At 43.1% G+C, this 121023-nt stretch overlaps 6 protein-coding genes across 10 annotated transcripts in view; 2 read left to right on the forward strand and 4 right to left on the reverse strand.

The window, feature by feature from the left end:
- zgc:165508 (uncharacterized protein LOC100101652 homolog) overlaps positions 1–13368 on the reverse strand; it is a 15382-nt gene extending 2014 nt beyond the window's left edge. The window contains exons 1-3 of the mRNA XM_041941395.1: positions 13181–13368; positions 4998–5091; positions 4686–4868 (exon numbers count right to left, since the gene is read on the reverse strand). Coding sequence (XP_041797329.1) covers positions 4686–4868; positions 4998–5091; positions 13181–13216 — 313 coding nt within the window. The 5' untranslated portion in view covers positions 13217–13368. The remainder of the gene's footprint in view (positions 1–4685; positions 4869–4997; positions 5092–13180) is intronic.
- Positions 13369–19638: 6270 nt separating this feature from the next.
- Positions 19639–32917, reverse strand: alp3 (alkaline phosphatase 3). The gene is made up of 11 exons (XM_041940704.1): positions 32848–32917; positions 31526–31642; positions 31089–31204; positions 28884–29058; positions 27104–27276; positions 26869–27009; positions 25232–25301; positions 24601–24735; positions 22569–22760; positions 20892–21008; positions 19639–19943 (listed from the first exon to the last, which is right to left on the reverse strand). Exons 1-11 carry the CDS (start codon positions 32915–32917, stop codon positions 19639–19641), a joined length of 1611 nt encoding a protein of 536 aa, XP_041796638.1.
- Positions 32918–41702: 8785 nt separating this feature from the next.
- LOC121608875 (eukaryotic translation initiation factor 4 gamma 1-like) lies at positions 41703–81745 on the reverse strand. 5 transcript variants are annotated; one of them, XM_041940288.1, is made up of 32 exons: positions 81721–81745; positions 75261–75313; positions 74874–74995; positions 74160–74246; positions 72574–72606; positions 71150–71344; positions 70819–70912; positions 63572–63711; positions 56985–57077; positions 56413–56500; positions 54115–55116; positions 53914–54002; positions 53438–53636; positions 52611–52744; positions 52172–52297; positions 51666–52076; positions 50272–50418; positions 49944–50180; positions 49737–49841; positions 48106–48396; positions 47557–47668; positions 47340–47454; positions 46959–47218; positions 46583–46710; positions 45795–45967; positions 45211–45336; positions 45047–45128; positions 44678–44776; positions 44207–44341; positions 43872–43953; positions 43540–43680; positions 41703–43303 (listed from the first exon to the last, which is right to left on the reverse strand). In XM_041940288.1, exons 3-32 carry the CDS (start codon positions 74946–74948, stop codon positions 43122–43124), a joined length of 5181 nt encoding a protein of 1726 aa, XP_041796222.1. In that variant the 5' UTR covers positions 74949–74995; positions 75261–75313; positions 81721–81745; the 3' UTR covers positions 41703–43121. The 5 variants fall into 5 exon arrangements, with proteins under 5 accessions (XP_041796222.1, XP_041796220.1, XP_041796221.1 ...); XM_041940286.1 differs by having other exon boundaries at positions 70810–70912; XM_041940287.1 differs by lacking the exon at positions 81721–81745 and adding an exon at positions 75805–75876 and having other exon boundaries at positions 70810–70912.
- A 774-nt stretch (positions 81746–82519) lies between these two features.
- psmd2 (proteasome 26S subunit ubiquitin receptor, non-ATPase 2) lies at positions 82520–93606 on the reverse strand. Its single transcript, XM_041940512.1, has 21 exons — positions 93452–93606; positions 92597–92653; positions 92337–92501; positions 91502–91623; positions 90625–90849; positions 90330–90488; positions 89650–89794; positions 88167–88227; positions 87805–87951; positions 87573–87679; positions 87160–87287; positions 86928–87015; positions 86680–86842; positions 86342–86443; positions 85720–85871; positions 85503–85586; positions 84834–85002; positions 84108–84202; positions 83872–83998; positions 83638–83756; positions 82520–83309 (listed from the first exon to the last, which is right to left on the reverse strand). Exons 1-21 carry the CDS (start codon positions 93572–93574, stop codon positions 83127–83129), a joined length of 2721 nt encoding a protein of 906 aa, XP_041796446.1. The 5' UTR covers positions 93575–93606; the 3' UTR covers positions 82520–83126.
- Positions 93607–94127: 521 nt separating this feature from the next.
- prss16 (serine protease 16) lies at positions 94128–109549 on the forward strand. The gene is made up of 9 exons (XM_041940477.1): positions 94128–94363; positions 94604–94785; positions 96244–96476; positions 97970–98105; positions 101738–101852; positions 106763–106964; positions 107953–108043; positions 108196–108398; positions 109219–109549. Exons 1-9 carry the CDS (start codon positions 94151–94153, stop codon positions 109326–109328), a joined length of 1485 nt encoding a protein of 494 aa, XP_041796411.1. The 5' UTR covers positions 94128–94150; the 3' UTR covers positions 109329–109549.
- Positions 109550–112475: 2926 nt separating this feature from the next.
- Positions 112476–120174, forward strand: serpine2 (serpin peptidase inhibitor, clade E (nexin, plasminogen activator inhibitor type 1), member 2). The gene is made up of 9 exons (XM_041941345.1): positions 112476–112674; positions 113964–114238; positions 114365–114592; positions 114879–115076; positions 117119–117317; positions 117410–117507; positions 118646–118732; positions 119336–119419; positions 119597–120174. Exons 2-9 carry the CDS (start codon positions 113977–113979, stop codon positions 119632–119634), a joined length of 1194 nt encoding a protein of 397 aa, XP_041797279.1. The 5' UTR covers positions 112476–112674; positions 113964–113976; the 3' UTR covers positions 119635–120174.
- The last annotated feature ends 849 nt before the right edge of the window (positions 120175–121023 follow it).

The raw sequence follows: 121023 nt of genomic DNA on the forward strand, positions 1-121023 counted from the left end.
ACGTACAAATACACGGTTGGCATGGTAACAAGGAGGCAGCGGGCCATTGTGCCTCCATGTCATGCATCTGTTTTTGATTGGCGGGTCTGCGTGAGGACAAAAGTGCACACTGTGGTATTAGACTGGACAGAGGCAGCATTCCCATTGCAATGCTCTTCAGTGGTCGCTGAGGGTTTGATAGTGTTGTTATGCAGGTGGCATTCCTGCCGGGGCAGAGGACAGAGTAACTGGAAAAAGCACAAAGACGAGCATATGAAAGCACAGATACAATCTGTATGTCACTGGAAATGCCAGCAGAAAAATAGTTCAGTAATCAGTATTGACATTTTCATTGAAATAATGATATAACATCAGGTCAAGTTCTTGTACTATATAAACCAGCATTCATGTCACTGCCAGCATGGACAAATGGAGCGATTCCTAATAAAGTGCAGGTAAAATAACAATGCTGTAGCGTAATGGCTTACATGGTAAATTCAGCATAATATTCATTTCCAGAGTAATAATACCATCAACACAACAGGTGATCCTAACCACTCTCTACTATAAGACATTCTTTTCAACAGAAATGCTGCAACCCAGATTCCAAAAAAGTTGGGTAGCTGTATAAAGGTAAATAAAAACAGATGAACTGTGTTTAACAACAGCTGTTTCACAAAGTGTTCCTGAGCCCATGTAGCAACATCATGTGTTTCATAAAGTGGTGAACCTCGCTCCATCCTTGCTTGCTAAAAAAAAGCTGCTGGAAGTGTTGAATTTTATTCACAGCAGCTTATCAGTAACAAGGGGGCAATGAAGACACATTGTCATTCTCTGTGCAGTCCCTATGTGAGGTAAATGAGGGCCCTGGCCAGTATGTGAGAGTTTAGCTTCAGTGTGGGGACTTGAATTTCTTATGGGGACAAAATGCAAGTCCCCATGTAAATCATTAAATTTTAGGTCGAAGACTTGGGTTAAGGTGAGGTTTATCTTAGATTAATGTTAGGGTTAGGATTAGGCAAGCAGCGATTATGGTAAGTCTCCAGGAAATGAATGAAAGTCGATGTAATGTCCCCAGAAATGATGAAAACACGACTTTGTGTGTGTTTGTGTGCATGTGTGTGCCTTTGTGTGTGTGTTTGTGTGTATGTGTGTGTGTGTGTGTGTCTGGCTGAGGTGACTCAACATACGCCACAACCAGTAAGCCATAAGGTCCAAGTGACCAATCACCTCCAATCATCATCGGGCGCTGGCCAACCGGACTCCCCCTCTCTTTTTCTAATCATCCCCCTGCTCAGCCTCGAGCTCTTCCTCTCTATCCATCTGTTTTGTATTCCTCCCTGTTCATCCACTCTGTCCTTCATGTCACGCCTTTCTTCCAATTGTCTCTCTCAATAAAGCACCATATCGACTCACCTGACTCTCCTCGTCCCTGCCGTTCCCTTTTCTTTCACTGTGCAATCCTTCAGCATTGTCGCTCGCTTCTCATTTTGATTCCTCTCTCTCTGACTCTCTCCTCTCAGTCGTCTCGTCTATACGTCTCTCTCTCTGACTCTCGGGTCAATGCTCAGTATTCATGCATTGTCTCCCCCCAGAGAGAGATCGATGCTCTCATTCATCCACCACTGTAGCAGGGCCCTGAACTCTCCGCACAAACGCTGGCACATCCTCTGGCAAATGCAGCTGTGAAGGCTGCTCTTTCATTCTTTGAAAGCCTTTTTTAATTCCTGCAACTCATGAAGACAGAGTTTTTACCTGCCTACGTACTTTTTTTATGTCATTGACCCACATACCACACAAAAAGAGGATAAAGGGATGGTGTGTGCCTACAAAGACGCACACACAAAACCACATCTGTGTTCTCTCAGGTATAAATAGCATCTCCGGCATCCCAGTCTCAACCTTCACTGGTGTCATATTCATCTCAAAATCAAATGGCAACTGCGTGAAATGTCTTGCATGAAAACATGACTCAATTTAACGCACATTTGTTCATCTTCAACCGAATGACCAAATGTGCTTGTGAACTTTGCAAAAATGTGCTCGAGATCTGAAAATTAAACAGATTCTCATGTATACTGGAACTGAGACTCAACCTTATCTGAAAGAGTCTGTACACACAGTAGAAGCTCAGCTGACCATGCAGCCGCTAACTTATTCAGTCCGTCAGTGTGCTGTCGGGGAGGTAGCGTACAGTGGGTTTATCAGAGCGTATTCACTGAAGGAAAAGGAAATGGGGTTGATGAGAACCAAAGCGGTAAAGTTGTAAAAATAAAGCAACGAGCTGAAAGGCATTAAACGCTCCGCAGAGCTGAGGGAAACTGCAGAGTCAGGCGATAAGTCTCTGTGGGTTTATCCCTACAAGTGACCGCTTTCACATCGTGGCATTCATCGTTGATAAAGAATACTGATTATAGCTGTTTGAAGACAAGCCAGCGACACACACACACACTGCTGCATTGTCAGACTGTGCTGCTTTTCACTTGTATTTTTTCCAACATCTGACGCCAATCTCCCAATTTAGATTTTCCAACAGGTTTGTTTGTTGCTGGGATGGTGTAAACCCGGTGAGCACATACACACATACACCCCTGCTACACTACAGTGCACCAGAAACTGGAGGACCGCCACTCTAATACACACATACACATCCACACATGCACCTTTAAGATATTCTCTCACTCACACTCTGTCTCTTTCATTCACACACACAAGCCAACCTGAACACACACACACACACACACACAGTGACATAAGCCTCTCTCTGTGTTGGCAGCCAGTTTCATGCACGAGAGACACTGCAGGATTAACTTCAAAGGACGTGTGTGTGTGTGTGTGTGTGTGTGTGTGTGTGTGTGTGTGTGTGTGTCTGTTGGCAGAAGTCAGTCTATCAATAGGACAATCCCACCTCCATTTTCAGTTCTCAGGATGGATGCCACTTACACACACACACACACACACACAGTTGTATTCTACAGTAATTAGCTTGCACATACACCAAAACACATCAAACAGTCACTTCACACGTTCACACATGCTCAATGTTATCATGCAGTGCGTCCAGTCACCCACAGTAACACCATCACCGGGCTACAAGGAGAGAGTTGACACAAATGAAAGGAGTCAGCACAACTGGCAGCTCCCTGATGGAATGGACACACATGATGATATAAGCTGGAGAGAAGAGGAGAAGTATGATGTATAGTAATGACCCCACTGCTAGTCAACTTATACTCATAAATAAAAGAAAAGAGCATCAGGACTTCTGCTTCAGGATTATCCAGCTGACTACTGAGCAAGGTTAATGAATCACAGCATTACAGGTAATGAGTGGCCATGTTCTAAAAAGACCACCTATAGAGCTGTTAGAAACAATTTAAAGAATATATGAAATGATAATAAAAGAACTATCTCGGGTGCTTTCATCTTCAGCTTTTTTGAATCATCGTATAATGGATCACAAATATTTGTGACATGAGAAGAGACGTCATGTAAATGGCAAGATATAAACGAGGAAAGGAAGAAAAGGAGAACAAAGGAGGTACAGAGGAAAATCGCTCAGTCATGGTGGCACTAGCCAGGAGCAAAACCTTACTGTGCAAATTAACCTTGAGAGTCTGCATTGCAGGGAGCGAGCGAGAGAATGGAGGGAGAGCAGGCAGGACGGACAGGGTGAAAAAGAAGGAGAAAAAGAGGAGATAAAGAGACAGAGGGCAGAGAGGAACATTAAAAGGGGACTGTGTGAATAGGAGGAGGCAGGTAATGAATGCGGGCGGCAGGAGGGAATGAAAGGAAACGATGAAGTGAATGAGTAAAAGATAGAGGAGGCAGAAGAGCTGTGGGTGAGAGGACCAAACCATCTATAAGTGTGGAGGAGAAGAGTTAAGGGCATCGAATGTAGGTACGGAATCAAACATCCCATTTACACCTGATCACAGGCCTGTGCGTTCACACCTGGTATCAATATGTGTTCTTATTGATCCTGCCTGCACTGTGATTGGATCTCAATACGCACAAAAGGTCCAGTGAAGCAATGCTTTTCTGCATTTTGGCCTTCATGAGTTTGTCAGTGAAGATACAGATAGTAAACATATTCGAGCTCCATGTTAAATGAGCTCACACTGTATGGACTGAATATACACCTTCGTGAACCTTCTGTGAGCATTATAACTGCCAACATGTGTTTTTCCATATCCAGATAACATGCGTCCAAAATGCATGTCAACAGTGGGTTTAATGTGGTATAAATGCTTAATGCCAGCAATCAGGATCTGAATATCTTTCTGATAATATACGAAAACTATTCTGAAAGCAGTCTTAATGTAATTTCTTAGTCCAACTAAACTATATATTGTGAAAACAAACTAGCTTGTTTGAGGCCAAATGCTGCACTTACATTTCTGTCAAATGCTTGCTGGGAGTTATTCTTTTTAATTGCTATTTGTGACATCTCGATTTAATTGGCTGTAATTAATGAGCATGTGACATAAATACTTTTCTGCTCCTTTATACATAATTATTAATTATTATTAATTAGGATCTTCTGTGATCTTCCATCATTATTTTGTACATTTTTGAACGGCCTCTCGCTGTGTGTGTCATCTCTTTAGTTTGCCCATCGTAAACGTCCTTTCAGCTTGAACTGTTTTCTTCCTGTAATATTGATGTAATACACACCTTTCACAAACAAACATCAGAAGTCTTACCGGCAGCAAAGCGTGCCTCCTGTTCTCCCTCAGTGAGGTCGGAGTAAGAGTTGAAGTCTGATTCCAGGGCTGCTGGAGTGTCGATAGGCTTGCACCAGCCTTTCCACTCTATCAGGTGGGCCACTCTGCCCTGAGCCATTGCTGTAGGCTTCGTCACATGGTCCTTCACTACCTGGGAAATACCTACGAGGAAAAGTCTGGGGTTATGATACAGCATATATTTTGTGCTGAATACGCACTTTTATTTTCATGAGTCTGCGTGATTTCACAGGATCGGCTCATGAGCTTTCACGTGTTTAACATTGCACTCACCGTGCAGGGATGATCGCGCTAATGCAGCAATCTCTTGAATGGTGAGAGCTCTTCTTGATTTTGGTAACATTTCAATGGTGTCATCAACATTCACCTGGAAGGACAAGAAAAAAAAAGAGTGACTCAGGGGAAAACTAGCACTGTAGCTCAGCTCAGCATGAACGTGAGCCAGCCTCTCAATGCATCCTGCTATTACTCAGAGGAAAGCCCAGTGGAGAAAGGGCACCTGTGCTCACAGTACTTCAGCTACTTTAAGTTGTTTGTTAAAGTATCCTGGTAGCTAATGAGCAAACTAATAGTTTGTTCAGGTAACTGAGCTGACTCTTCTCACCCTACACCTCAGAGTAGTTTGCTGGATCTGTGGCTGCAGACACGCAGGCACAGAGAGAAAAAGAAGTATATCTCTGGTTCTAGATCAGCTGCTGTTTATTTGCACACTATCTGCACACAGCTGATACCCCAGGGGACCTCTCCAGTGGTGCCAGATGTGCCTGTTAAGAGATTTTTGATGCAACTGCAAATATGCAAGTACTTGTATGGGAAAACATCTTGAAAGGAAACTAACAAAGCTCTGAGTCCAGACGGCTAGATGGGTAATTTCCCTGCAGTGAGTTAATAGAACCAGACAGCAGACAAAAGATGGACCCCCTCCACTCGGTCTGTCCTCCATCAAATCCGTCTGCTCTGTAAAGTCAAACCGCAGAGGGAGTATCAGGTGTTGACAAGTTCTTTTGTCTGCTAACTCTTTTTATAGCCCTACCTGGACTCACGTGGGAAACGTGCACGTCAACAGCAAAGGCCGCATGCCGAGCTGACGCTATCATGTTGTTCCTCAGCATGGGTCAACACACCTGGCTGACTGAGCAGTGCGATGACGGCTTCGGGCAGACAAGTTTATCTCAGCAGGTGCACATTGTGTCCAGCCCTGTGGCGGCTGAGCACGGCTCTGTGAAGCTTGAGTTTCACCTGCTTTCATTTGGAGAAACAGCACTGAGCTACTCAACTCGCACCACTAGTAAACATGAAAAGCATTTGGATTGTTCAGTCGTTTTGAAGTTAAATCTTCCTTATTTTCTTCCCTTCATTAGTGAGCCATCACTCAAATCAGACCACATGTGATTTGCGGTGAATTAGAAAGCATGAGGCACCACCCTGACCTTGTCCTGTCAATTCCACCTAATAGCAACGAAACTCCTGCCGAATAACAAACAACAAAATGATCTGTCAGAAGGGCCCTGCAGCAGCGGAGGGGGATCCTGACGGCATTGGCGGCTGCCGCGAGGCGTGATAATCCTCTTGTGCCGCAGAGCAGCTCACAGATCAGAGGGAGGATAATCTGGAGATAATGTGACAGATACCCACGAGGAGGGTTAGAGAGATATATTGTGTTGGTCTTTAAATTAAAAATCAGAAGTCAGGCAGTTAATGTTGTCCACCCACAGCTGAATATGTTTTATTTGTTTTCATATAGTTGCCCAGAGAAATCATTTCAGACTGCAGTGGGAGGACTTTATACATCTGCAGGGATGTCCAGCTCAAAAACTCCTATCTCACCCGGACTAAAGCTCCTAAAGTTGATTCCATTACAGCTTTTCCCAGTGGCGTGTCCTATGATGATGTGGATGCTGCACAATTTGGAAAGGAAACTTATCTTTTCTGGAGTTCAGAGGCACCGAACGGTCCGATTTAAGTATTGCATTCAAACATATCAGTGTGAGCTTTTCAGAGCTGGGTCCAGCTGCACGCCTGAGCATCACCTTTCCACACAGCTCCAGTTAACAGCACGGCTGGCTGCCGGCTCTGCTCCCCTCCCCCCTCGGCTCCCCCACTGCCCTACTGAACAACAGCGCGAGCACGAAGGAAGACATGAGCAGTACTCGGAGCAGACCGAACGCTTCAATTACACAGCTGCGCCGCATCTTTTCCATCACACGCTCCAGCGACATGCAGCGCGGGCACATGCACATTTACACAAATCAGCTCCAATATGAGCCAATGATAAGACAAGCTGAATTTAGCATTTTAACCCTTGAATTTAAATTTTACTTCCTACAGCAGCACACTGTGCAAACACACACATACACACACACACATCAGGTCAAAAAGCAGCAGAGAGGCTGTCGTGATGCTGCTCAGGTTCACGTTTGGCTTTTAAATCACTGGTTAACGGTCGTCTCTGTGAGTCAGCCAACTGCTGCGGCCTCGAGACAGCCCAAAGAAAAACACCACCGATTGTTCACCACAGCACGAGTGTCAGGAGCTGAGAGCAGGCCGAGTGCAGGCTGACAGTGTGTGTGTGTGTGTGTGTGTGTGTGTGTGTGTGAGACGTGAAACTGACTTTACTAGTGTCTCTCTATGTGTGTCACCTGGAAGCCTGTGCACACACAAAAGCACACTTCAAAGATTTTTATTTATTTTTTTTATTTGGGGGGGGGGTTGTCTTGTGGCTTTATTCAAAATTGGGATTCAGATTTCTTGAAACTGAATTGTAATGTAATGTAACTTAATGTGGCTTTGTTTAGTAACATCAGCAACGTTTTTGGATGTGATTAAGCCTGCTAAGCAAATGTTGCTTCAGTCACACAGCCGCACAAGTTTCCGTGGCGCAGATGTATTTATATTTATTTATTTATTTATATGCCTCATTAAGGTTATATCACAGCAGGAATTAATTTGTGCCATTGTACCGGCTGACTGGGTCAAAACCCTTTTCCTTATATATTAAACATCACCTGTGAAGCACAATGGTGCGGACCCATGGCGCCTGTTGCTTGGGTTGCTTTTTGTTCTGCAGCCCACTCCTCTGTCACACACACACGCACACACACAGGCGTATATGGAAGTCATTATACAAAATTACATGAGAAGACGAGCTGTGAATGGTTTCAGTGGAACGAACCGCTTCCCTGGTGGAAAATAACCTGAACATCCTTCCCCTCCTCCGACATGCCGCCTGTCTTCCCGCCTGTGCGCATTGTCTCTCTTCCTCTTTCTTCTCTCTCGCTCCGTCTCTCAAATTTTCCACAATGGGAACATTTCTACGGCAAGTGGTCACCATGGAACAATTCCTCCTGGTGTGCCTGCGTGCCTGATTCACTGATGATGTCACATGCTCACAACACCGACCGACAGCCACAACAGCCACGTGACTCTTGCACGTTTCATCCTGCTTCCATTAACCGGAGACGCTGCTGCTCGGGGCTAACACAGGCGTCAGAGAGGAGGCATTTGCATCATCATACCACAAATCTAATCTCCTCGATAACATCTGATATGAAGCAGAAAAATGTGAGATATCCATTCTTTAAAAAAAAGAATATATTTGAGTTCTGTTACCAACAGGCCTCAAAATCTCTAATTTACCAAATACTTATTTTTTTGATATTCACTGCTGCTCCAGCTATAACAATTAGTGTCTTTTGGGGGGGGGGGGGCGAAAGTGTAAAGCATCAGAGAGACCTTCCTCTATCAAAGAGATGTGATAAGAACAGCAAACCAGCCAACCTGTCTCGCACAGTGACTGCTGTTCAATAACAGGCCTGCCCATGAAGAGCGAGAGGCTGCATTTCATAATGGATCACTTAGGCGCTGCTAATCGTCGCCTGGCTGGCTCACTGCGACACATCCGCCTCACACCCAGATGGTGCGCACTGATGGATAAAAGAGGCAAGGTGGATTCATCATCCTCATTACCATCATCATCATCATCATCATCATCCCTGAGCCAATTATAAACATCCCGCTAACTTCAGTTCCGCAGCCAAAAGTAGCCACTTTGCCTTAAGGTCCACAGTTCTAGACACAAATCCAGCAGGTTATGAATGGTACAGCAGCAGCAAAGGGTTTGTGCCACAGCAGAAACACTTTTCTTACGTGTCGCATGGTGGTTGTCACATGAAATACCACAAAAGAGGAAAAGTGTTTTCTCTAGGTTTTGGAACTCAAATAAACCCTCAAGGGAGCGTCTATAGGTGACCCAGCCATGCACACATGGCCAAACAGTGCAACCAGGCTAGATCCTGAGCAGTAATCTCTAAAACATACAGAGATTGGTGTTGTTTTGTCCAAAGACGAGAAGCAGCGCTCTCTGTGTCACTGAGATTCAATTTCAAAGTCCAAATTAAAAACGAATGGCTAATTACGCTGAATGACTTGCAAATAATTAGAAACCAACTGGTTAATATGAATGAAAACTAAAATGGAGAAGGAACTCAGGGTTGAACAACACATTAAAGACTTGGTGTGATGGTGAGATTTATAAGGTAATTATTCTACCAGAAAGGGTTGAGAAAATAATTTTCTGCTTCATGTGGCGAATTACTGAGAGACTGCCATATTTGATTAGGCTTATCTGGTCGGTGCCTGACTAGATTATCATGTGCCGTTATATACACAGAACATCCCATAACTTGTGCATCGATAAATACCCATGTCTATGGAGTACTTAGCTCTTGGAAGTAATGTCAGCTTGTAGAAGCATCGCTAAATGTGATGCTGCTTGCTTCATTTGAATCGCCATTGTCCATTATTTAGAAATACCAACTAGCCTGTGTTTTCATGAGAAATAAAAGTGGGCTATAACTAAGAGGAAGTCAGTGGCGCAGTGACCAAGCAGAAATACAAAACCAAAAAAAAAAAAGGTTGTTAAGGGCACCTCGCTGAAGTCCAGTGCGCCCAAAGGTGCAGTCAGAATCAGTCTGCGCGCCAAGCAGGTCCGCGTGCTGCCCAAAAGCGCGAGGTCAGACAGGGAGTTTGCCGCGCTCCAGTCCACGCGCAACGAACCTTCGACCGCCACTGTCAGGAGGAAGAGAGCCACGTGAGCATTATGGCAGACGAACAGTGTAAAACTCATAGTAGCTCCGCACCATCTTCTCGCTCCAAACAAGTAAGATAATGAATTATATTCATGTCATGATATCATGACCACAACGCCTCTTTTTCTGGCAGTAGAACGTTATTGTTCAGAATATTTGTTTTAATTACTGGAGCAAGAACGATGAACTATGAGTTTTATGGATTAGGCTAATCCTAACGTTTATGGTCAAAGTTGCAGTCACCATGCCAACCCATGCCCCTACGGGGACCCCGGGCCATCCACTCAGGGGCCATGACCTTATAAGGGAGTGCGATGTTGGCGTATCTCACTGCAGTGTCCCCCAGAGAAAAGCACATTCAAACACCTGCAACAACAGGTGGCCCCTCCCAACACGGAAAGGTAAGCCTACCAGCCAATTCCTGCCTTGTTAAAAGATACATTTGAAGGCATCCGTGGAGCAAAAAGACACCGAAATGCGTCTGATTTGAAAAAATCGAGTGTTGAGTGTGAATGAAGAACTGAAAAAAAATTCAATGGGTTGTTGTTTGAAGAGATCATTTTTAGATTGCTCTTGTGCTATAGGACTTAAAGGGTATCTTTAGGCCTGTGCCACTTCAGGAAGTGTTGAGAAGCTACAGTAGATCTGGAGCACCCTTCTTTTTACAATGTATGGCAAAAGTCTGAGTGTTGCGCTCAGCACACAGCCCTTTATAGCAGCGTACTCTGTAAAGACTACTTGTAGTGAGATAACACGGGGGGGGGCTACTTCCATGCACTTTAAAGCCATGCCATGTCATGCAGGTAAGGCCCTGGCAGCAGCCCAAGCCTGCTTGATATTTTATGAAGGCGGTTCTGCTTTGTCGGAGGGAGAGAAGCGGTAAAAAGGCACAGATTAAGGACATGCCTGTGATGGCATTAAGCTTTTTTTTTTTTTTTTTTTTTTTTTACCTCCCTATTACTTAATGCACATTCTCCGACGTGGAGGGGCCACGTCATCGCCGCAGTAAAGCAGAGGCACGCTGCGGGACCAGCAGCGCTACATGGAGCGCAAATGTCACCAAGCGGCCTCCTGCTGCAAACGTCACATAGCGGCCTCCAGACAGAGGACTCTTCGGCTGACTACGTGAGTTTAACCTCTCTGACAGCTGCCCTCGTCACGATCTGGCAGACTCCTGGACCATGGTGGACCGAAGGCGCTCAGAAACCTGCTCCTGCGGATGAGGCCTCGCACGGCTACAGTTGCAGCGCGCAGCAGAACATTTCAGCACCTGGACAGCTCCCGCCCGCCGCGCACTGAGGTTCCCCCAGCCCTGCACACACAAACACACACGTACGTGCGCGCATGCACGCCATGCGCGTGCTCGCCACTTTTCAAATCAGATTTGCAAAACCAGATTAAGTGATGGGCCTCTAAATGTCAGTGCCGGGCTCCTCTTTCCAGCCCTCCACTGCGGGGACGCGTTTCCAGTTACTGTCTGTGAAAAGAGCTCGATTAGTCGCCAGCACCCATCTCAGATATTGAGTCCAATATCAAGACCAATCACTCACCCGCGGGTCAAAGACCTGCCGTTTAGCGCGTCGAGCTCAAGTTGCCCACCAGCAGAATTCAATATGTGCCGTTTAATTGGGTGTGATGAGATCAGATGCCCGGGGTGTATTGTATCGTTGAATCTAGGCCACCTTGGTCAATGAAAGTATTGTTGAGAGGAGTGAAAGATGCGCGCGTGTTTTGCAGCAGCCTGGTGTCCGGAGTGAAGCGGTCATTTGAGCATACATGTCTGCCGTGCGGTCCCCGCTATTTGTCTGAAAGCAGAGGGGTGCTGTGGTGGCACGTCAGCGGCTAGGCGTCAGATAACGCGCACATTTCGCATGGATCCCCGCAGCCTCCTCCTGTCAGTCGACAGGTTTGCTGCGCGTTTGCTGCGACACGCGGTGGCCTCATAGATTTCACACCGCGCACGCTTCAGTAGAAGTGTTTTTGCAGGCACAGTTTTGCAGCAGTGACCCTGAGCGAGACCGAGGATGACGTGGCCGTAGGCTGTACGGATCAAACTGAAATGGAAATCCACGCATTGATAGGAGAACGAGACACGTCCAACCAAAACGGGCTCGATCAAAGTGAGAGGTTGGCCTTTGCGCTTTGAGGACCAAACCGAAACTTGCGGCGGCTCTCTTGTGAGGGCCCGCGGTCATCCTCCATCTGTGGCTAATTTGTTCATTTTGCGCGACGTCTTTTTATTTTAATTAATCTCCTTCCCCTGACTGTGATCTCTCTCAAACAGAGCCGCAGCGGAAAACGCGTGTCCTCTTCCCTCAAAGCAAATGATGAATTGCACTCTTCACGTTATTATTTTTTTCAATGTATTTATTTATTTATTTTACTTGGGTCTCTCTCACTCACTCACACAAACACTCCTTCTCTCCCTGTAGTTGCCGTTGTCGTGGAAACTGCAGACAGGGAGACCTCGGCCGTGCATCTCTCTGTCTCTCTCTCTGTCTTTCTCTCTGTCTCTCTCTCCTTCTGTCAGACTTACGAGCAAATCAACACAATTAGGTCAAGACCAGCGGCAGTGTGATGCCTCTCACACACACACACACACACACACACACACACACACACACACACAGGCTAAATGAGAGTCAAACAGGTGGCTGCTGTTGACCTACTGTATATTACGCTCTTGATGAAGGTGCGGAGACGTGCACGCACGGCTGCTTTCTGTGGGATTTATGGGACTAGGGCATGTCCTCACGCACTCCGCGACAAGGAGACGGGGGACAAGGCGCCATAATCATCAAGTGACTGTAGCGACAGATTACATAACCAATTAGAGGCGGAGAGAGGCTCCGTGAGCATGGATACGAGGGATAAATCACAGTTTTGAAAGGCAGCATGTTACATCAACCACCGCGTCTGTTTGTGTGGGAGAGATGGTGATGGGTGGAAGGATGTGGGGCAGGTTTGATTTATGGAGGCTACAGAGGGGCCCCAGTCAAATAAATGACAGGATGGGGGGATATCTGGGGGAGACACGCGTCAGAGGTCGGGGAAGCACATAGAGGACGGGGCCCGAGGCGACGCTCAGCCGCCAGCGGGGCGGCCAAGGTGTAAACAACCACGAGAGCACATAGATGCGGCGTCAACAGGGAGCTTGTTTCTTGGCAACGAGCAATGATCTATTGCTGCATGCGCGCGCCCACAAGCACCGGTGGAGTCCGTTTAAAATCGGACGTCTGCTCCTGCGAACCAATCCACGCATCCTACCTTTACACCGAGACGAGATTCATCCCTGAATCCCCAGAAATAACGAGCCTGAAGATGATGTTCGGTCGCGCGCGAAAGGATACGTGCAAAAAGGTGTCCTACCTTGCAGCCGAACTGGGTCAAAGCGGTCAGAACCATCGCGTCCGGATGAGCCGTCTGGTCACAGATATTAAAGTCGCCAAACAGCGCGAGCCTCAGCGGTGTCCAGCGCACCTCTGCCTGCTCTGCCTCTGACTGGCGTGCTCGCCAAAAAAGCTCCTTGCAACTCTCGTAGCATCGCGATGTTTAGGCTGCAGATACCAGTCCCTCAAGCGCTTCCCCACCACCCCAACTAAAATGCACCCCAGCGCGCGCGCACACACACACACGAACACACGCACGCACACAAACACTATTTAACCTCAAACAGACTGAAATTGCGCAAATTCCAGTCACCTAAAGCGCGTGTTTGATGGAAGGCTCCTTGTCCATGTGCATATGACTCAGCAGCGCTATCATATGTCTCACATCTCCGGCACAGCATGCTGTGCACTACAAGCACCCAGATTCACTCACAGCCTCTGCGCCCGCGAAAGGCTGCAGCAAAACAAATGCGAAAAATTCAGGCTCCCTCCGGCGTGCGTTCAGCAGAGCAGATTAAAACAACTCTTACCAACTGGCGCTTTGGAGCTGATACAGCCCATTCTCGCTGCTGTGCGTAGAGCCTCTTAAGAGAGCGATCTATTAATTTTCTTTCCCTAATCTCCTTGTGTAAGAGACGCCGGGCGTACCTCACTGATCGAAAGCCTGTGTCACTCTCCTCATCTACGGAGGCTCCGCTGGTTCCGTTACGCGCTGCTGTGCTCAGACCGCCGGAGTGACGCCGAGGGCGGGGGGAGGTCCAGCCATCACTTCTGCTCCGTGTTTTCTGTCTCTTCTTGCTTTTTGATTTGCTTCAAATCCACACGTATTTATCATGAGAGTGGGACTTGGTTATTTTTATTCTTAGTAGCTCGAGCCTTGAGTGTGTTGGCTGAGTCTCAGCTCTACGTCACCGGTTGAAGGGTCGTGTCCTGCGGTTCAGCACCACAGCGGACGGACAGCGCTCTGTGAAGCGGCGGCAGCATGGGTTTCTCTCCGGGCCTGGTAGCTGCAGAGGCTGGGGTTTCCCCTCTCGGTCACTGCCGCTCAAGTCCACGCCGCTCACCAGCACGGATCCGCGGTCTCTGTGCGCTCTGTGTCAGGCTGTGGGTCCTTGCGGGGTGACACTGATACAAAAATCCCACGCTTAACAGCTTATATACCGCCCCAACGAGTTTCCGCCTTCTTGTACTGTTCCCCTCTGTTAGGTAGAAGCGGAATGGGACGTGATTGGCTAGTGTCACCTTACATGCCACATAGGGAGAAGGGAGGAGTTAACGGTGCACACATAACAGGAGCAAGTTGTCAACCAAGGATTGCGTTTCTCCTCATCTGTATATCAGCTGACACAATGACAAACGAGGAACATGCTGCATATTTCAACAGGTCTGAAAAGGGAGAATGCAGAGTTGATGAAAGCCTGGAGCAGGTTATGATGCTGAGACATAATAATAACAGCAACAGCATCCACTTGTGTAGAAGGTGAGAGATTAATTGTTTTTTTTTTTTTATTTTCCTGTCGGGAACAATCTCACAGTCCGAGGGAGAAAAGGTCGCGTTGGACGGAAGAGTGCCTGCAGGCTGTATACAGCTCCTGCAGTGATGCAATACGACCATCCAATTATGGCAGCAGAAGCACATGGGAAGAAAGTGATATTTTTCACACGCAGCCTGACACGTTTCAGGATATCACCCCCCACCCACTCTCTCACTCACACACACACACACACACACACACACACACACACACACACTGTGTAGTGGCCTAGCTGCAGGCTCATTACGACCTCTAAGTCCACGCACCCAAATATAGGCACCGTCTAAAAATAAGCTTTGACATTCTCTGTTCACGCGCGTTGAATCAAAGTAACCCGTCGCAGCGCAACGCATTGGAAGACAGCGTGAATAGGAGAAAGAAAGGTCTATTGTGAGGCCTAATTGGGGCTTATTTGTAAGCGACCTACTCTTGTCCCCATGCAAGTATCTCCATTGTCCCTCCGTCTCTCTTAACGCCCACCAGGACTCTAAAGATAGACCCGCGGAGCTCCTCCACTACGTCTATTATCTGCTACTGGAGGACAGATGCTGGGTCGTCTGATGAGCATTGTCAATTCATCCGCAGAAGAGGAAGATGCAGCGACCTCTGATTGGGCGCTCAGTAGCTGCTGCAAGACCACATGAACCATACCCCTCACATTTACCCGCAGACAACGCTCTTTATACCTTACTGAATGTGATCATGGGTGCAGTAAACTGCAATGCGTGGCGCGATTTAATGACAGCATATCGGGGAGCTGGTAATAAGAAAACAAATGATTGCAGGTCTTGTGCTCCCTCTGCGCCTCTCTGGAAGACAAACACTGTCAGGTGTCATCAGTCCTAGTATTTCCACAAACTGTCCTCAGAAATGTTTTTACGCTTGGAGGACGTTTGGTGGTTGATTATGTGCAGGGACCTGCATTCAGCACTTCCTCACTGCATTCACAAGACGGAGATGTTTCCCCTCTTTAGACCTCTTAGATCTTTACAGTTATACAACCTAAAGATATTTAGTGATCCTGAAACACCTCAACGCACGCTCTGTGTGCGTAAAAGCGCACGATAGAGCCAGAGGTAGAGTGAGAAGAGCCGCTGGTGCCACAGGTGTTTTTCCACTGTGGTGCATCCTTCAGTGCCACCGTGGGAACATTTAGTGGTCCACAACTCCAACCAACTCTGTCCTCAGCAAACACTCTGAAAGTGAGTGAGAGTCCAGCTCACATAACTTGAGAATAAACTGGGGGAAATGTGCAGCACTGCCCGTCACACGTTCAACACGTGGGAGGACAGGAATTCGTCACAGCGTTATTTCTGCTCATTTAAGGTCTGTAATTTTTCAGTTTGAAGCACAGAAGACTGCAATCTTGTGTGCCTCCTCTTTCCCTGCAGTGCGCACTCAGCTCCCATTTCATAACACATCAAAGTTGCGGCAAAGCCACAGCTTATGTAGCCCGATCAGCCCTCTCTGAGCCACAGGGTACTTTGTCTGGTGCTCTAGCGCCACCGAAAGGAAGGCTGCGGGACAGGCAGCTGTGGGAGCCACAGGACTGCGCAGTACAGTGACTGCAAAGCTGAGACGGCGTGCCATTATCAGAGCCTCGATCAGGGCACAACGTGTTTATGCTGCATTACTGAAACCTTCATATTACCTGCTCTCAGGAGTGCATGAAAAAGGGTCCACAGAATAAAGACGGAAAAAATCAAGCAACAATGAAGTGCCATTTAAAAAACAAAGCATAGTTCACAACTGGCACATGTTAGGACATCATTTTACCTACACACAGCATACAGACATGGCAAACGCTATGTTTTGCACGTTAATACGGGTGGTAATGGTTGAGCCACTACGAGATCACAAGCCCTCATTTCCAAAAATAATCAGTTGGAATTGGTCATATGCATCATAATAAATAAATGACTGCATGAGGACATAGCCCATAGATCAGTTTGCCACATATATTGAAATGAAGGTAAAATAGTCAAATAGACAAGATAGGACATGATTTCTTCTGGAAATCTGACATGTCATGGTGTAAGTGGGTGTAATCTTTTCACATGCTCTTTGTTTCTGCAGTTATTTAGAAGTTTGCAATAAAAGCAGAGACAAACCTCAAGAATCTAAAGGAGAATCTAAAGTGATAATCCAACCAAAATCGGTCTTTTTTCCCCTCTTCCTGCTTGAAAATGGGAGTAAAAACTGAGCATGACAGTTCACTTCTGACTTGGAAACAATAGTTTGACCAAACTTATTGCTTTTTTTCAGTAGCTTTCAACTTCACCGTACAGCCTTCATCAGCATAGTCCTCACAGAGCGAAGTGAGTGAGTTAACTCCACCCACTGATGAAGACAGTGAGATGTGAGTGAAATGTGTGGGAAAAGCAAGCAAGAAGACTTTATGTTGATGTTATTTTTTGTCCCTGAAGAAAAAGTATCAAGGCCTGTATAAAACTTCTCAAACTTCTCCTGCAGCATAATCCACCCCTCCACTGTGCACATGTACGTTCACGTGTTCCAACCTACTGGTAGACTGACTTAAAAACATCCATCAGCTGCACTGGCTATTTGGAATATGACACCAGCAAACATAGCGATGGTTCGATATATTTGTCTCATGGCAGTTTGTGAAATAGCCATGAAATGTTATGTGTTGGATTTGTCAACATGGACACAAGTTTTCCTTTTTTCGTGACACTCATCACATCTTTCATGTCCACACCACCATTGTTCTCTTTCCACAGTCAAGTTAGTGGTTAGGTTTATGAACTGAAACTACTCGGATAGGTTTACGAACAGATTATGGGTTGGAACTAAATAACTACTTCTTTAAAACAATGAGAGTTGACTATTGGCTTCACACAGGAATGGAAACGGATGAATGAAACGTTGTGTCCATGTACTTGCATCCACAGATTAAATTTCAGGATAAAATCCAGTTTGCAGTGTCTGCAGAACGCCTGCCTAGTGTGTGTGTTTTCTGTTTTTTTTTTTTTTTAACCTGCTTGGGCAATTTTGCCATTTGTTGCTACTGTTTTCATTTTAGTTTTTTTGCCCAGGACAGCAAGGCAGTCTGAAGATCATGCCATGCCCAGCTGTACTGCGATGTAAAACAATGCAGAGTCCATTACAAGTAATCATCCTGCCTTGGAAAAGTACTCCCACTAAAATCTACTTTAAAGCATCAAAAGTAAAAGTAATCACTATGGAGGCAGAATGGCTCCTTCCATTTGTTATTTTACATGATTCAATGGGTGCATTGTGATGCATTAATTTTATCATACAGCTGTAAAAAGTAAATCATCATATTTGTAAGCTCATCTTAAAAATTGTCATCAGAATTTGAATCTGGACACTAACAAATAATTAAGGCTGAGAAATAAATTCAGTGGATTTTTCTTTTTCGTCTTAAAAAACAATGATGGTATAAAAAAAAGTAGCATATAAAGTAACATGAAATAGAAACAATCAAGTTAATTACAAGTACGTCAAAATTGTCCTTATTGTATATAACTACCTGCCACCCCTGCAAAGGATGCAGGCCTACTCTATGAAAGTGCATGTATTGAGGAGAGTGCACGTCCAAATGTAGTAATGAGATCAAATGATGAAAGAGACCCTCAAACAGAGTCACTGTTCATGATGTCTGCTTCCCCCCCGCCTATAAGTAGAACTTCAGTACCAGACAAAAGTGATTACACTCTGCTTGCATCTCATGTCAAGCTGTCGAGCGTCACTCCACCATATGATCTATAGACGAGTGTTGTCTGAATGTCTGTACTAGATGAGAACAGGCCCATCATCTGAAACAAAAATGATGGCTTCCGGCCAGTCTGAATGAGTACAAGGAGAGTCAAAATCAGGTCTAATGAACTCCAAACCCCAACAGATGTCCAAAATAATTACCACACTCTGTCACCCAGAGATAAAAATAGGTGATCTTTAAATATTTTGCATTATTAATGAGCTGCTGTAGTAATGTCATCAAACCAGTCGCCTCGAACCTCAATTAGCTCTGCGGATATTGGAAGAGAGGATCAAAGGAATCAAGAGGCATTTCTACATTCATCTTGTATCACAGGTTAGAAAATTCAGATCTTAATAAACTGAAACCTCATTGGCTGAGACAATCTCAGCATCCTGTGCTGTTATATAGCAAATGTAAAAAGGTCTTTAACCCTGCAAACATGGTCTGACATGCAGTGTGCTGCATTTGAGGGTATATTTGTGGAAGTAATGTATGCTAGCAAAATCTTTCAAAGTAAAGCCTGAGGAAATTAATGGATGTAAGCACCCTGGAATTAACACCAAAATAAAAAAAAATCCACCTGCCAGCACCTCTATAGATTACTGACTGTTTTTTTTTTTTTTTTTAACTCTGTCCACAAAAACAAATGTAAAGTTTATGGAATGAAAAGTTGCCTCCTCCTCCTGCTTCTTGCTCCATACTCAGAGATGAAGGTGGAACATATCTTCTCATCAAAGTCTCAACAAGAAAACTAATTAGTGCTGTTGAAAAATGTCAAACTTGTCAATACCTGATATGTACATGGTCAGTATGCATAGATGAGTTCATGCTGATAAAGTGATTCACAAGCTCTCTGTTCAAGGGCTTTATTGGTATGACACATTTCCATCAACACATTTTATGGCCAAGTTTAAACAATTACTCTTCTCTGACTTCATAAAACCAGGAAATCTCCATATCTTAGTTTGGGGCTTCTAATGGTTTAATTCTCTCCATCTTCACAAGAGGCAGCGTTTGGCAGTGGCTCACATCCGCCCTGCTGAAGTATCCCCGAGCGAGTCACTGAATCCCTGTCCACTCCTCTATGACCCTGACCTCTGACCTCCCTGATGTTGCAAGTGGATTGAGGTCAGAAGGGCCCAGTGAGGAAAAGGGATCTCACATCAGCACCAGCACGCTGAGGAGGCTGCTGAGCAGAGCCGCCGAGCCGAAGGCTGCCCCGGCTCCGCTCCTGTCGTTGGCGAAGGTGGTGTGAACTGTATGTGCCTCGGTTTGCCCCTGGCAGTGCCTGAGGTCGGCGCCCACGCACGCGGCGTAGGCCATGGCGTGGGCGATGTAGTTCTGCTCGTGGACGCCCTGGAAGAGGTGGGCCATGGGTCCGCGGGCGAGCACCGCCACATCCTCGCCGCTGTGAGTGGTTGAGTCTACGGGGACGGCAGACAGTTGGATGTAGTCTTTAGTTTCTGGAAAAGAGACGACAACATTAAATTGCATTCATTTGGAAGACAGCTGCAAGCAAAGAAAAGTGTGTCACTGACATTAAAGCCAAACGTGTGTGTGAAATCAGTCAGTCACAGTGATGAACCCACATCATCATTACTTTTAGCTTCATTGCTATTATTTTTCAGCTCCGTTGTTCCCTTCAGTTCTACAGAGCCCAGTTTCAAACAGCAAAGTTAGTCAGCAGTCAGCTGGTGAACACAGTGGTATTTTCCTCAGGAGTTGGTGGAGAACAAAACAGAGCTAAAAGGAGAGCGAATGTCGGATTTCGATTCATCAGGTGAACAGAAACACAACTCCAAATGAACACTGCTGTTGCTCCGTGTCTGCTGGATGTGAGAAGAGGGAACACATTCTACATGCTAACATATTCACAGAACTACTACTCAGGTTGCATTACGTTGCATTTACAACTTGACCGACTGCCAAAGTGTTCCTGAGTGTTTCTTCCTAATGCTGAAAAGATGAGTAGAAACTTTAATCATCCATGTGGGGAAAAAAGATTTCTTTTAAATACATAATGTTTAGATTTATGATTTTAACAGTAATGCATTGATTTTTCTTTTGTCATAATACCTTAACTGAACTGTATAAAACAGATCATGCAAATTAAATCAGAAAAAATGTCAGACAGAGAGAAAGTACTGATTGTATTATAGGGAAAGGTTAGACTGTGTTATACGCTGGACATTGATCTAAACACAGTAGGATACAATTTAAAGGTCATGCCAGTGGTTCTGAAACAGTTTTCTCATTTCCACTGTTTGTCTCCAGCATTTTTGTCCTTGGACGTGTGCAAGATAAAGAAAAGTAACTAAGTAAGTAACTATGTATTACTGACTGTTTAAGAAGTGCTGCTGGTCAGGGCCTTTGATAAACTGAGGTCTGTGGTAATGAGTGGAGTGTCTTACTAGTGTCGACATCGCGGATGTCTGGCCGCCTGCCGTTGGCGGTTTTGTGTCCTGGTCCGTTGCCGTACATCAGTGTGGTGTAAGGCAGCATGTCTTTAGCCCACAGGGGAGATTTACCTGGAAAATACAGAAAGGCCAGGAATTTGATTTATCCCTTTTGTTTTTTCTGCCTCTTCTCTCTGCCTCCAGGTGCTTAACATGCACACACACACGCACACACACACACACAAGAAGGGGTCTCTGGATCCCCAGGGTGCTGCGGGAGGTCTACAGCTTGTTGAGTATCTCAGTGTTTCTCTCCAGATGAGCCATTAGCCTGGCGAGTCTCCCCGCTGATGAAGAGCTCAGAGTCTCACAAGCACATTAATCACTGCTGCACCGCTGGGAGGAGGAGGAGGAGGAGGAGGAGGAGGGTAAAATAAGGATATAACAGGAAAAAGCAAGTAGAAAGGTGGGAACAGCAGAACGTAACACAAGTGCTCAATCAATGCAGACTTTGAGGGCTGATACAGATATGTTTGTGGGCAGAATCTTTAAAAGTTAACGCTTTGACGCCAAAAGCATCATTGCTTTCTGCAGGATTTTATTCTGGGCAGGGTGGAAACACCTCTGAAACAGCATTTACACTTTCACGAGACAATTGAATTCTTTATTGAAAACCAAACAAGAAAAAAATCCTGGTAATTTAGCTAAAGTTAATATATTACAGTCTAACTGTCTTGTACATACCTACGCAAATTAAATTTCCAACTTGTACCAACTGGTAATACAGTTGGTGCTTAGGAGAGAAATAAGAACACTACACTGCAAGTACTTTTTTAATTGTCCAGTTAACACTAATTTTTTCAGGGTACAGACAGGAAACGAAAAGTTTTCTTTAATATCACTTCTGATTGTCAAACGGAACCACTTGACTGTTCCCCGCTAAATTTACATCATTTAAAAACACACATCTGATTATTTCCATGGATACAGCCTCATGGTCTGACAGTGTTAAATGTTAAATGTTTCCTGATGTGACATGTCAAAACGTCCTGTTGCATGCATACAGAAAACGCGCAGCAAATCAGTTTAATCCTGCACAACGTCCTCTGTCCTTGTGGCAGGTTTTCAGCCTCCAGGTAAAGGAGAGGGACCAGTGATGGAGAGGAGGCAGAGAGCCGAAGGAATAGAGGTAAGGAGCGAGTAAGGCTGATAAAGAGATGATCCAAAGGGAGCTTAAAAGGTGGGAAAGACTGACAGGGCGAGGACAACTTAACAGAGAATAATGTAAGAGGGAGCGAGGCGTCGGTGTCGATGGTCAGAGAGAGGCAGAGGGAAGAGAGAGCAGAAGGAAGCATGGGACTGAAATAGAAAGGCGAGGGAGAGAAAGGCTGCCAGCTATATGTGTTTACCAGGGCTGTAATTGCAGGGGAGAGAAAGCAGAGGAAATGTCAGGCTGCTGGTGGCAGAGGCACGCCGAAGCTGAGAGGAAGCAGGCAGTGCACTGAGAGGCATCACGCACACACACACACACACGCACATACACACACACACACAAAATGCTGTGCCTATTGTTATGGGATATAAACACACCTCGAGGGAGGAATGGATGAATGGAGCACAGGATGGAGGTGTGTGATACGGCAACAACTTTTAGAGCAAATAATTGCAAACAAGAAGTGAGCTCATAATTACCCAGAATGCTCTGCCCTCGAAACGGGTATCCATTGAAGGTAACGGGGTGGGAGTGGTCGGCCATCACTATCGTGAGAGTTTCTTGCTCGTTGGTGAGTTCCAGGCCCTTGGCGACGGCGTAGTCCAGAGCAACCGCCTCGTGGAGTGCCATGGACGCCCGGCCAGCATGGTGAGCCTGGTCGATACGCCCACCTAGCCACGCCGAGAGGGAGGGGTTCATGAGGATGCTTGTTAAGTGACAGAGAGGACAACTGATTCTTTCCATCAAGAGTAAGAAAAGATGCTCGGATTTGGAAAATATCACAGTTTAATTAAACCTGATACCACTGATTAGTTTTCTCTGTTCTCTCTGTTTAATTAGGTCGGCTCAGGGAGACGAAGATTTCTCTGACTCTGAAGTAAAACATCCATCCATTTCATCCAGGAAATAGTAAACACAACACAGCTGCAGCCCTGAGACCTGAGACCTGAACTTGACTGCTATGAAAGACTGGACTTGAGATTTGAAAGACCATTCAAGGCTAAAATTTTGACATTGTTAAAAATGAAGAAGCAATAAATAAGAAAACGACCCACAGGCCTTTCATATATATTGAATTGTTAGTCCTGTTAATCCTCTATTAAAAGAACAAGAAGAATCTTATGTAAAAAAACATTCAGCATTCAGAGCTTGTTAAGGACTTCTGACCTGACATTGACTTGTCCTTGTAGACTTGGGACTTGACTTGAGACTTTAGACTTTACATTAGCCTTGCTTGGACTCGAGTCAAATAAATTGACTTGGAATTGCACTTAAGACTTGATTCAGACTTGCAAAAAGAAAAACTTGAGACTTTGTTTGATTTGTATCCATTTGATTTGTATCTTGTCTCAAATTATTTGTAACGGGACTTTGACTCATTTCCAATATTTTCGGACTTTATTGTGACTGGAAAGCTGACTTGACTTAACTTGAGACCCAAACACACCTTGAATTACTTGACACCTAACTGACACTTGTCTCAGATGACTTTGCTAGAGACTTGCTAGTACAGGACTTACTTGGACTTCAAATGAATCAACAGCTGACCTGGACTTGGACTTTAGACTGGATTCATACTGGGCTCAAATTACCTGAGACTTGTGACTGGGCTAAAAAGTTTGATAAATCACGAGGAGGATAGAGAATTGTAATTTTGATGAGTTATGAAGACTTTGTACACCCTTGCCAAGTTGAAAACTGACAGTGGATGTGAGGTGGAGGTAGATTTCAAAATTGAGTTTAGGGATGAATTAAAAATGCAGTGCAATCCTTTTTCATTGTTAGAGCTGAGCAGACAACGTAGCTCATATCAGTGAGTCTGAAAAACAGAAATGAGAGAAGGGGACCCTTGTCCTCCAGCAGAGAATTTAAGATTCACCCTCTATAAAGCTCATGTTTTTTTGTTTGCTTTAGCATAGCCCTCCCTCTGTCCCCTCCACCAGCCGTACCAAAGTGAAGCAGACTCCACTTAATAAGTTGTGGTCTCGGCGAGCTGTCAGTGATCGGGTGCACCATATGCCTGCTTCTATTTATACATTTGCCTGTTATTTTAAAGTCATTGTGAAGACACTCAGTAGCACCACGGAGTCCCCAGGCGGCCGCCTCAGATTAAAGGAGAGATGGATGACGAGGCCGGTGAGGCAGCGGTGTGGAGCAGCAACACGCCAGCCAGCCACACTTAGCTAGCACACATTGAGCTGTATGCAAACTCAGTGTCAAATCACTGGATCCTCTGCTCTCAGCTCAGTGTCAGTGCGGGAGTCGCTGTAATAGAAATGTAAACACGCACCGATGTTCTCGAAAACCACAACAATTACCAGTGTGGTCATTTGCCGCTTGGCCCCCTTTGTGATTATAACAGGATCAATGATTCAGTCGATCCACCGGCACCAGCCATGTCTTTTCCCCCATATTTTAAGCACAACCATCACCTCTTTGGGGATTTCATTACCCAACCTTTGACAGATTGATCGGGAGTGTGTGGAAAGTGGGCGAAGCTGCTGTCCTCACCCTCCACTAGCAGGAAGAAGCCTTTAGGGTTTTTCTGGAGGATGCGGATGGCCTTTTCTGTAGTTTCGGCGATAGACGGGTCCATACTCGGGTCCCTCTCCACATCAAAGCGCAGATCACCGGGTTCAAACAGAGCTGGGGTTGAGAGAAGGACGATCAAATAAAAAAATTCAATAAAAGTGTTTTTTTCATGTACAAATACAGTATGTTTGTATCATCAGCCCACAGTGGAGGTGCAGCAGAAAGGAACTATTTTCAGCACACAGGAAGTGATGAACCACAGCGTTAAGACTCTACAGCAGCAAGTGAGCACTCAGTCCAGAAAAAGCAAGATGACTGAATGTACCACTGACATCATGTTACTGACATCATGACACTGACATCATGATGCTGTACATGAGCCCGACTGCCAAGCACCAAACGGTAGTCTGGGGAAAAAGCAATACCTCACCAGGTCCCTGGTTCCTCACTGAAATGAGGAACCAGGGACCTGGTAAGGGGAGGACCCTACAGGCCTGTTGATGGAGTGTTCTTCAAGTGCTTTGCCTCATGTACAACTCAGCTCTGCTGGAAAGCCAAGCATTAGTGGGCAACAGAGATAAAACCGAAAAAAAAAAAAAAAAAAACTCACCCATGAGGTAGTCTGTGGTTTCAGGGTCAACAGCAGTGAAATCTGTTTTGTTCCACACATAGTGGGCTACCTGTGTGACACACAGGACACACACATTCACACACTGAGTGGGAGGAAGATAGTAAAAGGCTTTGTGCTTGTTGTGAGTCACTGGGTGAACTTTCCTTTGCTGTATGAGTCACGTTCTGTTGTGTACTGTCTGAAAATACTCACCTGACAGTGTTATCATCAAATAATCTGCAATACACTGATGTAAATACTGCATGAAAGGACAAGCTGAGAATTTCACATTCTACTGTGACTTCTGGGTGATGATATCCATTACAGATGTTATTCTTTTACCAAAAGGTCTTTAAAATGTGGCAACTATTTACATATAAGAACGTAAAAGTTCATTCTGAAGATGTCCAACTGCTCCTTTCATTAAGTGTTTTGCATGTGAACAAGTGTGGTGGTCAGGCTTCATGCCACACTTCAACAATTGATCCACATCTAAAAGTGGAATATAGATTTTTTTTTTCTTAAAAAGGGGGAAAAGGAATCATTGTTGCAAGTGCAATTAAAAATAAATGGTAATAAATGCTCTGCTTCTGGAGGCTTGACATCTTCCAGCAGCATTACGTGCAGACGTTTTGGGATAGCCACCTCCAAAGCTTCCTCTTCAACACTAACACAACTGAGCTAAGCAGAATTTCCTGTGTGGCACCCAATGCATTGAAACACTAATTTGAAAAACTCAAGACTCAATTTTTAAACCCAATTTCCAGAAAACTGGCAAAAGAAAATGTGAATTAATGCATGTTTCCATTCACTACTGCTATCTCAATGTTAGGAGTTGGGCACATTGAGATGAACAGTTGGAAGTAATTCTCAATCCAGGTACCATTACGCCTGGCAGAGGACGAGGAAGCAACAAGATGATGTATTTAAAGAACGCCGGTCAGAAATGTGGCATTTCTCTTCGTTTCGTGTTTTAACATGAGGAAAGTTACAGCCTCCTTATCTAATGTTTCCATCTCCTCAGTGGACAATTAAGTCACATGCTTCTCATCATTCATTCACATCCACCATCTGCCTGTGCATTGACAGACACCACATGTAACGCAGCTGCAAAGCTTCGTTGGCTGTAATGTTTTTGTCGTGCCAAACTAGTGGCGTCGTCAGTGCTCTTGGTTCCTCACTGTATTCTTACAGAGGTGTCACAGGCCGATTCCTCAAAACCTCAGCAAATACAGCTGAAACCATCCGCTACTTTTCATATTACTGACATTATTCACATTAAATGCAGCTCCACTGAGAAGATCAACCACATGACAACCAACCAGCACCATTAAAACCATAACACGCTGCTACATCACCGCTGGGGTGGGGCCAGACTGAGCAGCAAGGTGAAAAGTTCACACACTAGATGGCAGCAGAAGGGGAGCTTTTACTGCGGGTGTAGTTACTCTTTGAGGGAGAGGTCCTCGGGCCTGTAAGAATGAAAATGTACTTGCTCTTAAGTGTTGTGATTTCACACCTTGCTGCCTTCCAATTCCCATTATTTTGTTCTTCTGCAGCCTCCCGTCTGTACGGGGCTCCTCCCTGCAGCAGCTGCGACGGCTCAGTCTGTTTTCTTAGTTAAACACAAGCGTTACCTTCCCAGCTTTCATGCTCTGCCACTCATCGATGAGGTTGCGTCCGTCTTTTCTCTTGCCCCTGGAGGAGAAGTCGAGGGGGTATTCTGGATCCTTGGTGCCCTTAGGGGTCATGTACTTTCTACCTCCACCGATGATCACCTGGAAACACACACACACACACAGAGGCACACATTCAAATGTGATTTTACCATTCTGAAAAAGACCACACTGAGAAAGTTATGGAGAACCTCACATCTATGTCTGTGTTTTGGAGGAGCTGGGCGGCGATGTCGGTGCAGCCGTCCCTGCGGGCACCATCAGGCATGTCAGCGTCACTGTACCACTTCCTGCTGGCGGTGTGGGCGTAGGTGGCCGCTGGGGTGGCATGCTGCACTCGCGTGGTTGTTACAATGCCGACAGACTTGCCTGGAAGATCAGTTTGTTTCATGCTTAATGTGAAGTAGCTGTAGGCGGGTTCGTGTAATATATGAGCAGCTTTCAGGGTGATGCTTGAGCCATTAGTCGACAACATTCTCAACCACCTGCAGATGCTGTAAATTGTGATTATGTTGAGGTATGGGGTAGTAAATATACTTGTCCTTTTACAACCTTGATGCCCACCATTGCTCTTGAAATCCCCCTTAAAGCCCCCCAGTGGCAATGCAGAAAAGACACTGAGGCAGACAGCAATGTAGTCCAGGACAGAGATGAATGAAACAAACAGGCTGCACCAATTTTCACTGGAATTGTATCACTTACCTACAAACACCTATAAAATGTATAATTTGAAAGAACTGCTGGAATTCAAATAAAAATCCAAAGCAGCAGCTTTAAACGAAGTTAGATTTTTTTTTCTTTTTTTATGATTTATTCTTTATACTTTCCTTGCACAATTTTCCAATTCAAGCTATGAATATATAATCCTGCTCAGTAAATATTCAGACTCATCTGCATTTTTTAGGGCTTTTTTTTTGGCATTTATGGAATGATTTGTGGTGATGAGTGATGCTTCGCCATGCAACACAATGAACACTGTTTCATTTTAATAGTTTAACAAACTTTATTTCAGAAAGGTCTGAAAATAATAGAAACACTTCCTCTCTCCTGTCTTGAAATCATCTTGTGACACCTCAGACTTTTCTTGCAGCCCTCAGTGCTGCAGGCCTCCAGTTTGGGAATAACTGGTTTAAATGGTCCATTCTTCAAAAGTCTGCAGTCTGTTAGTGGAACCACTTGAGGACTTTGCTGTAAGGAGCATTTCTGAAATGTGTTTTAATGACATAAAAAAACTCAGAATAATTTCCTTGTACTGTGTAACAGACACATTTACACACCTGGGTGTCGGTCTCCAGTGCTGTGCTGGGGTCAGGGCCGTGGCTCGCAGTGTGTGTGTGTGTGTGTTGCAATATTTATGGCCGCTGATAACACGGGAACATGATAAGAGTAAAGGTGGTTCCCTGTGCAGCACATTACCCAGCAGTGCAACCTGTGGCCGCAGGCTGCTGATGCCTCCGGCTCCCTGGTGGCCCCCGTAATACCGCTCCAACGCACCACTGCGGCTCACAGCAGAGCGCTCAGCTGTAAAATCAGGTTTTGCTGAGGCTGTATAAGACCTGAGGGATTTTCTTTTGTCAGGAGCCAGAACTAAAGTGTGACATGGCAGGGCTGTGCCAGTTATCTGCCTGCTCCCCTACAGAGAGTCATAAGATCCCATTTGTTGCTTCAATCACAGCAACATTTGAAGACATCCCACGTTATTATCCCCTCAGTATCGTCTGTGCAGCAGTGAGCTGTATTTGTTCATTTTAGTCTATTTACATTCGGAGAAAATTGCCGCTATCATTAGTACCAGCTGTTGTATTATGTGTGTGCACACTGTGGAAACAAATTTCCTCTAATTCAGAACAATAATCTATTTATCTATCTATAGATAGCACCGAGATGCATCCTTAAAACATTCTTTACAGTCTCTTTTACACACATGTTTTTAAGTGTTATCTTGTATCATGTACATGGTGCTGTGGTGGGCTTACCAGCATCTTTGGCCCACTTCAGGATGGACGTGACCTCGCGGCCTTTCTGAGACTTGCAGACTCCGTTGCGAGCTGCTGCACTGACACCGATGGTGTTCAGGTTGGTTTTCACTCCGCACAGATACGCTGTGGCTGTGGCTGCACTGTCTGCAATCTGGAAGTCCACACTGTAGGTCTGCATGACACACACACACACACACACACACACACACACACACACACACACACACACGCAAGCGCACACACACCACATACACAGATATGAGCTTGGATAAAATACATTGTTGGATAGCATGAGCTTAAAGTCTAATGTTCCCTGTGAGGAAAAAGTGCTCTTGCAGCAGAAAATAATAGTAGCAGAAAAGAAAAATAGAATATGATAAGAAATGAGCATATGGGGCAACATAATAAGGAGCAATTACAGAACCACAACCTGCAACCCAGATTCCAAAAAAAGGTTGGGAATAAAAACAGGATGCAGTCATTTGCAAACAAACTGTGTTTCCCAACATCACTTTTATGAACTATTCCTCGCTCTATCCCTGCTTGTGAACAACTGAGGCTTTCATGATACTATCACCTGTTACCAATCAACCTGTTTACCTGTGGAATGATCCAAACAGGTGTTTTTGGATCATTCCACAACTTTCCCAGTCTTTTGTGGCTCCTGTCCCAACATGTTTGAAACATGTTGTTGCATCAAATTCAGACTAAGCAGATATTTACAAAATTCAATGAAGCTGATGAGGTCAAACGTTAAATATATTGCCTTTGTACTGTTGAGTTTATGTCAGAAAAGATCAGCAGGTTATCACATTCTGTTTTGTTTCACACAGTGTCCCAAGTTTTTTAGAATCAGGATTATGTAACATGATGGAGCGATTTTGAATTATTGTCTGACGTATGATTGAATCTTATCACAAGTATCTGTTTTTACAGTGTGTCTTATCTTTGTGAAAGACTTGGCAAAACTCTTACTGAACAGCAATAAATGTATTAATACATCTGATCATTTAATGAACAGCTTTTATGAGACACAAATAAAGAGTTGTGTAATAATGAATTATACATATATACTTGTAGTGTAGGCTATAAAAACTTCACTTTGATTATCTACAGTTTATAGTTCATAGAGATTAATTTATCTTTTGCCAGGTGTCTGTCCTCTTAGGTAATATATCAATACAACAAATGCACTTAGAGTGAAAATATGTTCATAAAAGATAGCTAGCCACACCACATCATGTGAATTTCACTAAAGTCAAAGACTTAGAGGGCTGTTGACTGTTATTGCTACTCTGCTAAGACAGCTACCTTTAACAGGTTGGGTTTTTATTCTTTGTTTTGATTAATTCAGTCTCATTCAGTTAGGTGGAGTAATAAACTGAATGATCTGTTGGTTCATCAGAATGCATCCTTCATATTTTTCCCAGCTGTTTTATGTATATTCAACAGCAGGGAATAATCAGTAAGTAGGTTTTTGTTCTAGCTCCAGCTGAGGCTGGCCGTGGCCATCGTGCAGCAAGCTTTCATTTGCTCTCCCTGTGTAGCTGCCTGTCTTTGTGTGGCAGGCTGCAGTCCAGTGATGACAGGGCCAAAGCACAGGAGCGTCAACAGGCTGCAAAGACAGAATACAGGAGCTACACAGCCGGAGTGCAGCCTCTGCAGTTTAGCTGGCTTTTTACCTCTGTTTTGTGTTAACGGCAAAGTCCACATGCTGTTTTCACAAAAATGATCCATTTCTGTGGCACATTAACTTTTTGTTGTCAGAAAGTCACATTCAGATCTTAACTCAATGTAATTTGTCTTGTAGGCCTATCTATGTACAGGTTGAGGAACAAAATGAAACTCCATCTACATACTCTATCAGAAAGCTACACCTCTCTCACTGGCCACAGGGCTGATCACATTTATCTACATTCAATTGAGGGTCTAAGGATAGCGGGTGGTGTTATGTTTTCACAGATTGTAAAGCCCCCCCTGAGACAAATGTGTGTTTTTTGGCTATGTGACTAAAATTGACTTGACAATTTGACAAATCTGTGAGAGCAGCCATGGGTGATGTCTTACAGCGAAATTGCAGTCGGTTACCCTCCTGGATTATGAATGCACTAGGCATTTACATATTTTTATGCAGGTATCTGTGTGTGTGTGTGTGTGTGTGTGTGTGTGTGTGTGTGCGTGTGTGTGTGTGTGTGTGTGTACCTTGGCTAGTCCCACATTAGGGAAGGTGTCCATGGTCATCACTGTCTCCTCTCCATTCTGGTTCTGCAGCTGTCCCTTGAGGATACGAGCCGCCGTGTAGGTTGTGATTCCCATACCTGATGCACGCACACACACACACACACACACACACGTCTTCTATTCATCCCAGCCTCAATAAACTCATAACCTCCTCTACTATGATTGTGTGATGTAGAAACCACAGTCTGTCTGGGCTGAGCCACGTCTTCTTGTTTTCTTTGAAATATTTGTTTTTTTGTGCTGCACATTGGTGAAACAGACAGCAAACTTGGGGGACAAGGCCAACAATTATAAAAAAGTAGGTCAGACACTAATTTCCGATTGTGCTCGTCTTACGTTTTCAGTCAGCCAAGACTATCAAATGTTATTCGTGTGAGAAAATGACATGTGTGACCTACCATCTCCAAGGAAAAACAGGATGTTCTTGGCCACATTGGTGTTGAGCTTCCTGTCCAGCACTGACTGCAAAGTCTTCTGGGCCTGCGACCTCCAGAACTCTGGGTTCTCCTCCTCAACTATAGGCGAACACACACATCAGACCGGTAGTGGTGCAAAAATAATGGTATATTGGTGTAAACTGTGAGACTGATCTCCTGTTTTTTTAGATCAGTCAAACAGTCTAATAACTGAAAGATAAGCAACTACAGTACAAAGATGCAGATTAATACACTTAACAAACATCAACCTTAAATGTCACTTATGGTCAAAGAGCCATTCTGTGTATACTGCAGAGATCAGAAGCGAAACTGGAAATAACGACCCAGTAATAGGTAGTTTGATATAGTAGTCCACTAACAAGCAGTAAATGCTGATAGCAGCCATTAGTTGCACAGCTCCACAAGTACTGAGTGTGCTGATGCGAAAAGTTTGGAGGCCTCTTCCAAAAAAGACTGGGTAGGGAAGTGAGCAAAGGCGTAAATGCTGGTAAAGGATGAAAGAAACGGTGGAAGCTGAGGAACCATTAAGGAGGAAAAGAGAGACTGGAACGAGGGTGAAAACATGGCACAAAGTGAGAGGATGGAGTAAGCCCTGAATGGTTGGTGATTACTGTAAGTTTTAAAACAGCACACAGAAAAATAGAGCAGAAGTCTAACTCCAGCGGAAAAAAAGTGAGGATCATACATCAAGATCAACATTTTCAGGCCTCTGTGATCTTCAGCAAGAGAAGCAGGGAAGACGAGAAAAGCTTGAATTTCTGGAGAAAATTTAGATGTGATTTATATGAAATTTAATCACTTGAAGTAGCTACAAAACTGAAACAGTTGAAGTTTTCGAAGTGCTGAAAGTGTTGGCTGAAGTGTACTGTATGCACTGGAAGCATTTGGTCGTGTGCATAAACAGCGAAAGTTGTGGGACAGAAGAGAGTTTTTTAGTGTTGATCCAAGACCTGAAAGGATATGAAGTGTCCACTGACGTGTGGACATCAAAGCATGGAAGCAGTTGAACTGTCATTAGAAAAAGATGACATGATGATGAGTTTGAGCTTCAAAGGTGGATGAAATTTTCTGAGTTTGAGCACAGTATAGAAGCGCAGATCCTAAATGAACTGTGCATTTTTAAGCTCAAGTTCCCAGAAGAAAGCGCCAGGATGTTGGCGCCTCCCAAAATAAGTGTCCAGTAGAAGAAGCTGGACAACAATAACACTCTTTGGCAATAGACGTCAAAGAGTGTGCACTGCCGAAGTGATAATAATATCACTGATATCCTGTTTTTGCCTTACCTTTGGCATTAGATGATCCAAATGCAAGCAGCAGGAAGACAGCGGAGACGGTCGCTCTTGTCAGCTCCATGGCCACGTCCAGGCTGGAGAAGTGCTCCTCTAACCTTCCCAGAGATCAGCTCCTCCACTGAAATAATGCTTATGTCCCATCCCACCAGCTGCCAGTCATCGTTATCAGCATGCCATAAATACATAACGACCCACAGGCCTTCAGCAAATTTACGACCTCTCGTCTCTAATTGAAACGATTGCGTCACAGTTTGGTTGGCAAAAATAAGCAGAGGAAATGTTTAAAAATCCACATAGAGCTAAATGACTAATATATTAAATAAAGGAGAGTTGGTATTCTGTAGGCGTAAATGTGTCAGTTTGATCCGATAAACAAACAGTTTAAATGTAAGGATTAATTATTGACAGTTGTTAAAGCTTTAATGATAGTGTTTAATGATAGAGTTTATTTAGGGCATTATTTATGATGCTGGGCTTAAGATCAAGGGAATGATAGTGAATGTGCCAAACAGCTATGGAAAAAGTCTGTGTGTGTGTGTGTGTGATTTTTAATCAGAAATGCACTGTATCTGACAGATAATGCAGCAGGGGACACAGTTATGTAAGTGAGAGGGACAGAGTCCACTGGGACTGAGCTGAATGGCTCAAACACTCGGCCGTCTATTTTCCAATGAATACATTAGCCAGAGAGGAATATTTGCATCAGCAGTCGTGTTCTGTTCGACTGCCTGTCCAGAAGTTCTCCATCGCAGACGGTGGTAAGATGACACGTAACACGGCAACTGATGCAAGAGCCGTGTCTTACTTCTTAGTCAACAGGTACCATGTGTCACACTGATAATGGGACATTCATCACAGCTAATTTCAGCACCTAATGTTCCCAATGAGCTCGCTGATTAGCCTTGCAAATGTGGAATCTGCCGTTGCAGGCGAGGATTGTGGTCATTTGTTAATATGTAAGATCTCTTTTTTTCCCTACTGCTGTCAATGGAAGCAGGTAGAGCTGCTGAAATAGAGGGGTTGAATATACTGTGTGTGGGTGTCTCTCAGGTGTGACCCTCATCCATAATGAGGAGAAGATTGTAGAAGACATTAAAAAACAACAAGCCCGAGTTCCAGAGAGAGAGAGACTGGGGGCTCGGCCTTAAAAAAACAAGAATCCATTATCGAAGCAGAAAAAGGTGGTACATCATCAAAGCAGCCAATGTCTCGACAGCTTCATGTTTTATTAAAACATCATCGGTGATGCATATTGGCCAGAGGCAGTTCCTCAAAGAAAGAGTAATGTTAATGTAGAAGACATGAAATACGCAGGACCACACGCCCCATAATCCACTCATTTCATTCGATGAAACCCTCAGATGACTGCTCCGTCGCCCATGTGTAACAGTGCAATATGCATGTTAGCATTAAATATAACCGGTTTTACTGGGAGAAAATAATTTTTAACATCTATTAGTTCGGCGAGCTTCATTCACATTCTGGAGTAATAAACATAACGCATCAGTCAGTGTGATTGATAATGGGTGTGGGGGCTTCAGGTGCGATGCAGTGGCACCACAGCGGGAACAATCCAGGATATCTGCACATTTCACAAAGCCATATCACAGCTCGTCATTCATCTTTAACGCCTGACACGCACACAAAAAGCTTTTCCTTTCTGAACACAGCTAACAGGAGCACTGACAACATGAATGGGCGCTGTGAGAAAAGGTAAACAGCAGATTAGTGATGATGGAATAGAGGCTTTATTGGATTTAGTGAGCAACATGAATGTTTTAGTCTGTATTTGCTTTTTACTCAGCAGGGCCATTTAGTGACTGTTAGTGTGCCTGTTTCTTGACTCTGACCTTCGTTTTTATGCATTTTTATTCATAAAAGTACATCTTCAGTAGTAAAATATGGGCTTTATGAACCTGAACAACCTGACTGCAGCGGAGCAGGCCGCTGCAGAGCTGGCTGACATGTCGCTGATGGTGGCGTAGAGACACGACCACACTGCGTCCTCTCTGGTGTGGGGCTCAGCAGCCAGCGGGACAGCAGACTGTGGCACACACCGGCTGCCATCTGCTGCACAGTCATGATTCATGATGGTGTGATGGAAGCTCGGTACCTTGGTACTGTACACGTGGTGGTGTGTTTGTGCACAACTGCAATGATATCGGGCTATACTAAATAACAAATATACATAAAAATCACCAAAAATGAATCTATTTCTGAATTAAGCCTCAGAAACAAACACACTTATGTGCTGAGATGCTGAATTTAAAGAAAGCAAACATGTGCAATATAAATTGTGTGTTGCCAGATTTGTAAATGTGAGCATGCGTCTGAGCCTCCCACATCGAGCCTCCCACAGGACACAAAGCCAGCAGTTTTGTGTGTGTGCACTCAGTAGTGTCTTGGGGTTCAGCTGTGCTGCTGCTGTGGATGCTGAGGTCAGGGCAGAGAGGTGTCGCCGACCTCTGGGGCAAATCCTGGGAGAGGAAGACGGAGAGGGGCTGATCTTCATCCCGCCAGCGAGAGAATGGCTCTCAGTCTAAATGCCATGACATATGTTTGGCCCACACCCACAACAGTCCATTTAAAGCTCTGCAGCGGAATATTTTCCAGATTCTTGTAATAGCAAATAAGATTCTTCTGTATGTCTGAAAATACCGCAGCTGTTTGTGATCAAGGCCGTGTCACATGGCATGGAAAGGTCAAAGCAATCGAGTCACGCCCCCGCAGGTAGCTGATTGGTCTAGCATTCAGCTTCCTGTTCCTGAGCTTCATGTTCCAGGGATGATGCAGACTCTTCTTGGAGTAAAAAGTGATATTGTGAGATGTGTGGAAGCTCTGTGTCACTTTTTCTGCTATAATCTGTCTTTGTCCTCACTGAAGAGGGTAAATATTGTTTACCGCTGGACTCGTTACTCATTTCACCACCAGCAGCAACCTTTAGGCCACGCTCTCCTGTCTACACTGTCAGTTTCATCCTCCCTTGTCAGCTGAGATATTCCTGATAAAATGCTGATGGATGCACTTTTCACTTGAATCATGGGAAATAATCTGTCATGATGTGATGTTTAAATTGAAAATATTGCGTTTGTGAATGTGACACTTTCATTGTGTAGTCATTCATGCAGCTTATCTAGAAGTGCAAACTCAGTGCACTTGCTTAAGTTTGCCTGAGATATTCTCAAGTGATTAAAGCCAGTCTAGTTTCCAGTCTGACTGAGAATCAGTGGACGGGTGTGCAGAGCAGGAGAGCACACCGAGGACACCTAGTGGACAGGTGTGGAACGACTGGTGCAGAACACATACGTAACGCACGCCCACACTGCTGTTCACTGTCATGAAAAGCTGCTGCCATACTGAATGTGGGTAGAATATACAGTGCAATGGCCCCCTCTAGTGTATTTAGGGTGGTGAAGCTCAACTCAGTGTGAGGAAGAGGAGCCAGATGCTGCCTTCCTCCTCCATGCAACCACAAACAGGGCCGTAGCAGCATCGAGGATGTCAAAAATCAGTCTGCATTCTGATTTTTCCAATTCTGATCATTTAATTTTGTGCTGCAGTATTTCTAGACTCAGCATTATCTACATTTGACTACTTTAAGGTCAACAAAAATTTACACGTAACAGTTTTATGCACAAAAAAGGCATACATGGCCATTTTAGTCCATAAATGTGTAGAAGGCTTTGGGCACAATTCCACCCTTCATGTTGGAAAGTCAAACATATCTAGTGATATAAGTAATTTAATAATAAAATGCAACATGCAAAGCATAGATCTCACATTTGTGAGTGATCCTCCTGGTTCACCCACATTACAGAGATGAAATCCTGCGAACGCCTCCGCAACACTCACCAGATGTGCACAGAAGGGTGTCCTATAAACAATTAAAAGCTCATTAGCAGGCAGCAGATGCAGATAAGTGCTACTGAACAAATGTATTTAAAATCTTTTGCAGATGGCTTCAAACGACATTCCTGCAATATCCACAAACCATCAAGCAGATGTGCAATCTTAACTAAATGTCACAGCAGAAACTCTTCTCCATGCAAACCTCCCGTTTCTTCAGATGCTCAAACTGAATCATATCCAGCCAGTGTTGATGCAGGATCCAACGGGTCATAGCTTCTGCACACATACATGAAAAGCATTCACGTTTAGTTTAAATGTTCAGCCATACTGCGTGCACAAATCAAACGCATTAATATCTGTAGACATGAAATAGCAGCAGATTAATAAAAGAAGCCAACAGTTAGGAGCGAAGGAGGCGATGGGAATGTGGCAACTGGCAGGATGAGCAAAGTCCTTGGGGCTTATCCTCTGGGGACCATTTCATATCTGCAGCAAATTTCAAGACAATCCATCCAGCAGTTGTTGAGAAATTTTACTCAAAACCAAAACTTGATGGCGCTGGATGAAAACTCTGCAAACTCATACGGGAACTGCACTGTCTGCACAAAATTTGTGCTGATACCAAGCCTGCAGATTTTGACCTGCTGGTGGCACTAAACCAAATGTCAGTGGATCACCAAAGCTACTCGGGTTTGTGCTACAGGGGGCTAAAAAACTTGCAGCAAATGTCACAGCCATCCATTTAACAGCGGTTGAGATATTTCCCTCTGAATCACAAATGTCAGCCTCACAGAAAGCCGAAGAAAGTCAGGTGTTCACAAAAGTCAGCGGGCCGTGACTGGAAAACAAAACTCCACGGCCGTCCATCTTACAGTTAGGTAGTTCCTGCTGCTCCAAAACGGTGGCGTGACTGAGCGACACAGCCATCAACCCTGTCCCTGCCTCATCCTTTTGTTGCTTAACCATGTCTCATGTGCATCCTCCCAACCTTTACTCATCTTTTGGTGCAATGACTTTAGGAGGTGATGGATGTCATCAGTACATCACCATCACTTGGCCTCTGTAGTGATGAATTCAACCTGTGCATTCTTCAGCAGATTAAGAGTGTAACATTGCTCAAACCCCGCTGATCTAAATGGAGGCAAAGAATATCCGCTAGTGGGAACGCAACGTCAGGAAGCTGTGCGCCTCTGTCGAATAGGAAGCATAACAAACTGAACTCTTACCTACCTCTTACCTATTCACACCCTGTGTAAATATGCTTTGGAGGGATTCTGTGGAGAGGAATGACAGGCCTGCCGGTGATGCAACAGTGTGAAAATGTCATCTGAAAACTGGGTCCAGCTGACTGTGATACTGCAGGTGACAGCAGGTTAAAGATAAGGCGATTCTCCCGAGGCTCAGCATGTCAGCAGGGGGAGAGCAGGTCTCGGAACAAGTGTGATGAGCTGATAAGGGTGGTTGAAAGTGATGGCCTGACTCTGGGTTCGGTTACACAGAGGCTGGATTACAGCATACAACAGTTTTGGGTTTTTTTTAGCTGCAGAGCTACTGTGTGGAGCGCTGCTCAGCAGAGATCATCTGAGTTTGGGTAGAAGGGAAACAGTCAAGAGGCCGATGTGACTCTGTGGGCTGTGCAACAGAGAGCTACAGCCATCAAAAGTAATCGACTGCCTACAAATGTTGAAAGTAAGAATGTGGGAACACTGAGGGTGCTGGGTTATTTTTTTTATTATTATTTACCCGAGCAAAGTTTGCTGAGCATACAAGCTCTTTTGGAGCAGGATGCATTTAGGAGCTGTCCGGCACAACCACTCGTTCTATTTGTGGCCGGGGCTGAGTGTTCAGGCTGGGAGCCCGCTCCCCTCCCCAGCACCGATATTTATGTACAGTCTGGAGACTTGAACTGGCGACTGTACCTCTCTACCACAAGTAAAGTCTACAATGCAGGCTTATTCTCAGACGTGGGTTCACGCACAGAGCAGCTTTTTGAAAAACTCTGTGTTTCTGTGCTGCTTAAGAATGTAGTTTGACTTCCAGGAGAGTCTCCAGCTAATCTGAGCTGATGTCTTTGGAATGAGAGAGGAAACCAGAGCATCCGCAGGATATTCATTAGCCGGATATTACATATTTTGTATTTTTACATTGTTTTTACAAAGTAGATACTCAAGCTCTAAGACTCCTGCTTCTCTCCCCATTCATTCGACTTGAAAGAAATTATTTTTCGATGCCAGGAAGAGGTTGCATGCCTCTTCTCCAACAGCTACTGTCCTTGATGGATACAAGTGAACTTCCATCGGGCATGCCTGCGGTGTGCAGGACAGGGCCTGACCTCCATATCTCAGCTTACACCTGCCTTTGTTGGATGTGTTGAAGTTCATGGATGTCTGAAGAGTGCAACTGGCAGAAAATCCAAAGATACGCGTTTAATGGCTGTGAATGATATAATAATTATCACTGACTGACTGAATGAATTATTATTGATAAGAAAAGCCTTCAAAAAAGTCTTGAGAAAATACTGCAGTGCTCTAAACCTTTAGGGTCCAAATAAATCTGTTCAAAATGCAACACTACAACACGATTTTAACTGGCATCTATGGGGCTATATAAAAAATAAACCTCTATTTGGAGAACACAAAATAATAGAATCCCATTACAGTCAGAGTCAAATCCTGTGGATGGAAACCTTGAAAAGTGAACATGTAACTTTGCAGCTTTGCAGAATCATTGTGTTTCTTGGCTGTCTGACCGTCTCAAGCTCAGCCAGCTGCTTATGTAACCGAACAGTGAAGGTCCAGGCACGGCCAAGTCTTACCTTCTGGAGTTCCCCGAGAAGTCCAGCACTGCGGAGCCGTGTCTTTGGCCACCAGTCACTTCAGAAACAAGCTGATGACGTCACAGATGTGTCACCCGCGTCGACCTACAGTGTGCTGGGGTCTCAGCTACCACTTATATAATCTCTCCTGTTGAACAGTTGAGAGCTACTGCAAACATCAGATGTATTGTAATTCCCTCGACATGTGGCTCAGTCAAGCTGCCCTTAACTGTCTGCAGTTAGTTCAGAATACAGCTGCCAGACTAGAACTAGAACTAGCCGACGGTCTCACATTACCCCTGTTCTTGCTTCCCTCCACTGACTGCTTGTAAAATTCAGAATAAACTACAAGGCCCTGTTGATTACATATCAAGCTCTGCATGACCTTGCCCCCAGTTACATTTCTGACCTCCTCCTTCCATATTCCACCTCTCCACCTCTCTGATCCTCTAATCTCAGCCTTTAGCTGCAGCGGGGATGGATAAACAACAAAAGGTGATGGTGGCTTTGCAGTTTTCGCCTCAACCCTCTGGTTTCATCTTCTCCCATCTGTCAGATTTGCTGAATCTTTGGCTTTGTTCGTGTTTTGCTGTTCTGGTTGTCTCTCATTGTGCTGTTATAAATTGTATTGTTACCTTATTTGTTCAGTTGTATCTTGTGTGTGTAAAGCAAGGTGTTAGTTTTCCTTACCTTTTATACCCAATCGAGACACTATCACCTGTCACCAATGAACCCGTTTACCTGTGGAATGTTCCAAACAGGTGTTTGTTGTTGCTCCTGTCCCAACTTGTTTGAAACAAGTTGCTGTATCACATTCTGAATAAGTGTATATTACCACTGTGAGTTTGAGCCGTTCTTCACAAGTTGTAGTCTTCAGTATGTCATGCACGTAACCTCTATACTTGATTTTGTTTTGCATCTGTTTTGATGTTTATGTGTTCTTTTTTCTGCCTCTCATTTTCATTCTTGCTGTTGTAACAAGTACATTTCCCCAGCGTGGGATCAATGAAGTCTTATCTTATATTTACAAAAACTTTTTACTATTTACTGGAAAAGATCGTAAAATGACCTTGAAATGTTTTTCACTAATGAGTAAGTAAACCTTGAGCTAAGATTTATTTTTTTTGTCAAATCAAAAAGCCTTAAAAGTGTTTAATTAGTGTTGGTGATATTGCACTTGATGGCCCAGGAGGCAGCAAGAGGAAACTCCTGAGCGCCTTAAATTGACCCTCTGGAGTTTTGGCACATGAGCAGCAGTATGGTGCACTGTTCAGAAGTGGGTTTTGTTTTGTTTTGTTCTTGTGTATTTGTCACTACGGTGCACATGCATGCCCATGAGCTTGCAGACGATGCAATAAACATCGCAGCCAGTGATTTCACCATGTTAGCACTGTTGCGATGTGCCAAGAAACACCAGAATGTAAACAATGCTTCTGACACTTGGCCAACACAGACGGATAGCCACTATGAGTTTTGGGGAGATTGTAAACTGATCCTAACCTGACCTGCCAGATGGTTTGTTACACAGAGCCATCTAGGAAATCATCCATGGAAACTGTCTGCAAAAGGACAGGCACTTTCAAAAAATACTCTGCAGGCATTTGGATGAACCGCCTGTCAATCATCATCTATCACGGGCTAATTTCAACCAATCAGATCAATAAACCACATGAGATAGTAGGACTCTAGCTGAAGCCAGCAGGGAGAAGAGCAGAAACATCCTTCATTATTACCCCGTGAATTCTCGAGGTACGGACAAAAACCTGTTTTATGAGGCCACAGTGACCTTTGAGCGCCAAATTCTAATCAGTTCGTCCTTCAGTCCAAGTGAACATTTTGGGCCAAAATGTAACAAAATTCCCTCCAGGCATTCCTGAGATATCAACTTCAGGAGGATGCAAAGGATGGATGGACAACCCAAAAACATAATGTCTGCAGCCACGGCTGTCAAGCACATGGAGTCATTGAGGGAAAAAACAAAACAAAACATGCAGCACAATAAAAGCCACAGCTGTACTCTGCACAGCGGCAGGAACACGACCATTAACATACAGAACAACAGCTGCGATGTGCAGAGCAGAGGGAGAGTAGTATCTGGGATCAGAGAGGCCAGTCCCACATGAGCAGGAAGATCAGCCTCCGAACAGTCTTCACACGCGCACGCACACGTATGGGTGTTTTTCTTTTATTGGCAACAATCTTTATTATCTCTTCCAGTTTTGGATGTGAAAAGAGGCATTAATTTTCTTTAATTAAATATCTTCTTAATAAAGTAAAGCAAAAAAATATTTACAAATTTTCAATTAAATTGTAATCAATGACTTGGGTTGGATAATTACAAGCACCTTCTGCCAGCTGAGGAGAGAAAAATATAAATACAGGGAAAAGAGCATTTTTTATCTTTGAAAAACAAAACAAAACAAAACAAAAAAAATAAACAATCCGTCATATATTTACAGAACTCTCCTGAAATGCATTTCCACTCCTGGAAGCAGAAAAGGCCTTAGGATTCGTACTGTTAAACTATTTTTAAAGTCTTTTTTCATGAAAGTGGATTTTTTGACGGTATACCTTTTTCAAGTTTCAATAACAATATTTAATCTTTTTAAAATCCGACAACAGGCTTTGTAGGAAGGTGCAGCCGTGAGCCCTCGCTCTTGCTCTCCCTTGTCAGTCCACAGTTTCTTTGTTGAAGCGCAGGAAACAAGTGAGAGAGACACACTGGAGGGGTATACTGGGGTTCGGGGAGGGGTTGAGGGGTGTCAGGGAAGCGTCGTCACCCCCCAGCAGCAAAATGGTCAATGTTCGTCGCCCCTCGCCCATAGTGACACTGTCCTCTTAAAGTCTGTGTGAAATCCTCGGGTCCACAACCGTTACTTTAAGTCCTATCTAAAATGTCCGTTAGACAGCTCTCGCCACTTTTCTTTGTAGTTTTCTATTTTATTACAAAACACACACTCCAATCATCCAACACCAGAGAAAAAAAAAACAAAAAGCTAGTCGTCTACATAAGCGTGTCATGTAGATCAAACACCGTACATGTGACATGACAATGTTGCTGTGTCGTGTCCACATGACAAAAGATGAAGTCATCAAAAATATAGATGTGAACAGCCTTTTAAAGTTTTTTTTTATATATATCTGTCATTAAGCAAAGTGTCTTGAACAGTGTTGCCGTGGTGAGGAAAAGCCACTTGAAAACAGGAGATACACCTCAAAAAAACACTGAAGGAAACAGCATTACCTCCCACGGCTTGTAACGCTTCTCAGCATTCTCTCTCTCTCTCATATCTATTCTCTCTATTTAATCTTGTATTTTCACTTACTTCAAAAAAGACATTCGGTTGCGCAAGGAAAAACAAGAAACCCGAAAACAAAACACACAAAAAAAGAGAAAAGAAAACAAAGAAAAAAGAAAAAGATCGAAAGTTCGATCCGTAATACAATCTCTCCCAGTTGAAGAATTTTTTTCTCGCTTTTTTCTGTTTATGCAGAAGGATTTTGCTGATTCAGAGTCGTCTGAATCGCCCCCAGAACATTCGCTCTCCCCGAGGATCCTCTCTGAACTCCAACCAGTTCTCCCAGCGGTCCGCGGGGGGCCCTAGCTGTTGTCAGACTCGTCCTCGGCCTCGCGGAGCCAAGTGAAGAAGGCGGTGACGGACTTGAGGGCCACGCCCTTGCCCTGCTGCTCAGCTGGGTCTTTGCTAGACTCCCACTTGTAGAAGGCCTCCTCTTTGATGACATCCTCGTCGTAAAGAGTGTCGAAAAACATCCGCAGAAGATCTGATGGAGGGACAACAGATGGGATGTTCACGAGATGTTTCACGAAAATTTTAACAACAAGTAAAACCACTTTCAAATCAAAAAGCATCAACACAAACAATTTACCAGAATTTACATCTGAAAAGTAATTTTGCCTGCCTGGCCACAAACAAACATTTTGATTGTCTGAAAGTGGGAACAAATACTAAATATTGGCAGTAACTGAGGATAATGAGAGCGTGAAGACAGGCACTCACTGGCAGGTTGCTCCATCTGCACCATTAGGGCCTGCAGGGCATACAGAGCCTGCAGCTCCTTCTGTTCATCCGTCAGGTATTTCTGCAGCAGCTTGGCCCTCTGTTTGATCTGCTCACCATCCACCTTGTAGGGGTTCTCACCTGCAGGCGGGAAAACTTCATTTAGCAGGACTGCATTGAGCAGGATTTCGCTCTGGCTTGACATGCTGCAACAGTTTCAATGGATTACATCTATGAACTCACTGACCCATTTTCATTCATACGGTTCAACACCAGCTTTCTGATTAGTGACAGGCTTTAATGAGGGATGTAAAGGGTACATGCTGACTCACAGATGACTGCTGACTGGCAGATGCACGTCATCAGAGCTCTGACAAACATGTTGGAGGAGGTCTGCTGCTCATCGAGGTTGGCCTACGCACAGACAAATGTATTTACACACATGCAAGGAAACTGCAGTTTCAGAAAACACAAAGAAATATATAATAATAACTGAATGTTGGAATTTGGAGCCTGTAAACATCCAAACTTTGAGTTAATCACTTTAATTTATGTAGGCAAAGACTCGGTGCATTTTGGTCAGATTTGATCTTGTTAATGTCTACAGTTATGACTAGTCCTTACTTTAAAAGAAGACTAGAAATTACACACAAGCAGGAACACCAACCTCAACCCAGTCAAAGATCCTCTGGTTGTCGGCCTTGTCCTGGATCAGCCTGTCCAGCTGTTTGGTCAGCTCTGCAGAGCTCAGCTCCTTCTTTTTGCTCTTCTCTGACTCGTCACCCAGTGTGAACTCCACATCCTGTTTAGCACCATGGAGACAGAAACAGGCTTCATGTTCATCTTTTCAACATACTGCTCTCGTTACCTCTACCGCACTTCAGTTTGTACGCTGTCAGTTCTCTCCACAGTAATGTGGAAGGGACTGCAGGCCTGAACTTTATACGTATGAACTTTACTGAACTCAACTGAAATTTAATCCTGTAAGCATATCCTTCTACCAATTCAGTACCACAGTACAGTCTCATAACTACACCACAGGCCTCTAAATGCTGATCAATGATGTTTAATGTTTAATTATTATGAGAATATTGTCATGCATTTCCTCAGTTGATGATGATGAAACTAGACCTGTCACCTTTTCTGTCACAAACTTGTTGACGTCTTGGTCCTCAGGGAGGAAGTCTTTCCACCGGAGGCCGGCCTCCCTCCACATTGTACCCGCCTTTTTATGGCTCTGATGAGGGGAATACGGATTGGATTTAGACTGATGGATGCACAAACTCATTCATAGTAACATATTTGCTTAGTGTCCCATGTTGTTAAACGTTGTTCAAGAGGGTTTTTTTCCCCCATCAGATTAAGAACCCTCTATATAAGTTACATAATATCAGTTTATATAACTGAATTTTAAATGTAATGTATCAGTTTTCAAAATATTCAAAAAACCCAGTGGTCTATTAGATAAAATGTTGTAATTACAAAATTACAATTTCTTGGTTCTCACCATTCCTTTGCAGAGTAAAGTCAGGATGTCGACCAGCAGGACTCCAGCTTTACCCAGAGGGATCAAAGGCTTTGAAACCTCCCTGCACCCATAACAGTTCAACATATGTTAGACATCAAACTAACAAATTAAAAACAATCATCATGCTGAGGGCCTGGACTAACCTGAAGAGTTCTCCCATGGGAATGCCTCCCTCATGGAGCAGGGGAGTGATCAATTCTGCCAGGTACAGCCAGATGTGGGGGATGTCTATTGCCATGTCTTCAGCCACCTCCAGGATCTCCTGAAGCCTGAGGAAACACACACAGATGTAAGTTTATTCAAGGTTTAAAAGCATAAAGACCACATTTAAGATGACAGATGGGAAAACTAAGCAATATTGCACCACACTGACACAAACATATGGAAAATGACTTTTTTTTTTGTTGGCTAAGCACAGCGGTTTAAAGATTTTTCAATTTCAGCAACTGACTGAAAAATATTACTTTTCAGTGACTAATTCAGGAGTAAAGGCATCATTTCCCCTGCAGGCTCCTGTTCATTTTAGATCCTGCTGTTATTTGCTTTATTTCACTCAACTATAATACATCTCATGGAGCAGTTGGATTTATATACAATATTTACTTATTAGATGTACTCTTTCTACAGGTATTCATATGCTGAAACTCAAAGACAGACTTTACCCACATCATATGTACAACTACATTCCTTCTCCTACTGCACCACCTCTCTGGGACTTCATACTGACCCTTTATAGTACTGCTGTGTTGGGAGGATGCCGGTCTTAATGAGCTGGTGCAGCAGCAGGCCCATGTGCTCCCTGGCGATGGTGCTGCGCTCCAGCGTCGACTCCAACCCGTTTCGTACAAACACAAACAGCAGCTGAGTGTTGTTCATCTCCTGCACACACTGCAGAGCCTCCTGTTGGGACAGAGAAGGACAAACAGATTGTTGTAGATGTCCAGTCTGTAGGATTTAGTGGCATCTAGTGGTGAGGTTGCAGACCAAAACCAACTGAATACCCCTCGCATCAGTCTTCCCTCTTCAAGCACAAAGGAGAACCTACCGTGGCTGCGGCAAAAGGCACTATGGATAATACACTAATAAAAACATATGGAATTTTATATTCTACCAATGGATCCAACTAAATCAACACAATGGTCCTTAAGGCCGCTACATGGTTCTCAGCAGGTCCTGACACACTTCTGTAAGGATTCTACTGTGCCTGTAATGTACACACAGTATTCACAGTAAATAATGTATGCAGGTACATCAGAGTAAACGTTTGTTATTTTATCTTACTGATAGAAGCCTCTCTCTCTTCAGCAACAGGCCTCCTACAATCATATCAGAGCTGTATTTGTTACAGCTAGTGCAAACCAAACACTTTCTGTTCAACCGACAAACTACATTTATTGTGAGGCAGCGAGAGGAAATGAAAGGAAAGGAAAACAATGGAACAAGAAGAAACGGACATGTGTTCTCTGTGATGGAAGCATGGCTTCCTTTCATTTTCATATGCACATCAGTGTGTACCTTCATGTCGTTGATATGGAGGTACTCCTCAATGATGGCTGTGGACTTCTTGTTCAGCTCTTCCTCAGTCAAGGCAGGCTTGTTGGAGGTCTGGGCAGGTGGGGGGGTGGCAGCTGTCTCTCGCTTCGCTGTTCACATACAAATAAGAAATTAAAATTCAATAAAAAAAAAGTATGTAATTTGGAGTTCATAGATGGCTGATAAAAATGGCAGATAACCTGTTTGTGCCGTTGTGCTATTCCCTTTCTTTTTGGTAGAATTTAATAAAATTAGGCTCTGCTTATTAGGAGTTCCTTGAGAACTTCATTCTCTTTTTGACTGAAGTTTTCAATATGTCATTTAAAACTTCACTACCCCTGTATGTCATGCCACCTACCATTCTCTTTGCTCCTGGCTCTCTCTCTGCTACCTCTGTCTCTTTCGTCCGTCATGCTTGCTACTCTGCGGACAGGATCAGCCGATCCGCGCTGCTCCCTCTCCCGGCTCCGTTCCTCGTTTTCGCGGCTGAAGCTGCGCTTGGTAACCTGCAGCCGGTTTTGATCACGTTCGTCCCGTCGCTCGTCCCGTCTCTCGAATCGGTCGCCGCCGCGGTTAGAGCGGTCGTAGTTGTCACCGCGCTCTCGACTCGAGCTGTTTCTGTAGAAAGATGGGAAAGTTAACAGACTGAGTCTCTGCAGGGTCCCACAGTGCATTTATTGGTGAAAGATTCTGTCTGAATTCACTGAGCTGGTTTTAAGATTTGTGTCCTGTTCCTCACCTCTGAGGAACTCGTCTGTCTGAGTCCATTGAAGAGCCTGAGGAGGACGAGGGCTGCTGTAAGGCCGAGAACCTGTTCAGAGTGCTAGTGGCTGGACGCCCGCCTGCCTCTGAGCCTGGGGAGGAAAATACACACATAGCACGTGTTGAGTTTCAGCTTTGAGGTGCTCGACTAGATACTTATTTGATGTATAACCACATCAGTGTGGGAAACCTACCAGAATCTGCAGGTTTGGTGCTGCTGCCACCGCTGCTGCCCTTGCCCCAGCTGCCCCATGTGCCTTTACCTCCTGGGGCAAGCAACTGATTGTTGAAGTCAAGAACAGGAGTCTGAAAGAAGAGCCTGATGGTTAAAAGCAAACTAAAACTGCAATGGTTAATTGATTAGTTGTCAAGTATTAAATTAATTGCCAACTATTCTGATTATCAATTAATCCATTTGAGTTATTTTTAAGAAAAAAAAAAGCCAAAATTATCTGATTCCAGCTCCAGGAATCTGGATATTGTCTAGTTTCTTTACTCCTCTATGATGGTAAAGTGAATATCTTTGGGAAGTGGACAAAACACTAGAGGATATAATCTTGGCATGTGGATTTGGGATTTGATCTTGGGATTTTAGATTTGATGGAGTGAGAAAGAAATGGTTTACTGAAAGTGAAAATCCAGCTACTTTAACTGGCAAACAATGAAAATTCACAGTGTTAGCATCAAACCGATAAACTACGATGTGTATTAAGCCCAGGTGAAAAGACGCCTTTCTCTCCTACCTTTGTGATTTTGCTAAGGCGAGAAGTGTCAATAGGTCGGTTCTTAGAGATGGGCACTGTATTCCAGCCCTCGTCCTGGGGAGGAGCGCCACGGCCTGGGGTGTGAGGGCCCCCACGACCCCCTTGACCTCCCCCACCCATCCTGCCTCCAGGCCCTCCGCCTGACTCCTTCTTGGAGACGAGGGCTTGCTGCACCTTCATCTGCTCCCTGTGCTCCTCCAGTTCGGCCTCTTTGTGGATCTGGTCGATGGTTTTGGGGCCCTGGTCGCCTCGTCGGGGAACCCAGTTGTTCTAGGATGGGTTGGAAGGAGAGATTGTGAGGCCAGGGCAAGGATGTTTGATAACAAAATAATTTAATGACATGGTTTGCCCTCAGGGGAGTTTTGGATGTTGAAATGAAATTCAATAAATGGCATCTGGGAGTATTAATGCCTTTTCACTATAGTGTTCATGGGACAGACAAGAACTGAAAGGGATCAAAAGCTCAACAGCCTAGTGACTCTTAACTCTTCAGCCTTTGCCTAGAAAGGAAAAAACAAATTGAGTGTTTCACAGTTAAATTAGGCCAATGCGCTGACTTGGAGCAGCTGATTTTGGCTTGTAAAAACACTGAAGACAGCAGGTTTTGTAACACTGCGTGGGCGGGACTGGGAGCCTAACTACAGGACTGCAGCATTCCTTCAGTTGAATAAGGAACGACACTCGAATGAACTGGCTTCATAACACTGCACTGGAAATGACCATGAGGCACGAACTAATGAAAATACTACATGCTCTTTTTAATGAACTAGTTTAAGACATGTTAATTTAGCCAAAAGTAGACGTGAATTAATGTGCTACTAGGAGTGTGTTCGGCAGCTCTGTGTTTGGGGGTTAAAAATCTGAAGAAGACATTTCTTTCTTCGCCCATACATGAAATTCACACAGGCCAGGGCTAAAGCACCAGTGTGGGCATCTCAAGGGGCTTTGTATAACACTACCCACAGTCACTCACGTCCAACAATAAGGCGTGTGATGAGAGAAATCACACTTTAAGGTTTGTCAAGAAAAGTTTCTGTCTGCTCTGAAATGCCAAGACAAGTGGAAAAAATGACAGAACTGGGAGGAATATGTTTCCAAGTGTAGTTTACACACACAGCGAGTCACACAAATATAACTATAAATAACATAACTACTCTTGGTTCTCAAACACAGAAAGCATGAATCAGCACTAAATGCTAAACATGATCAAGCAATAAGAAGAAAATGATAGAACCTGGGAGAACACTGATCCTTCAGTCAACAGGAGGGTGTTTGATGATTAGCAAAGCGTGACATTCCAGCACTGTATTCAAAGTTATATGGTGCCATGCCTTGTTAAATTTGATGAACTCACGATCAATCATATATTTTGCTGTTAGCAGTTTGGCATACAAGTGCAACATTCACTGTTGTCTACCTTTCATATGGAGTTATAAATGTTTTGATAGTTCTAAATAGGATGTCTGATCAGAGATATTTTGACAAGGCTTGGCAGTGGTGGTAGCTTTGGATGACGGTCAATCATTTCAAGTGGTGTGGTTGGAGCCGCTTGCAACCACTTCCCTTGAGTCGCTAGAAACAGCTACAGTTCTTCAAGCTATATATTTTACCCGTCGAAGGTCCAGCACATCTTGCAACATGAAGCGGATCCTGGAGGTGGTCTTCCTCTCCTTTATGATTTTCTCCATCTGATTGAAGTACTGGTCCATACGAGGCTGAGGATGACCACAACAGTTTGGTTAGGCTACTGCCTACATTACAGCTCAAATTTGATTTAACTACACATCAATGAGCATGCATGTGTGTGTGTGTTGTACCTTGGCCTTCTCAAAGTCTAGGTCCTTGCCGATGGTGGACAACAGTCTACACAGGCACTCTAGGGACTCCTCATCGTGGTTTTTCAGCAGCTTTACAATGCAGTCATGCATGATGACCTCTGTGAGCATTTTAAGCTTGAACAGCTCACCAATGAACTTGATGTTGCCCAGTGAGCGCCTCCTGGCCTTGTCTTTAGCATCTTGTAGCTCTTCAAGGAGCCGCTGCTTCTCCTCCTCCTGCCAGACAAAAAATGTCACGTATAAAGGGCGATGAAAAAAAAACAAAAAAACAACATTGTTGAGCATTTTCAAAGAGGCAGTATTATACCTCTGAGGCAGCCTCCAGCTCTTTCTGCTTCTTCTCAAAGATCTCGTCGTCATCTTTGTCCTTCTCAAACTCCTTCTGGCATCGATTTAGCAGCAGCTTGCGGAAAATCACAGTGACTCCCGGCTTATCTGTGGTTGGGACTTTAAGCTAAAGAAAACGGAGAAAATGCACATTTAAAAAGAGCAGGAAAACACAGTGTGTAGGGATATGTAGTTTAAGTCGCTCCACAGTTTCTCAATCCCGTTGCTTAGATCAGTAGCACAGACACACAACGCTAATTTAACATCATTCAAAAGACATTTGTAAACCAGGACAGTTACCACATCACTTTTTTTTTTTTTTTTACATATTTTTAAAAGTACTCTGAATTATAGATCTGAATTACAAATAATAATAATAATAATGATAGTTCCATTATTTTCAAGTGTGGCTGAACTATTCTCCCAATTTAAATGACTTTTTGGTCAATATCAAAGCTTGAGAACCTTTATCAAAAACTGTGTTTGTGTGTTAGGCGTGTGTTACTGTGTGCTACGGGTGGGTGGTGTGGCCAAAATCTTCTATCACAATATATGTACTTTCATATCACGGTAACGGTTTATATCATGGTATAGTAACTGTTCAATGGACTCAAATAAAAAATGGTTTGAAATCACCCTACCATAACTCATCCCATTTGATTATTTTCTTTTCTTAGGAACGTTTTTATAAACAAAAACAACTGCCTCCCCTTTCAGTAACAAGCACTTCTCTCTCATCAAATGTTTTGGAGTAAGTCAGCCAATAAAGTGTTTAGTTAGCCTACTTTAAACTGCTGAAGTATCTTTACTACAGAAACAAATAATCTGTCAACCAGTCAAGAACCACCGGTGCCACAGAATGACGATGATGATGAAAACTGCGGCACTTGAGAACATACTTGGAAAGGTGCACTTATACTGAATTTATGTTGTGCTTTAATGGAAGCATTTCAGGTTTTGGATGGATGGATGGATGGATGGATGGATGGATGGATGGATGGATGGATGGATGGATGGATGGATGGATGGATGCTTTATTTATCTCCAGGATAAATAGGCAGGAAAAGGCTTCAAGAAGGAGGACCATCTTTGACTAATTTTATCTCAGGAACATTTTCTGATAAAGTGAGTGGGTGCAATTCTTAGAAAGATGAATAATGTAAAGAAATGCTTGGCTTGTGTGAATTTAGTTAAGTCTCCAGAAAAATGTATAGTCACCACAAAATAGTCAGAGGTTTTAAAAACGGCTTATGCCATTTATATATGCCCTTTACATGGGAAATGAAATGTGCTTAGGTTATCATTTAACACATCATATCATATCAAATCCAAGCTTATTCAACATATTTCCATAATATGTGTGGCACCACTTACCCCCATAAGGCAGCGGCACATGTTGGCATAGGCCACCGAAAAGTCTGGCTCGGAGATGGCCTTTTCGAAGGTAAGATCTATGACTCCTTTCAATCTCTCCTCAGTGTCAATAGTCAGTTCCGTCACTTGTTTCATTAGCTGTTGAAACTTTTGGGGGGTCAGTTTGTTCAGGATGCTGCGAACCCGTTTAAAGAGCTCCTGGGTCTTAATTTGCTCCACGTCGTTCTCCTCATCCTCATCTTGTCCGCGGTTGCGAACAACTTTCTTCGCTGAAGGTTTCCAAGCCTTCTCTGCCTTGTTCAGCTGCACGTCGTCACTGAGTGACATGCTGGTGATGATTTTCCTTGGTTCTTTCCTCTGCATCTGCTGAGAGCGACGCGGACCACCAACTCCGATGCCCATACCTGGAGGCTGAGAGGAGGAAGGGACAAAGACGTAATTTCTTTCAAGGGCTATTAACTACAAGTACAGAGCTCTTAGATCACATTTAGAAAATGTTAACTTACTGGTCCCCTGCCTCCTCCTCCCATGCCAGGCCTGCCAAGGTTGGCGAAGGAGGGTGTAAAGTCAGGGCCACAGTTCATTCCTGGTAGACGACTGGGGTCCAGTTGACGCAGAGGGGTCTTGTTAGCCTGAAAAGAAAGAAATGAAAGTCAACTAAAACTTTATTCAAATATTATCTGAGATGCAGTGCTGTCATCTTTCTGTTTTTATATTTGTCCGTTACTTTAATTACATCCCATCAGGGCTTCTGGGTGATCAAACACCAGCGAAAATAACTAGCACTGACTTGTAGGATGTCTTCTTAGAGAAGGACAGATTATCTATGGCAAGCAAAGGTAAGTGTATTTATAAAGCACCTTTTAAATTACACTGAGGCAATTTCAAAGTATTTTACAAACATCATACAAACATATCAGGTCATGTTAGTGTAGGAAGTTGCACCTTGTCTAGGACAACATCACTGATGGCTGGTAGACCCTCGGGCTTGTTCATGCTGGCCGAGATGAACTGGAAGCCCAGAAGAAACTCTCTGTCGTACTTCTTCTTTTCCTCTGTGTTGATTGGCTTCCATTGTTCTGAGAGAAAAACCAAAAGAGAAAATGAACAGAATGTTCTTGTATCTAACACATTTGCCACATTTTCAAGTTACATTTCCCTTTATATTAACTCAAGAATGAAAATGGGACATCGTGTCATTTAAGCAATGCACAGCTGAGCTGTAATGCAGAGTAAAAGAGAGTAAGTGATCTCAGGTCAGTGTAAATGTAGATATTACAATGCTGCATAATGTCCACAAGGTGGCAGAAAGGCTGGCAAATGAATTAATCAATAAATGAATGAAGAGGTACAGTACAGTAGATGTGATCTGTGCTTTGTGTAACACAAAGGACATCAGTGGGTACATTTAAGGAGTAGTATTTAATGAGTGACAATCGTAAAAAAAGTTGCTAAAATTATTAATTCTGAAAGCAGACGTTTCATTTAGTACTGTTTTTCCATTGTAACAGAAAAAAGCTACAAGAAGGTGTGATAGAAAGTGCCTTCACTTGCAATTTAAAAATCACAGCTTCTGGTGGCATATTGTTCAACTATTACATGTTCCCATTACAGACCATTGTTAAAAGACCACTCCCTCATTTTCAGCAGAGCAAACATTAACGTAGCCAGCTGACAAACTGCTAACTTGTGACTTTCAGTGAGATAAGATCATTGTTCACACTGAATCGTTAGCATTGGTTAGAGAAATGTATCAAGGTTCAGAGACCCACCCTCTTTGTACTGGTATTTCTTGTCAGTGTCGGTCGGCTCTGGAGGATCTGGCTGAATGTTCTCAGCGTCCAGCTTGTCCTCCTTGTCCTCCCAAGTTAGGTCTGCCTCCTCTGGGGCAGGAGGGGAAGCTGCAGGGGGTTGGGTCTCTGGTGCTTGGGCAGGGGCTGGCTCGGGCTCTGGTGGGGCCACTACCTGCTCCTGGTTCAAAGATGGGAGAGGGGTTAGGGGACATTGAGGCTGCAATCTTAGAATGGTCAAGATTTATATGTAAATTAAACCACACTAGGAGGCCAAGTTAAAATTCAGACAGTGAAGCGTCTGGACTGTGACGTTTAGGGGTTGATTTGAATTATACACAGAGTTTGAAGGCTGAAAGCTCTGTCTTCATCAGTGTCAGTGGGTTTGGAGTAAATGTAGGCTAGGATGCAAAAGCATGGAAATGAATGAATAAATGCATTACTGCACGCACACACACCTCTTTAAAGGCATCCAGGAGGTCTCCCACTGCCTCCTTTTTGTTAAGATCCTTCATCTTCCTCTTTTTCTTTGGCACAGACACAGCAGCTACAGTAGGACAAACATAATGAGCCTCAGATCAGTAAAAACATATCTGACAGAAGAGTTTGTAATAATGATGGGGGGTGGAGATCAGAATTGCATGTTATAATTAACTAACCTTGCATAGTAGTTTCTACAAGGGCAGGGGTGACCGTCTGGGGAGGAGGAGTGTCCTCCCTCTCCTCTGCTGTGGGAGGGGGAGGAGTGGGCACTGTTTCTGGAGCGCTGTCAGCTATGGAAACCGTCTCTGCAGGAGATGGCTCCTCTTCTGTGGTGGCGGACTGGGGCACTGGGGTATCTTCTTTGACATCTTGGGTGACTGGAGACACCGTGTCTTGGACATCAGGCTGGGTGGGTGCTGCCTGGACGACTGGATCAGCAGGAATCTCCAGGACAGCAGGTGTGGATGCAGGCTGGTCAACGGGTGCAGGTGTGGCTTGTACAACCGGCGTAGGCGTCGCCTGAATGATGGCTGTGGAGGACTGTACGATAGGCTGCTGGCTGATGTCAGGCTCAGCGATGGGGCTGTCGTCACGCTCAGACGTATTAACTGTGGGTACCTCTGGATCTTGAGGGGCCGGCAGCGGCAGGCCATTGGGAAGGCGTAGCTCCTCGGGCTGTGCGATGGGAGACTCCAGAGGGGCCTCCAGGTGAGTGGGTGGCAACATGACCGACAGCCTGTCTGGTTCCTCCTCTGCAACACCATTAGTGGTGGAGGGAGGTGCAAGGGGAGTGTCCGAAGCTTCTACTTTAGCTTCCTCCAGTTTCACCACCTCCTCCGCTGCCTCCACTGGGGCTTTTTTGTCTGCTTTGTCTTGTGCAGCAGATGTGGGGACAGGGTCAGGGAGGGGCGCTGGGTAGGCGGGCACCTCAGGTGCAGACTGGGGGGTTGGGGTGGGTTCTCTAGGAGGTGGGGGAGCATCCATCACGTCCGCAACAGGAGCACTGGGTGCAAGTGTGGAAGTAGTGTCAAGAGGGGTGATCTCTGCTTCTGATATTAGAGAGGGTGAAGGGGGCTTAGTGTTCGTGTCAGAGGGGATAGCCTCAGTGGGGTTGGGGTCACTCTTAGCAAGTTCTGGGGTCTTTGACAGAGGAGGGGGAGTAGGTTTCCCTCTGTCATCTGGAGAGTCAGAAAAAATATTGTTAGACTTCTGAAAATCATTATCATTACTTCACTGTTCAATACATCAGTTCAATTCTATTAATTAAAAAATTACGTTGTAATGGATTGCCCTCAAACAGCCTTCAGTCCATGCTGTCTCTAATCATGCACGTAATATAAAGCTTTAGGACACTGAGCTTTAGGAAACAAAACAAAAACAAACAAACTTAGTTGCATTAACTGATAGTATTATTGCAGGTAACAGCAGAGCTCCATCTGAAGTGCAGTTGCCTGTGAGTAGAACAGGCAAAAACATTGCCACATTGTCTCCTGATTAACTTCTTCTCATACAAAGCTGCCTCATGGCTGCCACTGGACTACCTGGTGAACTTGCAGTTGAAAGATGAAGGCACATTTCTCAACCAGAACATTGGCCAAAACATCACCAGACCTAAAACAAGTTGCTAACTGCAACTGTAAACAGTGATCCACGGCCCACAGAAGGGGAAGTCTCAGCCCAGATATCCGTCATCTAAATATCGTCAGATGATAACCTGTTGGTTCAGAGACTGTACTTGATATTGTCTAGGCTGAACTCATGAGTCTCTTATATCCAGAGGATTCTGTCTGATATCACTTGGTCACAGTATTTGTTCCTGGAGGCTGAAATAATGTAATGTCCTCATATCCACACAGTTTAACTGGTACAACATGTAGCTCAAAAAATGTTGGCTTGCTTTATTAAATAGGTTTATTTCCCTGTTGCCCAATTACTGTAGTAAGTAAGCTCATTCATGAAAAATGGGGTCATACATGGCAATGAGGTCAACACCAACGTTTCTCTTAGCTTACAGCTCCATAACTCAGTGAAACTTGCTCTTAACAACAGATTGGTCTTAGATGTTCTCAGTTAATGCTTTCCTCCTAAGTGTCATTTGATAGACAGGGTAAAATGCTTCGAGAATACTGCTGCTCAAGTTGAATTTAAGACCTACGAAAGAACTACATGATGATTCTGAAAATTCAAATGGACGAATAGGAACATATTTATTCTGTAGTTAGTTTAGAGTGTGTATGCAGCAAAATAACCTGCTACTGCAAAAATAAGCTCTCCAATAAAATAATGGCATTAAATATATCAGAAATGCAAACAAACATGCCTTAGTTCTGTACAGGTACCCATACAGAAATAAAAAAATAAATAAATGAATAAAACAGCATGTAATAAGATAGGCAAATGAACAATATTAGGATGACACTAGGGAGCTTGCACGTGTATCTTTGTGTGACTGGTTCTTTGCATGTGGCACTCACCTGGTCTAACCACTGCTGGTGTAGCAGCTGTGACACTCTCACCGTTGGCCTGAGCCACTGCTGTGCTTTCTGTTCCAGATATTGCTGACTGTTGGGAGATAAACACACCAAAAGTTTAGATATGACCTTAGTAGTGAGGACAACACTCATTTTTCCACTTGACTTGGGAAAGAAAAAAAAAAAACAGGTTTCGTGTTAGCCACACATCAGGACTTGAGGATCATACATCAGTTTGATTTTGGCAGGTTGTAGTGTAACACATTTATGAGGGCTGGCAATCTGCAGCATTCCCCATAAAGTAGTAACGTATGGACAGCGCAGGCAAGTAAATGTCATAATAGACAAGGCTGAAAGTTACAAACTATATATAGATGATATATTTTTTATTAGGGACCCCAGGTAACTATCATGGACTGTATAAACACTTTCTAGTTTATATATTTAGTATAAAGTGACTGCATATACATTTCACTAAACTTCAATTTTCCACTAAACAAATCAAACTGTCACAGTGTGCTAATGTGTCCACAGTGTTGATTGTGTTCGGTCAGGATCATGATATTGTAGCTCACCTGTGGTGGGGTTGGGGTGGAGCCACTGCGGCCCCCTGACATAATCTCCTCTGTAATGTCTCGACCTCCTTGGTTAGGGTCTCTTATTCTGATCTACAGAGCAGAGGGAAAAGATCTACTGTCAGAACACATGATGACAGAAAGGAAAGGATAGAGGAAATAAATCTGGATGTAAAGGAAAGCACTTGAGAACTGGCTGCTTAGAACCTGAGGGATATCGATACATCGGCTGATACATACACATATTTTTTGGCAATGATCCTTCAAATATGGTTCCAAATACTAAGATAAGTAATGTTCTGTTGTTCTGTTATAAAATGCCAGACATGTTTTTATGACATGGCTGAAATAAAAATGTGGGGTTTCATATCAAAATACTTCATCTTATATAGATAGTAAGAGTAATAGGTAATATGCATTTTGGAAATAAATGACGGCTTAATTAAATAAAAAAAAGACTTAATTACAACAAACACTAAAGATAAAAGATTAAGTAAATTTTGTCAAGCTTCAAAATTGTGGTTTTAGGTAGGTTTATGGTAGATATTTACATTTTACTCATTTCCATTTTAAGTCACATATTATGTATAAATAATATACATTATAGCCCGGTGTATCAGCAGGGCTGTGCCATGATGCAGTGTAACAGAGACATATTCTGATAAAACAATCTTATAGTTTTATACAAGTGAAAATAAATCACTTCGGGCCGTATGTTTATACAAGAGGGATGAACAGCGCAAATTTAGCTCTAATCTCATGTAAATGCATAAAAATATGGATGACGATCGATAGGTATCGTTTTCAGTATTTTACTGATATATAACTTAAATAAAAACGTTTTCTTTCTTTACCTGACATATGTTAGTTTAACTTGCTATCAGGACAGTCACTTCACTTTATGTTAGCCCAAAATGAGGATGAAGTATTGTGATAAGAAACCACCGAAACACCACCAAATGAAAATAAGGGAGAAACAAGAGGGAGAATTTATAGATATCCCACTGAAAGGATTTCCTTGGCAAACTTTCAATGAGGAACAGCAGCTTTTGTTCTGTTGCTGCAGCAGGGAGGCTCCAGAAAAGATTGAGGGAGATCCTTAAATAACAAGTCCTTTTTATTAACTTGCATTCTGTTGAAGAACAAGGAATCTTTTGGATTCTAGTTTTTAGTTGTTAAACCACCTCCCTTGTTTGTTTGTGTAAACCACTAATATGAGAACAAAGACACTTTACAGATTGAAACTGTATCATCAACATGAATTTAATATAAATGATATGAATAAGATGTAAATTTACATTTAAATATACTGCTCCTTTGAAGTGTAATGTAAGGTGTGTTATGTTCCTGAAATTTACTATTGTGGGCAAACAATGGTAAACATCGATGTCATTTGCAGGTCAAATGCCTGTTTAAGTGATGAACTGCACTAGTTGTGGTGTTTTTTTTAGAGTTTGTAATAGACATTTTATACTCTACTACAATTTTGTGGCCTGTGCTACAAAAACTTCAGCCTCTATAGTGTCAGTGTCATGTGCAAAAAACAGTTAAAAGTAGAGCCCCGGTCTATGACTCGCCGCCTCTGATTCAATGAAAGCTACATTTCTCACAGTGTGAACACTGAGGCACACAAAAACTAACCGCCATGCAAATTCCTCTGCAATACAACTGAATGCGCTTCAGCTTGTTACACACCAGCAAAGCTGTTTGACTGCGTGAAAATCAAGTCAATCAACTTTAACGCGAGCTGTCACACAAATTCAGATGTTGTGAAAATGCCTGCCTCTCATGAAGGCAGAGTACATGAACTTTTCAGGGAGGCACAAACGAAGTCGAAATCTGATCACGCACTCACAAGGAGTGCCCATACATTACAAACACATGGTTTCTATCCAGCGCTCTTTTTCTCTCACTCACACACTACATAGGTACTTAAGAAGTCAGAGCTGTCATGAAACTGGTGTGAGCCACAACGCTGCTAAATAAGAGTGACGCACACAGTCACTGGACAAGGATTAAACTGCAAAAGTTAACAGTGAGCTGCTGTAACACTACTGCGTTCCAGCCTACTTCTGCAATATTTGCTTGTTGCTACTGACCTTTACCTGGTCCAGTCCGTCAGCAACTCCTCTCCCAGAGGATTACTAACCCTAGTGGGCCTCTCTCATCCTGGGGCTGGAGTAGCCGTTCCAACCGACTCTGGGATTGGACTTTAAACCCCGCAAAGCAGGACGGTGGGTGGATGTAGCCAGTGTAGTTTTATCTAAGCTCAACTCACACACATCCAGGCTGTGATAGAGAGCTACACGCCGGCAGAACAGGACAGAGCAGGGCTGGGTCTGACTGACAGTAGGCTAGCTAGCAACTTGACTCTCTCTCTCGCACTCCCTCCCTCTCTCATACGCTGAGCAGAACAGGGGAGGGAAAAAAAGGATAAAGCGACTGGCCTTGTAAAGCTATGGTATTGGAATGCAGAAGCCTGCCCACAGAGACTAACAGACAGTTAAAGGGGCCGGAGGGGCAGGGTAGGGGGGAATGGGAGGGTTTGCAGGAAAAAAAAAAAGTATCCTTATCAAATGAGCTTGGGCTAGCAGGAGAAACTCCCCCTTTTCCTCATTCTCTGTGTCTGCTCGGTCATCCTGCACACACAAGTCACTCCTCAGATTTTTTTCAAGTCACTCCTCAGATTTTTTTCAGGCTCACCCCTCCTGAGAGCGGAGGAAACCAGCCCAGGAGAGGAGGAGGAGGAGGAGGAGGAGGGGGCGGGGGTGCCACAGCAGCAGAGGAAGGCTGGTTGGTTAGCCCTTCCGGCTCAGAAGGGGGAGGAGACCGGTGGCCACGTGGAGCTGAGCTATGTGCTGACATGTCCTTCACCCCCCTCCCCTCACTTTGACACACAGTGAGAGGGAGTGCAAGAGAGTAGGAAAGCAGGAAAAAAGGCAACTTGCAAGGGTAGAGCTTTTGCAGATCACCTGACACTCAATGGGACAGAATCTGGTAAACTGTGGCAATTTAAAACATGACTGCCATAGGCTAGAAACACTCATTCTGAAATGCAGAAAGTTCAAACACAAACACAGACACCTTCTTCTCTCTCTCTATGTGAGTTGCATGCAATTACATAAAGGGTAAGTACTTTTGGGCAGGCTTGCAGTTCTACATACACTGTCCTGTAAATGCAAGGTCCCAGATTGCCCACACTAGAGCCTTGTGTCCTGTTGACATGTCCTTTAAGCATATCTCTACCTGCTCTCTCAAAGTGCATCGCTCCCAAAAACCATGAATGCCGAGCTTGTGGTGTGTACTTATGCACACACAAACGTCTGTACATACAATCATCCGGCTGAAGAACGAAGACCACTCACGCAAGCAGATTTGTGTTGCAATTCCTCTACTCACTGTCTGCCATCTAGAGTTTTATTATAGAGTTTTGTGTGGATGTGTGTGACAGAGACAGTAAGTGAGCACAGGGCCTTCAAGCCAGTGTTGTAGCAACGGCCGGGGCCTATGGGAATGGGCCAAAGTACACCCCAGGCAGCCACAGTCTCTGATAAGCAGCCAAGTTCCCCAAAGCGAGGGACTGGACATCATGTAAGTCTTGTGGCAAAAGAACAAAGTCCCAGCATTTCACACCAACAGCATTTTCCTGGTAATATTTGTAATTAAAGGGATTCCAAAAAATTTGGGGCACTGTGTAAAATGTAAATAAACAGATAACATTGATCTGTAAATGAACTTTGTTTATGGACAATAGTTTTACGACATTTTCCTGAGCCCATGTAGTAATATCCTTTATATCGTTTATACATGTCATATCATGTGTCCACAAAGAACCTCGCTCCATCCTTGCTTTTGAACAGCTGAATCTTTCCAGGATGCCCCTTTTCTACCCAATCATGATACTATCACCTGCTACCAATCAACCTGTTTACCTGTGGAATGATCCAAACAGGTGTTTCAGAAGCGTTCCACAACTTGCCCAGTCTTTTGTTGCTCTTGTCCCAACTTGTTTAAAACATGATGCTGGCATCAAATTCAGAATAAGCAGATATTTACAAAAAATCAATGAAGTTGATGACATTAAATATAAGGCGGAAAAGGCTTACGTTTCAGCTTCCATAAGGGAAAAAAAAACTTTGGTCAGTCAGACCAAAAATTAACCCCAAACCCACACAAACTGTGGCAAAAGCTCCATGCTAGTCAAAACTAGTTTCAAGGCACACAGAGCAGAAGGAAAAAAACATGCAAACACAGCCACCAGATAAACGTGTTCAAATAGCTCAGGCCTCTCTTGTTGCTATCAATTTTTACACAAGACTTTTGCACAGATGATTCAGAGTACACACCTCTGAATTCTTCTAAAGACAAACATTAGAAAACAAAAATGAGTCATAAAAGATGACCAAAGAGATATGTCACTTTGGCCGCAATCTTTGGTTGACTGAAAAAAGTACCACCTTGTGAAACACATTAAAAAAACCACCATGACTGTGTAGGAGACAGAATATTGTTCATTCTAGCTGGATACAAGGGTCTCTGAGGAATCAGAAAAAAGTCTAAAAATATATATTTTTTAAATGTAACCAGCATCACAGAAGTCTCGAATTTAAAAATGATGATTATATGAGAGGCACAAACTGGGGCTTCAGTTCACAGGGAGCTACCACATACCAGGCGAGGGCCATCTTAGAGAGCAAAGGAAACACTAGACATACTGTAGAAGTAGGGAAGATGTCGTACAGCAGCTCAGTCTTACAGCGCACCAAGTTAAGGTCAAGTTTAGCACTATCTGTTTCAATCAGTCAGCTGAACTCTACGTCCAGATGCAAGAATGACTCTAGAATCATCTTACGAGAGAACACCGCTGACTTGTCGTATTAATTCAAAATCATCAGGTCCCTGGATTACTGTGGAAAACACAGTACCGCTTGTTCATATTACTGCAAAGGAGTGGTTAAAGAACTCCTACACTGAAAAGTCAACCCAACACATTCATTTTCCACAGTCCCCATTTCCATTTCTACAGTGACTCTCATGTTTTACATTGTTGTGGCATCAGTTTTAATCAACCAACCAAACTCTGGCAAATACTTACGTTTAATACTAAAAGCTTACTCAACGGATTTAGCGCTGTACTCCTATAACATTTTAAAACTCATGATGGACAGTAAAATAAAGAAATAAATAGAATCAAACTTGACGCAGTAGAACCAGAGATATCACTACCCATAAAGCAACTCAACAAGTTCAGTCAGAAGTTCAGGTATTATGCTAGTAGCAGTTAATGTAACCTGCAGCAGCTAACCTCAAGCCTCAAGAATGAAATCTTCACACCCCTCGAGTTTTTTCATTTTGAAACCTGTTGTCTTCAGACCCAGCTGACATTTATCAGACTTGACATGGCTCCCTCAGGAGCCACAAAAGGCTTTACTCAAACATTTTGCAGTGGTACTCTCTGAGAAAAATCTGCTCCTGAAGCTATCGTCTCAGATCTGCGTGCAGTCAAAAACAACAAACAAGATTTTGTCATTTCCTATACTGTCGTGTTGGCTGAAACAGTGGGGAAGTTCATCAGTATAGCATATAATTACTTAAGCAGTGTAGCACTGTACCAACAGAAATTAACACAACGGAAGTGGACAGATTTATATTGTTTAAAGCTCTAATTAAGTTTTAAAAATGCAGATGAACAGCTGTTAACAGCTTGCAGAGCATAACAAATACAGGACCTGAAGCCAGGCTATTATAACTGTGCATCTGGAAGTCTAATTATTTACCCACACACAAAACTGTGGTTGTCCCTCACTGATCTTGTGGAAGAGTCTTGCTTAGTGATAAAAAGGATGAAACTGTTTTATAATTAATATTTTTACATATTCACTGGTGGCTTTCGTCCTGTTTAGAAGCTGTTCTACATAACTCAACAGGCAAGCTTCAGCTGTGTTTAGACTAACAAGAGGGTAAGTTGTCAATGGCTATATGCAGATGGGATACTTTGTAACACACTTTATCTAAACGGATCTCGTTTGGGCCTCACTGACCTCACTCTGTGAAGTTTACACGAGTGTGACTGTTGTGTATCTTGATGTACAGTCCCTTACATACATCGTACATGTTGCAGGAAACAGGAAAAAATACAGTACATAGCATGATGAAAGTTTTTCCATCACTAAAGAGCAAAAATGATTATTTGAGTCTTACTCTGCAATATTACTAAGGTGTATGCACAGATGTATACACTGATAGAACTAAAATGGTAAGAGGAGTTATGCAATAGCTGTTTGGGGCTGGACTTTTCTCACGAGTAGATAACACATACATGACGTTTTTAGACTGAATAGTGTCACTTCTCAAAGTTACCTGACCTACACTGATAAACAGATCTTTTCCTAACAGGGCAGATAACACAATTCTCCATTTTAACATATTGTTTAACAATATAAAAGGCCTTCTCTAAGTTTACTTGTTGCTCACTCTGCTAATAAAGTCCAATATAGACGATATGGAAATCCTGAACCTGATCTCCATTCTCGATAAGACATAAGACAAAGTGTAAGATAATTTATGCAGTGGAACGCTGACTGTACCTGTTTACGTTCCCGTTTGGTGGGGATGTGCTGGGGAGGCTGAGGTGGTGGTTGCTGCTGTTGAGGGGCAGGGTTCATAATGACGGGTGCCGCCTGCACCGAGGGGGTGAACTGAGGCTGGGCGGGGTAGTAGGCCCCTGCTGTAGATCAAACAGAGAGAGTGATGTTAATCAACACATCCTGCTTTAATCCTTTAGCTAGAAGTTGACACAAACACATCAGTGTGTTGCACAGACACACAGCATACACACAAACGTTCACTAAACTGCACAAAGCTAGTGTTTACACAACAGCATCACAGTCTATATTGCTAATGTTCTAAAAGCCCTGTTAGTCACTTTAACAGGTTAATTTGAGGCAGCTGGTAAAGCTCCCTCTAAAACATGAAGGTTTGATTTCTTTAGGATTTGCTGCAGTTTTGTGTCCATGGCAGGTAACAGCAATTTTTTGAAAATACTAAAGTCTCCTCACGGCCATGTGAGGATGTGTCACATTTTAGGTAGCCATCAAAGCATCTAGAAAAGAAAACTTACAATCTGTGTAAATGCACCTCATTATCGATCAATAGCTAGATTGCAAAAATAAACAACGTTTAAGTTTGGGCTTTAGTGTCCTGATAATATTTCTGTGAACACGCTAGGGACCAATCACAGTAGCATGCCAGTGTTGGAAGTGGACAGGGTAATCTTCCAGAATTAAGGTATGATTAATGAGTGCATGAACAAATGTATATATATAAAAAAAAAAAAAATACATGAAGAGGTCGGGGAATTTCAAAAGACAAATACTAATCATCAACAAATCATGCTAGTATCATTTATCAACCACCTGTGTCAGCTCTACACTAGTTTCCATGCAGTCTGAGTAACCAGTGACTGAAATTATGTATCAGGTGATTGTTATTTAACATCTTCAAAAAATAATAAATAGCTCTACTTGCTTAATTTCCATCGGGGCCTTTCTCTTTGCTGCCTCTAAATAGTTCTGAAGTGGAACTGTCATTCACGATAGTTGCAGATATGCACTTAAACAGACATCACTGCCTCAAATCTGCATTTCACCACTTCCAATGGTGTCTTTCCACTGACTTGTACGCTTTAGTGCCATCTCAAAATCTCCCTTCATGCTGCATTTGAATGCAAGTTAACAGAAGCAGACATGGCACCTGGAAGGCCATACAGGTATGACACAGCAGTCTCTCCCCTGCCCAGTCCTGCATCGCTGTGCCTTGTTTCTTCAGGCCGTGGACATTTATCACATTCACAAATTTGTCAAGAAAGCTGCTGCCAATGTTACCAAGGAGGAAAAAAAAGGTTTCCATAAGTTCAAAGAACCTCCATTAGCCCACGCGGTCAATAATGTCAACAAGACATCCAACCACTCACTGATATTACCTGGCCTTGTAACTGGCCTCGGCTACAGTTCAGAATCAGCTGTAGCCCACATTCAAAGGACTGGGGTAAAAGAAAAAAATCCTCAGATTGAAGAGGCCTCTCTTTCAGCCCGGCGGTCGTTAGCTCCTGCTCTGCCTCTCTCCCCCTCTGCAGGCATTTCAGTCTAACTCACATTACTGAGTCTGCATTGTTGACCAGGAGCAGCACAGCCTAAATATAGTCAAAACCCCACACCGGCTGGGGGAAGAGAGCACGCAAGAGGGAAAGGGAGGGAAGACAGACGCAGAGGGAAAGACAGAGAGAGGGAGAATAGGAGCATGCTCAAAACCAGAAAGCCAGAATGAGACTTTCCTTGGACAGTGTCCCGATATAAATAAGAGGATTGAGATATGACTCATAAAGTGCAAGAGACTGAGACAGCAATGGGAGGGGGGCTGCAAAGAGACACACTATCTGGGCGACACCTACCCTCAGAGTCGTGCTGCTCTTGAGACCCACGGTTCCCCATGCTGAATGCCTGCTGAATAAGAAACTGCAAAAAGGAGAGGGGGTTTTTCTTCAAACCCCCTCTCTAACTTCTTCCTGTCCTCTCTACAGGTGCCCTCTCAGAATGACTTCTTTTAATGTTCAGCCCTCCCTCTTCCAGCGTGTCTCCATTATGCTCCTCCCTCTGACCTTCCTGATTCCTCCCTGCCTTTCACTTTTTTTTCCCCCCACCTTCCTCCCTCCCTCCCTTTCCTTCTCTGGAAGGCAAGCGAAGCTGTTAAGTTGTGTCATTCAGAGTGGCTGTGATTTGCATGAAGACTCCGTTATCTTTCTCTCTCTCCACCCCGGACAAATGATCTGATCCATGCTGGCAAAGATGTCACAACTTTCTACAAATGGGGTGGACTGTATGTATGTGGGAAGAGTTAAGCAATTCACTCAGCTAGGGGGACGGACTCTTAAAAATAGTCACTGTACTCCGTCAGCATAGTGTATGAGTGTGTGTTTCTACCTGACTGCTGGAAAAGGACTCAGTGGTGAGAGAGACTGCACCAGTGAGAGGACCAAAGCGGGGCGTTGGAATGATATTCTGGGATTGTTACTATGCACTAAGCAGAATTCAGCCTGGGCATTGTAGGTCCTCAAGCCAAAAAGCCTCACCATATCCAGATATACAGTATACCTGTGTCACTTTCTTCACTCTGTGACATGGTGGAAAGATAAAACAGCCCTCAGGACCTCTGCATTTTCAAAGCCATACGAGCCCAGAGCTTGAGAGCCATGTCACATGGCCTGTCATTTAGGGTCATGTGCCAACTTCACATCATGACATGCCGTGTGACTCGCGCAATGACAAATGTGACACACACCCTCCAACACAAATACAGTGCTGTGAAAAATTATTTGCTTCCCACCTGATTTTTTTTGCATATTTGTCACACTTAAATGCTTCAGATCATCAAACAAATTTTAAGATTAGACAAAGATAACCTGAGTGATATACATAATGAGTGAATACAAAATGCAGTTTTTAAATGATGATTTTGTTTATTAAGGGAAAAAAGCTATAAAGCAAACCTACCTGGCCCTGTGTGAAAAAGTTATTGCCCCGCCTTGTTAAATCGTGAATTAACTGTGATTAAACATATCTTTGGAAAGCTGAGTCCAATTTCACAAGCCACACCCGGGCCTGATTACTGCCCAACCTGTTGAATCAAGAAATCACTTAAATAGAATCTGTCTAACAAAGTGAAGTACGCTAAAAGATCTCAAAAAGCAACACATCATGTCGCCATCTAAAGAAATTCAGGAACAGATAGAAACAAAGTCATTGACATCTATCAGTCTGGAAAGGGTTACAAAGCCATTTCTAAAGCTTTGGGCTCCAGCGAACCACGGTCAGAGCCATTATTCACAAAAGAGAAAGCTTGGCCAACCTTCCCAGGAGTGGCCGGCCGTCCAAAATTACTCCAAGAGCGCATCAACAACTCATCCAGGAGGTCACAAAAGAACCCAGAACAACATGTAAAGAACTGCCTCAGTTAAGGTCAGTGTCCATGATGCAACAATGAGGAAGAGACTGGGCAAAAATGGCATCCATGGTAGAGTTCACAACTGCTGACCCAAAAGAACACAAAGGCTCGTCTTCCATTTGCCAAAATCCATCTTGATGATCCCCAAGACTTTTGGGGAAAAAATTCTTTGGACTGACAAGACAAAAGTTGAACGTTGTGGAAGGTGTGCGTCCCGCTACATCTGGCGTAAAACTAACACAGCCTTTCATAAACAGAACATCACACCAACAGTCAAACATGGTGGTGGTAGTGTGATGGTTTGGGGCTGCTTTGCTGCTTCAGGACCTGGACGACTTGCCATAATTGATGCGGCCATGAATTCTGCTCTCTACCAGAAAATCCTTAACGAGAATGTCCAGCCATCATTCGTGAACTCAAGCGCCCTCGGGTTATGCAGCAGGACAATGATCCGAAACACACGAGCAATTCCACCTCTGAAGGGCTTAAATAAAACAAAATGAAGATTTTAGAGTCGCCTAGTCAAAGTGCAGACTTGACGTCTCAGAAGTGCATACCTGCTCTGGTATGTCCTTAAACAGGCTGTTTAACCTGTACGGTCATACAAATATCTCAACAGCAACACAGCTCTCTAATGGAACCACAAGCCTGCTACTGTCAAGAGAATAACTTATCTGGACAACAGAGAGAAATCCACTTAATTTGCACTAAGCCTGGCAGAGTCACACCAATAAACATAATATGAGATATACTGCATGCCTCTGGTGTGTTGTCATAAAGAGAAAAAGCGGAAAGTATTGTAGAAGTGATTCAGTTTTCTGGAATTACAATTTCCAATTTCTGTGACACCTGTCTGTTTTAACTGATGTAGGTTTTTAATGATTCCTTTTTACAATTTATGTCAAAATACTAAAAAAAAATAAAAAAAACAAGTTGAATAGGGCTGGGTTTCCCCCAAAACAGCAAGTTAAGATCATAAATTGACACTAAAGATGGTTGTATTTATAAGTCTAGAGCAGTGAATTCAGAAAATGCACGCATACATGTTATTCACCAGTGGAAGAAGCACACGCACCACACATGAAGCTTAGGCTGAAATCTAACATCAAAACACAATCCTCTTGCTTATTTGAGAAGTTTTATAAAGTGATCTTGGCTCAATTTTAGCTATTTGATGTTTGATGACATATTTCTCACTGATGAGAAAGTTGAATATAAGTCAGTTGCACTTCTGTTTTTTGAAAAAAAGTATTGTTGCCAACAAACAAACTATAAATTATAGATTTATAAAACATTTTCCATCTTTCTTATTATTATTCATTATCTTATTATTGTTATTTCTAGTTGTATATTTTTTTAAAACATGCATATGCAGGTGCAGAGGTATTGTTCAAGTACCGTGCACATCGTACAGTGGACATACAGTGACATGCAAAGAGCATGAGATGGAAGGGCCTAATAGGAAGAATTGTGTTTTTACAGTCCAGTATTCAGGCCAGTGCATTCTATTGCTGATGAGCTACAGTTTAAACAAAGACAACACATAGTTCAGATGCCTGCTAGTGGGGGGTCAGCAAGTTTGTTTTTAGGGAATCATCACTTCTTGTGGTGTACTGACACTCAACCACCTCTAGAGGGTGTGCCAACACACATGATCAACAGCAAACATCTGTAGTGCTACTGTATTTGGTATGAGATGTGAAGTAACATGACAACAGCAGTTTGGAATGAATAAACAAAAAGCAAAAAACAGATGTTCGTGTGTGTGAGCTATGCTAGCTACATTCTCTGAGTATATCATATCTCATAAAGAACATTCATCTGTAATGTTTAGTGCAGATGTTATTCATGCCAACATGCTTTAAGTTATTTTTCTGGAGTGCCTGTCTTGCTCAACCTCCTATGACTATAATTGTCAGCACATTTTAACATTTTCCAGAATGCAGCCACAGCCCTCAGTGACACAACACTGTAACTGCATTTCATTATGGCCATATGCTCTATAATGAATGGAAAGAAAGTCATCTCTGCTGATTTCAAGAGAGACGTCACTGCTCTTTGGTTCTGAGGAAATGACATGAAAGTCTTGTTTTTAAAAAAAAAAACACACATTCTGCTATTTCATCTTTTTGTTAAAGAAGAACAGTTTTGTGTGTGTGTCTGTTTGTGTGTGTATGACTGGAGGTAGAGTCTGAGCATGAACAATGACAATGGCTATGTTTACATGTCCGCTAATATTCCACTATTATTCAAAATATGACAATATTCCGAATTTGATCAGGGTCATGTAAACTATGTAAACAGCATGTTCCATTTAGATATTCTGAAATAGGCCTTATTCCAAATGGAGCATTTTCCCAATAACACATGTGGGATGTGCTGATATTATTCAGGTTTTAGGAGCATTCTTTGAACATGTATAAAGGGCAGTCACAATATGCGTCTCCCTTGGGCTTTTTACCTCAGTTTGCAACACACGGCCTCTTGCCCGTTTATGGTCAGCTCTGTGTATTGCCGTGCCAACAGTTTGCAAGGCTGGGCAGAGATGAATGCACAAAGGAATAGCCCACATTTTTGGTGGGAAAAGGAAACACACCTACTTGTAAACATAAAAGCCTTGGATATCAGCAGGTGTTTGGATATATAATATCACAACACTGACCTATTCAAGAAGGTGGTAGAATGAATTAAAGTCATGTCCTTATTTATGTCATGACACTAACTGGAGTATGCACATCTGGATGTCAGTGGGAATATTAGTGGAATATTCATTTTTATAAGCCATGTAAACAGTTTCAGTCATGTAAATGAATTTGTCTTTCCATTATAGGGGTAAAAATCAGAATATTTTGTGCACATATACACAACCAATGAGTTCTGCTCCTGCCTCTATCCTCTTTCATTTTCATAACTTTTCATATAAACTAAGTGTCCTAAACATCATAAGCATTGGAATCTCTGATGAGATTTTTGGAGTTGACTGTAGATAAAGACAGCCATAATTAAGAGCAATCTCATATGTCTGGGGTTTATTAAAAGGGAGGCAAGTGCTTTTCTGTAAACATTAATATTAAGAGAAATGAAAAACAAACAAGAGGCTCCCAAACAAAAGCTTAGTTGTAGGCAAAATTGGGTAGCAGATGAAAAGTCCAGATTTACAGAGTAACTACCTGAAAAATATCTGGACTGCAGAAAAGCGGAGGTTAGAGGTAAAATGATAATGGAAAAAACAGTTGGACTCAACAACTCCCTTTACTCATGTGATTTACCACTACTAATGAGCTTGGCAGATATTTAAAGTTGGCCACCGTTGTTAGTTTAGCATTTTACATGAAAGGACCAGTGTGTAGGATTTAGTGGTATCCATTGGTGAGGTTGCAGACTGCAATCAACTGAATACCCCCCGCCTCACTGAAAGGCGCTCTTGGGAGCTGGTGTTTGGTTTGTCTGCTCTGGGCTACTGTAAAGACATCATAGGAGCCGCTCCCTCTGTAGATATAAAGATCTCATTTCAAAGTAACGAAAACACAACAATTATTATTTTCACATGATTATACAGTAATGAAAACATAACTATGAATATTATGTTACATTTCTGCCATATTCTGCCAAAAGATCCCCCTAAATCTTACACACTGGTCCATTAAGCAGTTTGATGCCATGTGTTTAGTTTCCTCTACTTTTCACTTTCATGAGTGTTTTGGCTCTCTAGCTGATTAAGTGTAGGTTGTTGGGTCAGCAATGGCTAGTGTGTCAGTCAAAAACTCTGTTAAGTGTCTCTCTGTGTGTGAATGGCTCAGGTGAGGCCCCAGGTAGAGCCTCTTACCATAAGTACCATATTCAGCAGGGCTGGTGCCTGGGTAGAAGCCCGGGGTGCCTGCTGGGACTGGGTACTGCTGGGGTGTGGCCACATAGGTTGCTGACCGGTACTAAGGAAACAAAGAAGGGGGAGCATGAAAGGTAGGAAATGGGGAGGAGAGGAGACACAAACAATATTATTAGATGCAGTCATAAAAGCAATATAAATCATGAGTGCAAACACATGCCTGCACAACATCTACAATACACATCTTAAGGCCATTCAAAGGCACATGTGAAAAGGTGTCATGGTAGCCGTCCATATGCTATCTGGCTTGGATAAGAACAAAATCTGGCAGCACCCCTACCTGTCCCGGTATGAAATAGGCGGGTCCCTGTGGCGAGCTGGGGAAGGGCAACTGTTGGCCAGGGATCATCATCATTTGGGAGCCAGGGCCTGCCTGGTAGACATGGGTCGGCGTCACAGGACGCGGGCCACTGCTGGGAGGGACACCCCGAGGCCCGCTGCTGGGAGGCAGGCTGGCCCTGTTGGTGTAATAGGGCTAGAGAGGAGGCATGGGGGCAAGTACAGGTGGAAGATAAGGGAGAAAGGTGGAGGGCGAGAAAGAACAGTAGGAAGGTGGTGAGTGGGCAGAGAACAAATGTAGATGAAAAAAGAGACAAGAGAGAGGCCACAAGAAAATGTTGGAAGAAGAATGGGATAGAAACAGTGGTACAAGAGAGAAGAGACAAATAAAAGAATTATTAGTTACCTTTCTGAAACCTCTGACATAAAAACCATCCCCCATTCCCTCATATGATTTCATCTTGTGGTATAAGTGGAGCTAGCTTGTCCAGCCTAAAAGCTAGGCTCATAGTTTGTCCATGAATCTATGGCTAGACTCCAACTGGAAACATATTGGCCCTGTCTGCCAGAGAAGATAAAGCAGCTAATGCTGGTTCATTCAGAGCCTTCTCATTGACATTCTGCTGCTGGCCTGGGAGCTAACTGCCGTAGCCAGCAAAATGACACCAAGCCAACAAAGCACGACACTGCCAAATATTAGACACACACATATGCACTCCTCAAGCGGGTGAGAAAAAAAGGGATGGAAAATCTGGAAGAAAGAGGAAATTGAGTTACCTGTAGTGACCTGAAGCTTCCCTTCAGCAGTGCAAACACAGATGACACACAGAGACACATCAAATGGAAGCATGGAGAGGGTGGGCAGAGAAGGATTGAGGAAAAAGAGAGCACCACAATCAGTTAGAGCAAAGCCCCCAGAAACTGTCTGTTCTGAGCCAAGCAGTGAATTAACAAGCAGCATGCAGAGAATAGGCAGAACGGTGAATCCAAATAAACTAGATCTAGTTAGTCCTGAATAAGATGCAGACCAAAAGACCGAAACTATAACTGGAAGATAGGCATGAATTACCGAGATGTTTAATTTTTTTAAAGAAGAGAGGGATTAATTTGGTGTGTTGTTTTGTTTTTTAAATATCAAACTAATCACTTTCTCAATTTGTTTATGAAGGCTGTTTTCAGGTATTCCTGTACACGGGACATTCTTAAGCTCATATTTATATTATATAGCTATAATCAACTGCAGCATGATTTTGATACTTAAATACATTCCCACATTTCCTAAAGGCAACAAAGGTCACCTCAAAAACATGATCAAATTATGATATAAAGGTATTCAGTCCAAAAATATTGTGGCATTTGATTGCAAGACTGTCTAACATTGGTGTAGCTCTCAGTAAGGATGTTAGTCAGTTGTGCTGTTAGTACCTGTTGGTGTATAGGCCGGGGCCCTGGGGCAAACTAGAGGAGGAGAGGCAGACAGGACAGAGGTTAAAGACAAAGGCAGGAGATCCATGCTTCACTCTCCAATGGCAGGCTCCATCCAGATCTGCACCTTTACAACTGCACTTAAAATCATTTTATAAAAAAGCTATAAATTAGACTGCATGCAAAACGTTTACAAATCAAAGGAAGTAACAAGGGTCTATTGGTCGAGCTCTAATAAAATACACCAAATGCAGCTGCAGCAAATGCATCAGTCAGAAGCATTCAGGAGTGAGAGAGTTTAAATCACGTAGATAGGGTCAGTGTGAGCATGTTGCAAACTGAGCTATGATACTTTGTGAGGCAGAGCACAAAAGACAGGCTGAAACTGACAGGTAAAATGGTGCAGAACTGGTGAGAAATAAATCGGCAAACAGACATGCAGGCATTCGAAGACATTCACAAATTGATTTGGGAGGCTGTACAACATGCTTCACACTGGGAAGATTCCAGATAGGAACAGTGAGTGGGAGTATGATGCCAGGATTGACTTCAAATGAATCCGCATGAATGCATAAATCATCTACCTGCCCACAACTGAAGAAGTCTCTGATTTAGAGAACTGCACCCCCATGGACATTTCACTCGACCTCTACTGGTCCTGGTTAAAATTACGTCGAGCAGCACAAGCTCTATGGGTGATTTCTTTATTGTCTGTTGTATTTATGTATCGGTGTTTTCTTTAACAATCTATTTTTAATGATTAGAGAGGCTGCTTTGAGTAATTTTAAATGTTTCCATGCATGCAGTAATGTCACTGCAGCAAATATTGTGGAACATTTAAGCAGCAAAACTAAAAACCATAGTTATAAACTTGACTGGACAGAAGAAACTCTCCAGAGGAAACAGGATTAAACTTTTAGCTTCTGAAGTAATCTTATTAGACAGCTCTGATGGAGCTCAGGATTTATCAGGAGGATGGCTGCTTTACTCCAAACAATTTCACTGTATGAACCTGGACTGTGAGTGTGTGTGAGTGTGAGTGTGTGTGTGTGTGTGTGTGTGTGTGTGGGCGTCTGTGTGGCCGTTTGGAGGTGTAGAAGAACATAGAACATTAACATCAGATCCTGACTGATCCTGTCAGTGAGTCGGGAGATTTAAATAAGGAATGAAGTTACGCCGCTGTGCCTTGTATGTAAAGGTACACAGTGTCTCTCTTCATGGGCAGACTTGCTTATTGGTTCCTACCTGATAAAAAATGAAGCCTACAATCTGTTCACATTTTAGAGAATGTAATTAATATTTCCCTCATTAATGATGTATTATTTCACCCACCCACTATTAATCAACCCTGATTGGTTTGTCTGTCACTTATCTGACAAATGTGAAGGTTAGGAATTAAACAAAACAAATTTTAGATTTAAAATACACCGTATCAGTGAACTCAAGAAGTTGTGGCGAAGGAGAGGAATTCCTGCACCAGAAGGTGCAGTTTAGCTGACTGACTGTGAAGTAATTCTTTTCGGGAAAGGAGCAAAGTCTACCACTGTAGGTGTGCTGTGGGGTTGGTGAGCAGTGGGTAGGCCTACCTGTCGGGGTTGTGGTGTTGGGTTCATTTGTGGAGGCGGTGGGGTGGCAAACACGACAGAAGGGGGCTGCCCAGGGGGGAATGAGGGCTGCAAGAGACAGGAAGTGACATCAACAGCGGAAGAGTGGGACACAGGAGGAATCGGGAGTGAAAAAATGTGGATGTGCAGTAGACAAGTGGTCAACAAGTAAATAGGTCCTGAGGCTGATATCTATGGTCACATTTTTCTGCTTTTCTCAGTACCAGCATCTTCAAGTTCATGGAGTGAAGGAGTGTGCATATGTCTGTTCTTTGGGATACAAACTGCACCTTGAACAGCAGGAAAGAAAACTTTCTGTGTTTGATACACTTATTTCAATGAAGCATCAAGAACACATTCGTGCAAGCTGCATCGTTAGCTGCCATTATGATGGCAGGGCTGGAAAAGGACATACTAGCAGTCATAAACATGGGCATATTTGTGACAATCAGTATGGAGTACAATGACTGTGCTGTGAGACTTTCTACTATTTGGTTGAGAGTTGTACCAAGGAACAGTTTACGGCTGCTGCAACCACTCTCTACCAGAGGGGGGGGGCACTGTTGTGCCATTTGCTTTTCATTATGCACATAACTACATTGTCAGCGCAGCCTTTTCTCTTTTAAAAACAAAGTGGGATAGCGCAATATGTTCCAACAGAGCCAATACAGGAAGTTAAGTAGCAGGGTTTCTTACCTGTGAAAGGCCAGGGGAGGGGGCAGGGTGGGGGTTGGAGGGGGATCCTGTTATAGGCTGTGGTGCTTTATTCATTTCATGGAGCTCTGCATGGGGAGGCAGATGTGGACCTGTGCACAAATCTGACAGAAGGGTGGATTTTATGTGTCTTTGCTTATCAAAATTAACAGGTAGTCATTGTCACATTCAGTACCACAATGTAATATTATATAGATTAGTTTTAGAGAATGGGTAAGGGGTTAATCAAATACATCTTTAAAAATTAAATTAACAAAACACCTAGACCATGTCTGTGAAGAGAGGTAAAGTAACATTTAGATTTGACTGGAGGATTAAACTCTGAATTGATATTTCCTGTTAATAGTCACAGCTCATTTGTATACTTACATTTTATGAACCTTTTTAGGTCCTAAGTGTGGTACCACTGAGGAACGTTTTTCCTAAAAGACACAGAGAAACAGCAATCCTGTAAACAATGAGCATGCATTGGCTAGTTTTTTTTTTTAAGCCGAAGACCATACGATGTACCACATAAGGAGAGGATGTACAGGGCTGGTCTGACATTGTGAAGAGCATATAACAGATCATTTCTGATGATACAAGTCGCCAATTATCATTGTCCAGTATGTTAGAATGATTTCAGGACCATCATAAAGGCAGAAATGATCACACCACAAATTAATGGTGAATTACAGGTTGAAATGGCTTGGATTTGAATTAACCAGAGAATTACAGACAATAAGTCTTGTTAAATCCATTCGCATGGGATTAATGAGTTAATGGGGTAAATCCAGGTGAGTGTTGTTAACAAGCTCCAGAATGATGTGCCTTGTTAAGTACATTTCAGCCAGTGAGAAATTAAAGCAGGGGGTCATTAAAATAACACCGCTCATATTACAACAGTCAGTTTAGGTCAGCGGGTCTAGTTCACCTCAAAAGCCTTCATGCATATGATCTCCCAACAAGGACTATGCATTGGCAGAAATAGGTTCCGATCCATCTGGTAAGCCAAATAACTCTTCAGTTCTACCCTTACACACAGAGAGATCCACTTTAAAAACAAAATGTCTGTTCAGAATGAATCTTAACGATCAGCCAACCAGACACAGTCCTAATTTGAGGCTGTAATAAAGATTTGCAAAAAGAGGGTACAATTAAACCAATGAACAAACAGAACTGACATGAACAAACAACATGTGCATGTTATTAAAACCATCCCAGCCTCTAGCATATTCAATTCCTTACATATAAACCATATTACACAATATCTCTCTACATTAGGACTACGGCTAAGGGTTATTTCCATTATCAATTAATCTGGTGATTATTTTACCTGTGGCTTGAATAATCCTCAATTATTTATTATTATTTATTTAATACAGATGTATTATTCACTTAAGCACAGAAAAATATTTGAAAATAAAAAATGCATTGTCTCCAATGTGTCTGCATACGCTTAATCAGCCTAATGAGTGCATGCATCTGCTGATGCAAATTATTTCAAAAGGACGGATATCGGCGGTCTATCACCACTTAACATTGAACTTTGTTTAAGGTGAAAAGGAAACAACAAGGAAAGTGGTTTAGGTACAGTTTCTGAGCAGAAAAAAGATAAACAAAATTAATACTTCTTTGTGAGAAAAACTCAAGTGCAGTTTTCTCAGGACTAACCTAACTAACCACTTAAATTATCTCTGACATCGCTTTATCACTGGTTCAGTGGATGATTCAGAGTTTTCTCATTTAATCCAATCACATTTACAATACAATCCACTTTCAAAAACAACTGCATAACAGTGTCTGTGACCTTAAAATGTTACATGACACATATAATACCATGTTGCAGATGAGAATTTGTCAACTTGATGTCAAAACTGTGAGCTCTGCATTACTTATTTCCTAAAACATTTTGGACGGCACTTTGTTGCTAAAGTGCAAATTACTCCTTTTCTGTCCAGGCGGTGTCTGTCTAAGATTTCCACTGAGAATACTGACTAAATTCATTCTTCACTATGTAAGGTAACATGAGGCTGAAATGACACATCATTTAGCTAAAGTGGAGACATTCACATACAGTACCAACACTATTTCAAGACTTTGAAAATTTGAATTACATTGTATGTCTGTAGCAGGTTTATAAACTTGCACAGTCACAATAACAGTAATCAAATGGATATGTGATCCATGTAATTATACCACTGTTGGTAATGATACCAATCCAATGTATCGGACCAATGAATCTAACCAAAGTTGATTTTTTTTTTTTTAAACTTTAGTGAATATGCCCTAGTTCACAGCTTTTATACCAAGTTTTATTTCGTGTCCACTGGTATGCTTCCAATGGTTACTTTTACAATAGCATCACCTCTGAAATTTGCTTTGCTTTCAGCCTGAAGTGAACACACCTTGACACAAATGCAGTTCTTTTTTCAGATTGGCTGAAACTAGGTGCACACATTTTCGGACATAATACTGTCACCCCACTGACTCAAGGGTCCCTTCCTGATTCCACTGTATCCATTCTCCTTAGTTTATACGGTTCTTTCAATAGTGTCATATTTGGTATTTATAGCCGAAGCCTACATTATCTCTGACGCTGACACACTCGTACACCCCCTTTCCCACACACACACACACACACACACACACGCACACACGCACACACAGAAGCAGCAGTGTAAAACGCCTGAGTCATGATGAATCAGGGTGTTTTTTCTTCTCTCAAAGAAGAGGAAATCACGCTGCAAAAATGGGTGCAATCACCACTGTTGCCATGACTATATTGACACATAAACAAAAGAAGACCAAGAGATAAATGATTTTAACTGAGCGAGGGTTTTCATACAGCCAGATGAAATCCCTGGCTTAGAAAAACACTGACGGACAGACATCGATGGTAGGCTCATCCCCAGTACACAGCAGCCTTGGAGCTTGGAGAATGGTGGTAATATAAATCAGGGTTAGGAAAGACTGTTGAGGGGTGTCAGGCAGCAGTTCAATGGCTCATAGACAGACAGAAAGCTTGTCAGACTGAGCAGGGATGGCTGGGAGATGAAAATGCTGGGTAAACAATCTCAGGGCTAAAAGAGGGTCTCAGACTAACAACCTAGACTGCCTTGCAGGCTTGACTCCTCTCAGCGGGGAATACAAACAAAACCTTTAGTTGTTTAGGGGAATGCTTTACACTGAAGTAGTGAGTCGTGGCCGGCTTCTCCCACAACAACTGTGCCAGTGACACACGCCATCAACACTACACAGGTTTTCCGCAGAACTTATGAAATTGAGTAATCCGTACAAATCATGGGAGTCTGCAGCCTGACAACAGCAAAGAGGGGTACAGCAGAGGCCCTCATTTTTGCAGGAATCTGTGTTTTACGAGTTATGTGAGGTAACACAAAGCACCACCACCTCACCTCACCTCACCCCATCCCCCAATCACGCAGTCAAGTCATTTGAGCTGGTCTGACATGCAGCACTGTGGAGGTCCAGCCATCAGAACCACTGCTGGTGAAACATGCTCCTTCAACTGTTGCATAAGCCTCTACATGCACTTCTATGACCCTCTGAGGAGAGGGGGAGAACATTTGCTAAAGAAGCTGGCTATCATCTCACCTATAAAGGGTGTAGTCATTGTGAGGTCTCCAGTATACACACATGATCTAGATACACTGTACCAACAGCAACTGTTTTTAAATAACTGCTTGCTGACAATGGCCTTTCCCATTGTTATCTATGCTAAGAACTAAGCAAACTTTACTGCCAGGTGATGAAAAAATTGCATGAGTCACTGGCTTTATGAGTTCATGGCCTGCTGCAGATTTCAAGATACCTTGCAAATCTCATCATTTACACTGTACCTAAAAGAAGTACTCACAATGCATTTCCACACACTGATTAATTAGCTTTTGCTAAAAGCCCATAACCCCTTACTTGTGCTTTGAGTAACTTCTCCGTTATATACAGTTCACTGGCCTGCAGGCTGTATGGCAGTCTGTACCTGCCACAGAGCCACTATGTTGGCACAAAGAGCTCTAGTGGTGGCAGGCTTCACTTATCTTGACTGGATCACTTTAACTGTAGAAAATTAAAGCTTACTTTTATCCTGCAAATCAGAAAAAAGGGAGTAACACGCCTGCTCTGTAAAATGGTCCGCCCTTCATGCATTGCCAACACATACCGATCTCACTCGTGACAACCAATCGTCATCTGTCAAAGTTGTGGCGTTCTCCTTTATCATAAGCAGCTTAAACAACAACAACAAAAAAAAAACTGTCTAAAACATAGCTTTAACACATTCTCTACAAAACTGCTCTGCCACTGGTCAACACCTGAAACAAAACTGGTTTTCCATGCTCAGCTGTTAAGTCCGACCAGCAAATGTGGCTCCAGTCAAACATTTCAAGCTGAGAATGATGCACAGGCAGTGAAAGTTAAGCTCCAGTGACACAGCATCACACCAGCACAGCCTGTTCTGCCCCCCATCTCCCCCTGGTTAACTAACATTCTGCCAAAACCCACACATGACCAGACTCTATGATTTCAAGTTTCTCAACAGGAAACTCAGTAGTGTCCTTATGTCAGGCAAACTGTGACAGCCTGGCTCTGACACATCATTCATTTGTCCTGTATTGCACTCCTGCGATTAGTTTCATTCACTCTGACTAAATCACGTCTGAGATCACTGTATATAATTATCCATGAATAATTAGTGGTAAACAAAGATGAATGGTTGTACACAGACAAAGACAAAATCTGCCTTGGGTAGCTATATGGTGTCCGTTGCCATTCATTGGAAACTGCATCCATTTTGGACCCACATTCTCATCTGAGGTCACATGTCTGCAGTCCTCAACATCAGCCCCATGCCTGCCGCAGCCAGCAGGACGATGTGATCAACAAACGGCTTAAACAGGAATATACCTATATGTATATATATAATATATGCCGCCCTCTACACCAACAATCTGACACAATGTCAGTGTCAGGAGGCAGCTGCGATGCTAATACCAGGCTAACTATCCAGTGGTAGAACACCGGTGTCTCGTCTGCTTTAACTGTGGGACAGGATTGCTATGACACAGGGGCGTGTCTGTCTGTCTACTCACACGCGCAACGCAGAACAAAGACAGCTATTTGTATGGGATTATTACAAACACACACATATCAAAGCCTCGGTCTTGCCAAAACGCCTACAAATATGGGTGCGAAGACGTGCTGCTGTATGTTGTGCTGTTAGCCATGTTGCTAACTTCCCTAGGCCCAATCTGGTTTTACCACGTGGTTTCTCCTGCTATTGGCGCGATGTACACCCCCAGCTGCCGGCTTCATGCCAGCCACACCTCAACAGATATCGGCTGAGACAACCATCTATTTCTTGAAAAGCATAAAACATACCAAGCAAACGGCGCTTCAAGGAGTCAGCAGTGAAGACAGACGTGACGGCGATCGTATCAATGAATGGAAATACTAACCTAGATAACTGTCAAACTAAGGAGGTGGCTAGTGGTTATTAGCTCGCACATTCGCATTCAGTAGTTCAATATGCAACTCACATTCAGTGACCAACTCTGCTTGAAAGCTTTAGCCAGGTATAAACATAGCATCGGTGCTGTCAACAATGTCGTGACAACAATGAGTAACGTTACTGTAACTAACGCTAGCCAGAATGACTCAGACACCTCCGTTTAATCTCGCCCAGTTTAACAGCAACATCACCACTACGACAGCCTACGTTTACATTGCCGCATTACAGAGCATGCTGTTTATTGGGAGATGCTGAAGGTAAATCCCACATTTGCAAATTCTGGTTTGGCATAGGATTATAATGACAAACCTGAAGACACAGCGACCTGTCAAGCAACTCAGCAAGGCCCTTACGAAGGAGTCCCAGCCTTCAGAGTTCAAAACAACAGTCCTGTCAAAACAGCCAGTCAGCCCAAACGTCTCAGTATTCCTCTGTGCATGTTACAACTTCCACTAACGTTAAGCATTTGACAGCACATACTGTCACATAGTTTTTGTCTGCGTAACCAGAGGAGTAATGTCTGTTTGGTTCATGGACTGAGACACAGAGCTGCATGAATAGGCGGACTGTTCACAACCAGACATTTGAACCACCTTTACATACTTTGCCGCCGAACAAAAATGGGTTCAGACTGCTAACACCAACGTTACATGCTCATCACATGGTTTCAGGTGTCAGGTTATCAGCTGGCTGTCTATTTACAATCACTGTCAACAGACATTTCTTTACATACAACCCGGCAGGCAAATATGAGAACACGAGCTACACCACCCTCTGCAAGGAGTCTGACAACTAGGCAGCACACGACTTCAACACACAACTAGACTGATTTAACCCCACTGCCACATATATAGTTCACTGTGTAGCCAGCTAGCAAATGGTTGGATAGCTAGCAGCATAAATTACGTGAACCGGCGAAAACAACAGCATTGTGATGCGACAGTCTGTTTGTCGCGTTCCTTATATGATATATTACACATATTACAATATGTGTCTAAACGTCACACGAGTGAGGACTCATCTTGGATGTCTCAGAGTATTAGCTTGCTAGCTGAACTAGCTAAAGTGAAGAAAAGAACACCCACGTCGCATTAGCATGGAATGCTAGCAACCAGCTAGCAAGCTAATCCCTGAAAACACAGCAGGAACATCACTCAGCAGCAACCACTGAAGAAAGTCACCACAGCTAGGTATATCTCCTCACTAAAAGGCGAAACAAACATTTAAATATCCTTCCCTAGTCCCTATGTAACAATGACTTGACACTTATCTGAAATTTTGAGCATTTTAATAAAGAATTTCGCTCAGGACCATACCCGTTACCTTTCTCTCCTTGAGTCCGCAGAGCCGGACGGACGGAAAATCTTCCCGGAAGCCGGTAGCTTGGTAATTCCGGCGAAATCCCATCACGTGAAACTTTCCCAGTAGTCGTGTTCTCTGCTGGAGAAAATATTTTCAAATCGTTTGTGATCCGGGTTATCGTAATTGTGTTTGCACTTGAGTAACACGCTCGGAGACGTTTTAATATATTAATGTTATCCAAGACATTTCAGCTTTCTAATTAGGCCATTTTTATGCAGATACAAATGAGGGATGTTTAATTTCATTAAATGTACCTGGGTGAAATTAAACTTAGCCAGCATCTGGGAACAACCATTAACAATTATTGGACTTGTTCAATTATAATTAGGTCAAAAATAGGTTGCATTATTATAGGTTAAAAAAATGCTCTGCATAGAGCAATCAGAAGTTATTTAAAATATATTCAGGGGATAAATCAGATGTCATACACCTGGACCCAGGGCTAGAAGATGAATGCAGTGGCTCAAAGGGTTACACCTGATTCATACATTCTTAGGAAGAGAAAACTCAAGTATAACAAGAGTATGAATTGCAGATTTATATCATTACTCCCCTCCACAAATACAGACACATTCACATTTGTATATAGTTGTACATACAGAATACCTATATATGTGTATGGTAGCAAAGATGGTGGTGCTCATTGGCATCTGTAGAATCATGATAACAGCTCCTCATTGTGTAGAACCTGCAGCACATTTATTTTAAATTGAAGCACTTGGCACCTAAATCAACATAACACACAGCCATCACATTTCCACGATGTGGATCTGAGTTTTTATTTTTGATTCAATCTTTTACAGTACTGTAACAAAAACCAAAACAAACAGAAGAAAAACGTGATCAAGAATACATACTTTCAAATGCTCCAATTACAAAAGACGACTGAGGATGTAAGTAGTGGGGGGGGGGAAAAAACACATTTGAAGCAATGATGTGGACTGAGCAGTTTCTATTCAGTTACTGATGACATATACAGGAGGTTGGTGAGCGGTTCCCACACTGAACTGGCCCCGGGTCAGTCAAACAGCTGGTTCAGTACATGTGGGAGAGGTGGATCAAAATTAGAGCAATGAGGGAGGGAAACCATCTATGTAGAGTGGATGAGGTCCCAGTTTTACCCTCCCTGTGTCATCCCAGTCCAATTAACCAGACCCCAACCATCCATTTTTAATGTCTGCTGGAGCTGGGCCACAGACAGCAGAGAGAAGACACAGTGAGGAAGAAGGATAGGCCTGCCTCGCTCTTTTCAGCCATGCAATAAACTACTAAATATAACAACTGCCAAGAGCCATGGAGGGCTACCCTTACAAACAGAGCAAGAGGCCTGCAAGAATGGGTTTTTTTGCAGGGGGTATGGGGACAGTCTAGGTTTCATAGTTGGGATTCTTGCTGAGGATAACGAAGCCCTCCAGGATGGGGGTGACAGGGAGGTACTCCTCCGTGGCCAGCTCAGCCCTTTCTCCATGAGCCAGCAACACCGGCGTGGTGTGGGTCTGGAAACCTGTGATGGCCTTTGGCTTACCTGCCTGGCCCACAACATCCACAGCCTGTAGACAGATCAGACAAACAAACCGTTAGACAGAGTTCTTGGATTTTGGTGGCTGCAACGATCCCACAACTTATATCACTTTTTAAAAGAAAAGAATAAATCGTAAAACAAATTGTTTGGGCAGCCAAAAAACTTACTTGAGTACCCACTTTGACAACCGTGAGTTTAAGTATATCACGTTTTGTTTGAAGTGTGACAATTCATACTTGGCTTGTAAAATAATTTTAGATATACATAATAGTCCTTAACGTTTTGTGGATCAGTTTCTTTTTTTATGATATATATGTGGTTTTCCATTAACAGAAAAAAATTTTCTTAGGCTTCACCTGTCCAACTCTGACGGACACGGGCAGCGGTCGGAGCTCCTCGTCGAAGGTGACCAGCATGCGTGGCTGCATGGCTGCTACCAGGCCGTAGAGAATGTAGTGAGATTTGCCCAGGATTACTGTAATACACACAGTGGACACCAGGGAGAACGTTGACACAGAGAAATCACCGGCGGAATAAGTGTGTGGAAGCAGAGAGCTGAGGCAAAGGCGACAGGAGGAAAATGAACTGACTGTTCTTGACGTCGAGGAAAGAAACGAGCACGGTGAGCAGTCCAGCCACGGCGACCTGACTCATCAGCTGCCTGTCGCTATGGTAGGGACACAGTGTCAGTGTGCCTTTGCCCAGGTGAGTCAGACCCTGTGGAGGCAAAAACATGAGCGAGTCAATAGTGGCTCATGTACACACATTCACTCTCCCAAAAGTTCACTTGTGTCTGGTACAGAGTGCCTTTTGTGTTGCCACCCACCTGAGCCAGTCGGACCATGAAGAGATTGTTCGGGTCTTTGGCGTGATACTGGGCCAGCTGCCGCAGCATGGCGGCCAGGCGGGCGTTATTTGTGCCTGAGGAAGAGGATAAAATGAAGAGCCTGTTAAATATGTGGAGGACAACATAAGTACTCGATGCTATTTCTCGTGAAAAACTTGACAAAGGAAATTGAAGCATTTTTATGATTCATTAGTCATTCAAAAGTTTTCAATCTGTTGAGTTTCAGACCTTGAGCATACTGTGCCTCTATGTGAAGTCAGTAACCACTATGAAATGAAAATATTCATAGCAACTGTAACATTACTAATCAGTAAGGTGTCCACCTATAGCAGATAATGTATGATATCAGTGCATGATTACAATAACGGTTCTGTGTCAGCATCTTATTCGTCCGTACTTAAAATTCTACCCCTCTTTTTTTTAATGAGTAGGTGTTAATTTATCTTTAAAATCTTTTCCATTTTCCATCACGTTAATTTGTTTTGTCGTTTTTATTAAAAAAAAAACAAAAAACCTATTAAGCTAATATATGCAAGTAGTGATCCTACTATTATACACTATTACTATGACAATAATATATGTAATTGTTTTAAATTCCTTTACAGTTAAAAACAGGCTACTTTGCATCAAAGCAAAACAACACTTATACAGGGGTTAACTACTGTCACGGTCATTATTCCATGTCATGCTTCTGACCAGACTTACCACTGCCCACCATGCCCATGGCAAAGATGGAGTTGTGGGACACCTCGGGGTCAGCGTCGTGCGAAAACTTGCTGAGAGTGTCCAAGATGTTCAGCCGAGGGTTGGACACAGAAATGAGAGCCAGGGCCAGGGGTACTGCTCGCCTCAGGGTGGGCTCACCGTAACGCAGCTGATGACATGAATACACGGAAAGCAGGAGAGTTTAAGATGGTGTGAAAGACCAAGTGACAAACAACAATCTGGCTCCGATTATTTAATTGCCCATTTAGAGCTATCATAGCCCACAAAAAGGAAACTCCCATGCTATGGTCTTAGTTTGATTCATTGAGGACATCAGGATGAGTAAGAACAGAGTAACTAAAGACACATCATGACAGAGTGAAGACAGAACAGACAATATATGGAGCAGGATCACACGTAAACGGATTAAGTAATGTGGATCAAAACAATGTAACAAAAAAATGGACCGATGTTGCAGTCTGAAAATATGAAAGCACTGTTCACTTGAGATAACAGGCAAAAAGGATGAACATATGAACAGCCTGAGAGGAAGGAAAAATGTGAGCAGATCAAAAGAATAACAAATGAGACGTGGTGAGATGGGGGAACAGTAAAAGAAAATAAATGTAAAACAAGAACAGAAAACTGACAGTCAGCAGTGCTACTGACCAGGTGTCCGAATGTTCGCAGTGCCATTTCAGAACCAATCTCCTCCCCCATGGCGATGAGGGCAATACCAAGGACAGCTACCCCCTGAGAGGAAAAAAAACAAACAAAAAAACATCAACTCTCAATCCAAAACTTCACAAACATCCATAATACAGCCGATAAATGAACTATAATGGCAAATAACTGATGTTTGAGGAGAATCACGGGAACAAATTACCTGGTGAGAGCCCATGTCAGCAGCAGTCTCCTTCTTATCTTTGTCTTTCTTGTCCTTCTTGTCCTTGTCGTCCTCCTTTTCCTTCTCCTTGGCTTCATAGTGCTCACTGCAGATATGGAGAAGCTGCTGCACCTTCAGCACATTACCAGATCCTGAGATGGAGGCGGAGGTAGATTATTACAGTGAGTTATAACAGTTCTGGGGATTTGAAGATTAAAATCAGCAGACATGGCACTACAGGTAGATCCGTAGCTTATACAGAAGTGAACACTTGCAGCGATCGAAAAACTGATATTTGCATGCGAGCAAACAATAGTTTTGGAATGGCTGTACATTTCATCCAAATGTATATATCGAATTCTGAGAAAATTTGAAAGACATGCAAATGAATTCTTGTTTCCAACCAATGCAGTTATGCCATTATTCAGAGTTGTTCAACGAGATAAGCAGCAGGTGGCGCCAATTCTCCAGTCGGAAAAGCATTATACCATTGCAAAAGAAGAGGGATGCAGCAAAATGCACCTCAAGCGAGTGTAAAAGAAAGCTTTTTCAAATCTTCTAATGGGATACTTCAAAATGCACATAAAACTATGTTAATGGAAACACGGCTTGTGAGACTGACCTGCGTATGCACAGATATCCACTAGTGTGTTGGCAAAGCTGCGGAAAGGTTCAGGTACAACCTGCAGAGCTGCCAGGGTCGTCTCAATCGCCTCCCCTTTACCTGTGGACGATGGAGAACAAACAGAAGAGTTACAGCAGCTAAATCACAAGGGAAGAAGAGATACAGTGTCAGTGGAACTGATTTGACCTATACAGGTAAGAAAAAGCTGTTCCACATCACATACTGTATTACTTTGGTGTGTTCTCCTTTGCCACCGCAACTCTCTGTCATACTGAAACAATATCCAGTTATTACTATTGTTAGTCACTCTGAGGCCTGTGGCTGCACATGCTTACCCAGGTGGTTGAGTCCCAGGCCTAAAGGCAACCAGCGGGCATACGAGTCCTTCAGCTCCTGCTCGTTCTTCTCCATGATCGTCTGGACGATGGTGGAGGTCACGTCACCGTTACAAGATCCGACTGCGATCATACCACACGCCAGCGCCGTCACTCCAACCACCTGGAGATCAAACACACACTTGAATGTTGCTAAAAACGAACATGTCGAGTGAGAAGACCGCTTAGCACAGAACAGACAGCCATACCTCCATGCTGGATTTGGAGTCTCCCATGACAGGGAGAAGCAGAGAGAGGACATCTTCTCTGTTAGAGCCGGCGTAGGCCAGGCCCAGTCTGAAACCAAGACAACAAGGATCAAGACACACAGTCGTAACACAAAAGACAAACACAATATATATATATATATATATATATATATATAATTTTCCCTGTATAAGTGCGAAAATGTTATTTTCTACACGTGAGCATTCTGCTCACCCAAAGATGGCTCCTATCCGCATGATGTTGCTGTTGTGGAGGACGTAGTCAGACAGCAAGGCGAGGGCTGGGTCACACTCGTTCCTCACACCCGAATTGACAATGCCACAGGCCAGAAGGGCGCCAGACTGCACCGAGAGAGATGACGCAGGTGTTAGATAAACAAGGAAGACAGTTTTTCCTCCTGGATAATAACCCCAAGAATAGTCATAGTAGTATAGAATATATTATAGCTGCTCAGAAAGTCAAACTAAACTCAGTAAGGAGGTAGTCCTGGGAGAGGTGTAGTCTAGTCAATACAACTAATTATGTTAACTTTAAGATAATGTGTTGTGACATTCTAAAAACAGGCAGTGGCAATAAATGAGCTCTATTATGGAAAAGCTTCCAATACTTCCGAGCCTGATGTTTACCTTGATGTAGTCCTCAGAGGAATAGAGATATTTGTCAATCTGGGTCAGACCGCCATCCACGTCCCATAGCAGGATCATACCGAGGGAGGCTGCAGCGCTCAACATACCTGAGGACAGTTACATCGTCTTTAGTCACTGAACAATCCCATGATATGCAAATCAAAAATAAACGATTGCATGAATGTGTGGGTGTCGATATATCAGCCAAGTCAAGACTAATGTAATCTTTTACCGTGGTCCTTGTTCTTGTACAACCATTTGTTGCCGTCGTCTGTGAGGAGCTTGTCCTGTCCAAAGGCTGCGTTGACAAAGCCGTTCACGAAGGAAGATGCTAGGTTCATACGAGCGGAGTCCACCTGGGAGCCGCTGCCTCCAAACCCTGTCGCACACAGCATAGAGGTCACGCATAAGGCCAATCAATGAACAGCCGATAAAGCTGAAGTTGAAGTTTACTTGCCACAGTGGCCACTAAATCACACAAGACAGCCGCCATCCTTACTTTACATTAGATCATGCTCCTATCTAGAGTTATCTCCATCACCAACCAAACATCCATTCCCACTGGGCACACACAACATGCAGATGTGGACTCACTGTTGTTTTCCAGGTGTGTTTTGTAGATGTCATCAGGCACTTTGGGTTCCATGATGTCCAACTGAGGAGGACAAGATGAGTGTTGTTATTAATAAAGGTGAAATGAAGTCTCTTTCTATGAATCATACACCATTACTTTCTGCTGCGTCACTCAGTTTCCAGTGACTGAAGTCATTTTGTGCCAGCAGCCTTTCATTCATTGCAGCATCCAGTCAGACTACCCCTTATCTTCTACATGCTATTCAAACTATTTTGCGTTTTCACATCATCATAAATCATAAAACGCACACTGCTCTCTTCCATCATCTTACTCCAATCTTCAGCTGAAACCTTTCTGCACACATCCAAAGCCCTTTTGTTCCCACTACATCCTTTATTTTATTTTTATTTTATTTTTTTTACAGGAAGCACAGTGTTCAGGGTTATGAAACAGATTTCATTGACCTTTAGAGATACACAGATCTGACACTCAATACTGATCTTATTAATTGGATCTGGTATCACTCATGACATAACTAATTCACATTAAATACTGTTTTTTTTTGTTAATATCACTATAAAATTCAGTGTTTCCATCAGTTAGTCATTCAGTAGCAGCTCCCATTCACTTATATCACTCATATTTATTCCCGCAGCGTCCTTGACCTTATGTTACTTTATATAAAAAATAATTCAATAGAGCATCTGAAGACAGAAAGTACGATCGGTGCATCCCTATTGACCATTTCATCACATAATGTCCTCTCTCTCTAAAACCCATGTCTGCTTTTCTATGTAAAATTAGTTAACTATTTGTCTAGAATCAGATAAAAAAAACAGATAAAATTGCCTTGGATTTGTAATTGCCATTTTCTCCAGGCAAATAGGTTTAATATGATTCATTCAATGCGGGGTTGTGCAGTATGAAGAAGCTGATGCTGTCATAAAATTGATATAATTGATATGATAAAATTCATGAATGCATTCAGACTGCAATGCAGTCAAAAATATGTCCTTCAATAGAACATTGTTCGATGTGAAAATAGAGAAAAGAGAAATTTCCAACCATTAAAGCTAGCTAACAGTAATGACAATAATTTGCATATCCAATATATACATATATAATTCTCTGGCATGAGGTGACTCTGTATTGATCACATAGCTACAGCTGCTTCACAGTGCAAACCCTGCAGCAGCATTCTTCTCTCAGACCATACTTGCTTCGTTACTCATTGAATTACTCAAACAGAAGTCTAAATTTAGGTCTTTGTTTATCCTCTGTGCTTTTTGTTTTTTGTCACAGTCAAATATCTCAGACCTTTGTGATCTGCAGAGAAGTGACTTATCAGCAGGGAAGCTCGACAAAAATGTATCCGGAACAAATATGAACCTGGGCATGTATTTACTCAGCATGATAAATAACTGTCTAATCCAGCAAGTTCCTACTTTGCCTTATTAATCAAGCATTAAAAGTTTAGCCTTTGATGTCCTTCGTGTCCCTCACCTCTCTCGCCAGGGCCAAGAAGTTGCTATTAAGCTGCACGTTGGACATGATCTCCGTCAAGTCCTCGTAGTCCTCTACGTCCTCATTGAGCTCCAGGAACATGCCATGGCGACCCAGCATGAAGGCCATCTGCTTCTGGATGACTCTGGAAGGTAAAGAGAGTTTGGTTTTCATACACCATCCACTCTGACATAGTTAGGCCTTATAATGCAAGAGGAGAGCGAACAGTGAGTGTGAACAGGGTTAGCCAAAAGATAGTGCAGGAACAGCACAGGGTTAGGGTTAGCAATATCCATTTTCATCCTTTAAGAGTACACTGGGATTTAAACAGTTCTAGTTTGCTGTAATTATTCCTCATGTTAATGCTAGCCACTGAGTGCTTCCTTCCTAACACGCATCAATCAAAGACATAAGGAACAAAATCCATGGTCCTTGCTCTGTGCTAAAATACATTCCAACATTTAGCTGACGCAAGTTATTAAAATCCGGTGGGTATTTTTCCAACTTGCACACATTTTAAAATAAAATTCCCTCTTTTCGTCTCCCTGGAAAGCGTGTCCAAAAATTTGGAACCTATCCAATAAATATTGCTGTGCTCATCCACCTTGATAGATTCATACCTTTTACAATTCCCACGGCCTTGTCGTGTACTCTATGAATAGTGTTTTTACAGTCCTTACATGTCTTTGCAGGATGTGAAGATGTTTTCTACTAGCTCCACGTCGTTGAGCATCAGGGCCAGACGCAGGGCCTCTGGATAACGGTTGAACTTTCTGAAGATGTTCAGGGCACATCTGAGCAGCGCCGAGTTTTCTGGCTCAGGGACGTAACTCACGCAGCTGGTGGAGTGATGCAGAATGTTAGCAGTCGAAATGGACAGAGCTCAAAGACATACATCAGTGTGTCCTCAATGTATACATCATGGTAAATCATAAGGTTTGTGTTTTCTGAGCAAAGTGTAAAAGCTGAACATACCTAGTGAGGTACAGGCAGACTTTGCCATAGGCGTTTTCATCGATGTAGTCCTCCAGCATGTCCAGTCTCTCAATCTCCATCAGCAGGTCGCAGGCCTCATGCTCGGCATTGTGGGCCATGTTGTAGGGCACAATCTCCTTCACTAATTTAAGCAGCGTCTCCTGCTGCGTCTTGTCATTCTCCTCCACCTCCTGCCACTCTTTGGCCACCTCACCGGCCAGGTGCCTGGAAGGCAACACACAGACAGGATTTGCCACCGAGAAATGAAGCAAACAGCAGATACAGTAGAATGTGTCCAAAGACATTCAGATTTCATGTTTTCAATCAAAGGAATAGTTTTTGTACCGCAACATCAGTCATTTCCTTATTCACACATTGAACTTTATCCCATACTCTACACACTAACACAAAATAGGTCGTACAGTGACATTATATTCTGATAGTGGATAAAATGGAATCAATCTCCTTTTCAAAACAATTAATTTGCTGTGACATGATTGATCAGAGGCTCTATAGAGAGCCCAGGTCCCACCCCAGCTTCTGACCTGCTAGTTTTCATTGCTCAGTATAACTTCTCAGATGCTTCTTTCATTTTTCTTAATGAAAAGCTGAAACATAATTCCGATCTTAAAGGGTACACACTATTGTAATGGCTGGTAAAATTGGAACGGCATTATTTTTCATAAAAACAGAGGACTGAATAGTTTGAGTGCAATCAACAGCACACATTTCTCTTGTATATGTAGATTTTTCTTCTGATTTGACAGTGAAACAAATCTCACACACACAAAAAAAACATTTCTTGTTATCATGCAGCTTGTCCAATAACCACACAAGAATAACATGCATTAGCTGGCGATGTCAAGTCATGTCTTACCTGACATATTCATGTCCCCAGGAGGCCAGCTCTTCCTGGGAGCCTAGCAGACGGTACTTCAGACACTCCCTCTCACCACTCATGGTCATGGCCAGCACAGACACCACATCAGCACAGAAACGCTGCAAATACAAACATTACAAACAATACAAACAGTTTGAACTTGAGGTCTTTAGTCAAGAGTAGAGCTGCAACGGTTAGTTGATTAGTTAATTGTTAAATGTAAATCAGCAATGATGCTGGTAATCATTTAATCATTTAGGACAAATGCCAAATGCAAGTATCAAACATTTGATGTTTTCTAGGCTCAAATGTGAGGATTTGCATCTTTTCCCAGTCTTACATTATTAATACATAGAAAAGTTAACACATGTGTGTATTGGTTTTAATGAGTATTTTGGAAAAACGTGACACCTTTATAATTTATCCTGAAACACTTGGTGAATAATATAAAGTCAGATATTAGTCAGTCATCATTTTATGACAATATGATGCAATTTTGGTGATTACTACCAACAACATACAAGCAGCATGGACTTGCACAAATTTTTATCTACAGGAAAACACAGAGCAGGCAATGAGAAGGAAATATTCAACACATGGAATACCAGACACAAGATCAGCCATGTATAGCTTCGCTTCTCTATGTATGTGCATTGGCCTTAAAAACCTGAATTTGTTTGACAATAGTTTGAAGACAGGATTGCCATACCCACTGCTGTGCAGTCCTTTAGGTATAAAGGAAATATGCACTATTTTCCACTGAAAAGTGGTGGGAAAAAAAGCATGCCCTTGCATGAATTTCTCATTTTCTGGCAGCACAGTAAAGCCTGACCTTGTTCTCCCCAGGAGCCATGCCCTCATAGATCTCTTTGAGCTTGCCGTAGTGTGGGCGCAGGAATTTGAGGGGTTTGGGTACTGAGGTCATGGAGGTGGTTGAGGAGCGGATTTGTCTGCGCAGCTCTTCCAATGCAGGACGGTACAAGGCTGTGTTCTTCTCCTGCCCATGTGGAGAAAAATATGAGTTTGGACTTGTGAGGACTTTTACACCCCAAGAAACAAAAATTGGTGGAAATAAATAAATTGAATACTTACACCCAGTCTCTCCACCATCATCTCCAGGTCCTCTTGTAACTGCTTGTCTTCCTCTGACTGAAAAGTAGTGAACAGAGAATAACGTTACAATAATCTGTGACAAGTAATCAAAATCATACAATTGTCATACCCTATAAGGATGAAAAATTACCACCAGTCACCACCTAAATGATGCAAACGTTACTAATGATGCCGTTTACTACTTTACCAGCTTGTTCGCAGTATATTTATAATGTAGATGTACAATTTAACATTTGGCACTAGTTTACACTGATATCTTTAAACCCATTAGAGTGTACCATTCTACGGAGACAGCACCGCGTTAACCACTTGTGAATGTGCAACCGATGCAAATCTTTCTTTTGAATATAGTATATCACCGGAACAAAATAATCTGACCGGTGACACTAAGCGGTAGCTCCAGACTACTAACAACTACACGCTAAACTGCCAAACCGCTCCGTTGTATATATAGTTGAGTTGATGCAGACCTGGCTAGCTGAACGTGCTAGCACTTCTAAGATAAAAGCTAACATTGATGACAGCACAGACAGCAGCGATAACAACTAGCAAGCTAACGTTAGCTTAGCTAGGCTAGGCTAAAGTCAGCTAACTAACGAGTACATCAGTACAATTTTAAGGAGAACGAAATTCTAATAAATCAAAATGAAGGTGCTTCGTATGAGAAAAAAGTTTAACGTAATTGAGTGTTGGTCAGTTATCGATAATGAGTGACAATGACTTCGGCCTGCTCAACCATGTTGTCACAGCGGCAGTGACTAAGGCAAAATAACACCTCTGGCTCTTGTATCGTTAGTTAGCGCACATTTGAATGAGCAAAATATCTCAACTTACCAGTTCTTGCTCCTCTTTCTTATCCTTATCCTTCCCCGAGGGCTGCTGCCCCTTTTCCTTGTCTTTCTCCTTCTCATCGGTCTTTTCGGGCTGTTTTTTCTCTTTGTTTTTTGCCTCCTCCATAGTTGCGACTCTATGAACTGTCGGCTAGCAAACGGAACTGAGGGGGACTGTGAGCGGACCGCTTCTTCTTCAGTATTCAGAATGTGTTGTGATTTCTCTTTACCGCCCCTGCTGGTGGTGATTTAGTATAAGTATTTGCGGTTAGTTCAAGTCCTGCAAAACACGGTGAGAACTCCGAGGGACATAACAACGTCAAAGTTAAAATAAAAAAGCAAGTTTAAAGCCCCAAAGAAAAATACAGTTTTGAGTTTCAATTGAGTTTAAATTAGTAGTAGTATTCTCACAGATCCACATTTTGTGTGATACATCTGAGGGCATATTAAAAGCTGTAGTGTCACGTACACACGTTCATCTATATTTGTGTCAACAGATTGAAGCATTTCGATTAAATACATACTAATAATAGAAATTATTGACCATGTCCACATTAAATAATCTTATGTGACGAGAATCACACGAGGAAATGCGTATGAATTCATATCTCCCATGTTTTGCGAGTCATTTAAAGTAGCAGAAAAACTTGTCATATGACCACACGGAACTAAATCACATGCTAATGCCTGTTTGCCTGTTTACATGAACATGGCTTTCCAAACGTGCGGCTTGCGTCTGTGTAAAGCAGCCTTATTTTTGCTGTTTTCTGTCTTTGTTGCCGGAGAGGGACAGTATAAGGGCTTCCGAAAGTTTAACCAAGCGCAGGACAGCAGCCAGAGAGCTGCGCTTGACGAGCAGTGGTTCACCCAGAAACTGGATCACTTCAATGGTGCAGACAGCAGAGAGTGGAAGCAAGTACGTCTGTTTATGTGATATGCGTGTCTTTACAAGGGCTGAAATATATTTAGATAAAATGCCAAAGTGATCAGATTTAGTGTGTTGTGAGTTTAACACAAAGCATGTTAAACTCACTGTATCTATGTGCATCTGTCAAAGAGTTGACCTTCTTGGCTCATTCTAAACAGTGCATCCATACTGATGCAAACGTGACCTCTGATATCCACTCTCAGTAACTCTCCCTTTTTTCCCCCTCAGAGGTACTTTGTAAATGAAGCCTTCTACAAGCCGGGCGGTCCAGTGTTTCTGATGATAGGTGGAGAGGGCCCAGCCAATCCAGCCTGGATGCAGCACGGCACCTGGCTCACCTATGCAGAGAAACTAGGAGCACTTTGCTTGATGCTGGAACATCGCTTCTATGGAAAGAGTCACCCGACCGTGTGCGTTTGTCCTTCCAGATTTAATCTGTGAAATTGTGTGAGGGTGTTTTCACTGCAAGTCGGTTCAAATCTGTTTGTTTAAACTGTGGAGCTTTTAACCTTTGTTCAGGTCCTGCAAATCGATTCAAAACCTACTCTTGGAAATTAGCCCAATGCAGATGCGCTGGTGTCCGTCAGCCATGCTTTAAAAAACCCATTCTACCTAAAAGGTCTGCACTGTTTTCTTTATGTAGTCTTAGCTAGTGAGAAGGTTGATTGTGACAGTACAAACAAATTCATACTTTCTAGTTTTAAACAGGCATCAGATTAGTTTGACTGCTGCCAAAATCTTTACTCAGTTAAGATGGCAGCTGTCCAATGAACACAAAACCTTTGATTCTACGGGACATTTGTTTAGCTTCACTGATTTCGGGTCATGCAAGAGCAGTGTGAGCTAAAATAAGACAAAAAATCCCAAAAACAAGCTGCAAGTGTGAACTTCCTGTAGCAGGTTTCCTGTTTTGGTGTCATATCTTTAGTCAGCAGATACAGTAGCTGCTGAAATGCTCTTGAGGGTGCTGTTTTACATCCTGGGCTGGATGTGTTACAGTGAAAGAAAGTGAAGTAAAAGTGTATCTCAATGGTCTAGTGTGGAGGATTTAGTGGCATCAAGCAGTGAGGTTGCAGATTACAATCAACAGAATACCCTTCCCCTCACCCCTCCCTTTCCAAGCATGTAGGAGAACCTACGGTGGCCTTCAGGTAATGTTAAAACGGCAAAGGCGCTCACTAGAGCCTGTGTTTGGTTTGTCTGTTCTGGGCTTCTGTAGAAACATGGCAGACTTTCTGGAAGAGGACCCACTCCCTCTGTAGATACAAGCTGATGAAAACACAATTCTTAGTTTCAGGTGATTGTATACAAATGAAAACATAATTACTAATGTTACATTCGGTTTCTAAAGTGGACATCTCATGAATCTTGGTTATGAATTCTGCTAATCCAATTTTTACAGAGAGGTTGCTTTTCAGATGAATCAAACATCCAGGGGGAAGAAAACCTGCACAATCAGGTTTTCTTCACCCTGGATGTTTGATTCGTCTCACCGAGCTGTCGTCACCTACTCTACAATGAAGAAATGGAGTTTCCCAGTGGGGACTGTGGAAGTAGGACTTGGCAGTATGACCCGTGCCAAAGGGCAGCCATTACATCACTCTCAACATATGTTCACAGCAGTGTGGGAGATTTCAGCAACTCTGGTTGCACAACACTGTGGGATCAACAAAAGGACAAAAACTCACTGGGCTGCCAGCTTCCTGTGCTTGTTGTGTGCAGCAGATGATGCTGGTGCAGCTCTTGTACCAGTAGATGGCAGCTCTGCATCTAAAGGGCAGTCCTTATTTAGTATTGTCCAGACTGAATGGATATAATGTTGATGCTCACTCAAACTACCACTTCAATTCCCTCTTCTCCCCATTTAGTGACCTCAGCACAGACAACCTGCGCTTCCTGAGCAGTCGCCAGGCGTTGGCTGACCTGGCACACTTCCGCACCGTGGTGGCAGAGGCCCGAGGGCTGACCAAGAGGAAGTGGGTGGCGTTTGGCGGGTCGTACCCAGGTTCTCTCGCTGCTTGGTTCAGGCTGAAGTATCCTCATCTGGTCCATGCCTCAGTGGCCACGAGTGCACCTGTTTTTGCCACTGTTAACTTCCCAGGTATGAAGCGACACTGAATAACATGACAACACATTGTATAATATGTACATATATAGAGCCTACTTTTTATTTTGTATTTTTTTTTCTGCTGCTATTTTTCTTCCCACTGCTATTACATGCTGCTGTAATGCTCAAATTTCCCTGGCTGAGGATAAATAAAGTTTTATCTTATCTTATCTAACACGCACACACACACATACTGGTCTTCATTCTCATCTTATGATGCTATAGAGTTTATACCAAACTATTTAGAAAACAGGGAATTAAAGTATACAATAAGGATTTTCTCTAACAAAACACTCATACCAAAGTAATCCCTCTCAATCATCACTTATGACCCTCTAGAGGTGTGTGGCGGTGTACTGTATTTTTTTTGCAGAGGCCCCGCCCTCTGCCTGTATTTTCTTCTTATTTTGTTGCGCTCAGGACGTTTCCGGCCTGCAACCTTTGGGCAGTGGTTTTGTGGCCCTCAGCCAGTAGCAGTGTGCGGGTGAGGTAGCGACCAGGTGCCAGACTGTAAGCAGCAGGCATCCAAGATGAAGCTACGAAAATGGCGAACGCAGCGCTGAGAACTTGTTTACAAACAGTAGCCAACAAAACCTGCATAGCATACCTTTAAATTAGAGTTTATAGATTGCACTTTCAGCATGACTTGAGATCGTTTAATTGCATGTTTCACTGTAAAATCCAGCTTGGATTATGTAGTGCACCAAACAACCCTTATTAAAAGAAAGCATCCTCCTATAAATGATTTCGCCGCTGCGGAGTGCTCTTGTCTCAACATCTCTGTCAAACACATCAAGCATTAAATTGAAAATTTACTGCAATTTTCCAGTTTTGTTCAGCGTGTTGGAAGTAAGAGTCCCAGACAGATCAAAGATGAGGAACAGTTCACTCTCTATCTGTGTCTGTGTTGTGTTTGGCTGAGGCCGTTGTTTTCCTCCGGAAGGCTGCAGGCTGGAATCAAGGTCGGAGTAGCTTTGAACATGGATCTGTGCTGTTCCGCCCACACACTCATGCTATCTGCAAGACACTATCGCACAGAAAATATCCGAGATGAAATGCACAGAGAGTAGTGTGCGTGGTGTGCTGATGTCAGTCCATGGCACCGCAGAGTTATTATTTCCCCAAACAACACAGCAGCTAGTCAGCAGTAAGAGGCTGGCTCCCTCCAGGGGGAAATATTCCAAGATTTTGTAATGTGGAGTTTCTCGTCTGAGAGCCGGCTTTTGGAGTTTCATAAACCGTGAAAGTCACTTTGGTTGAGACTCATCATTTCACTTTCAACCTCAATGAAACCTTTTTAAACAAATACTTTCTCAAGCACTTGACCAGAATTGGCTTCGTGTGTTATTTTGAAGATGAATTGGTGCTTTGCAGTGTCTGAAAATAGTCCTGTATGTTTAACAGGGGTTGTTGTGTATTATTGTGGTCTTTTTATAGCAGCCCAGGTTTAAATGTCCACCCCTCCCTCTGTCTTTATGCTTTGCCAGAGTATTTGGAGGTTGTGCGGCGCTCGCTGGCCTCAGAGAACCCAGAGTGCCCCCAACTGGTAAAAAAGGCTTCAGATACCCTTCGAGAGCGCCTGGAGGACCCCAAGACCTATGACAACATCACCAAAGAGTTCAAGTACAGTGTCTAAGCTCTGTGTAACTCATACCTTCCCTATCCCGAACATTGCAAAAGAAATGGAAAATCTGAGCCAATGCCTTGGATGATGTACGTCATCCTAAAAGATGTAGTGCTAGGAATGGTGATACAAAAGATATTTCAAATATCAAATAACTCACTCAGTAAGTGTACTCTCAAGCAGCTGACTAACAGGTAGAATCTTTGATTATCTGTTACAAATGATTCTACCATATTTGACATGTAGACAGTTTCCTGGGATACATGTTCTTTTGTTTACAAGGGAATTCCATACATTATCATACAAAACATCCCAACCTCGATTAGATTCTAGAGCCGCAACCAACACTCATTTTTGTTTTCAATCCAATGAAAATTTTCATGATTAACTGCTTCAGACAAATGCTGTCAGAGAACAGTGAAATATGCCTTTTTATTTTATTATAATTTCCCAGAGGCCAAAGTGATTTCTTCACGCTACCTGTTATGTCCAGCCAACATTCCAAAATGCTAATATATTCATTTTACTGTCATATATGACAAAGAAAAGCCACAAATCCTCACACTTGGGAAGCTAGGACCAACAAATGTTTGGCATTTTTGCTTGATAAAGGAATAGTTTGATGGACTTGACTAGAGTCAGCACTGTGTTAGTAAGTGGCTTGTGTCATTTACACCTGACATTAAAATGAATGTCATCTCTATGTGGAGATGTTATCTGGTTAAGGAAAAAACACAAATTAATGGCAGGTGTACTGTAATCTGACCTCTGCCAGGTGTAAATGTATGCAGAAGACATTGAGATCATGATGCGATCAGATCCAGCCATCTAAAACCTGAGCAGATGTGTAATCATACAGAATAAGAGAGCGTGCAAAGCAGCAACTGACCTTTTTCTCAGCTCATATTTTGACTCGTCAAGGTGGCAAACTAAAATGGAATGCAGCCATGATTAGTGGATTATGAAATGAAAATGTTTGCAGTGAAAAAGGTCTGCGTAATGTTTCTATCAGTGCAGCAGGGTTGACAAAAGCCACAGCGAGTGGTTTTAGTAGTTTTGGGCCAATCACGAGATTATGTGCAAAATGCATCACCTTAATTTTGAGAGGATACTGTCTTAAAGCAGTTGTTCGACATTTTTGGGAATAGATTTATTTGCTGTCTTGCTGAGAGTTAGATGAGGAGATAAAGCTTAGCACAAAGAGCCTCTAAAACCTGTGAAGTTCACTCATTTACATGTCATATCTTGTTGTTGTTTGTTTAATTCGTAAAAGCACAGACAAACAGCCGACTATATCTTGGGCAGGCGCAGCGACTTCCTGGAATCTTTGCTCGTTGCCTGGCAACCAAACAGTGACCATAAGACACCGCAAAACATAGTGACAAGTGATGTTTTTACACTTCAGGGTTTAGACTGATTCAGGCTAGCTGTTCCCCCCTGTTTCCAGTCTTTATGCTAAGCTAAGCTAACTGGCTTCTGGCTTTAGCTTCATATTCACCGTACAGACATGAAAGTGGTATCAGTCGTCTAATGGGACTCTCAGCAAAGAAGAAAATAAACGTGTTTCTCATAATGTCGAGTTTTTCCCTTCAGTCTGCTGCTTTTCGGACAGCGAGCGGCGCCGCATGTGGGACAGCGCTGATAGATGTGAGCAGTTGTGGCATCAGTCTGAGAACAGGTGGAGTACAGTGATACCTGGAGCTGTGAGGTTCAGAGAGCAGCTCGGGTTGTCTTGGTTCCTGGTTTGAGTCAGGTCCTGTTACAGCTTCACGAGCGTCCCTCAAGCCTTTTTGGACTGAGCCCTGGACTCTGGAATGTCGGACCTGCTCCAGAGGCGAGCACAATGGGCAGACACCAGAACGGCGTGAGCCAGTGTCACCCCCACGTTACAGGAGGGATGTGATCTAGTTTATTTACATCTGCTTATTGGAGAGGTGACCGGCATCACACTGGTTGTCCATGAAAAGCTTGTAAATCAAACTAAACATTTGAATCCATTTCCACAAACAGTTATTAGTTGTTCTATAATTGATGTGATTATTGTTATCACACCAGTCAAAGGTTTCAGTGGATGGCTTTAGTGCTTTATGTGGTCTAAATGCAGTTTCAAAGGATTTTACACAATGACAAGAAAAAAACTCTAATGGAAATACTGAATATAACTGAAAAAGGAAGTGGGCTTTGGCTTGGTCCCCCCCTCAGCATTTATTCTTATTTTTCAGCCCCTTAATCATTGTCTTCCATTGTTTTCCGTTTCAAGCATGAAGTCATGCTTGTCCTCCGTCTGCAGTCATTAAGGCTGTCTCTGTTGTCGCTTTATGTGACCGCGTGTTTTAGGTTGTTATAGTGACAGTAAGGTCAGTCAGCGTGCTGAATAAACGGGCTCAAATAGGCTTTTAATGGTGCGGTTAGTCTCACAGAACAAATGCTGCCATGGAGACACTCTAAAGCCCTGTCTTTGTGTCTGCCCTGCCCTGACCGCATTGGACATCTTTTATTTTAGCTTCTTGCAGATCATGCAGACATGTCCTCATGCAGGCACAAACACACAGAGGTCACAAAGGTGGTTTGGAGCCTTGTCCCGCTTCCAAACCACAGTGCCTCAGAGAATACACTACGTGCGTCATGATTTCATCATGAGGGCAGTATCGTTCACTGCACACACACACACACACACACGCACACGCACACACACGCACAGATGAACCGATAAAGACCGCAGTAAAGGTCTAACAGACAGTAAAGGAAGCTGTAATTGTACCACTGTAGTGTCTTTGTGTGTGTGTGTGTGTGTGTGTGTGTGTTTGCACACCAGCACTTCCTGAGAGTATAACAAAGACTTTCACTTCCACTTTGACACTGCACCTCCTCACTGTCAGTTTGACAGATGACCATAATCAGCTAACGTGCATTAACCTTTAGTGAAACTCTCTTCCACTAAGAAGTGAAATCAGCTCTCCGTCTGCAGTCATGCTAACAACTTCAGTACAGCTAAATGCTAACACCAGCTTGGCATCACACACACAATGCTAACATGCAATGTATCCGTCATGTGTATAATGTCTCCATGTTCATTTCTTAAACACACCTTATCTTGTGTGTTAGTGTGCCCTAAACACAAAGTACAGCTGAGGCTGATGGGATCACCAGAGTTATTCATTCATCCTCTCGTCGTCTGGAAATCATGAAAGTCTGAACCAAATGTCACGGCAGTCCATCCAGTAGGGTTCGAGATTTTTCCCTAAAAAGCAACATGTCAAGCTCCTGGTGGCTCGACAGGAATAGTCAGGGGGTCATCAAAGTCAGTGCGATTCATGTTTTGGAAACCAATAGATGTCTATACAAAACTTCATGGCAATCCATCTTACATCGTACTCTTTGTCCAACAACAAGGTTTTATTTCCTGAGAACACAGAAGAAAGGAAATATGGCAAGCTGCACTCACCGCACAAATGCTATGGTCTAACTTTCCTCCTCTTTTCCTCCCCCACCTTCCCTCCATTCCTCCACCTCCATTGTCCCCCAATTTCCCCACCTCCTCTACCTCTTCGTCACCTCCCTGCTACTCCCTCGCGCCCGCTCTTCTGTCTTCCTCCCTCCTCTCCTCCCGTTCTTTCCTCTCCCCCTCCAGCTTGTGCTCCACACTGCAGATCCAGACAGAGATGGACTCTGCCTACTTCCTGGAAACGCTGGCCGGCAACTTCATGGACGTGGTCCAGTACAATGAAGACAACAGGGGGTTCGAGGTGAGAGAGAGCAGCCGCATGCCAAACACCACCAGTAAAACATCATGAAGCGTGGATTTCGTGCCAACATTTGCTGTCATTAAATTTGGTGGTTTTTATACCAAAATAGTTATTCATAGCTCACAAACAGCATATAGACCACCACGAGATGTTCAAACTCTTTATTGCATACCATATTCATGAAAATTCTTTACACAGGTTATAAGCTGCTTAAAGTAAAAGAAGATGTGCTGTTTTGCCAAATAATGGATTGATACCACTCTGCACTCCATATATGATGTAGGTGGTTAGCTTAGCTTAGCACGAAGACTAGAAACAGGAGAATAGCTGTCTATATGTACCACCTAACAGCACGTCTCTCTTCTGCCTGCTTCAAGTCTGTGTTATTCTTTTACAGGATAATTTCAGCCATTTACAGTGTAAACCTGTGTTTTTCTTAATCATTTTTAATTCAAGCTAGATTTGCATCAGTTGCACCATTATGGGTCCGCTTAGGCTTGCGATATGGCTCACCAATATAGCCCAAATATGTGAAGGAGCTCTGAAAGATCAATTACTAGAATCCCCCAGGTGTGTCTGTACAGTTTTATATTGTATATACTACTGGAGAAGAGAAATCTGACTTCCAGGTTAAAGATAGCTGGGGCTGAGCTTTAAAGGATAACTTTACCGCCGCAGAGTCAGCTGTGTTGTGGCTGGCTACTCGCAGCTAGCGGCGTTCGGAAATGACATCATCCACGTCGGAGGTAGTTGCCCAGAGACGCCGGATGTTGATAACATGCCACCACGGTCTCAGAGGGGAATAGCACCAGCATATCATAACAAAATATTGGAATATGAACGAGTTTCGCCGCAGATTATGCGTTATATAAAGGCTACGCATAGATGCCCCGAGTACTCGCATTATACAGATATACGCGCCGCTCCTCTGGGGCTAATTTCTTCAAAACGACTCCAGATACCACCAAAGTTGTCTGGGTGAGTAAATGGGCGTATTGTAAAAAACGAAAGTTATCCTTTAAGGCAGGCTGCATTTTTTCTATTGACTGACCAGAGAAATCATTCTAGTATAGTAAACCTCCTTAGAGATGACATACAACTGATGTCAACTGTGATAGAAACAATATATCACATTTGATGACATGATTTCTGAATGTTGAACTGAGAGGGAAGGAACCAGGATCAGTGTGTGTTGAGCCTTTGTAGGTCAGGGGTTGACCTTCTATCCAGTCTTGGTTGAGTGGAAGGCAGTTATGAGGTGTAGGAGGGTTGCAGACAGCCCAAGCAGCATATTGAAAAATAATAAACCCTTCATTGTTTAGCGGTGAGAGGCCCAGAGATACTGCCTTTACGAGGCTCTCCAGGGAAGCTCCTGGGACTGCTTGCTTGCCCTTTCTGTAACCTATAGATATGACAGTTGGCTTGTGATTCAGCAAAGAGGGAACCGACTGAGTGATGTCACTCAAGGAAGTAAGGTGAGGAGTAGGGTTTGACTTTTTGAAGAATGAATCAAGTTTGATTTACCCTGCCTGAAGCCTCTGAAACACAGTGTGAACCCCATGAAGCCCAGAGCCAATGCAAAAGTACAGATGATCATCACTGAGTATGAAATGTGAAAAGGTTGCATCAAATGAATGGTAAAGACACCCCACACCCTCCAAGACATCTCTGAGCAGGCCATTAGGATTTCATCTGACTCCTCTCACGTGTATGAACTCTGAGTATGAGTCAGTAAATTCTGGTAAGCGTGACAGGATCCTGTTGTGCAAGCGCAATTGTTACAGTTTGTCCCTGTCTATGGTAAAAGAGCACTGATTTGGCACTGCACTCCTGTGACAAAGCAGGACCCATGTTGGAAGTTTACAACAGGATTAAGAGTCTACAGCCTTGCTGGGGGCTCTGTGAGGCTGCGCTTACAGCTGTGAGCGAACATGCTGACAATGACAGTGCTAACATGACAGTAGACCATGAGTGTAGACATACGGCAGGTGTTAGATGTGCAGGTGTTTGCTCCTAAAACCAAAGTATTGAATAAACTGAAATGTTGACCTGATGGTGGCACTAGAGGAGAGGTCAGGGGGTCATCAAGGCTGTTAGGATTCATCCTCTGGGGACCATGAATGTGTGGCAATACACACTTCAGTCCAGACCAAAGGATTCCTTTAACTTTGTTCACGTATGCAGTAATACTCCTGCAGACCTGGAGTCTGTTTTCAGTGATTCAAGGCCATTTTTTTCTTTCAGGTGACAATAAAAGCGACTTCGAATCTTGTAAACTGTGCATCACAAGTCACAATGTTGAAGAAATTCCTGTTTACAACTGTATACATAGAAATTAAATGAAATTGTGCAGCACTATTCTTGAACTTGTAGAAAATGATACAGCCCACTGTGGTCAGATGTGGTGCACACAGCATGTCTCACAACATGTTTTCTTATCTGTTTACTGTACTACTATCTCCTCTCTGTTTCCATACTGGTGCCCTTTTTTTTTTTTCACCAGTTACCCCCTTTTTCCCCCCTTCTCCTCTTCCCACATCCCATCCCCACTCTGTTCCCCTGGTGCCTTGAGGAGACGTGAGTCCGGTTACCAATAAGCTGATGTGAAAAAGTAACAAAAGCCTCTGTGGTCTCTCTGGTTTCCTGTCGCCCCAAGCTAAAGAGGCGCTTATAAAAGAACCGCGAGGAGTGGTGGGCCACAGAGTCCACAGCACCCGCGGACAAACACAGGCAACAGCTGCCTCTCTGACACAAAGGGCTGGGTATAGAGCAAGCTACCAGGTTTTAGGTACCGCTGAGGAATTTTGGTAAGAACTAGGGCCGAGGTGTAACCCAATCAGAAGAGTCAGTGCAGTGGCTTCACAGTTGAGGGGTTATCAATGGGGTGCTTTATAAAATACGGAAGGACATTATGTAACACCACAGCTTTGAGAACAAGTACGAACAGTTCCTCTTTTTGCTTGGAAGATGCAGAGAGATGCAAATGGATGGCAGTCGTGGGTCATTTTCTCATTAACAAGACTTCATTTCGAACGTTAGAACAGCTGTACCCGCTGCTGACCGCTTACTCCTCCAACCCTCATCCCAGTACTACATTTTGTTTTAGGCCCGTTTATACCTGGAAGGGCTCAACCGCAGTGTTGGCCTGATGCCACTGAGGAGTGATGGTGCATTACTGAGGAGCACTGTGGGTTGGTAGGCAAGCAAAGGGATCACCACAGTCATCCAAAAGCTGCCGCAGGCTGTCTGCTCCCATTGTTAGGCTAATCTTTTGATTCATGTCAACATAGTTTAGATCGATATAAACCTTGAGCACTCCTTGTTGTCTAACAGCTGATCCCAAAGGTTGTAATGTACTTATACCACCTGATGCCGTCACAGTCCAGTGATTGCGGAGGGAAAGCCCTGCAGGACAGCACCCAGAGCACTTCCTTTCACCTCATCAATGTCTTTATACACTGTAGCACTAACCTCTTTATTGTTAGGTTTAGGGTTAGGGGTTAGGGTTATAGGGTTAGGGTTCATTTATTGTTGTTTTGATGCTGCAAATTTTGGACAGGGTGTAAAAAAATTATTTACAATCTGCTAGCATGACTGTATGTGTGTGTGAGATATGCTGCACACCTTGGCCGGGGTACACAGGATTTCCTGTTAAATAAGGGTTAAACAGATTGTGTTATGGCCAGTTATTTTTCATGAATGAACAAAGAGAGGAGGCACCTGGGCCTGCTGTGTGTAGGTCTGACCAAAATGAATGAGGCCCATTCATATGAAAATGACCCTTCTCCTTTCGGCTGCTGAAGTACATGTACTCATGCAGAAAATGATTTGTATTCATATCTAGCATGGAGAATCGCCATAGGTGCTGTGTTGCGTGATAAAACTGAAGCTTTACAATGTGGAAAACGTCAACAACAACAATCTCGATGTAAGTCTTCCTTTGACATGACGTTCAAGCGTTAGTTCCCCAAACACAAACTCTCCCCATTTAACAGCTGTTCTGGAGTTTTCCATCACATCAAAGCTCTGGAGCAACTACTAAATGAACCTTGTGATGAGATTGTTTATTCAGCTGCTGTTTCCAAGCTCAGCCAAAAAACAACCTCCATCATTTCTCACTCATCTCCTGTGGCATCTAGCCATGCAGATAGTTCACGTTTTAACATACTGGCCTCTCAGGCCTCCACTGATTTGTGTGATCTGACTCTTTAACCATTCGCCTGCAGCGGTGCGTTGGGTGGCAGTGAAGCAGAGGTTGAAGTTCTGACAGGAGGCTTGTGTGTGAGAAAACACCTGTTTGTACTGTGATTGTGGTGTACTGCCATGTGAAGAACCAGGTCAACAAACACACTGACCTCAAGCTGGACCTTGATGATGTGCCACCACCAGTCATATTTTCAGGAGACTCGAGGAGGAACGTCTCATCATCTCATGTCCCACAGTACACAGTTTTTGACATTGCTGTACTGTGATCAGGGTAGGCGGAGGTTTAGTTTGGAGCTCAAGGACACTGAAAATGAATCCAATCAGCTTTCCCTCTGTAGCAATTCACTTATTTAAATTGTTATTTAATCATTTTGTGAATGACCCCCCTGGAGACAGACCACTTACGGTACAGTTATTCCTTTTCTGTTCCTGTATTGTTTTTGGTGGAGGTCGTTGTGTTCATGGAGTAAAATTAGGATAATTTGATAATCTGTGTGCATACAGTATGTACGACTTTGTGTCTCCTATTACAGTACAGGCTTGGGGAATACTTCCGCCTACTCTAAACCACTGATAAATTACCGTTCATCATCTAACTGGGAGGTCATCATGAAATTTGCATACATTTGCTTCAACCTGGTACACTGAGAAGGTGATAAGAAAAGTCCCGGTCACACCCCTGTTCTTTTTGTCTGTCTGTTTAGGGCGTGACAGGCACCAACATCACCATCAAGGTGCTGTGTGGTGTGATGAGTGACACCTCACTGGGGGAGCCGTATGCGCGCTATGCTGCTGTGGCCCGCCTCATGATGGACACCTTCTCTATGAAATGTCTGGATGCCACCTTCAGTACCTACCTCAGGGACATGACTAATGCATCCTGGGACGGGCCGGCTGCAGGGGGAGGTGGGTATGGACATGTCCTGGGAAGTGGTGTTTTTGTATGTGTAAACATAGTTATTCTAGCGTTTGAAAATGTCACCATAACTGTTGAAAAACAGCTATTTTTATGTACCGTGTATTTATGGGTTGTCAGGTGGTGTGTTTTTGTCCTTATGACAGAGAATTACTGGCACAGACAGTGTGATGTCACATTGAAATTTTCCACTGTCATCCTCAATACATGAGCGATCAACTGCAGCAGAGGCGGCAACACACGTCTCTCCATCATCAGCAGCGTCAGGAGACCAGAACATAACACAGACCCGGGGCAGCTTTCGTGTTGAGTTTGGGATGTGGTTACAGCCGTCATGTTGCAAACCCATTTTTGGGTGTTGTGGAAAGGCTTTTTTTAGTAGAAGTTAAATAAAAGTCGAGCAGTCAGATTCTGGCAAAGTAGTGAAATTACATCACTTAAATACAAAACAACACCTGGAAAAAATAATGTGTTCCTCTTCTTTGTGTTTTTATTGCCTTAAAACATCCACAGTGAGGTTATTTGAAAACTTACTGAGGAAAGCAGACCCTTCTTAGACACTGTATGCTATTTTATGTTGTCTCTTGTTGGGACACTCAGTTTTTAGCAACAATTTTGCATGTTTAACCAAAACTGGGTTCTCTATTTCCATGTTGTACCTTCGCCCCGGGTTGTGGTTCCAGTTCCCAGCTTCAGTTTCATGAGTGGGAGGGTCAGGAGGGGGATCACTGGAACAGGAAGTGGTCTCTTAAAAAGCCACAGGGATGTGTCTGCACAGACTCCCCCAAAGAGCCCCTCCCTGTCGTGTTGCACTCTTTCCTCTCGTGATTGGGGCTCAATAACCGTGAATATGTTTTGGGAGGAAATGCATTTTAAACGAGTTGTTAGCAGTACCCGCCTTGTGTTGTTTGTTCCCCGTTTTCTATGAAGCAGCTGAATATGTGGCCGTGGGTAAATTTTGAGTGTGTGTGTTGTCAGGGAGACAGTGGGTCTACCAGACCTGCACTGAATTTGGATTCTACCAGAGCACTGATTCGCCTAACCAGCCATTCACCGGCTTCCCGCTTGCGTGAGTACACTAAACATTGCCTCCCTGCCTTATCATAATTCAGTTTTTCTCCCTGCGCCCACTATTATTTCCCAATCTTACACCGGCTGTTGCCTCTCTTGGCTTCCAGTTTCATAAGGCGTTGCATTGATAAGCTCTGGTCTCTCACACAGGTATCATGTGAAACAGTGTGCTGACTTCTTCAACGTCAGTGCCGAGCAGCTGGTAGCAGCCGTGGCTCAGACCAATGAGCACTACGGCGGCTATGACATCCGCTCAAGCAGAATAGTTCTTCCCAATGGGTCCATTGACCCCTGGCACGCCTTGGGAATCACCCAGGACATCACAAGTGACGTCCCGGCAGTGTTCATCCAAGGTGAGATCTTGATGGTGGATGTGATCTTCTAGAGATAAGATTTTAAAATGTGTATCGCGACTCAGTCTAATTAAAAAAACACCATATTCAGTCATTTTACCATGTTGACATCTGTGCTGCTATACAACTTGCTCGCTTAGATGGCAAACCAGCTAGCAACAAATAGCTAGCTAGGTGAATGGATGGCTCGTTAGTTAGTGTTTAGTAACTTGAAGGATATAATTTCCCAGTTATTAAGCAATCTAAGCACGCACTTGATGATTTGATGATCAAAATCCAACTAGACATCCGGACAAAAACTGGGCTCAGTCTGGATGAAAGGTTTTTAGACTTCTAGGATACATATAAGCATTGTTTCAGAAGCAGAATTTGTAGCTCCAGTTTGTGTCAGCTACGAGTGGACGGAGAGTACAGCTGTGGTACCTGTACAGTATGACTCAAATAGCTGTTAATAGCTGTAATATGTGGTTGCACTGAGCCCACTTTGCCTATGTTGTCTATGCACAGCTGGTAAAGCAGGCGCCTTGAAGGTCCACCTCTTCTTTAACTGCAGTTCATCATTAAGTCTCTGAGGAGCATCTTGAATCGGTGTATTTCCAGCTCTAAAATCTGTCGAGTCACGCAAGTTAACTGAAGGCTGAATTTCATTCGTCGTTTCTTTACATTACAGAAGCCAAGCTACAGTTTCAGAGCAGAACAATGGCTCGCTTGTTCAACTCTAGCTTTATTAGACGGATAATTACTCTTGTAAGTCAGAAAATCTCTGTTTTACTGTCTTTCGCTGCCATGTCCTTTATATTTCTATTTTTCTCTGCTCAAGGAACAGCCCACTGTGCCAACATGTACCCTGCCAGGACTGAGGATCCCCTCCAGCTAGCTCTGGCTCGAGACCACATCTTCGTACTTCTCCAGCAGTGGTTGAAGCAATGACTGATAGTCGAACAGGCCAATCCATGGCTGTGCAAAGCAAACAAGTTACTCTTTTGTCCAAATCATTGACACAGAGGAAGACTGCTTATTTTACTGCCACGCTTATGACTGCTTGAAAAGGCACTTTAAACTTTGCACAAGCATCAGTAGGTAAGAAGTTCAGGTATTTTAAATGTGTGAGACACTTTGAGCTGATGAATAAATGTTTTTTTATGATTCCAGAAGCTAATTCCTCTCAGCATTTTCACTTTCATTCTGAGTTAACACTGCAAAGGTCAATATAATGAATAATGAGAACCACTTCATGGCCTACTTTCTGGGCTGAGTATACATTAAACCAGGAGAAGCAGAAGAGTTTCTCTTTATCTTTTCTCCAGACAGCAGAGTTAGATTCAACTCTGAAGGATACGGGTCTAACGTCAGATGAATGATGTCAGTGGACTAACACTGATTTTTGAAACTATTCAATCAGTGAGCAACAAGTAGCATCACTGAAATTGAATATTTCACAACATTTGCTTTTGGACACAGTATACAATGTCACTGCCTTTTGTTGCATTGTTCCAGAATGGACCAATCTTATCTGTGCACTGGACACTTTGTGTGGTCAAGTCTTGACAAATACATTTCATGTTGAGAAACTTCACTTTTCACAGCAACCCTTTGGAAATATCAAGAACTTTCAAAACAAAAGTGAATCAGTGAGTTCATCAGCAACAAGACTGCACGCATTTCCATTTCACTGTAGCATTTCATGGCTCCATAACACAATGAAAATCGTGTTTAAACAGGCAGCAGTGAAACAAAGACGCAACTTTACAACAAGAGAATTTGCCCAGAAATGGCTCTAGTTCATGTGTTTGCATGGGATACGTGTTGCTCAAACATGCACACGTCTGGTCTTGCTCAGTGCAAGCTCAGGCTTGTTTGATGATAAGGATGAAACTAAAATGTTGTCTTGGCTGCTGCACGGGAGCCTGATGATATCTCCAGCAGGGCCCAGAGATGGCGTGTTGGGCACACCAGGAATTTCTGGAAAATGTGTAATTTGGACTGAATATTGCAGTGTTCTCATATGTTGTGTTGCAGTAGATGGATTTAGTTTGGAAAAACAGAGGTGGCCTTGCATGGCCTGACTATAGTACACAGCTGTGTTCATTCACTACCTCCTTAAACCTCTCAAAACACAGACACAATGACCCCTCTTCCCTTACCAGTGTTTGTTTTCACAACAGTCCCATCTCTGTGTCTCAGCTGGACATGCAAGACCCCCACTCCAAGCACAAACCACACACCCACCAAGACTGCAGACCAAAATCCTGCTCTGAGTCCAGTCCCACTATGGGTGTCCCACGCTGTGGCAGTGAATACTTAAAGCTTTCACCTGGGCATTCAGTCAGAGGCTGTGTGAAACAAATCTCTTAAAGCAGAAGCTCAACCAACAAAGTATGAATTCAAAATATGCTGTTTGTTATTATGCCTGCAACATACAGCCCACAATCCAGTCTTTGTTTTGGTAAACATTTATGATGGATTTAATCATAATTAACGCTACGCTCTCATTTAATCTCCTGTAATTCAAACCCCCATGCACCTACCCATAATCCTCTCTTTGGCTGCAGCAGGGATGTAATTGAGCCTCAGCCTGTTTTCAGCTGTGTGTGTTTGTGTGTGTGTGCTGCCACCCAACCGTATCACCTCAATGGATAGAAAAGGATCAGGTGGTCCTTTGTGAATGGGCATCAGTTGTGGACAAGCTATGCCAAAATTTACCCGCGTACTTTTTATCCTTTGGAGGTTCTGTACATATAAAATCACATCAGTGTTTGATAAGAGCAAACTCACCTATAAATTGGTATATGAGACCTATTGATTTATCAGAATGACTAGCAGTATTTTGTCAAACATCGCTCTATTCCACAAACTGTAATATTAAAGAACAATAAAATAGCTTCGAGGCTTGCAGTAATTTTCCACTGGACCTGACAAAACGTACCTAAGATGATTGCTCATATATCAGTCACTTCCTGTTGTAAACACCTTAGAAATTCTAGCATGAAGTTAGCCAGAGTTAGTCAAAGCAGTTTTTTTTCTCCATGAAGTCACCAATAGGCTTCTAAATAGTCACTGAATAGTGATTCAGTGACAGTGTCTGACTCCGCCCAACTCTCAGCTGAGGGCCGAATGAAGCCTGGTTACTGTAACCTCTTGACTAGCTGTCACTCAAAGCAGCCATGCCCATAATTATACATAACTTTAAACTTTAATGTAATTGAAAGTACAGTTGTCACAAATGGGGAAAAATAGCTATAAAGACCAAAACTGTTTTTGTTCCAGGCTGTAAACGTGTTTATTTCTGCTGTGAACTCGGGCATTTTAATATGGGGGTCTATGGGGACTGACCCGCTTTTGGACCAAGCCTCAAGTGGCCATCTGAGAAACTGCAGTTTTTGGCACTTCCATGATGGTTTCATTTTTTAGCCCCGGCAGTTGCTGCAAAGTACAACAAAATTGTATTGTAATGTGAAATTGTGGTCATTATATTGTAGTGTTAGGCTGATTAATCAATCTACCTGGACTTTTTAAATAATCAACATCAGCTGCTGCCGACGCTCATGAAAAATATACTGAACAGACAATGTATGCAGGCACATCAGAGACGATGCACATTTTCTTATTTTCAAGTATTTTTCTGCATTCAAGTGAACAACAAATGTGTTAAATAAATGTTCATCGGAACCAAACGCAAGGAGATGCTGCTGTGTGCACTAACATTGTTTATTTATTTATTTATTTTATTTATGCAAATGTACAAAAGTTAATTTCCCCTCAGAAACTGTTCTGACGTCTACGAGATACTGCTGCCGATAAATGTCAGTAAGTGCACTAAAACTTACTTTGTTTGTTAGTTTTCTGGATTACCTGTGGATATTTATCATTTAAATCGAATGCACTGCAGACAGAATGGCCATCTGTACTTACTGGCATCGGCCATTAAAAATCCCATATCGGTCGACCTTTATTATGAAAGTGACTTTCAGCGTGAATAGACAGCAATTCATTTGGTTTTATTCTGAAATCTTACCGGAAGCTCCTTTTCTGTTGCTTTGAAATTGACAGTAAGGGAGATACATGCTCGGTTGTTTGGTCTGAAGGCGGAGTTGAGGCCAATAAAGTCGTGTGAGGAGCAGCTCTGGAGTCAGTATACGCTTCACTTTCACTGGAATAAAGACATTTTCATTTACACCGCGGACGAAGCTTCGTGTCTCGGACCGCAGTGGAAAGCGGACTAACAAGGTTACAATTTCACCTGCGGGACAAGTCGAAATAACGTCACGTCGCGAAGGTAAGGGCTGGCGTTATTTAACGGTTCTAACGTGCAGATGTAGCCGCTGTAAACACGTTATCCCAGTCTTAACAACGTTTAGCACTAGCTTGTGGTCTAGCTCAAGAAGTTCCTCCTTCTCATTTAAATACAATTACTATACAGCTGAGATTAAAGAATGCATTGCAGTGTTTTTTTGACGCCTCAAATGAGCTGTAACTAATTAACGTAAACGCACCACAGAAAACCTGTTATTTCCCTGAGTCTAAGTGTAAGTGAACGTGACTTAAATGACAGCAGTCCGAGCGAGAAGTGCGCTTCACATGCAGGGCTGTGCTGCTTTCACGGACTCTGCAGGACTGGCCGCACTCTTAACGTATGAGAAACAAGAAGAAGCTGCTGTGTGACTGCTCAGTTCCTGGACATTTGACTCACACACGACAAACTAAAAAAACAAAGCATATTTTGGCAAACATAACCTCTGTATGTAAATAATCTGGACTGATTTCCTTTAACGTTTCCACAAAAAAAAAAACAAAAAAAAAAAAAAAACGCAGCTATGCTGATTAGTTGGCCGTATTCTTGTCAAACACCATTATTCGTACGGTTGGTTGTCCATACAACAAAATGCGTGTCAAGGCCCTTCACTGCGTTTTCTAAAGGCTGTAAAAACAATCCCAAAGGTTGAACTGCACACGCAATCAGCGAATGAGCCAAATGTCATCAGTTCACACCGAAACTGTGGAAAAATACAGCTTGATCACCAGTAAATATAGATGATCACAGAGTATGTCCCTGTTAGACAGCCAGCGGGCATTCTGGCTGCCTCTTGAGGCTGCATTCATGCTGCCTCTGTGAGTGGGGTGCAGGCTGAATCACTTTCCTAAAATGGTCTGAAAGATTTAATTCAGGCTAAAATTGTAATGAAGGAGCAGCCCAGTTCCACTAGGGTGATTATGGTTAGCCTGTAATATTTAGAGGGTGTGAGTAAGAGTTAGTCAGACCCTGCAGTATGGGACAAACGAGGCCTGGTGCCCGAGGATGAGCGAAGGTGCATGAGATGGTTGTGGTTAACCACGATGAGTAATGTGAAAGGGATATCCAAGTCTGCTAGAAGTGTTTTTTAAGCATTTAACCTGTGGCAGTAGAGTGATGTTCTCAGGCGGTAGGTCTTATAACAATGAAATATTGATGATGCTCGGAGGTCAGCAATACATGCTACCAATAATCAGTGTGTGCGCTGAACAAATCGACAGATGAGACTGCCACATTCTTACAAAACGCCTCCAATATTCTTTGTTTGTTACCAGGTGTGAGTTTAAAATGAAGCAGCTCTCATCACTGTGCCTGTTTGCGCTGGTGACCTTGTATGGCCATGAGGGCGTGCTGTCCCAGGCTCCATCCTACGGTGAACGGGGCTCTGATCTCGGCATTCAGGTGTTTCAGCAAGTGGTCCGCTCCAAGCCGCTGGACAATGTGGTGCTTTCTCCTCATGGGGTAGCTTCCATCCTTGGGATGCTGCTACCAGGAGCCCACGGAGAGACCAGGAAGCAGGTCCTCAATGCGCTCCGTTACAAGAAGAATGGTAAGGGCTGTTCCTGGCAGTGGAATACTGAAGCCTCATCATTATCATCTGGTAAATTAGCTCACTGCAGCCAGATTAGCCTTCAGAGGTTTCATTTAACAATAAAATATATTTCAACTGTCACAGGCCCGTACAAGATGTTGAAGAAGCTGCACAAGACCTTGACAGCGAAGGCCAACCAGGACGTCGTGCTGATTGCCAATGGCATGTTCAGCCAGAAGGGCTTCCCCATGGAGGAGGCCTTTGTAGCCACCAACAAAGCTAACTTCCAGTGTGAGAGCAGGAGCCTGGACTTCGGTAACCCCCAGGGAGCAGCGGATGAAATCAACGAGTGGGTCAACAATAAGACCAAAGGTAGGAATCGTGGATATTCGTAAGAGCTGAATGTCAGGTGATCTCAACGTGCCCTCGTAAAGGCAGGTGTGAGCAACTCTAATTCCATAGATTCAGTCTGTTATGTATCAAAGTGTGATCACTCTTGGATGGTGAGGGTTGTTTTGGCCCCCGTATACTTACCTGCAAGTCCAGTTAATATCAAACATTACTTGCTCACCTGATCTGAAATGAATATAAAAAGCGATGGTGGTTTTTAACCAACCTTTCCGACTGAATAATGATCCCATGTTGCATATTTATCCAGGTCACATCCCCAGCTTGATCAAAGCAGACATGTTGGACCCAGCTCTGACCCGTCTGGTCGCTGTCAACTCAATCTACTTCAAAGGCTTGTGGAAGTCCCGCTTCCAGCCCGAGAACACCAAGATGAGGCCCTTCAACGGGGGCGACGGAAATGTATATAAAGTTCCAATGATGTCCAAACTGTCGGTCTTCAACATCGGTGAGCAGTGATGTGGCAGAGGTTCCTACTGATGGCCTGTGTCTGACTAATCGTTGCATATTTCTAATGTGAGCAGTTGTTTAGTATTAGCGACTTTACAATCCAGCGTTTTAGATGCATCGTGATGCTCAGAGATGTTTTACCACCAAATGACATTTGTAGATGTTTCATGTGGATGGTTTCAGCATTGAATTCAGGCTGGTTGAAATGAATTTTAGCAGGTGAGGAGGTTCTCGTTTTATCAGTGACCGGAATCAGTGGAGATGAGTTAAATAAAACTACCGTGTGTGTCTGTAATAGGGGCCTTCTGTGTTTTCACCATGAATTATCAAGAAGCATTCGTACTTTTTCTACACGCTGCATTTGTGAGTAGATTGTTGAGCTGTTACAGATTCATTAGACAGCAGATTAGTGGGTTTTCCGTAGTAGAATAGAATGAATGGTAGCTTAAAGGTGGCAACAAATAAGTTGTGTTTACATTCACTGTTTTCCAACAAAATGCCTTGGTCCTTGAGGACCAACAAATGCACTGAATGCACTTCCTTCTGTATAAGAAGTTTGCAAAGTCAATCCTTTAAATATGTTTAATCCTATATTGTTTACATCCATGTTGCTGGCTTGTAGTTGGTACAGAGCTCCACAGGGTGCCCTCAACTTAACACTCAGTTTGAATGTGCTTCTTTGACGACCATCAAATCCAATCATCAAATCAAGTTTGAACAAATGGCAACAAATCAGCAGCTGCTGTTCCGCTCAGGTCTGCCAACTTGATAGGCCGTGGATTTAATGATGAAGTTGTTTTCAATTTAGTTTGTTTTTACGATGCAGTCGCAGCCATTGCCAGCGTATGATTCACGGGACAGCTTGTGTGGAGTTGTAAGGAAATGCAGGCTGAGACCTGCCACATCCGTAGGACATTATTTAGTCCTGTGTGAAATGAAATGATACACCAGTCAGTCATCTATATTTAGATGAGCTGTCAGAGGAGTGTGAGCATGGCGAGTGCTGCGTTCGAGTTAAACTAAGGCCCGGTACAGCTGCGAGGCACAGATGTTCTTCTTCACTATCCTGCAGTGTGTCGACTTTAGTGCACAGAGTCTGACACTTATTGATCCCATTATTGTCCCCACATTTCCACACTTAGGTCATAAAGAGAACACATGCTTCTGAATCACTTGGCTATGGCTTGATACAGTTGTGTTTTATGAATATTATGGGATTTACACATACTTGGCTGAATGACTTAAGAACACAGTGTGCTGTGATTAGTTTAATGGCCTTATAAAGCACGAAAAAATGATGTTTGTGGTCTGGGGTCTGGTTCTCATGATAAACTGTACATTTGTCATTCTTATTTTGCGGTTAAGTACCTCACAAGATGGAAATGTGTTGTTTTTAAAAAAGTCAGGACTTTTGTAATCACTGTTTGCCTGCTCCCCCTTGCTGATAACACAACATTGTTTCTACTAACAACCTGTTCAAGAGAGTCTTTTGCATTTGCTATGATAAACATCTGCTGTCTGGTAGGTCTTCTCTGAGGAAGAATCTGTTTGACGTCAGAAAATGACGCATTTTCCGTTTCTAGTTTATTTAAATAAGTCAAAATACTGAGCAGCTATAGCCACTCAAATAATGTGGCACTGTGCAAGTCTTTCTGTTAGTAAACCGGCTCATGCGAGGAAAATAGGAATAAAAATACTGGAATTGACAGACGTATGACAGAAAAATGGTAATGCGTCACAAGGAAGTGGAAATATGGGCTGTCGCCTGTCGGGCAGTCGCTAAAACACGAGAAGTGGTTTAGGTTTTACACGTGTGTGTGAATAGAAGACCTTTAAATAAAAGCAAGAGGTTTATAAGCAAGTTATTTCTTTAGTACACAGAGTCAGGGGAAGTGTCTTCAGTCAGTCCTCAGTCAGTCATGCATGTCTTGGCAAAAGGTTTAATAGTTACAAGAGAGCTGTAAGGATCATTCAAGTTTCATCCTCAGCATCACCTGTCCTTTGAAACGATTGACCCTTAACCCTCTCCACCCCTGCCAGGAATGCCCACCACGCCTCAGGGACTGAAGTACAAGGTGATTGAGCTGCCCTATCATGGCAACACCATCAGCATGCTGATCGTTCTGCCCTCCGAAGAGGACACGCCACTGTCTCGTCTTGTCCCACACATCAGCACAGCCACAGTGCAGAGCTGGACCAAGCTGATGCACATGAGAAGAGTCGGCCTGCTCATCCCCAAGTAAGACCCACGCATGCAACAGTTGCTCTTAAACTTCTTTGGCTGAATGTGAACTCAACATTGTGCGCATGTGTGTGTGTTCGTGTCTGCAGGTTCTCTGCTGATGCGGAGGTAGACTTGAAAGAACCCCTTTCGGCGCTGGGAATGACAGACATGTTCAGTGAGGACAAAGCTGACTTCAGACATCTCTGTGAGTGAAAGCACGGTCACTCCAAACCCTGAAGTGACGCAGTGCCTCTGTGGATCTGCAGCAGCTTTATTTGGATATGAGGAAGTCTTGAAAATATGAAAGCCTCGTTGGCTGTTTACTGCCAGAGGAAGAAGTATGAATTGTGTCTAGCTGTCCAGTGTGAAAAGAGGAATCCTGTGTGTTTCCTTTCCTTTCCTCATCTTGTCACTGAGTGATGGAATGAAAGGAGCTCTAATTGAAGGGCTCTAGTGCCATCATGTGGTGTAAATGTGTGGTGGCTTTGTGGACAAGCAAAAGGAGTTCACAGGGATTACTTCAGAAAAAGAAATTCAACCAGGGTCTGACAGATGTGGATTTTTGCTGTAGTGCCATCATGTGGTGTCATTTAGTATAACTTAACAATCAGTTCACACATTTGTACTTAAACTCAATACCTAATCAATCAGGCTCATACTGAGAACTTTGAGTAGAGCTCATCAGGAGCTGTATTAGTCTTTGAAAAATGAATGAAACAGCACAGAATAACGGCATGTCACCCATCGTGTTGGATGTGGACCATAGACAGTATAATAAGTGGACAGAGCTTCCTGGTCTTGAAGCCAGTGTGGAGGTGCCTTAAGCCTGCATTCTTTCTCATGGCCAGCAGGGGGCCTCCACTGACTGCAAAAAGTCACCCTGTTGTATGGAAGCTAATGAGGCAATTAGGCTATATCTCATTTGATTTGTTAACTCAGGAAAACATTTTCCTAATGAATTTATCATCTTAATTGCTGGTTTCAAGTCTTCTTTAATTCACCATTTTGTAAATAATGATCCCATTTAGAGAACTATAGATGATAAAGCAGGGTATGCTTTAGGGCCTCGCTACCATTGCATGTCCTTCAGTTCTCAATCAGATCCAATCAGGATAGAAGCGTAGCAATGCATATCCTGTCCAGCTCCACCCTTTTCGTTCAAATGTGGTCACTTCTGGCCCATGGGTGACATCACAGTGGCTCCGTCTGCTATTTATTATACAGTCTATGATGTGGACAGCATTGGCTGATCAATATCAGATTTTTAATTGTGGACATGTCAAGTCTGTAAACTTACATGTTGTATGTGTCTAAGCTAAAATGAACAGTTATTGTTTTCTCAGGTGCTGAGCCTCTGCATATATCCAAGGTGCTCCAGAAATCCAAAATTGTGGTGAATGAAGATGGAACAAAAGCAGCAGCTGCCACTAGTGAGTATTTGTACTATGAGCCTTAAAAGCTTAGCCAAACAAAAACGCTATATGCTTACATGGACAGTGAACAAAACATCCGGAGGGAGTACATTGCAGCACGTTTCTTAGCTGCCAGCAGCAGCGCTCTCACTAAATACTGAAAAAACTTCACAAATCGTTGTCTCCATTATTCACTTGAACACAAAAACATGGGAAAACAGGGTCCATAATCACACAATAAGTGGCTGGCACCAGCTGAAACTCTGCACACGTCACTTTCATTGATTGAAAATGCAATGTAGGTCAAGCTGATACAGCTCATAATTCAACAACACAGTAGAGCACATCATTTTATTTGTTTATTTTGGAATGTGTAGGTATTTAGATCATTTGAATGTTTAAATAATATGCAAGCAGTATGTCTCTCGTTGTATTGGTTTTCCCTCTTATGGCCATAATGTGCAGAAATAGATATTCATATGGTTTGAAACTTGGTGGGGGTTTTTTGTTCTTTGTCTGTAAGGAATATTCAAACATAATTTTTGACCAGTTTTGGCAGCCCAAGCTCTTATCGTCTCAGACATGATGGTGATTTGACACTGTGTTTGCTTTTGTGTTTAGCTGCTATTTTGCTGGCTCGGTCCTCTCCACCTTGGGTTACAGTGGACAGACCTTTCCTCTTCCTCATCAGACATAACCCAACAGGTACAGCCGTCTGTTTCCACCTGGGCCTACTCATCTTTGAATGTGTATATATAGAATAGAATAGATCTAACATCTGTGCTACCACACGAGAAATAAACTAGACATGTCACCATTTGAAATGTGGCTATTGATGAACTGTGTTGGACTCTGATGAGTTGTCCCTGTCTCTGTCCTCAGGTACCATTCTCTTTATGGGCCAGATCAACCAGCCTTGAGCCCAGCCATCGCTGCTCAGCCTCTGGTACAGTAGCATCATAGGCCAGCGCTGGAAATGCTTCTACACTGCCACGCATGAACACACACACACACACAAACACAAACTTTGCTGTAGACTTATGTACAGTGTGGACATATGTTATTTGTTTTAAATATTGCTTTTTATGTTACCGATTTTCTGTAATGCATAACATGCTTTATAAAATGTTTTGCTGACTAAATTTTCCAGCTGTTTTAATTTTTTTGTATACTTTTTTTGAATTTATTACATTTTTAAAAGACTTTGAATGTCAGTTGTGTATTTTCTCAACTCTGGAGTCGGATAATCAGTTTGTTTATCATGCCACTGTTTTAGTTTAAAAGTTCTCCATCTCAAGTCATGTCACTCCAGTCTGTTTAAGTTATGGCCATGGACATCACATCTTGAACGCCATGCATTCAGTTAATGTTTCCCTCACTGAGGAAGTCTTCTGTTATCATACTTGCTTCGTATTTGATCAAATAAATACACACACTGTTTATAACATCAATGATTTGCCTTATTTATTTTCAGTGACAGTGTTCCTGCAAAGGCAATGTTTGTCTACGTGTGACTTCTATTGTGCTGTGTTCACATCTTCAATTATAACATGTTCAGAAATGAGTGATAGTGCTTCTTAACAAGTGATTCAAATTCATTTTTTTTATTTCCATTTATTGTCTAAACCACTTACCCTGTTGTGTTGTGGATGGCAGGAGTTTATTTAAGCACGTTAAGCAAGAAGGATGCTATATTCTGGATAATTCAGCAGTCTGTGACATGACTGAAACACATATAGACAGACTAACATATACTTAGAGTTTTGTTTTCCAAATTTAAAATTGGTCCTTGAATTTCAGGTTTTGCAAAGTTAAATTACAACAGAGTATAGTTCTAGAATTGGAATTTCAAATTGTACGGTGTTAAATTACAGTTGTAGAATTTTAATTGCAGTCTTGAGTTTGAAATTCCTTTTGCAGAAATTGGAAATTCTGATTCTAGAGCTGGACTTGAAGATGTGGAAGTCCAGTTTTCTAAATGTAACATAACATCTTAGAATTGTTAAATGAGTGTTAGTCTAGTCCAGAGCTTGAAACTCCAATCCTAGATTTTGAATTATTTGGAATTGTACAAAGAAAAGTTGTCTTTTCTAGTACATGTATTGGACCAGAGGCACGGTATACAAACTGAATTTGTATGAATGTGTATTGCAGGTCTGACACAGTATAGACACATTATTAATCCCTGCGGTTTCATATTATTGAGAGACATAGCTTTAATAGCGTCAGTCCTCAGAGCAGACAATGGGTTTAGTGACTTTTTAGGTACTATGACTGTCGCTGGCTTCTATTTTATTTACTGCTCAAAC

This window comes from Chelmon rostratus, chromosome 7 (genome assembly GCF_017976325.1).
Source record: "Chelmon rostratus isolate fCheRos1 chromosome 7, fCheRos1.pri, whole genome shotgun sequence".
In the NCBI taxonomy this organism is placed as follows: domain Eukaryota; kingdom Metazoa; phylum Chordata; class Actinopteri; order Chaetodontiformes; family Chaetodontidae; genus Chelmon; species Chelmon rostratus.

What these genes read in the sequence shown, in the direction of transcription:
- alp3 (XM_041940704.1), bottom strand. Translation starts at nt 32,917, where the DNA reads ATGGAGCTGACAAGAGCGACCGTCTCCGCTGTCTTCCTGCTGCTTGCA. An exon ending in GAAGTGGGCCAAAGATGCTG is followed by an intron (nt 27,277 to 28,883) that starts GTAAGCCCACCA and finishes CTGATCTTCCAG; the next exon opens with GCAAGTCTGTCGGCATTGTA. An exon ending in TCGAGGGCAGAGCATTCTGG is followed by an intron (nt 21,009 to 22,568) that starts GTAATTATGAGC and finishes TGTATTTTCCAG; the next exon opens with GTAAATCTCCCCTGTGGGCT.
- LOC121608875 (XM_041940286.1), bottom strand. Translation starts at nt 74,948, where the DNA reads ATGAATAAAGCACCACAGCCTATAACAGGATCCCCCTCCAACCCCCAC. An exon ending in AGCCAGGAGCAAAGAGAATG is followed by an intron (nt 46,711 to 46,958) that starts GTAGGTGGCATG and finishes GTATGTGAACAG; the next exon opens with CGAAGCGAGAGACAGCTGCC. An exon ending in CTGCCAGTCAGCAGTCATCT is followed by an intron (nt 43,681 to 43,871) that starts GTGAGTCAGCAT and finishes TCCCGCCTGCAG; the next exon opens with GTGAGAACCCCTACAAGGTG.
- psmd2 (XM_041940512.1), bottom strand. Translation starts at nt 93,574, where the DNA reads ATGGAGGAGGCAAAAAACAAAGAGAAAAAACAGCCCGAAAAGACCGAT. An exon ending in TTCACATCCTGCAAAGACAT is followed by an intron (nt 89,795 to 90,329) that starts GTAAGGACTGTA and finishes TTTACCTTCCAG; the next exon opens with AGTCATCCAGAAGCAGATGG. An exon ending in CTGACATGGGCTCTCACCAG is followed by an intron (nt 85,587 to 85,719) that starts GTAATTTGTTCC and finishes TTTTCCTCTCAG; the next exon opens with GGGGTAGCTGTCCTTGGTAT.
- prss16 (XM_041940477.1), top strand. Translation starts at nt 94,151, where the DNA reads ATGAACATGGCTTTCCAAACGTGCGGCTTGCGTCTGTGTAAAGCAGCC. An exon ending in AAGACAACAGGGGGTTCGAG is followed by an intron (nt 101,853 to 106,762) that starts GTGAGAGAGAGC and finishes CTGTCTGTTTAG; the next exon opens with GGCGTGACAGGCACCAACAT. An exon ending in CCCGGCAGTGTTCATCCAAG is followed by an intron (nt 108,399 to 109,218) that starts GTGAGATCTTGA and finishes TCTCTGCTCAAG; the next exon opens with GAACAGCCCACTGTGCCAAC.
- serpine2 (XM_041941345.1), top strand. Translation starts at nt 113,977, where the DNA reads ATGAAGCAGCTCTCATCACTGTGCCTGTTTGCGCTGGTGACCTTGTAT. An exon ending in GGTCAACAATAAGACCAAAG is followed by an intron (nt 114,593 to 114,878) that starts GTAGGAATCGTG and finishes ATATTTATCCAG; the next exon opens with GTCACATCCCCAGCTTGATC. An exon ending in CATCAGACATAACCCAACAG is followed by an intron (nt 119,420 to 119,596) that starts GTACAGCCGTCT and finishes CTCTGTCCTCAG; the next exon opens with GTACCATTCTCTTTATGGGC.